The sequence below is a fragment of the Sus scrofa genome, chromosome 13 (genome assembly GCF_054392235.1).
Source record: "Sus scrofa isolate SSC_HxYL_T2T_F1_AM1 chromosome 13, Sscrofa_HxYL_maternal_Yorkshire_Landrace_v2.0, whole genome shotgun sequence".
Lineage (NCBI taxonomy): Eukaryota > Metazoa > Chordata > Mammalia > Artiodactyla > Suidae > Sus > Sus scrofa.
The window spans coordinates 220,121,521-220,246,630 of NC_139395.1; the positions used below are offsets into that span (position 1 = coordinate 220,121,521).

General features: G+C 51.7%; 3 protein-coding genes and 1 long non-coding RNA gene across 6 annotated transcripts; 3 read left to right on the top strand and 1 right to left on the bottom strand.

Moving 5' to 3' along the window:
* The first annotated feature begins 1,567 nt into the window (after positions 1–1,567).
* On the top strand, positions 1,568–51,808 carry FAM3B (FAM3 metabolism regulating signaling molecule B). 2 transcript variants are annotated; one of them, XM_021071007.2, is made up of 8 exons: positions 1,568–1,694; positions 7,612–7,755; positions 17,842–17,965; positions 39,406–39,464; positions 40,809–40,859; positions 42,424–42,511; positions 43,734–43,866; positions 49,580–51,808. In XM_021071007.2, exons 1-8 carry the CDS (start codon positions 1,676–1,678, stop codon positions 49,667–49,669), a joined length of 708 nt encoding a protein of 235 aa, XP_020926666.1. In that variant the 5' UTR covers positions 1,568–1,675; the 3' UTR covers positions 49,670–51,808. The 2 variants fall into 2 exon arrangements, with proteins under 2 accessions (XP_020926666.1, XP_084848308.1); XM_084992182.1 differs by having other exon boundaries at positions 40,809–40,856.
* Positions 51,809–53,650: 1,842 nt separating this feature from the next.
* Positions 53,651–76,645, top strand: MX2 (MX dynamin like GTPase 2; the record flags this gene model as incomplete). The annotated part of the gene is given in 8 exon segments (NM_001097416.1): positions 53,651–53,789; positions 60,307–60,615; positions 61,145–61,337; positions 61,927–62,058; positions 64,442–64,596; positions 66,312–66,450; positions 71,170–71,368; positions 75,860–76,645. Coding segments are annotated over 7 exon segments (1,170 nt in total). The 3' UTR covers positions 75,972–76,645.
* A 13,396-nt stretch (positions 76,646–90,041) lies between these two features.
* On the bottom strand, positions 90,042–93,523 carry LOC102159603 (uncharacterized). Of its 2 annotated transcripts, none has more exons than XR_307292.4 (2): positions 93,397–93,523; positions 90,042–90,277 (listed from the first exon to the last, which is right to left on the bottom strand). It is a non-coding gene; the product is annotated as an uncharacterized LOC102159603 (long non-coding RNA). The 2 variants fall into 2 exon arrangements; XR_014825215.1 differs by lacking the exon at positions 93,397–93,523 and adding an exon at positions 92,348–92,485.
* A 4,559-nt stretch (positions 93,524–98,082) lies between these two features.
* Positions 98,083–124,298, top strand: MX1 (MX dynamin like GTPase 1). Its single transcript, NM_214061.2, is given in 15 exon segments — positions 98,083–98,149; positions 101,548–101,625; positions 102,574–102,699; positions 103,559–103,751; positions 105,370–105,510; positions 107,051–107,205; positions 108,172–108,310; positions 111,557–111,755; positions 114,171–114,249; positions 115,792–115,914; positions 116,329–116,470; positions 116,854–117,012; positions 120,170–120,246; positions 120,449–120,697; positions 123,618–124,298. Coding segments are annotated over 13 exon segments (1,992 nt in total). The 5' UTR covers positions 98,083–98,149; positions 101,548–101,625; positions 102,574–102,594; the 3' UTR covers positions 123,849–124,298.
* The last annotated feature ends 812 nt before the right edge of the window (positions 124,299–125,110 follow it).

The following is a 125,110-nucleotide window of genomic DNA, read 5'->3' on the forward strand; positions in this document are numbered from 1 at the left end:
CCTACACCGCAGCTGGGGCGACACACGATCCTTAACCGCAGTGCCACAGTGGGAACTCCCTTATCACATTGCTTTAAATGAAAGTCAACCCAGGGTTTTGTAAAAGCCCCGTCTTGGAAATGAGGGAAGCTAAAGAGAAAGCTGAGATTCTTGGTAGATGAAACCACTTTAACGAGTTTAATGTATTGTCAGGAGGGGCTGGGGAACAGCTTCTGAGTGAGGCCGTGGAGCAGCTCAGAAACGTGTCTGAGCCGAACTGTGTCACGCTCGGGAGGGGACTCTTCGGGAGCCCTGGGGAAGGGTCCTGATGGAGACCCGCCTCTGGTTTGGAGGACAGCAGGCAGAGAGTGGCTTAGAAAAATAAAGTCGCACTGTCCACAGGCTCCCTGGATGTGGCCGGGCAGGAGTTTCTCAGGAGCAAAGACGGCAGTGGAGGGCACGTCACAGCCAGGCCCCCATGTGACACCCAGGGTCCTTAGACCTCCGCGTTTTCTTGGGGGGAACCGGAGCTGTCGACATGAGGGATTGGTACTGGGTGGCTGGCAGACCTGCCTCCCTGGAATTTTCCACCAAAGACCAACTGCCTTAGAGCCGTCAGTTGCCCTAGGAGCCTGAGACTACTGTGACTGCAGTGGATTCAGAAGCGCCGTCCAACTCGACAGCTGTCTGGGGAGTTTCCGCTCTGGCAGTGGGTTAAGAGTCCCCTGCAGCAGCTCGGTGTGGATACGGAGGCCAGGGTTCAGTCCTCCTGCGAGGCACGGTGGCGTAAAAGTATCTGGCATTGTCATAGGTGCCAGTTGCAGATGGGATTCCATCCCTGGCCCAGGAACTTAGCCTTAAATTAGGAAACACACAGAAAAATCCTGATGGATGTCCAGAAGGCAAGCCCGCCTGGGGTGGGGAGAAGCAGCTGTGCCTGTTTGGGGGGTAGGACATTTCATGGGAAGCCGTCTTCAAATACCTGCTCCCCCCCCGCCCCCCGCAAGCCCGGCCCCTTGTGAACCCAAGGACCTGCAGGCTGGCTGCCCTGCCGCCCTGCCGCCCTTCCGGTGGGGCCTGGGACTTTGCTCTTGAGCTGTTTTTCCCCACCAACCCCCCCCCCCCCCAGGCCTCAAGGAGGAAGCAAGAGGCAGGAGGCCGGCTGGGCTGTGCAAACAGCTGTGGGCAGGAAGTTCTGGAGGAAGCAGAGAGCTTTATGACAGTGACCCGGGAACTTGGACTTCGAACCTGGGTTCCGCGGGGACTCGACTTTGACGCCTGGAAAGCACATTGTGGCTGTCCCTTCTCTCTGTGAGACATTCCGTCGGGGCCTGGGGCCGCCGACCCTGAAGGGACAGCGCCCTCCTTGCAGAGCCAAACCCGCTGGTTCTCCCCGGCTCCCCGTCCGCCTGGGCTGCAAGACCCGGAGCTCGAGGGCACCGCCCACCCCGCGCACCTGCCCCGCGCCCGCCCCGCCCCGCGCACCTGCCCCGCCCACACTGCGCGCTGGTCCAGCCCGCACCTTCCCGCGCGCCAGCCGCCCCCACCGCCACGCACTTGCCCGCCCTCCCGCCGCCGTCCTGCCCCCAGGGAGTGTCGCCCTGTCGTCTGCCCAGTCGGTGCGAGGCGCCCTCCTCCCTCCGGTCGCCCGGGAGCTGCGGCTCAGGGCCAGGAGGGCCCCAGCCGCACCCGAAAGATGCGCCCCTGGGCTGCGGGTAAGTGCGACCCCCACACTGTGCCGAGAGGGAAGGGAGACCCGCACAGGAGAGTCGGCTCTCTTGCCCTTCCTGGAACGCGCCCCGCTGAGCCAGAGGTGGGGGCAGTACTGGGGCAGGGTTGTCCCTTAGACCCGGGATCAGGAATGCGAGGATGGGAAGCGAATCCTGAAGGCAAGTCGGCTGGGGTTCCTCGGCCCTCCTGCTGTCCCCACCGCCCTAGCTGCGTGCGTGGCAGGGGAGGGGGCCAGTGACTGAGATTTTGCCTGGAAATTATGTGTTGGGTGAGCCCAGGTAGAGCAGACCCAATGGGCCCCAAGGAGAGAGGGCGCCTTCCGCCAGAAGGAGGAACCTGTAGGGGCGCCCCCGACTTCCCGGGCCAAGAGGGGGCTGCCAGTGCTGCTTCGAGGAGGCCCTTTTGGGCTCCACCTGCGGCTCCTCCTCTGGCTGGAGTCACTTGTCAATAGCCAGCAGGTCCACCCGACCAACCAAGGAACTCAGGAAAGTGTGGGGACAGTGAGACAGCCCTTTCCGGGTCACCCGTCTGTAGGTAGGTGAGACGTGGAGGCTGACATGGGATGCCCTTGGCCCTTCCGATGACCTTAACAAATAGCATCTCTTCAGCACTAGGGTCCAGGGTGAACGGCTGGTCTCTGCCACATGTTCCCTTTCCAGTTGGTCTGGATGTTTCTTCCTGTAACCTGAGGAATCCGGATTCCTCCCAGAGCAAGGCAGCACATGGTGCAAACATTAAAAGCTCAAAAGTGGGAAGTTCTCTGGGCCTCCTCAGAGGCCCCCTCTCCGTCTCCGCGTGGTTGGTCAAGGCTGCGCAGTGTTTGTTAGACTTGGTGATCTCTCCCTTCCCGAGTGGCATTCCGGTTGTATGGTCACACTGTGGAAAGCTCTGAGCACACCCTTTTCTCTCCTCCGTTCCCAGCGGGGAGGGATCCAACTCTTGAGATTTCGTTTTACTGTGTAAGATACCATTTAAAAAAAACAAAAAAACAACTTACAAACAGCGCCATTTGGGGTACCTTGTGTGGCTTGTATAATAAACCAGTGGAACTCCGTATCTCTTTTCTTGGGAGAAACCCTCTCTCTTGGGGCTCTGACGTTCATCTTAGCTGCTTTGGAAGAATTGTTCGTATCTTATGTGCTTTTGAGATGCTGCTGCTGCTCACTTAGTGCTGAGTATCCTCGGATGGCTTTTCCCTGCCCGCTGCTTCTTCGCACACAGCCTTCCTGACTCATTTGTGAGCCTCGGGGTCCTTTCACACCAGGAGCTGTGAGGCCACACAGGTTAGCGTTTATCCGGGTTCGTGGCTGTGGGAGAAATGACCGCAGCTCAGGTCATTTCGATTGAATGCGCTGAAGATGTAGCCGCATTCATGGAAGCAGCATTTCCTTGGATGCTTCTGTCAGGAACCGGGTCTGTCCCAAGTAGGGACACAGGTCCCAGGAAGCACAGTCAGCCTGGAGGGAGAAAGCAAGTGAAGCCATCACCACCCTTGGCTGGGGCAGCGGCCTGGGAGCGGTCCTCCAACGCCTCCAAGCCAGGGCATTGGCGTGTGAACTTTGAAAGTGGATTAACCTTGCAAACCTGCTTCGGCGTTCAGGTTATGACGTTTCCCGGTCCTGCTGCCAAAAGGCCTCCATAAACAGAATGGGAGCAGTCGTGGACCCTGAGGCCTGCTGAGCTGAAGCCACAAAGCATCTGCATCATACGTGTGGCAGCTTCAGCCCTCTGGGCCCCCAGCCTCTCAAGGACGAGGGGTGCAGGTGTGGCTGCCCGACCCCCCCGACCCGCCCTGGGCCAGGGGATCTGGGTTCCTGTGGGGAGGCTGCCAGGGACAAACAGCCTCCTCGTCCATTTCCTGTGGAAGGAAATCCCTCCAGTGTTTGTGTTTAGGGGTTCAGGATGGCCCCTGGGTTGGAGGGGGCCGTCCTGAGACCCCCCCCCCCATAGCCTGGCTTAGTGTACCCTGGTTTCAGGACTGCTGGTCCTCCGGTGTACATGAGGCATCAGGACCAGCCTGAGACCCGCAAGAATCGGAGGGGGAGGGGGAGGGGGAGGGGAAGTTAGGAGGCACAAAAGTGCAGACAGACAGACAGACAGACACGCGCATGCCGGCGCGCGGCAGGTACCTGAGGGCCTGCCTGGAGGAGGCTCAGAACTGGCTTTTGCTCCAGTACTCAGGGTGCCTGCTGGGTGGATGTACTTAGGACGGGTCCTGGCTGCTGGGCTGCTGATGACTTTATTACCTTCCGAGAAAAGGCCGGATCCTGGTTACAGGGTCACAGAAGGTTCTGGCCTCTGGGTACTTCCTTTGCGTCTTCCCCCACATCTGAAGCTGTGGAACCCATCCTGCCGGGTGCCAGGTCCGCCGCCGCCCTTGCCCCACCTTCTCGGAGTGAGCTGGTGCCAGGGCACCCTGCTCCGTCTGGCCTCCCTCCCTCCAGGGGTTCTGGCTCCAGGGTGTGGCTTTCCTCAGCCACCACAGGGACCCTGGCTGTCCCCAGCCTGGTGGTCATCGGCTGCACCCCTCACCCAGAGGCCAGACACATTACAGCCTTCCTGGGAGACTGGGAAGTTTTCCAGGGATGGGCGCCCGTGGCCCCGCCAGTCCGGCGGTCATAGGTCTCTTGTGAGGGAGGACCTTTCATTTTCTTTCCGTCATCTCTACCTGTTTGTCCTTGTACACCTGGGGACAGAATCGTGTGTCACTTCCGTGCAGGAAGGAGGGCATCCGAGAGGTGGCGTCATGGTGCTTTCACTCTTCTGCCAGCCAAACAGCACCTCTGCTCACAGATTTCACATGTGACAGGGTGTCTAGAAGCTCTCGTGAATCATCTCAGCTTTGCTGATTTTCTTCTCGGATAAGAGAGTCCACCTGTGGTCTGACACACACCGGACACAGTGGACGGTGGTTTCTGAACCCGGGACTGAGTTTCCAGCAGTCTCTCGCACTGTTCACCCGGGTAAGTCCAGCAGCACTTTCTGGCACGTCCTGTGACTCTCACTCCGTTCCGGGTATGCAGGCACAGACCCGGAGGGGACCGCCTCCGGGTCCGGCACCAACGGGGCGTGTGAAGGGCCGATGTCAGGGACCCTGTGCAGGTGCACCAGGAAGGCCAGGGGGCTTCGCTGGGGTCCGTGGAGGGGAGAGGGGGGGAGCTGGCCGGGGGCGTGTGGAGGAGAGCGCGCTGGGGCAGAGGGACCAGCTCGTGCACAGGTTTCAGCAGAGAAGCCGCCCTGCACAGGTTGGCGTGGCCCCAGCTCAGAGCAGAGGACTTGCCGGGACACCATGCCTGCTTCACCCGTGACTCTCACTGTGTTTTCTGTGGCTGGTCTTGCTGGCTTGGAGACGTCCCTCCATCCTGGGAACTGCAGGGACCACGATGCCAGCAGGAAGCCGTCCCTGCGTTAGTTCTAACAGTCTTAGGGAGAGTGTGGCTTGGGAAAGAGAGCGTAATTGATGTTGAAACAGGCACTTGAAAAAGGAGCCAGCGGTCCAGGTGAGACAGAGGCATCCACAGTCCACCAGGACGGCTACGCAAGCTAACGGGCCACCCCGGAAGCACCAGCAAATAGGACCCCTATGACCTAACCAGTGGGGGTTCCAGTGGGGGAAACTTCGAGGTGTGAGAAGTGAGGCGAGGTTTGCATCTCCTCACGGCCTGGAGAGAGAGGACGCCCCCTGCTGGGTGCTGGAGGCCTGCACACTTGGAGAGGCGCGGGGGACGCCCTCTCTTGTCTCCTCTGGGCTCTGGGTGGAGAGACACCAGCCCTCTGACACCAGCCACTCAGCGCAGTTCTGACGGCGACCAGCTACAGTAAGCGCCAGAGGCCGAGGCTGAGGCCAAGGGCAGTGCCCTCCACAAGCTGCCCTGTCTTCAGAGCTCGGGGCCACCCCTACATCTGACCAACTGGCTACAAATCTAGGGGTTCCCACAGCTGCTTGGAGGGGTCAATAATTTGCTAGAATGACTCACAGAAACATTACAGTGTTACCGTATTTACAATTAGCTTTATGATAGAGAATATAAGTCAGGAGCCGCCAGATGCAGGGCTGCGTGGTGAAGGTTGGAGGGTCTTGGGGTGGGAGTTCCGGGTCTTCACCCCTGGGACTTGGGGTGCATCACCCTCTTGGCTCATCAGTGTGTTCACCACAGGAAGCCCCCCAAGTGTCTGAGTCCAGGGTGTCATTGAGGTCTTATTGCGTCATTGGTCACATGACCTCCTGGGGGTCGGGGGTGTGGGGGGCTGGTGGGCTGGGCCTTTCCGGGGTGACCAGCCCCTCCTGAAGCTCTCCAAGGACCCGCCCTGAGCCACCTCATTAGCACACACTCTGGAGGGCTGCAAGGGGCTGCTTCTGTCAACAGCGGCAGACACCCCTGTCACCCGGGAGACCCTCAGGGTTTTAGGAGTTTGGTGCCTGGAACTGGGGTAGAGACCAGACAGACGGGGTCTTTATCTCCCCCCGGGATAGATCCGCACCCAGCAGGGAGCACGCTGGGGTGAAGCCAGGTCTGTGGGGGGCTCTGTTTTGGGGGTCGCCCGGCCAGCCTGCTGGGAGGGTGGGTGTAGGGTCCAGAAAGAGGCCCAGACGGCCGAGCCTGTTCCCCGTCTGAACTGGGCAGGATGTGGGGAAGGGACAGACCCGGGGGCCCGGGGTCCACCGGGGACGCTGGCCCAGAACCCAGGGTGAACTACCGGGTCCTGGGGAGAGACCCTGGCCACACGCCACCTGGGGGCCGGCAGAGGCCCTTCTGCCCAGCCAGACGCGGGCCGGCAGCGTGGGTGCCGCCCGGGGGACAGGACAGGCTGGGACCGTGGTCAGGGGGTCTGGGGCTGGCAGCCCGGAGGACCTCAGAGGCCGCCCTCGAGGGCGGTTGTTTCCAGATGCTTCACCTGAGAGGGAGCAGATGAAGCCCCCTTCCCCCTTCTCCCCCTCCCCCTCCTCCCCTCCTTCCCCCTTCCCCCTTTCTTTCCCTCTTCCTCTGGTTTTTCCCCCTCTTCCTTCCCTCCCCCTCCCTCCTCCCCTCCCTCCTCCCCTCCCTCCCCGCCGCCCGCTTTCTTATTTGCGGCACCAGACCTGTGAGCACCTACGTCTGACCCGGGCACACTGAGGGCCCTTTAGGCACAGGACCTGCTGCCACCCCTTCGTCCTGGCAATTTTGGGAACTCCCGCACAGCCCTGATCTGTGAGGCATTTAGGGGGTAAAACCTGAAAGACGCAGGGTCGGATTCCTGTGGAGGGACAGAGCTGTCCCCTGGGGCTGTGGCTGCCCGGGAGTGGGTGAGACGAATGCCTTTACCTGAGGAATTGAGAGGAAGGTCCTGGAGCCTGTCAGCCAGACAATTATCTCCAGGGATTTTCCGCCTCTGGGAGCCCTGGGCGTCCGTCCCCGCAGGCCTGTCTGAGGATCCTGAGAGCCTGGGGACTTTTTCCAGGGCGACACAGGGTGGTCGTGTGCCCACGGGGGGCCTGGCACTGTCCTCAGCACTGGGGACGCAGCAGTAAATGAAACAAGGGCAGCCCCCCAGCTCCGGAGGGTCCCTCTGCTTCCGGGAGCTTCCTCAGACCGGAGGGAAGGGCGGCTCTGTGGTCTCAGGCCCACCTCAGGGCAGTTCGCTGAGTCTTGGCCTGAGCGCTGGAGGAGGCTCTGTCCCAGCGCAGCAGCGCGGGTGGGGACGGTGGCCTTGCCCCCGTCATCCTGCTCTTCTCGTCGCTCGCCTACCTGGAAGCCGGCTCGCAGAAGCCCCTGAGCCCTGGTCGCTCCTTCAGCGGCCCCGGGCCCTGGCCTGCCCACTGAGCATCCCGCTGACACGAGTGCAGGATGCTGTCCTGGGGAGGCTGGAGGGGTCAGGAGAGCCCTGGGCGCCGGCACCCACACGCGTCTCGTCTGTCCGCAGGCACCCTGAAGGCCGTGTTCTTTGTCTTCGCCTCCCTGTGTGCCTGGTATTCGGGGTACCTGCTTGCAGAGCTTGTCCCAGACATGCCCCTGTCCAGCGCCGTCTACAGCATCCGGAGCATCGGGGAGAAGCCTGTTCTCAGAGGTGGGTACCACAGCCCGGTCAGCACGAGGGCTCTGCGGCCCAGCTGCCGGGGTTGGAGGGGGGGAGTGGCCCTGGCCTCGCCTCGGCCCCACCAGCCACTTATGCTGATGATGATGGGGGGGTGGGGGGGTGGGGAAAGTCCTCTCCTGTGCCCCCTCTTCCGAGGCAGGGACCCCTCCTCATCACCCCGTGAGACCCCAAAGCAAACCATGGTGTCAGGGGAGAAAACCCTGCAGGGCAGGTTGAATAAAAGCAGGCGCTGGAGCTGGGAATGAAGTGAAATTACAGAATGTCCCCTACGTATTACATCGGCAAATGCAGGGGCCCCAAAGCGCTTATCTGTACCCTTGTTCAAAATCTCACCGTACGTAGGTGCGCTGCTTTACTTTAAATGCAGAAGCATGTTATCCAGGATTCATTTGCACAAATATAAAGAACTGGGTAATGCCTTAAAATTTTATAAAAACGATTCCATTTTCGATTTAATGACCTCTTTGTGGCCAAAGGAAGAAAAAAGGAACTTTCTAGATATTGACGGTGACTGATGTGTTTTTATTTATTTATTTATTTTTGCCATTTCCAGGGCCGCACCTGTGCCACATGGAGGTTCCCAGGCTAGGGGTCTAATCGGAGCTGTAGCCACTGGCCTACGCCACAGCCACAGCCACGCAGGATCTGAGCCACGTCTTCGACCTACACCACAGCTCACGGCCAGATCCTTAACGCACTGAGTGAGGCCAGGGATCGAACCCAAAAGCTCATGGTTCTTAGTCGGATTTGTTTCCACTGTGCCACGATGGGAACTCCTGACGTGTTTTTATTTTAAGTAAGGTTTTCACAGTGAGTTTGCGGGTCATCAGACAGATGGTTGCACGTGGACCATGGATGAGCCCAGCGCCGTGGAGACCCCGTGCGGAGGGTGTGGGCGAGGCCCTCCAAGGGCTTACTTTCTCAATGTCTCTTTTTCACCCAAAACGTGAAGTCTGCACTGGATTCGGGCTCACCTTCAGGAGCTGCCTCTGACCCGGTCCTTTTAGGAGGCTCATTCGCATGGTTTCTGATTCCCACCAGCAGGGGCTGGGGAGGCCCCGTCACCCCTTCCCTGTGACATCAAGCTATTGGGATGTCAAGGTGGGGGCGAGGGGTGGCTACGTTCGCCCAGGAGGCTGTGTCCTGGCTCTTGTGGGCTTGGAACCTCCACTTTGGGGGACACGTGGCTGCTTGGGGGTTGGGTCCCGTGTTGCAGAGTGTAATGCCCATGTGGTGAGAGGTTAAAAGGGGACGGTGTCATCGTGGGCCGGGCTGGCTTTGCAGCGAGGCTTACTCCTTGCTGTCAGCAGCAGCGTGGCTGGGGAGGTGCCCCCCAGGGACGGGTGCCCCCCGCCCGGTGCTCCTCCCTGCCTCCTCCTGTGCCTGCTAAACAGGTAGAGTGTGCTTTCCCTGCCCTGGGACAGGGTTCAAGGGTGAGCCCAGCTCCTGGCGTCCGCAGGCCTCTGGAACCGCAGTAACCCCAGGTGTTTGCAGAACCAAGGCTGTGGGCCCTTGGCCCCTCGGCCATGGCCCCCAGTGGGACCATCTTGGGTGGGGTTCGGCCACTGGCCACTCTAAAGCCAGTAAAGAGGCAAGGTTGATGGAGAGGAAAGTTTGCTATATTTTGGAGGTCAGCAACTGGCGGGGCGGGGTGGGGGCCGAGAAAGAAGGCAGACTCCTGCCCAAAGGCCCGCCCCCCACTGAGGATCAGGGGGCAAGAGGTTTTACGGCGGAGGGCGGGGGCTGCGTGCGGAAACAGCGCCGTCCGCTCCGCCGTCACCTCGCAGTTGGTCGGGTGATCTGAGCAGCAGCCTCTTGACTGTGTCAAGCACAGTTTGTCTTCAGTTCCAGGGTCGGTTTGTTCCTGCTTCTTTGAGGCCACTTCTGGGAACTGTGGCAGCAATGTCATGGCCCCAGTCTGGTCGTCATGCCGCTAACGTCTTCCAGCGGGTGGGGTTTCAGTGTCGACAAGGCAGCTCTCAGGACACGGCTCAGAAGGTGACCCACAGCCCCTGAGAGGAACTAAAGTCCTTGCCTTTGCTTCGTGACTAAATGTTGTGACTTGGTCTCGTTGGACTGCTTTCCTCTGCATCTGCGTTTTCTCGTTCTCTGATTAAACTTATTCTTTGACATTTTTCTACAGACGAAAGGCAGGCAGGGGACATTGAGGGAGGGACCATAGGGTCTTGCTGGGTTTCAGCAAAATTAGCAGTTATGGGGGGAGTTGACATCTGCTTGGCTTCTTGGTTACCAGGGAAACCAGCTGAGGGCACGCCCCTCGCGGTCCCTCGTCATCGCCAGCTGGGGCCTGGGGCAGGTGGGCAGGAAGGCCTTTCGGACGAGTAGGTGTAGCTGAAGCAGGTCAAGCAGGGCGTGGATGGAGCAGGACGAGAGCTGCCTTGCGTGGCCTGACCGCACGCCCTGTCGAAAGCCCAGGTACCGGTGGAGGAGGAGGCGGGCTGCCAGGCTGGCCCCGCACGGCCCAGGCCTCCCTTATTTTCCCATCTCTCTCTTTCTCTCTCTGCTTTCCTGTCTGACGTCCCCACCAGGCCCAATCTGAGGTGTCTAGTGTCACCTTCCTGTTTGAACACCTAATGGCAGACCGGGCTGTCCGGTTTTGCGGGCGTGTATTCCGGGGCGGTCCAGCCCTCGTTCTGTGTTGTGATGTCACTTGCTGTCACACCCGAGGCCCCGTCGTGCTGTGGGTGCTTCTCCTCCCCGGCTGGTCCCAGCTGCTTCATGCCTGGGGCTCGAGTCCTCGCGTGTTCCCTCTCGGGGACTCAGGGACCGCTCCCCGTGGCCTCCCCCCTGTCACCACACAGATGCCGCACCAGGAGCAGCCCACAGGTCTCCGGTGGGCCTGGGTGACATTTCCTCTGGGATTTACATATGCAGGCGTGAACCGCCAGGCCACAGCGTGCATGTCAGCTTACGGTGACTGCCTTGAGGCCGATGGCTTTTCAGGACGGGCCGGCCCGTCTGCGGTGTCACCAGCAGTGCCTGAGCTCCTGGCTCCTGCCAGCCTCACCAACACGTGCACGGCTCAGCCTTCCGCGTTCGCCAGTCTGACGGGCGTGGAGTGGCAGCTCACGGCAGTGACGAGCGTTTCTCATTTCCAGAGAGTTTGGGGACCCCAGGCTGGATCTGAGGCTTCCACAGGCATCCGCAGTGGGGGTACCAGATGGGGGGATGGTTCCAGGACCCCCTCAGGTACCAAAAGCCATGGATGCTCGAGTTGCTTGTAGAAGGCGGTGCAGTATTTGCACATAACCTACGCCCAGCCTCCCAGGTACATTTTTTTCTGTCGGTTTTATTGAGATACGGTTGACGTAACAGCCCTGTCTGAGCTTCAAGTCTACGACACAGTGATCTGACACACACACACTGCGAAAGAGTTGTCTCAAGTCTGGTGACCACCCGTCATCTCATATAGACACAAAATGAAAGAAATAGAAAAAAAATTAGTGTGATGAAAACTCAGGATTTACTCCCTTAACGACCCTCCTGTGTACCTCATTTTCATTTATTTGTTTGTTTGTTTATTTGTTTATTTTCATGGCTGCACCGAGGAAGTTCCCAGGCCAGGGACTGAATCCGGGCTACAGCTGCAACCTGTGCCCCAACTGTGGCAACACTGGGTCCTTCAACCCGCTGCACCGGGCCAGGAATCGAACCTGAGCCTCCACCGGGCCCCAAGGTGCTGCAGTCAGATTCTTAACCCACTGTGCCACAGCGGGCACTCCAGCTTTCAGTCGTCTCCAGATGACTTGTGATACCTAATATCCTGTAAATGCTACGTCAGTCATTGTAAATATAGTGTAAATGCCACGTGAATAGTTTCCTGCAGGATGCAAAATCCAGTTTTGCTTTTTGGGTCTTTCTGGAACTTTTTTGGAACCCTTTCAATCCCTGGTGGGTTGAATCCAAGATGTGGAAGCCACGGATGCGGTGGAGGGCGCTGTATTTCTGTCTGGGGGCGGGAGGAGGAACACGGGGAAGCGAAGGGGGAGCGTGCGTGTGGCTGGATCCCAAGCACACTGGCATCGTCCCTTTGTCTCTCCAGCCCCGCTTCCCTCTACCTCTACTCTCAGTTTGCAGTCTGCTGCCCCTGCCTTGGCACCTGGGGAGGTGCGTTTAGAGATCTCACAATGCCTGGGGGGTTCCTGTGTCAAAGGAAGAAGGGCAGCAAACGAATGCCTGCAAGTTCAGCTCCACAGTTTATTTCTAGGTGAAATAAACTTCACCTGGAAACCACATCTCTATATGTACGTGTAACTGAATCACTTTGCTGTACACCTGAAACCAACACACCATCCTCAACCAACTATACATCGATAAACTCCAGAAGCCACTGGAGTTCCCACTGTGGCTCAGCAGGCTAAGAACCCCACAGGTGCCCATGAGGAAGCAGGTTCGATCTCTGGCCTTGCTCAGCCGGTTAAGGATCTGGCATTGCTGCAAGCTGATGCCGCTCAGATCTGGCGTTGCTGTGCCTGTGGCGTAGGCCGACAGGTGCCGCTCTGATTTGACCCCCGGACCAGGGACCTTCCATATGCCGCAGGTGCGGGCGTGAAAAGAAAAGGAAAAAACCACTGCTGTTTTTACAATATAAAATATATTTTACATTCTTTAAATGACGTTAAATATATAAAACTGCTATTTAATGTATTTGCAGGCACAGAGCCCTTCGCTAGATCATAAAAGTGAGGATTCTTTTCTGACTCTTCCCTGCATTTTTGCCAAGAAGTGCTCTCTGCCTCAGCGCGCTCTCCTTCCCTGCCACCAGATGTTTAGTTTTTCATCTGCGTTTAGCATCTCTCTGCCTTCTGAGCTGCTCCATGAACTTTCTGACCAGGCTGGCTGGTCAGCACAGGGTTAGTGGCTGGGAGCATGAGGGCAGGGTGGTTACACCCATGCTGTCCCTTCTTAACTGTCCAGCCTCCAGAGCAGCGTGGGGGGGTCCCTTGCAGGCCGTGCTGCCTCGTTCACCCTGTGGGCATCTGTCTCCGGCTCATTTGCGATGCCATCACACCCGGTTTGCTTCTGTTTTTCCAGCTGGCTTTAAACCAAAGCAAAATATCCCTCTCTCCTTCCTGTTCCAATCTGCTGTCATTCAGTCCCCAGACGACCGTGTCACCTGGGTCAGGCGGAGGTAGGCCTTGTCCTCCTGGCCTTCTCTTTTAAGCTCCACTGGGGCCCCGGGCGGGGTTAGCCCGTGCCCCTCTGCAGCTCACAGCACACCCGTCCGCAGGCCCAGTGCTGGGCGAGGGCCCAGGTGGAGAGGGTCCGGGACCAGGGCCCTCCCCCAGCAGCCTGGGGACAGCAGAGGGCCCGGAAGTAACGTCCTTCTCCAAGAGCCGGGCCTGGTGCAGTGACCTGGAAGGAGCCCTGCCGAGAACAGCAGGGGCCCGGGAGCAGGGCTGTGTGTTTAAGAGGAAGGGTGACCTCCACGAAGGGAACTGCAGGTGGCAGGGGAACAAGTGCGGGTCCCACTTTAAGGAGAGCTCCCTCCAGATTAAGGACGAAGCCTCCTCCTCAGTCTCCGATGGGATTACATCCCACAAACCCATCGTAAGGTGAAAATAGCAGGGGCGGGGGAGGGATGGATTGGGAGTTGGGGTAGTAGATGCACGCGATTATACTTTGAAAGGGTAAGCCATGAGGTTTTATTGTGCAGCACAGGGAACTACAGCCAATTACTGGTAATAAACAAGATGGAAGATGATATGAGAAAAGGAATGTGTGTGTGTGTGTGTGTGTGTGTGTGTGTGTGCAGCTATCACTGGCTCACTTTGCTGTGCAGTAGAAATTGACATGACGTTGTAAATCAACTATAATAAAAATTCTTTAAAATAAGACAAAAATCGTAAAAACAAACAGAAAATATCTTAGGTCAGAAATGCTTTTGGAGGGAATTCCCGTCATGGCACGGCAGAAACGAATCCAACTAGGAACCATGAGGTTGCAGGTTCGATCCCTGGCCTCGCTCAGTGGGTTAAGGATCTGGCATTGCCGTGAGCTGTGGTGTAGGTCGCAGACGCGGCTCGGATCTGGCATTGCTGTGGCTGTGGCTGTGGTGTAGGCCAGCAGCATAGCTCTGATTCCACCCCTGGCCTGGGAACCTCTGTATGCCGCGGGGGCCCTAAAAAAAAAAAGAAAGAAAGAAAAAGAAATGCTTTGAATAAAAGGTGCTGAACGTTGTAGCTGAGCCTGGCCCACCTTCACCATGCTCACAACGAATGTGCCTACAGTGGAGCAGAATCATCTACCACAAAGTCTGTTTTCCAATAAAATGTTCACTATCTCCTGTCACTTACCGAATCCTGTACTGAAGGCAAAGAGCAGAACGGTGTGTGCGTCCAGATCGGGTATCGGTGGAGCAGTTTTTAGCATTGGAGCAGGTGTCACTAGCCTGGGAAGGATCGGGGGGTCACAGCTCACAGGTTTTGACTGAATCATCACAGAGTCGAACCATCGTACGTCGGGGGTCCTGTGTACACGTGCTCAGACGTCTGCAAGGCTGGGAAATGGACACGCTGCCTTGAAACAGTGTGTTAGTTACACGGCCAAATACTATGTTCAGTGTGTTTCCAGGTGAATTACCTCTAAATTCAAAGTGGTGAGTATTATTATCCAAGTTTTAAAAACCAGGAGTTCTCTGGGGCAGCAGGTTAAGCATCTGGTGGTGTCACGGCTGTGGCTTGGGTCTGATCCCTGGCCTGGGAACTTCCACATGCCTTAGGTGCAGCCCCCCCCCCCCAATTTTTTTTTTTCTTTTTAGGGTTGCCCCTGAGGCGTATGGAAATTTCCAGGCTAGGGGTCGAAATTGGAGCTGTAGCTGCCGGCCTACACCCCGGCCACAGCCACGCAGGATCTAGGCTGCGTCTGTGACCTACACCACGGCTCAGGGCAACGCTGGATCCCCAAACCACTGGGCAAGGCCGGGGATCCAAGCCGCATCCTCAGGGATACTGGTCAGATTCATTTCTGCTGCACCACAACGGGGGAACTTCAGAATTTTTTTTAAACTAAAATACACTATAGCGTTCAAAACTGGAAACGTTGAAAAGATACTGTATAGCACTTTTTCATGTTCATGAAATGTAGGAAACTGGAAAGTAAGAAAAAACACGAAGTATATATGAAGATATACATAGGATAACGTGGTTCAAATATGTTTAATCTATGTTTTCCAACTTTGCAGATGCCCTCATATGCATAGAAAAGCCTGGAAGGAAGTGTATTGAGAAGTAAAACAGGGAAATCTCCTTAGAGTGAAAATACGTAGTTTTTTTTTTTTTTCTTTTTCTATACAGTCCATTTTTAATTCAGATGAGAAAAGATAAACCCCCAGGGTCCTTTGTTATTTAAAGGATTAGAATCAGGGGGAGGAGAAATTGGGAAAAGCGGACCAGAGCTGCAGTCCACAAGTTCAGAAATCTCTGATACATGGTCCGGTCCTTTGCCGGGGCGGGAACAGGGCTCAGTCTCTCTGAGTTTCCTGCCAAAGTAGGCGCAGCTCTCTGCCCGTCCAAGGGGCCCAATGTCCATTTGTTCCTTCACCAACCTTGATGGAGCAGCTGAAGGGCTGAGTAAGCGTGATGTTGGGGTACACGCCCCCCCAAAAAATCAGCATCTTCCTGGACACCAGGGCTGGATGCATGCCTGCATCCCCGTGTCACCAAGAAGCTCAGCCCTTCTGCTCAGCACCCCCAGCACTCGGCCATCACAGCCCCCCCTGCGTCCTGGTTCCTCCAGCGGCTCTGCTGGCTCTGCCTCCAGCCGGGTGAGCTCAGGCGGAGAAGCACCGCCAGCCGCGCAGCAGCAGGTCCCCAGTCAAACTGGAGGCGTGAGGGCGCTGCCTGATTGTCTTCCCTGGAGGCTCAGGGTTTAAATTTGAACCCAGCACAGGATTCTGTGGGTGACAGACAGCCTCACCTGCACGGCAGGGAGACAGGAGGGGTAGCAATGGCAACGCGGTGGCCCCCAGCAAGGGGAGATGCCAGGGGTGCCCAGGCCAGCTCGGCTCCTCAGCAACGTTCCCGGTCCTCCTCCGTGGCTGACCCTTGTGCTGGGCACGACAGCTCCAGAGCCTGCCGGCGCTGACCCAGCAGCTCGGGGAAGAAGGGGCAGGCAGCACTGGTCAGGGGTGTGTGTATGTGTGTGTGTTTCGGGTGTAAAATTGCAGAGGCTGGATAGATGCCCCATAGGCTTCTTTTTTGTCCGCCAGCACTCTTGGACCCAAGCAGTCTTTCTTCAAGTGGATACAAAATCCTGTGCGTTGCAGCCCGGGCTGTCTGTCCTCCTGATGATCCACCTCGGAAGTGATCCCGACTCTTTCGAGACTGTTGGGCCTGCTCAGCACCAGCATCTGCCTCGGCCTTTTCTGGGCCACGCAGTTGGCTTAAGGCTGCACCGCATCATACAAGTTCTGATTTATTTCTGACTCACTTTCTAGTTCTCTTTGTCCCCAACCCAACAAATGAGCAGGATTTATCAGATCCCTCCCTTTGGGGGGCCCTGGCATCCAGCTTTTGTCCCTTTTGCCTCTGAGAGTTGTCAGAAATGCCACTGATTTTCTTTTGCACTTTTTCTGGAATTAGCCAATGTTGCTAATTTAAAAGCGGCTGTAAGTGCTGGGCTTACTATGGTGAAGTTTAGTCTTCTCCCGCATCTCAGCCTGGAAATTCTTTGCTACCTTATTAGGTTTGTAATATATTTAAGCAGTTTTTTTTTTTTGTTTGTTTGTTTTTTGTGTTTTTTTTGGTCTTTGCTAGGGCCGCACCTGCTGCATATGGAGGTTCCCAGGTGTTCCTACACCACAGCCACAGCAACGCCAGATCCGAGCCGCATCTGCAACCTACACCACAGCTCAGGGCAGCGCCGGATCCTTAACCCACTGAGCAAGGCCAGGGATCGAACCCTTAACCTCATGGTTCCTGGTCGGATTCGTTAACCCCTGAGCCACGACGGGAACTCCAGCAGTTCTTTTGTTTTTTTTTTTTAAGTCCCACTTTTTTTTGTTTTTCTCTCTGGAAGAATAGGTTCAGATTACCCAATTTTCTATTCATAAATGGAAGTTTCTTTTTCACATTCTTAGAGGATATTCCCTAAAGTTGACCCCAGAAAGCTACTCCCTCCAAAAAGACGTAACCTGGAAGGTCACAGGGGAGTTTAGGCCAACATGTCAAGAGCAGAATATTCCAGGTCCGGGAATTCCCAGGTGGTACAGTGGATTAAGGATGTGGCATTGTCACTGCAGCAGCTTGGATTGCTGATGTGGCGTGGGTTCAGTCCCTGGCCCTGGAACTTCCACATGCCCTTGGCTCAGTCAAAAAAAACAAAAAACAACAACAAAAAAACAGGAATTCCCATCATAGTGCAGTAGAAATGAATCCAGCTAGGAACCATGAGGTTTCGGGTTCAATCCCTGGCCTCGCACAGTGGGTTAAGGATCCCACTGAACTCGGATCTCGTGTTGCTGTGGCTGTGGTGTAGGTCGGCAGCTGTAGCTCCCGATTAGACCCCTAGCCTGGGAACTTGCATATGCTGAGGGTGTGGTCCTAAAAAGCAAAAAGCAAAAAACAAACCAAACAAACAATATTCCAGGGCTATATTTACTGTTCCAAAGCATGGGTATAGGAGGAATGCTTCCAGATTCTTTTGGTGATGCTAACATTGTGTTGATTCTAAAACCTGGCAGAGGGTGCAATGCACAAACACAGACACACACGCAGCCCCCCCCCCCCCCCCGCCCCAGATCTTCAGTAATGCTTTACATCTTCAGCAGGGTCAGTCTTCTTCCCGGCCGTGGGGCACAGTCTCCTTGAAGCTGGCATTTCCTCCTACTCACCGTCCTTTTCCTTTTGCATATTTGCTGCTTGAAGACAAGATTGGGTTAAACTAACTTTGTATCTTCCTGTGTTTTCGCCTGCGGCTCCTGGGACTCGGCTGGTGTGAAGTCCTGAGACAGAACAGCCGCCGGTCAGAGTCAAGCCGTGGGCTCCCCTGGTCAGTAGTGCATGATGCTAACTGGTATATTCCTGCTCGTTACAGCCCCAGCCCCGAAAAGGCAAAAATGTGACCACTGGACCCCGTGCCCTCCAAACACCTATGCCTACCGGTTGCTCAGCGGGGGCGGCCGGGACAAGTTTGCCAAGATCTGCTTTGAGGACGAGATGTAAGTACGGGCTCGGAGGAGAGCCCAGCTCTCCTGCTTAGTTCTTTCCCGTTCCTGAGGCTGGCCAAGCAGCCAGTCAGCCCCGGGAGAGAAAGGCTTGTCCTGGGCCCCAGGCGAGGCCGGCGGCATCGAGGGGAACCAAGAGTGCCCACTGTGCCTGCTGGGAAGGGGCCCCCAGAGTGTCTCCTGCCATTTCATGTGTCCTGTGTTGAACTGTCTGTCTTTTCTTTTCTTTCTTTTTTTAAAAAATTTTATTGCTGGAGTTCCCGTCATGGCACAGTGGTTAATGAATCTGACTAGGAACCATGAGGTTGCAGGTTCGAACCCTGGCCTTGCTCAGTGGGTTAAGGATCAGGTGTTGCCGTGAGCTGTGGTGTAGGTAGCAGACACGGCTCGGATCCCGCGTTGCTGTGGCTGTGGCGTAGGCCGGCAGCTACAGCTCCGATTGGACCCCTAGCCTGGGAACCTCCATATGCCATGGGAGTGGCCCAAGAAAAGGCAAAAAGACAAAAAAAAAAAAAAAAATTTTATTGCTGTACCCGTAGCACGTGGAAGTTGCCAGGCCAGGGACTGAATCCCAGATGCAGCTTCGACCTACACCACGACCGCAGCAACTCAGGATCCTTTAACCTGCTGTGCTGGCTGGGGACTGAACTGGCACCTCCGCAGCCACCAGGGACCAAGCTGCTGGCTGCTGCAGTTGGTTTCTTAACTCACTGTGCCACAGCGGGAACTCCTGAACTTTCATTTGAGAGCAGTCAGAACAAAACTCAGTATAGATTTTGGACTCTGGCCCCTTAGGCTTGTGGAAACAGCATATTCAGAGGGCGCAGCTGTGCTTCCTTTGGGGTTTGATCCTCGCCCTCAGGGATTCAGGCAGGGCCGTCTCTCCGTGCAGCCTACACCCCGTGTTGGGTTCTGTGTGCCTGCCTCAGCCAGGACAGCCTAATAAACCCCGGCACACGGAACTGTCCTAGCCTAGGGTGTTCCGTGGCTAGAGCCGCCGTAACGAAGCACACAGGCAGGGCCGCTTAAACTACGGTCAAGGTCAAGGAGTGGGCAGGGCTGGGTGCTTCGCGGCTGCAAGGGAGCATCTGTCCCAGGGTCCCTCTTGGCTTGGAGATGCGTCTCTGCCTGTGTCTTCACAGCGCCTTCCCTCTGGACGTGTGTCTGTGTCCACATACCCCTCACTGTTTTTGGCTGTGCCTGCAGCATACAGAAGTTCTGGGGCCAGGATCGAACCTGTGCTCCAGCAGGGACCACACTGGATCTTTAACCCACCGAGCCACCAGGGAACTCCCCCCAATTTCCCCCTTTTTAGAAGGACAGCAGTCGTATTGGCTTAGGGTCACCCTCCTTTTGGCTTCATCTCCTGTTTACCATCACAGTCTCAAGTTCTGGGGCTCAGGAGCGTCAGCCTTTGAATTCTGAGGGAGCACAGTGCAGCCCGCTGCCCGGAGCTGAGGGATGTTTGGGCCGTTAAGTGGTCCCCACTGGCAGTGAGGAAGAACGTGGCCCATTCCTAACCCGGGGCAGGGGGCCGTTCCCGCTTAGCCTAGCTTTTCCCCCAAACCCGGCACACCTCCCTTTTTCGTTGGTTGGTTGTCGCCCATGGCGCTTGGCACCTGCTGCATTTCCCTCCCTCCGTCTTTGCGTCCATCTGTCTGTGCAGCTTCCCTGTCCGTCCAAGGAGCAGAAGCACACTCAGAAAGTGTCACCTTCAGCTTCGGACACCCCACGTTGTCTCCACGTATCCCACATTCCATATCTGGGAAGTGGGGAGAAATAGCCACTCTGCTCCAGGGTCCCGCACTTACCTAAGGCCCTCCTCACTCTTCCGGGGAGTTTGCTGATAAACATCCGTTCACCGATGAACCCCCCGGGGGTGAGGAACCGTGACGGGGACCCGTGACTCCTGCCCAGGGAGCTGACCCAGCTCCAGGTTCTCCTTCTCAGCCCCGTGTTCACTCTGGGCAGCTGGTTCTGTGCGGTGGGGCTGCCCTGGGCAGTGCAGCATTAGCGGTACCCCCTGCCTCCCCTCATTAGTTGACATGGAACACCCACCCCCTCGCTGTGCCAAACACTCGCATCCCAGACATTGTCACAGGTCCCCAGGGTGGCAAAATCCTGCCCCTCCCCCCTTAAGAACCACTGGCCTAGCTGGAGAGAACAGGCAGGTTTTGCAAATGTCCGCGGTGAATGCTGTACGGTGATTGCGTGGCTGTGGAATTTCAGAGGTGTTGCACCGGTGAATGGGGTTGTGGGTGAGGTCCATGGAGCAGGAGCAGGAGGGAGGCAGAGGGACCTGGGAGGGGGTGGTGGAGACAGTGGGACGGCGTTGCACACCCAGAAGAGGGTTATCCAGACTCAGATTCCAGAGCCCAGGTTTCCACTGCTCCACGGGGCCCGAAGCCTCCTGCTGATGTGATGTAGGAGCTGCAGCATCCTGCCACCTGGTACAAAGCAACCTCTCGGACGCTCCTCTGATTCCCTCTGAGGTGGTGCTATTATTATTCCCTGGACCCAGACAAGGAATCAGTCACTTGTCCCTTGTCACACAGCTGTTAGTGGCAGAGCCAGGCCCCCACCCAGGTGTAGGTGGGGTGTGCTGGGTGGACCATTGTGAGTCCAGCAGCCCAAAGGAACAGCTCACCACGTTTATGACTACATAGGAGGCAGAGGGAGCGGGCCTGCCCGACACTCTTCTAGGTGTTTTTCCGGATACGATGCAGGATAAAGCAGGGTAACACAAACACAAGCAAGTTGAAAGGAACAGAGGAATGAACGCAGCCAGGTGCCCGAGAAGAGATGCTGCCTGGCTTAGTCTTGCGTTTTCTCGTAACCAGCTGGTGGAAGAGAAGGCACAGGTTGTGGAGAGCTGTCATCTTATAAAGAAAGTAGACAGGTGTGAGTAGAAAGACAGGTGGGTCTTTGCCGTTTGTTTCCTTCCTGCCACCAGCATGTCCCTGGGGCCCGCACACACCGCCCCCACGGGACAGCCGCCTCCAGCTGTCGGCAGGGCCACTGCTCCCATCGCTGCCAGCGGGCGATACCACTTGCTGGTTTTCCTGTTAGACATTTTCTGGTGCCTTGTCCCTTGGGAGGTCAGCTCTCTACCACTGTCACACAGTCCCTGCCCCCGCCCCCCTTCCCGTTGTCCTGATGAACTTTTTATTCTGTCGTGGTGCTTTGAGGAGAATCCAGCACTGATGTGATGAAGACTGCAAATAAAATTCAGAGAGCCGTACTTGGTAGGAACATGTCATTGAGAACCCAGCTTCTGGCAAACACGGAGATTTGCACATGGAAGCTTGGCCCAGAAGTGTGACTCTCCGGGGTCACAGCTCGGCTCATAAAAAGCTTGCATGAATACGTGCATTGTTTTCAAGGGTGACCTGTTACTAGGGACTTTTGCGACTTTCCATTGCATGAGCTGACTCCTTCGTGACCACAAGGTCATGCCGACATGGCAAAAACTCAGGCTTTATTCAAGGTCAGAGTTTTAAGTTTTGGTTATGTGACTACGAGTATTTGGGATCTATTTCAAACTGTGGCCTCAGTTTGTTTTTGTTTTTGTTTTTCTTTCTACTTCTTTTTTTTTTTTTAATATGGCTGCACCTGTGGCATATGGAAGTTCCCAGGCCAGGGGTCAAATTGGAGCTGCAGCTGCCGGCCTATCCCACAGGCACAGCAACACGGGGTCTGAGCCGCATCTGTGATCTACGCCACAGCTTGTGGCAACTGCCAGATCCTTAACCTTAACCTCCTGAGTGAGGCCAGGGATCGAACCCACATGTTCATGGATACTGTGTCGGGTTCTGGACCCACTGAGCGACAGTGGGAGCTCCTCGTTTGGTTTGTGTCAAACATGACTAAGGGAAGGTCTTCACGACTAAAGCACTTTGTACACAACACTTACACTTCGGTGTTGCTGGCTTGCTTGGTTTTCCATGAACCTACATCACTTTAATCCCTGAACTTTCCGCTAAAATAAATCTCTCAGGGAGCCCCCGTGATGGCTCAGCCATTAAGGAACTGGACTAGGATCCATGAGGATGTGGGTTCGATCCCGGGCCTCGCTCAGTGGGTTAAGGATCCAGCGTTGCATGAGCTGTGCGTGTAGGTCAAAGATGCAGCTCAGATCCTGTGTGACTGTGGCTGTGGTGTAGACCGGCAGCTGTAGCTTCAACTTGACCCCTAGCCTGGGAACCTCCATATGCCATGGGGGCAGCCCTAAAAAGACACACAAAAAAACAAACAAAAATAAAATAAATCTCTCACATCAGATATTTACCAGCCTCGCCTTCTGAAGCTCCCGTCCTGCTCCAGTCAGCCAGGTTGCCCTGAAGCCACTGTGTCACCCTCTTCCCCACCGCCCCGGGTGACCTCTGCCTGCCCTGCGTCTCTGGAGTTAGAGCCCCTGTTTCCTGGATAGAGATCTTCCTCTTCCTGAGTTTTTACCCTGCTTTGCTGGAGCACATCCTGCAGTGACATCCTGAGAAAAGGGTACAGAGGGAGCTGAAATGGGGAACAGTTCCTCGTGTTTCAAATGTATTCATTCCCCTTCACCATCCCCTGGTCATCTGGCTGAGGATAGATTTCTCAATTAGAAATGGTTGCCACTTTGAATTTTGGAATCCTTGCCTGAAATTAAATGACTCTCCCTGCAGCACCGTTTGGGCGTGGTGACCGTGAGAAGGCGCTTCTCAGATCTCTTGTTGCAGGAAGTGCATTGACCGGGCGTTTCTAGCCACTGCATTCTGAAATCCATAGCCTGTGTGCTGGAGGCTGGGCTTCCCCTGGCTGCTCCTAGCCAGTGCCTGAGAACTTTTAGAAAAAAATATTCATGACCCTTCCTGAAAATGGAAAGGCACCCTCTCCTCAAGGGGGTGCGTGGCAGTACGTGTAGGGACCCCTGCAATGGGGTCTTGCGATGGGGAGAGCTGTTGGCTGCACGTCCACATGCATCATGGGGGGAAATTTATAGTCAAGGAGCAGGGTGGAGATCAGTGGACAGAAAATCACCAAGAGGAAACATCAGGCTACAGGGATTCTGGCTAAACAGGATTATAGGATTGTTGCTGAAGGTGGGCCAGGGCGATCAGATACCCCCTGGGGAGGAGGTGGGGCTGGTGGAGCCTGAGGAAATCGATTGGATATGGACAGTAATTAGATATCAAAGGGGCGTTCTGGTTAAACTGATTCAGCAGAATTCCTGCCAAAACTGATAATGCAGAGATGGACACAGGAGTCCAAGCATAAGGCCTAGTTTCCAGACAGCTTGCGGGGCCCACGCAGAGTTTGGTCAAGGAGGGAATCCATGTCAGAAGCTAGAGGCCCCAGGCAGCCTTGTTCTGGGACACTCAGGCCCGGCTGAGCCCAGCTTGGGTTCCCAGGTGCCCAGAGGCCCTGGCAAGGCCTCCTGAGGCTGCCCAGCCTCCCAGCACATGGCCACCCCACTTCACCGCTCCTCCCCTTGGGGTCAGACTCGGGTGGTGGGCTGACTCCTCCCCCTGCTTCACCCAGCCCCCCTCATCTTCTCTCACAGGTGTTTAACCTTGTGCCTTTAACCCTGTTTTGGCATCTGCTTCTCAGAAGACTCGGATTAACACATTGAGAGTGACTCTTTCCAGTCTGTCCAACGTGGCATGTGACTGGTAATTTGATTTTTGCCATTCCAAGAGAGGAAAGTTAGTCTCAGATTAGCTTTTTACTCTTACTGTTCTTGCTGCCGGTGAATCTAGAATCTCTTCAAGCTAAGAGAAGCCAGACAGTCGGCCCTCGGTCCTCAGTCCTACATCCTTAGATTCAGCCAATCAGGGGGCATGTACTATGCTTCTGACCTGTGATTGGTTGAATCCACTGATGCAGATTTCACAGATACTGGATGGAGGGCTGACTGTGGGGCATGAGCACTAGGGGATTTGGGTATCTGAGGGGAGACTTGGAACCAATCTCCTGCAGATTCTGAAGGAGGACTATATTTTCTGTGAACTCTCTATATTTTATGCCCATTTTTATTTCTACTATTGGCCTTTTTTATTGATTTATAAGATTCTTTATATATTAACGTGGTTAGCACTTTGTATTGTAAAAATGTTCTCCAGATTTTGTCTTTTCATTTTTTAGATGGTATTTTTGTCTGTTTTATTAAAATTGATTTACAGTGTTGTTAACTTCTGCTGTGTGTGTGTGTATAAATATATACACACTTTCTTTTTTATAAGTTATCCTCCATCATGATCTATGCCAGCAGACTGAATAGAGGTCCCTGTGCTGTACAGCAGGACCTCATTGCTTTTCCATCCTAAATGTAATAGTTTTCATCTACTAAACCCAAATTCCCCGTCTGTCCGTCCCAATTTCTCCCCCTCCCCCTCGGCAACCACAAGTCTGTTCTCTGTGAGTCTGTTTCTGTTTTGTAGATGGTTCATTTGTGCCATATTTTAGATTCCACATATAAGTGATATCATATGGTGTTTTCCCTTCTCTTTCTGACTCAACCTCAGTGAGTATAATAATCTCTAGTTTCATCCTTGTTGCTATGAATGGCATTATTTTTCTTTTTTATGGCTGTGTAGTATTCCATTGTGCATATGTACCACAATTTCTTTATCCATTCCTCTAGTGATGGACATTTAGGTTGTTTCCATGTCTTGCTGTTATGAATAGTGCTGCAGTGAACATGTGGGTGCATGTTTCTTTTTGAATTACAGTTTTGTCTGGATATTTGCCCAGGAGTGGGATTTCTGGATCATGTGGTAGTTCTATATTTAGTTTTCTGAGGAATTCCATACTGTTTTCCAGTGGTTGTTACCAGCTTCCGTTCCCACCAGCAGTGCAGGAGGGTTCCCTTTTCTCCACACCCTCTCCAGCATTTGTTATCAGTAGACTTAATGGTGGCCAGTGGGAGGTGGTACATCATCGTAGTTTTGATTTGCTTTTGTCTAAGAATGAGGGATGTTGAGCATTTTCTCATGTGCCTGCTGGCCACCTGTATCTTCTTTGGAGAAATGTCTGTTTAGGTCTCTGCCCATTTTTCAATCAGGTTGTTTGGGGTTTTTTTTGCTTTTGAGTTGTATGACTTGTTTGTATATTTTGGAGATTAAGCCCTTGTCAGATGAATCATTTGCAACTATCTTCTCTCATGCTGTAGGTTGTCTTTTTTTTTTTTTTTATGGTTTCCTTTGCAATGCAAAAGCTTGTAATTTTGATTAGGTCCCATTTGTTTATTTTTGTTTTTATTTCTATTGCCTTGGGAGAATAACCTAATAGAATGTTGGTACAATTTTTGTCAGAGGATGTTTTGCCTATGTTCTCTTCTAGAAACTTTTTTTTTTGTCTTTTTTTTTTTTTTTTTTTTGCCTTTTCTTGGGACGTTCCCGCGGCATATGGAGGTTCACAGGCTAGGGGTCTAATCGGAGCTGTAGCCACCGGCCTACGCCAGAGCCACAGCAACATGGGATCCGAGCCGCGTCTGTGACCTACACCACAGCTCACGGCAACGCCAGATCGTTAACCCACTGAGCAAGGGCAGGGACCGAACCCGCAACCTCATGGTTCCTAGTCGGATTCGTTAACCACTGTGCCACCACGGGAACTCCTCTTCTAGGAATTTTATGGTGTCATGTCTTAGGTTTACACCTTCAAGCCATTTTGAGTTTGTGTGCATGGTGTGGGGGTGTGTTCTAATTTCATTGATTTGCATGCAGCTGTCCGGGTTCCCCAGCACCGCTTGCTGAAGAGACTCTCTTTTTAGATGCTCTTTTTAAATATGCTATGCTTTAGTTTATGTATGACCTTTGACAAAGCAATACACACGATACAGTGAAAGCAAACATTTTAAAATTTAAAGAGCACCCAGACCAGAAAACAACCCAAGTACAAACGTATCACAAAACATAAATATACCTCCCATGTGAGTAAGTGGCCGGCAGGCTGCCAGTGAAAAGAGGACAGTTCTTAGACTGGATCGCAGCACATAAAGCTCAAATCAAGCTGTATGTAAAAAACGCACACATACAGGCGTTCACGGTCACAGGGCAAACCGCGGAGAGACTGGCAGATTCCCAGTCACAGCTTAGCTGGGGCAGAGCGCTCAGCTGGGGTCAAGGTCAGGGAAGAACCCCAAAAGGGTCCTTGACTAAGTCCTGGAGACCGAGCTGGGGACAGCTTGAGAGGAGCTCCTGGAGGCCACTGCCTGGGGATCACCTCCGCTGTGCTGAGTTTTTCCTCCAGGAGCCTGCGAGGCTTTCAGAGTGAAAAATCAAAGACCCCCCACACACACCCATGTGCTTTGAGCAGCAGGCGTGGACACGCTGAAATATGCCCACGGCGTTCTGTTTTCTTTAGCAACGGTCTGCCTTCAAGGGAAACTCTTTTACCAGAGTCTGACCAACGGCGAGTTTGCAAAGACCCGCCAGCCTGGAGGAGGGAGATGCCCAGCTTCAGGCCCCTCTGGCCTTCCCGTCACACCTGAGGAGTGGAGGAAAAGCTGAGGCCACGTGTGAAGGCCACAGCCCAGGGGCACAGGCTCTCTGAAGGACGGAGGCCGCGTCACAGGACTGCAGAAGATGCCCTCCGCCTTGGCATCTTACCACCGCAGAGCAGGGCTCCTCTAAAATGACGGGGTCACAGCAGAGAGGAGCTGAACGTCTCAAACCCGGGGCAGAGGGGAGGCAGGTGAGCCTCTGACACCTGCAGCTCAGCAGGTGTAAACACAGCCTGGCCCCTGCCGGATGAATGTAGCCTTCACAGCGAAGTTCCTTTTCCTGAGTATTCCCTGGCTGGCTCTCAGCAAAGAATAACGAGGCAGGAGTTCCTGTTGTGACTCAGCAGTAAGGAACCTGACTAGTATCCATGAGGATGTGGGTTCGATTCCTGGCCTCACTCAATGGGTTAAGGATCTGGTGTTGCCGTGGTCTGTGGTGTAGGCCAGCAGCTGCAGCTCCAATTCAGCCCCTAGCCTGGGAACTTCCATATGCTGTGGGTGCGGCCCTAAAAAGACAATGATGATAATAGTAATAATAAACAATAACAAGGCCTACTGAAAGTAAAAACAAAGCCGAACAAAACACAGCTTGAAGCGACGGGGAAAGCATCAGAACCTTACTCAAAAATGGCAGAGATTTTGGAATTAGCATACCTGGAATTTCAAGCAACTGTGACCAGAGTTTCTGTTGTGGCTCAGTGGGTTAAGGAGCGGATGTTGTCTCTATGAGGATGCAGGTTCAATCCCTGGCCTCGCTCAATGGGTTAAGGATCCAGTGTTGCCGCAAGTGCAGTGTAGGTCGCAGATGCAGCTCCGATTCGACCCCTGGCCTGGGAATTTCCATATGTTGCCAGTGCGGCCGTAAAAAGAGAAAAACAAATAAAGCAAGTATGATTAATATGCTAAGAGCTGTAATAGAAAAAATGGACAAAATACAAGAGCAAATGATATAAGCAGAGAGATGAAAACCCTAAGAAAGAATCAAAAGGAAGTGAGAGAAACACCATGGCAGAAACCAAGAACCCTTCTGATGGGCTGGGCAGCAGACTAGACTCAACCAAGAAAAGAATCAGTGAGCCTGAGGATGTGTCAGTAAAACCTCCCAAACTGAAAAAGGAGGAAGAAAAAAATTTTTTTAAAACTGAAAAAAAAAACCAAAGAAACCACAGAATATCCAAGAACTGTAGGAAAACTACAAAAGATATAACATGTATGACAGAAATACCAGAAGAAGGAAGAGAAGAGAAATAGTTGAAGTAATATTGCCAAGAATTTTTCAAAATTATTGATAGACACCAAACCACACCTGCAGGGAGCTGAGACAACTAGATCCTTAACCCACTGCACCACCAGGGAACTCCTTGTTTTCTTATTGTTAATTCTGAGGTTTCTCTATAGATTTCTCTGTATTGATTTCTCTATGTCTCTTTACTTAAGTTTTTTTGGTTTTTGTTTTTGTTTTTTTTGTCTTTTCTAGGGCCACACACATGGCATATGGAGATTCCCAGGCTAGGGGTCTATTTGGAGCTATAGCTGCCGGCCTATGCCACAGCCACAGCCACAGCAAAGCAGAATCTGAGCCGTGTCTGCGGCCTATACCACAGCTCACAGCAACACTGGATCCTTAACCCACTGAGCGAGGCCAGGGATCGAACCCACAACCTCATGGTTCCTAGTTGGATTCGTTAACCACTGAGCCACAACAGGAACTCCTATGCTGGATTTTTTCTATTTCCATGGGAATTTTAGAATCAGCTTAGAAATGTTGACGCAAAAGTCTGCTGGCTTTTTTCTTTTTCTTTTTTTTTTTTTTTTGAGCCTTTTATTCTCAGCTTCCCTGCTTGGCTTCTCAACGCTGTTTTTTTTTTTTTTTTTTTTTTTTTATTTCCCCACTGTACAGCAAGGGGGTCAGGTTATCCTTAGATGTATACATTGCAGTTACAGTTTTTTCCCCCACCCTTTCTTCTGTTGCGACATGAGTATCTAGACATAGTTCTCAATGCTATTCAGCAGGATCTCCTTGTAAATCTATTCTAAGTTGTGTCTGATAAGCCCAAGCTCCTGATCCCCTCCCACTCCCTCCCCCTCCCATCAGGCAGCCACAAGTCTATTTTCCAAGTCCATGATTTTCTTTTCTGAGGAGATGTTCATTTGTGCTGGATATTAGATTCCAGTTATAAGTGATATCATATGGTATTTGTCTTTGTCTTTCTGGCTCATTTACCTCAGTATGAGATTCTCTAGTTCCATCCATGTTGCTGCAAATGGCATGATGTCATCCTTTTTTATGGCCGAGTAGTATTCCATTGTGTATATATACCACATCTTCCGAATCCAGTCATCTGTCGATGGACATTTGGGTTGTTTCCATGTCCTGGCTATTGTGAATAGTGCTGCAATGAACATTTGGGTGCATGTGTCTCTTTTAAGTAGAGTTTTGTCCGGATAGATGCCCAAGAGTGAGATTGCAGGGTCATATGGAAGTTCTATGTATAGATTTCTAAGGTATCTCCAAACTGTTCTCCATAGTGGCTGTACCAGTTTACATTCCCACCAGCAGTGCAGGAGGGTTCCCTTTTCTCCACAGCCCCTCCAGCACTTGTTATTTGTGGATTTATTAATGATGGCCATTCTGACTGGTGTGAGGTGGTATCTCATGGTAGTTTTGATTTGCATTTCTCTTATAATCAGCGATGTTGAGCATTTTTTCATGTGTTTGCTGGCCATCTGTATATCTTCTTTGGAGAAATGTCTATTCAGGTCTTTTGCCCATTTTTCCATTGATTGATTGGTTTTTTTGCTGTTGGGTTGTATAAGTTGCTTATATATTCTAGAGATTAAGCCCTTGTCAGTTGCATCATTTGAAACTATTTTCTCCCATTCTGTAAGTTGTCTTTTTGTTTTCTTTTTGGTTTCCTTTGCTGTGCAAAAGCTTTTCAGTTTGATGAGGTCCCATGGGTTTATTTTTGCTCTAATTTCTATCGCTTTGGGAGACTGCCCTGAGAAAATATTCATGATGTTGATGTCAGAGAGTGTTTTGCCTATGTTCTCTTCTAGGAGTTTGATGGTGTCCTGTCGTATATTTAAGTCTTTCAGCCATTTGGAGTTTATTTTGGTGCATGGTGTGAGGGTGTGTTCTAGTTTCATTGCTTTGCATGCAGCTGTCCAGGTTTCCCAGCAATGCTTGCTGAATAGACTTTCTTTTTCCCATTTTATGTTCTTGCCTCCCTTGTCAAAGATTAATTGACCATAGGTGTCAGGGTTTATTTCCGGATTCTCTATTCTTTTCCATTGGTCTGTCTGTCTGTTTTGATACCAGTACCACACTGTTTTGATGACTGTGGCTTTGTAGTATTTCTTGAAGTCTGGGAGAGTTATGCCTCCTGCTTGGTTTTTGTTTCTCAGGATTGCTTTGGTGATTCTGGGTCTTTTGTTGTTCCATATAAATGTTTGGATTGTTTGTTCTAGTTCTGTGAAAAATGTCCTGGGTAATTTGATAGGGATTGCATTGAATCTGTAGATTGCTTTGGGTAGGATGGCCATTTTCAAAATATTGATTTTTCCAATCCAGGAACATGGAATATCTTTCCATTTCTTTACATCTTCTTTGATTTCTTTGATTAAAGTTTTGTAGTTCTCGGCATATAGGTCCTTTACCTCTTTGGTCAGGTGTATTCCGAGGTATTTGATTTTGTGAGGTACAATTTTAAAAGGTATCGTATTTTTGTATTCCTTTTCTAATGTTTCATTGCTGGTATACAGAAATGCAACTGACTTCTGAATGTTAATCTTATATCCTGCCACTTTGCTGAATTTATTCATCAGTTCAAGGAGTTTTGGGGTTGAGTCCTTAGGGTTTTCTATGTATAGTATCATGTCATCTGCATACAGTGACAGTTTGATCTCTTCTCTTCCTATATGGATGCCTTTTATTTCTTTTGTTTGTCTAATTGCTGTGGCTAGGACTTCCAAAACTATGTTGAAGAGCAGTGGTGAGAGTGGGCATCCCTGTCTTGTTCCAGATTTGAGTGAGAAGGCTTTCACTTTTTCCCCATTGAGTATTATATTTGCTGAGGGTTTATCATAAATGGCTTTGATGATATTCAGGAATGTTCCCTCTATACCCACTTTGGCGAGGGTCTTGATCATGAATGGATGTTGAACTTTGTCAAATGCTTTTCCTGCGTCTATTGAGATGATCATATGATTTTTGACCTTTTTTTTGTTAATGTGGTGTATGATGCTGATTGATTTGCGTATGTTGAACCATCCTTGTGAACCTGGGATGAACCCAACCTGGTCATGGTGTATAATTTTTTTGATATGTGAGGTTTGGATTCGGTTGGCTAAGATTTTGTTGAGAATTTTTGCGTCTATTTCATCAGTGATATTGGGCGATAGCTGTCTTTTTTGGTGGTATCTCTGTCTGGTTTTGGAATGAGGGTGATGGTGGCCTCATAGAATGTCTTTGGGAGTATTCCTTCTTCTTCAACCTTTTGAGAGAGTTTAAGGAGGATGGGCACCAATTCCTCTTTATATGCTTGATAGAATTCACCTGTGAAGCCATCTGGTCCTGGACTTTTATTTGTAGGGAGTGATTTTATGACCTCTTCAATTTCATCTTTTTCTTTTTTAATAGGGATTTGCATCATTAGACCTCTAGATAATTTGGGGGAAATTGACATCTTTGCAATATTGAGTCTTTCGCTCAACTCCATTTGTTCAGTTGCCTCAGCAGTGTCTCATAGTATTCAGTGTATACACTTTACAGATCTTTTGCTGTATTTCTCTCTTAAGTATCTCATATTTTTATACGACCGAGTATATTTTTTAAAATTTCCATTTCCAGTTGTTTGTTGCTGGTAGGTAGAAATACGACTGGTTTTTCTATCAGTCCCTTATATCTGACAATCTTGTTAACTCACTTATTGGTTCTAGTAGCTTTGTGGTCATTACATTTTCTGCATAGGTAATCATGTCACCTACTTAAAAAAAAAAAGCAGTTATACTTCTTTTCTAGTCTGCATGCCCTTAACTTCGTTTTTCTTGCCCGCTTGCCCTGGAACTTCCATTGCCGTGTCGAATACGGATGATGCGATCAGGAATCCTTACCTTTTCCCAGGTCTGAGGGAAAACATTCAGTCATTCGCCATTAAGCATAATGTTCCCTAGGGGTTTTTCATAGGTGACCTTTCCTAGATGACTCAGGAAATTCCCTTCTATTCCAAGATTGCTGAGAGGTGTGTTTGTTTCTTTTAATCAGCAGTGTATAATTAATTTCCTCAAATGCTTATTCCGTGTTTTTTGAGATGATTATATGGGGTGTCTTTTTTTAGTCCTCTAATACGGTGAATTAAATTGATTTCTGAGTGTTAAACCAATCTTGCATTTTTGAGATAAATTTCCTTTAGTCATGATATGGTATTCGTTTTATATACTTTTTATATGATATGTCCATTTTTAACTAATTTTTGAAAATGATGTGAAATGTGGTTTGTAGTCATTTTATTTTATTTTTGTAGTCTTTTTAAACATATATATGGCTATCTAATTGCTCAGTACCAAATTGGATTCAGTTTGCTAAAATTTTGTTAAGAATGTTTGCATCTCTGTTCATGAGGGATATTGGTCTATAGTTTTCCATCCTTCCTTTTTTTTTTTTTTGTTGGCGTTTTAGGGCTACACCTGTGGCATATGGAGGTTCCCAGGCTAGGGGTCCAGTCGGAGCTGCAGCTGCCGACCTACACCACAGCCACAGCAGTGCTGGGTCTGAGCCATGTCTGCAACCTACACCCCAGCTCACGCCAACGTCAGATCCTCAACCCACTGAGCGAGACCAGGGATCAAACCTGCAACCTCAAGGATGCTAGTCGGGTTTGTTAAGTGCTGAGCCATGAGGGGAACTCCATGGTCTGTAGTGTTCTTGTCACCTTTTTTCCTCTGGTTTTGGCATCAGAATAACACTGAGCTCATAAAATACATTAGTGAGTGTTCGCTGTTCTTTAGCATTCTGGGAGAGTCTTTGTAAATTGGGTATCATTTCTTCTGTAAATGTTCAGTGCCAAGCCACCTGGCCTGGAATTCTCTTGGTGAGAAGGCTCTAACTCCAATTTCAGTTCGTTTAATGAACACGGAGCTACTCAGGTCATCTGCTTCTGTTGGGGCGAGCAGAGAAAAACTCTGCTTATTTCCAGTAGTGCCTTTACACAGCACGCATGCTGCAAACACTGGAGTACTTTGGTTGGTACGTTCGCAAAGGTTTCTTCTGTATCAAGCCGTCCTCTGAGACACCAGCCAAGTGGCCTACACTTGAAGTAAATTCTGACGTGCGCTGCCTGGAGAGAGCATCAGATCCCACAGACGAAGGGCCCTGTGGCCCAGGACCGACCCCCGCTTCAGCTGCCAGTCACACACCTCGGTGGTCACTTGCTCTTCTGACCAACAGGCTATGAGTGAGGTTCCCTGGGACCCCCCCTCCTGGGGTTCGGTCACTTGCTCGAGCGGCTCACAGAACTCAGGGAGACGCTTCCTTACGTTGACTGGCTTAGTACAAAAGGGTGACGATGAACAGCCAGGTCACGGTACGTGCGGAGGCACAGAGCTCCTGTGCCCTCTCCAGATGCACCTGTCTCCTGTGTTCTCACCACCCTGGAACCTCTCTGAGTTCCGTGCTTTGGCGGATTTTATGGAGGTTTCATCACATAGGCGTGGTCAATCCTTTACCTCACTGCCAGGGTGGGGGTCAGGGCTGAGGGGAACGAGGCGGAAAGCCCCCAGCTTCTAAGCTCGACTTGGTGACCGGCCCCTTCCAGGACCCTACAAAGCGTTGTCTCATTGCAACAAGGCACTTCCATCACCCAGGAAATTCCAAGGGATTTAGAAGCTCTATGTTCAGGAACCAGGGTCAGGAACCAAGTATTCCTAGTGCCTCTTCTCACTCATGACATTGCAAGGAACGGGGGGCAGAGACATAGACAGACAGACAGAGCGATAGATAAGTGGATATACACACATATATGTGTATTTCTTTTTTTCTTTTTTTTTTTTTTTTTTTTTTTTGTCTTTTTGCTATTTCTTTGGGCCGCTCCCGCAGCATATGGAGGTTCCCAGGCTAGGGGTCAAATTGGAGCTGTAGCCACTGGCCTACACCAGAGCCACAGCAACGCGGGATCCGAGTCGCATCTGCAACCTACACCACAGCTCACGGCAACGCCGGATCGTTAACCCACTGAGCAAGGGCAGGGACCGAACCCGCAACCTCACGGTTCCTAGTCGGATTTGTTAACCACTGCGCCACGATGGGAACTCCTTTATATGTGTATTTCTTATTTCACAAAGTGCTTTCTTGATTTATACCATCCTTTTTTTGTTTTTGGGGGGGGTCTTTTAGGGCTGCACCCGTGGCATATGGAGGTTCCCAGGCTAGGAGTCGAATCAGAGCTGTACCTGCCGGCCTACACCACGGCCAGAGCAATGCTGGATCCGAGCCGTGTCTGCAACCTACACCACAGCTCATGCAACGCCGGATCCTTAACTGAGCAAGGCCAGGGATCGAACCTGCATCCTCACAGATGGTGGTCAGATTCGTTTCCGCTGCGCCAGGACGGGAACTCCGGATTTATACCGTTTTTGTCTTTCTTTGTCTAGACCCGAGGTCAGTCATTTCTCTATGAAGACCGTTCCTTTAGTGGGTTACGATGTTGAGAAACTAAAATCTAGATGCCAGGTGTGCTCGTAACTGCTGGGCTATTAGTGCTTCTAAGCGTCTAAGCATGTCTAGCGGACAGAGGCAAGAAATAGGCATGTTTTCAATCATGCCTTTCCATTAGCATTTCCAGCTTAAAAGTTAACATCCTGGGGGTTTATTTCTCCCTAAGTTCTTTGTCTGCATTTTTAACTTTTTTCACATACACTGAAAATTTTGGTTTCTAGTACCATTATGTTTGTTTTCTAATTACAATGCCGGTGTAGCTATTAACACAGCTAGTACATGGAGCTTAAATTTTCTTTGCACTTCTTTTTGTCCTCAAAAATACACCATTAAAGGCCCAATCCAAGTACTGTTCCCAAAGCCATATGAAATGGTTATTCTTTTTCCTGTAGTTATATTCCATATTTGATGTATTTTTTTTCAGTTTAGTCTAAATTCTAGTCTTCATTTTAGTTTTCTTCGCGTTCTATTTAACTTTTGAATTTGTAATGCACTTACATGGTTCGCAAATCAATATTATGTATACAGAATAAAATTGTACTCAAAGAGGAGTTCCTGTTGTGGTTCAGCAGGTTAAGAGCTGACATTGTCTCTGTGAGGACGCAGGTTCGATCCCTGGCCTCACTCTGTGGGTTAAGGATCCAGCACTGTCACAAGCTGCGGTGTAGGTCACAGATGTGGGGCGCATCTGATGTTGCCATGGCTGTGGTGTAGGGTGGCAGCTGCAGCTCCGATTCGATCCCTGGCCCAGGAACTGCCGTATGCTGGAGGGGCGGCCGTGAGAAGAAACATAACATTATACTCAAAGAAGCCTTCTCTCTAACTTCTGTTCTTATGTAAAAGGTAGCAGACTCTATACACAGTTCTGCATTTTGCTCTTTGCCCGTAACAGGATCAGCACACAAGGGACTGTGCTCTTGGCTTCTGCTGGGTCCACGGTATTCTGGAGTATTCCAGAGCGTGGCTGTATCGTAATTGACTCAGTCTGTTCTCCCTGATGGATGCTTTTAATGTTGGAAATCTTCCGGTGTTACAGAGAGTACTCAGTGAATACCCTTGCCAACGTGTTGTTTTGAGATGCATCATCGTAAAGTGAGTACTCGTGGCATCACCGCCCGGCTGAGGAATGGACCGTCACTGGCCCTCCACACGCCTCCGCGTACCCCTCCCCAAATCCGGCCCCCCTTTCCTTACTGCCCAGTCCTAACCTCTCTTCTGTCTTTGATGGCGATTTTTTCCTGGCGTTTACTGACCATCTTACCGCCTAGGCATGCGCTGCAAAACCCTTGTCTTCAATTGTGTCCATTTTGAACATCATTCTGGTGGAACCCCGAACCACATACTCTTTTGCGTCTGAGTTCCTTGGCTCAGAATTGTATTTGTGAGACTTGTCCTCGATGTCGGGGTAGCTGTTGTTCATCAGTTTGCACTGCTGTGTAATATTGAAGTGCGTGGAATATTCTACAGTTTCCTTATCCATCCTGCTATTAACTGACATTCAGATCATTTCTAGTCTGGGGCTGTTAGGAGTACAGGTGCTGCGACTAGTTCCGTTCTTGCTTTTGTTGCACGTGTACCTACTTTGCTGGGGTATTGGGCAGGCACAGCCATCCTCTCCAGTGACAACTCTGGAAGGACTCCTGAGACTCACCAAGAACTGATACTTACAGATAAGGCTTATTAAAACAAAAGACAGCAAAAGCTTCTGAATGTCTTGCTGGTGGTGAATTTCCCAAGTTTATGTTTCTCTAAAATATCTTTATTTCATCTTCATTGCTATAAGATATTTTTCCAGACTGAGTCGGCTATTATTTTTTTTTTTCCAGCCCATTCAAGATACCATTTCGTGAGTTCCCATTGTAGCTCAGCGGTAACGAACCTGACTGATCCATGAGGAAGTGGGTTTAATCCCTGGCCTCGCTCAGTGGGTTAAGGATCTGGCATTGCCATGGCCGTGGTGTAGGCCAGCAGCTTCAGCTCCAATAGGACCCCTAAGCCTGGGAACCTCCATATGCCGTGGGTGCAGCCCTAAAAAGAGAAAAAAAAAAAAAGAACTATTTTATGGTCTTCTGGTTTCTGTTGTTCCTCTTGAGAAGTTGAAAGTAACTGCCTTTTTTTCCTTTTTTGCTTGCCTTCAAGGTTTTTTCTTTTTTTCCTCTGTCTTTTAAACGCTTGTACTGTCTGTGTCCATCTTTGTTGTTGCTGCTTTATCTTATTTGGGATTTATTGGGCTTCTTAAATCTGTATGTACTGACGTCGTCACAGTTAATCAATTCTCTGTCATTGGCTCTTCTGCCCCAGTCTCTTTCTCCTGTTCTTCTGAGACTTTTAATGAAACATACGTCAGACCTGATTACTATATTCTGTTTAGTATGTTCCCTCTTTGCATCTCTGTGCTTCAGGGTGGATGGGGCTGTTTTCCTCTGAACTGTTTTCAGTTCACTAATTCTCTCTTTTACTGCACCTAAGTTGCTGTTAAACTCCTGATTTTATTTATCGTATTTAATTTTAGAACTTTTTCTCGGTTCTTTTTCTCATCTTCATCTCATTCTTTCATAGTTTGCAGCTCTGAAATTCTCAGTCTTACTTATCGTCTTCTTGGGGTCGTGGTAAGTCTGATCATTCTGCTGTTTGGAGCCCATGAGTGTGTCAGTAACATCTCTTTGTTTCCTTCTGGTTGTGTGGGTTCTTGTTTATCTTGGCGTCTGTCCTTGGACGCCGGGTTACACTTGATAATGTGCCAGGTGGTGCATTTGGTCAATTGCTTTTTTGGTTCGTTTGTTAACTGAGGCATTAGATGATGTCTTCTTCTCCTGAGGATTTTTGTTTGCTCTGTCGGGAACCCAGAACCATCCGCGCAATAGAAGGATCTGATTAAAGGTTAAGGATTGAGATTTGGCTAGTTGACTTAAAGCTGCACCGTGTTATACCAATTCTGATTTATTTCTGACTCACTTTCAGACTCACTTTCAAGTTCTCTTTGTCCCCAACCCAAGCAAATGAGGATTTATCAGCTCCCTCCCTTTGGGGGGCCCTGGCCTCCAGCTTTTGTCCCTTTTGCTTCTGAGAGTTGTCAGAAATGCCACTGATTTTCTTTTGCAGTTTTTCTGGAATGAGCCAATGTTGCTAATTTAAAAGTGGCTCTAAGTGCTGGGCTTACTATGGTGAAGTTGAGCCTTCTCCCAGATCTCAGCCTGGAAATTCTTGGTTGCCGTATTAAGTCTCTGACATATTTAATTAAGCTTTTTTTTTTTTAAGTCCCATTTTTTTGTTTTTCTCTCTGGAGGAACAGGTTCAGATTACTCAGTGTTCTATTATCATAAATGGACGTTTCTTTTTCAAGTTCTTATGGGGTATTCTCTAGAATTATCCAAAAAAAGGGCTACTGCCTCCAAAAAGACTTAGCTTGGAAGGTCCACAGGGGAGTTTAGGCAAACATCGCAAGAGCAGAATATTCCAGGACTGAGAGTTCTCAGGTGGCGCAGTGGGTTAAGGATGTGGTATTGTCACTGCAGCAGCTCAGGTTGCTGCTGTGGTGTGGGTTCAGTCCCCGGCCCTGGAACTTCCACCTCCCACAGCCAAGAAAAAAAAGAATAAGTCAAGACCATATTTACTGTTCCAAAGCATGGGAATAGGAGGAACGCTTCCAAATTCTTTTGATGATGCTAACACATTGTTGATTCTAAAACTTGGCAGAAGGTGCACGAACACCTACAGACACACACACACACAACCCCCCAGATGTTCAGTACCATTTGACATTTCCGGGAAGGTCAGCCTTCTTCCGGGCTTCAGGGCACAGTCTCCTTGAAGCTGACAGTTGCTGTTCTCCAGTTTGAAGGTAACCCTTAAGCAGAGGAGTCCAGGGACTTAGGTAAGGGGGCCACCGACTTACATCCAGACGTCAGCAAAGCCTGTGAGAGCCAGCCTGACGGGGAGAGGACGCCTAGAAGCTGATAGCACAGGCGGGCCAGGCTCTTCCCCTGCCACCCACCTCCTCTTCCCTGTTGTTAACAGCCAGCCCGGCTGAAGGCGTCACTTGTCCCTGCCACCCCAAGTCTGGTCCTCACATCCCGTCCTCTGTCCAGGTCCAGCAGGTACACATCCTCGGTAACTCTTATTTTGCCGTCTCCTCGCTCTCCCTGCTTCTGCCTCCGTGTTCACAGTCCAGCAAGCCTGCATCAGGACGTTGGAGTACCCGGGTGGGGGTGTGTGTGCGGATGTGTGTGTGCATGTATATATGTGTGTACCTGTGGGTCCGCGTGTTTGTGTATGTCTGTGTTTGTGTGTGTGCACTGTGTTTGTCTGGGTTTTGTGTTTGTGTGTTTGAATGTGTGTATCTAAGTATTGTGTGTATGTATGTACCTGTGTGTATGCACGTGTGCTTGTATGTGCATGTGTCTTGTGTGTTTGTTACATGTATGTGTGTGCATGTGTGTGTGCTTGCATATGCACTCACGTGTGTGTGCATGTGTGTATGCGTATGTGTTAGGTGTGTGCTATATCTGTGTTTGTGTGAATGTACGTGCGTGTCTGTGCACGTCCACGCATGCACACGTGCCTCCAGACTTTCTGGCTCCTAACCCGCTCTGCCGGCTGCTGTGCTCCAGATGTATAATATGGGAACACGAAAGCCCACCCAAGAGGAGGCTGAGAATTCCACGAGAGAATGTTTGCCAAGAGCCTGTGCTAATAAAGCAAACGCTGGCTCAGCCATTTGTATCAAGTCTAAGACTTTATAGCTTCTGCGGTTTCCAGGTGCCCTCGGTCTGTAGAGACGGTGTGTGCGGAGCGAGGGTGGGGTGGCTTTCAAGGGAGCTGACTCAAGACCAGGGCATATCCATGAGGACAGCGATTCTGCCAACGAATCCTACGGGAGGGGAAAAAAATGGAGTTCCTGTTGTGGTTTAGCAGAAACGAATCTGACTAGTATCCGCGAGAACACAGGTTCGGTCCCTGACCTTGCTCAGTGGGTTAAGGATCCGGCGTTGCCCTGAGTGGTGGTGTAGGTCACAGACGTGGCTCGGATCTGGCGTTGCTGTGGCTGTGGTGTAGGCCGGTGGCTACAGCTCTGATGCGACCCCTAGCCTGGGAACCTCCATATGCCATGGGTGTGGCCCTAAAAAGACAAAAAAAAAAAAAAAAAGAGAGAGAGAGAGAGAGACCTTTTGGAGCAGGGAGGCTCTTCACTGCCTGGTAAGAAAGGAGTTCTTTGCCAGCTGCGTGTTTACATTTCAGGCTCATCGGAGAGAAGACTGGAAACGTTGCAAGAGGAATAAATATTGCCATCGTGAACTGTAAGTTACTAAACAGCTTTACAGCCTCTCTAAAGTCTCTGTGGCTGGGAATTCAGAGGTACTTTGGTTTTTTATTGATTTTTTTTCACATACAATTTAGTCTAGGTTTATTTATTTATTTATTATTTTTATTTTTTGTCTTTTCTAGAGCCACTCCTGTGGCATATGGAGGTTCCCAGGCTAGGGGTCTAATTGGAGCTGTAGCCGCCAGCCTATGGCTCAGGCACAGCAACACCAGATCCGAGCCGGGTCTGCAACCTACACCACAGCTCACAGCAACGCTGGATCATCAGCCCACTGAGCAAGGCCAGGGATCGAACTCAACCTCATGGTTCCTAGTCGGATTCGTTAACCACTGTGCCACGTTGGGAACTCCTAGGTTTATATTTTAATACATTTTAAAAGTATATATTTACCTATTTTTACACTGTCTCACTTAATAGATTATTGATGGTTCCTCAGAAAACCCTGAAATCAAATATAAACTGAGCTTATTTATTTTTATTTTACGGCCGTGCCCACAGCGTATGGAAGTTCCCAGGCCAGGGACTGACTCTGAGCTGCAGCCGTGACTTCCACGTCAGATCCTTGAACCCACTGCACGGCACGGGGACTGAACCTGCACTTCCTCGGCCACCCGAGCCTCTGTGGTTGGATTCTTAACCCACCACGCCACAGCGGGAACTCTATATAAGTTGACTTTTAAAAAACAAAGAAGGACCTGCAGAAGTCAGGGCTAAAACCAGATCCTCAGACCTGGGGCACAGACACCCTGGTATTGGGCCTCCTCTTTGCTCTGATGGCTGGTGGCCAGCAGGGGGCGACACCTTTGTCTACGAACAGGTGACTAGGGCCTCAGGGGAAGCGAACCTTGGCCTCCGCTTGGTCCTGGAGAAACACCTGTCACTGTTGCCATTGAGGCCCTGACAGGACTGTAGCAGGTTTGGGGAAAGGGTTGCTCATGGTGTGTGCCCCTGGGAACAAGCTGAGCACGGAGTCAGGTGACAGCGGGGCTGTGGGACCCCTGGGGGGAGTGGGGCAGAAAGGGCTGGTGGGGGCCCCGGTATTTATGGGAAGAGGCAGATGATTGGGAAGCGTATGTGACTCGCCAACTGGAAACAGATGTGTGCTCCGCTGTGGGCAGCTGGCAAGCCCTGCTCTCCTGACCCACCGCCCCAGGAAAGGGGTCCTGCCTGCCCTTCAGGCTGGGTCCCCCCGGCAGTCACGCTTCCTGGACAGAGACAGAGAAGGGACAGGCCCTTTCGGTCACCATATACAGCCCTTTTAAAGTTCCCCCTGCATCTCCATGAACCTTCTCTTAAAAACAGCTTCTTTTATTTCCAGATGCGACTGGGAAAGTGATCGCAACACAGTATTTTGACATGTTTGAAGGTGGTAAGATGACTCTTTTCCTCTTAAACTGAAAGGGAATCATAAACATAAATTAGGATGAAAAAATCACAACCAAAAATGTCAAATACGCTTATTTTGTCTACCAGAAAAAAGTTTGCCAGAAGGTCAGGTGAGTTTTCTAGAATGGTTGTACAGCCATCCTTGGAGCCTCCGAGTGAGTTCATGTATTCAAGTTAGAAGGCATATTATCTACTAAGCATCTTTGCTCACATTTTCCCCGGATCTTTTCCTTCTGCTCCTTCATCAGATAGCAGGAAAGAATTTTTTTAATTTTTTAATTTATGTATTTATTTTGTCTCTTTAGAGCCGCACCCATGACATATGGAGGTTCCCAGGCTAGGGGTTGAATCAGAGCTGGTGTAGCCTCTGGCCTGCACCACAGCCACAGCTGCGCCAGATCTGAGCTGTGTCTGCGACCTACACCACAGCTCGTGGCAATGCTGGATCCTTAACCCACTGAGCGAGGCCAGGGATCGAACCTGCATAATCGTGGATACTAGTCAGGTTCATTACTGTTGAGCCACAGTGGGATCTCCAAGGGAATTGATTAAAAAAAAAAAAAAAAAGTCAAACGTCTGTGAAATAACGTGATTGACATCCTGCTCTGCATGTCACCTTGGTGGCTGTTGTGCTCCCAGTGCCCTGCTGGGCTCGGTGCAAACATTCCCACAACCATGGTACCCATCTCTTCCTTCCGTTCTGGGCTCTGGATCTTGACTGCAGTGGCCAGTCACCATATACCAGCCCTTTTTAAGTGTATGGAATGCTGAGAATCACTGAAAAGAGGTGTTTAAAGTTAAGTAACAAGGGCCCAGATAGGCTCGGGAGCTATGCGTTTCACTGTGCAGTTAACTTAATCTTAACTGTAAGTAACGGGCCCCGGTGGTAAATGATGGGCTTTGAGGGGTTCCTGCCGAGGTGCACTGGATTGAGAGTCCCACTGCAGCAGCTTGGGTTGCTACAGAGGCAAGGGTTTGATCCCCTGCCCAGCACAGTGCATTAAAGGATCCAGGGTTGCTGCAGGTGCCGCCCAGCTTCATGCAGTCCCTGGCCCGGGAACTTTCATAGGCTGCAAATGTGGCCATAAAAAGGGGGGGGGGGTCTGAGCTGAGCCTTTGCTTTCTTCCTGTAAGAAATAGAAGAGGGTCTTAGCAAAGACTGACCCATCCCGGCCTGGTCTGTGTGTCTCATATCATCACTGTCCTGGAGCCACTCTGCTCTGAGATGGTCACGCCTGGGGTCCGTGCTTTCTTAGCACCTGCAGAGGAAAGCTCACCTGTGCCGCTGAAGTGGTTGCGGGTTTCAGAGTTGATCGCTAGACTCTTTAGGATCTGATGGTGCTGCTCCCCTCACGTGGGCTCAGCGTGGACCCCACGGGCCGTTCGCTCTCAAAGCCGGAGAGCACCCTCTGTGTGCGCAGAGACGGCTCTCGAATAGGAGGGTTCTCGAGCAGGGCGCAGAAGCTGAGCGCAGAGGAAACACAGCCCCTAGACCAGGGTCTCAGCCGCCAAGAGGGTCTTCCAGCTGATTTGCCCTGTCCCCGCAGACAACTCTGGCCCCATGACGGCGTTCATTCAGAGCGCTCCCTCCAAGTCGCTGCTCTTCATGGTGACCCACGATGACGGCAGCAGCAGGTGAGTGCGTGGGTGGGTCGGTCGCAGCCGGGCCAGCGTTGAAGAAGCCAGCAGGGTGCCGAGGGCCCAGCCCTGTCAGGGTCCCCACATTCTCCTTAAGAAAGAACAGAGCGCCGAGGAGCAGGTTGCTTCTCAAAGGAAGAGGAGTGGGGACCCTGACGAAGGGACCTCATTTCTAGATAAACGGCCAGCCGCTGGAGCGCAGAAGTCCTAGAAACGGAGGAATAGTCCCCGGTTAGCAAGACAAAGCCGCCACTGACCATAAATAAAATAGCAACGCTAACTCGTGGCCAAAGACTCCGGGTGGGACTTCCATGCATGCATACATGCACATGCGTGTGCACACACGATGCTTGCACTGGGGAGAATGACAGGGCTGTGTTTCGCCAAGGATGCTCTTTTAAGCAAGCATGTGCGTCTTCGTGGCCGAACTTCCGAGAACCTCAGAGTGCTTTTTTGCGCCCTGAATTTCCAAGGTGGAGCTACTAAATGCAGCATGTTCCAGATTTGTTTGACGTCAGGTCCTCTTTTTAAAAAAGCATCTTCCAGATGGAAAGTTCTCTGACATACCCTTTGGAAAATCTGAACTTCTTTTTCTTTCCTTTCTGCCCTCCTTGCTTTGCTTACTTGAAATTGCACCTTTTTACAATGGGACGATGGTTTAATTTTTTTCTTTTTTGATACCGACCTTTCTGAATATGAACGTTTTTGGCATTGGTGTTTGTCTTTCAGCAACTTCAGTCTGCCTTGTCTTGTGGTCAGTAAGCAAGGTAGCAAGGACCAAAAATCATATTGGCCGGGGGTGAGGAGGTGACAACCCCAAGACACCGGGCTTTTCAGAGTTGAGAGTTAGGACTCTGTGCCCCAGAGCTCCCATCATGGTTCAGCAGTAATGAACCCCACTAGCATCCATGAGGACGCAGGTTCGATCCCTGGCCTTGCTCAGTGGGTTAAAGATCCGACGTTGCTGTGAGCTGTGGTGTAAGTTGCAGAGGCAGCTCAGATCCCGCGTTGCTGTGGCTGTGGCTGTGGCTGGCACCTGCAGCTCCGATTCGACCCCTAGCCTGGGCACTTTCATATGCCACGGGTGTGGTCCTCAGAAGAAAAAGAGAAAAAAGAAGAAAAAGAAACCTGTCCTAGGACTGACTCTGTCCTAGTGCAGCGCAGTGGAGTCTGCAGGTGAGATGCTCACACCATTCCCCACCCCCACCCCGCCCCCCAGGCTGAAGGAGGACGCCAAGAAGGCCATCGAATCCCTGGGAAGTAAGGAGATCAGGAACATGCGATTCAGGTCGAGCTGGGTGTTCCTGGCAGCAAAAGGCTTCGAACTTCCTGCGGGAATCGAGAGAGAAAAGGTGAGTGGTGTAAACATCGCTTTCCCCGCAAACCGGCTGGCGCAGGACACGCTGTAGTGGGAGAGGTCGCTGGTCGGTGATAACTTTCTGTCCGGAAACCCCTTCCCGCGTAAAGCACACGCAAAGGCTGTGACCACGGCTGTGACCACGGCTGCCGGGATTTAAAGATGCTTCACCTGTGCTTCTGTCTCGCAATCCGGGAAATAGTACATGATCCGTGTGGCGGTGCTTGATGAATCATCGCAGGCACAACAGCCCAGCCTGGGATGTTTGCAGCCTTTCCCTCTGCGCCAGCCTTCAAAAGGCATGTGCTGAGTTTGGACTCTCAAATCTCTTTAAAAGTAGAAAATTCTGGCATCAGTTTTCTATCACCTGCAGCCCACGGTCTGTCCCAAGCCCCTCTCCGCCGTCTCTGTTCCTGGGGTGGGGACAGTACTTAATACTTAAGGTGATGAGGCAGGGTAACCAAGCCTGTGCACGTGAAGCACCAAAGACGGGGCGGGCCCCCTACTACCACTGGGAAACGTGGATTTCGGGCTTGTTCTCGAGTAGCTTGTGGCCTGAGGGATGACAAGCCCCTCCCACTGTTCTCTGCCCTTTCCCTGGCTGGCTGGCTTACCCCGCACCCCCTCCACGCCTCTTCGGCAGCCTCTCCAGGTGCCAATCCTGCCCCCACCCCAGCTGCCCTATCTCTTGACCCTGCAAGAGTGACAGTGCAGTGACCGGGGACCCCTGCTGACAGCCAGGGGCGCCAGGCCAGTCGGAAAGTGCTGTGTGTCCTCGCCTGTCATTAAGGCGAGGACTGGAGCCTTGGTCCCCCTCTGCGCGCAAGTGTGTGAGGCTCGAATCCCTTTCAAGTTGAAGGTTAACTCTGTGTTAACGTTCAGCTAAGGCAGAAAACAAAGCCTCATTTGAATTGCAAAAGAGGGAGCAATGGCCCTTGCTTTTTTGTCTTCTTCAGGAGAAAAGGAGTTTCTGGAGTGGGAGGAATCCAGAAAAAAGCAGGGGTCCAAGCACTGCGCTGGGTGTAGAGACTCGAATGTCTCTTGATACCACAGCACTAAGTGAATTGCAGGAAAACACGTCTCCTGCTTACAAGTGTGGGTGGAAAGTCATTGTCCCCGTTTCTGCAGGAGGGAGGGCCCAGGCCTGGATGGGGTGAGCAGTGGTTGTGTTATCAGAGCTGCTGTGGTTCAGGTCCTAAGGGATGTTTGCTGGAACGCCGATGAGGCTGGACCGGGCAGCCAGGGTCTCAGGGCGCTCGGACGGAGGCTCTGAATCAAGTCTGTTGGAGGAATCATTGCATCTTCATTATTTTGGGTATTCAGACGGGCACACCCGGATGTTCCTGGTGGAGGACTGTGTGGGGGGGGGGGGGGGCGCCTCCTGAGCTCCCAGCGGTCTCCCCGTTCACATCCCTTCCCCTGCTGTTCCCAGACCCTGTGTCCTGGGCACAGCTCGCAGGATGTCCCCAGGCCCACAAGCCTTTATTGGCCCCACTGCCTACTGAATTGAATTTTTAAACATGCGAGTCTTGAAAGTTGATTCCAGTTGTTGGGGACTTGGTTCGGATCGTCAGTGTCGAAAAATGAGGAGACGGGGAGATCGCGACAAGGCTCTTTCCTTCTGCAGGAGGGCGCGGGTGCTCAAAAGGCCCCTGCAAAGAAGAAGAGACCCTCCCTATTGGTCCCTAGCACAGGCGATGGACCTGTCCCCTTCCCGTGGGTCAGGCCAGGGCGCAAACTCTTCTCGGTTGGCTCATTTGAAACAGACTTGCTGGGAGAAGCAGGAAAGAGGAGGGGGTCGCAGGAGGGCGTCTCAGCCATAAGGGAGCAACATGGAGTCACCAAGGTTTCCTTCGATAGAAAAGACGTTATGTTACTTTCCACACAGTTCTCTAACTGGGAGGAGCAGTTTGAGACCCACAAGAGGGAGATAACCGAGGATAGAAGTTTCCATGGGTGTGACTAGGTGTGGATCTCGGGTCCATCGTCCAAACCATCGTCCAAGCCGTGTGGCCTGTTTTTTTGGCGGAGCCCTTCTGGCCCTCCTCCCCTGCCCACGCCGGCCCCCGGCACTCTGGACCTTCCTTGATGGGCACGAGGTGCTTTGCACAAGTGTTACCTGCCTCGCCACACCTGGATGTCACCTCTTGAAAGCATGGAGCACATCTGCTCCCATTGTATGACCCCCAAAGTCCCAGCAATGTGTCAGTTATCAGAAAGATAGTTTTAAGAGATGTACAATGAAGTGAGGTTTGTTCCAGGAGCATAGATTTGTTTAACATCCAGAATTCAACTGGGGGGAGTTCCTGTTGTGGCACAGCAGAAACGAATCCGACTAGTATCCATGAGGATGCAGGTTCCATCCCTGGCCTCTCTCGGTGGGTCTGGGATCCGGCGTTGCCATGAGCTGTGGTGCAGGTCCCAGACGCAACTCAAAGCCCACATTGTGGTGGCTATGGCATAGGCTGGCAGCTGCAGCTCCAACTTGACTCCTACCCTGGGAATTCCCATATGCTGGACGTGTGGCCCTAAAAAAAGGGAAAAAAAAATTAGTGTACTACGTCACATGTATAAAGGACGAAATTGCATGACTATCTCATTCAACACACAGAAAACATATTTAACACAATTCAGCACCCTCTTGTGATAACACTCGGCAAACTAAGAGGTAGCTAGGAGTTCCCGTCGTGGCGCGGTCGTTAACGAATCCGACTAGGAACCATGAGGTTGCGGGTTCGGTCCCTGCCCTTGCTCAGTGGGTTAACGATCCGGCGTTGCCGTGAGCTGTGGTGCTGTGAGCTGTGGTGTAGGTTGCAGACGCGGCTCGGATCCCGCGTTGCTGTGGCTCTGGCGTAGGCCGGCGGCTACAGCTCCGATTCGACCCCTAGCCTGGGAACCTCCACATGCCGCGGGAGCGGCCCAAAGAAATAGCAAAACGACAAAAGAACAAAAAAAAAAAAGGTAGCTATCAACCCATATCTAACATCACATCTAACGCGAAAACAGACTGGCTCCCCCGAGATCAAGAGCAAGACAAGGATGTCCACTGTGGCCGTGTTCTTCTACATTTTTCTGGCCAGGGCAACTTGGGACGATTTTAAAAAAAGAAAAAGAGGAAATAAAAGCCATTCACACTGGAAAGGAAGAAGTAAATCTACCTCTCTTCACAGATGGCGTGATTCTTTGTATAGAAAATCCTAAGGAGTCCACTTAAAAAAAAAAAAAAAAAAAAACTGAGCTAGTACACAAGTTCCGGAATTTTGCAGAACACAAGATCGATGTACAAACTCTGTTTACTTGCAATGAACAGTCTGAAAATGGAATCCAGAAAACAATTCCATGTATAATAGCACCAAAAAGAATAAAATATTTGGGAATTAACATAGGAGATGTAGGACTCCTACACTAAAACCTACAAAACATTGCTGAAAGAAACTAAGAAGGCCTCAAAAAAGTGAAATGATAGTTTATGGATCAGAAGATTTAAAACTGTTAAGATGTGGTATAAGAACTCCAGGTGATTTTTTGCATAAATTGACAAGATAATCCTAAAATTCATGAGGAAATTCAAGGGTCCCCAATAGCCAAAACCGCCTTGAAAATGAAGAACAAAGTTGGAGAACTCACCCTTTCCAATTTCAAAACTTACTACGAAGCTGCAGTAATCAAGGGCACATAAAGACCAACGTACAGACCAATGGACTAGCATCGAGAGTCCAGAAACAGAACCTCACATTTTGGTCAATGGGTTTTCAACAAGGATGCCAAGACCTTTTAATGGGGAATAAATAGTCTTTTAAGCAAATGCTAGGACAACTAGATATCCACAGGCAAAAGAAGGAATTTGGACCCCTACCTCACACCATATACAAAAAGGAACCCAAATGAGTCAAATAACTAAATGTAAGCTCTAGAACTATTAAACTCTTAGAAGAAAACACAGATGAAAATCTTTGTTATCTTGGATTAGGCAATGGTCTCTTAGAGATGACATCAAAAGCACAAACAACAACAGAAAAATTACATACAGTGTACTTCATCAAAATTTAAAACATTTGTGCTTTGAAGGACACCATCAAGAAAGTGAAAAGAGTTCCCTTGTGGTGCCGTGGGTTCAGGATCTAGCAATGTCACAGGCTCAGGTTGCTGCTGTGGCTCGGGTTCCATCCCTGATCCAGGAACTTGCACATGCCATGGGTGTGGCCAGAAACAATGTGAAAAGATAAGCCATGGTGTGGGGGAAAATATTTGCAAATTAAGGACTTGGATCAAGAATATATAAAGAATAGGAGTTCCCATGGTGGCACAGCGGAAACGAATCCGACTAGGAACCATGAGGTTGCGGGTTCAATCCCTGGCCTCGCTCAGTGGGTTGAGGGTCCGGCGTTGCTGTGAGCTGTGGTGTGGGTTGCAGACGTGGCTCGGATCTGGCATTGCTGTGACTGCGGTGTAGGCCGGCAGCTACAGCTCTGATTAGACCCCTAGCCTAGGACCCTCCATATGCCGCGGGTGCAGCCCTAAAAAGACCAAAGACAAAAAAAAAAAAAAAAAGAATATATAAAGAACACTTACAACTCAATAATAGAAAGACAACCCAAATTTTAAATGTGCAAGGGATCTGAATAGACATTTCTTCAAAGAAGATACTCAGATGACTAATAAGCACCACAGATATACTCATTGTTAGCCATGAGGAAAATGCACATAAAAACCATGAAGAGATACTTCCTCACAGTCACTGGGACGGTTCTAACGATCCAAAAACATAGTAAGAACTATTGACAAGGATGTGGAGAAGTTATAACCTCCAGACACTGCTGGAGGAAGTGTTACAATACGGCTGCTTTGGGGAATATTCTGGCAGTTCCTCAAAAAGTTGGCGTGTCCTTAGCATCTGTCCTAGCAGTTCCGCTCAAAGACAGACAGCCAAGAAAAGGAAGGCATTTGTTCACATGAAAACGTCACATGAATGTGTGCAGCAGCATTATTCGGAAGAGCAAAAAAGCAGAAACCACCCATATGTCTGATCCATGGATAAAAAATGTATAAAAAATACAGCATAGCCATATACTGGAATATTGTTCAGGCACCTACAAGTAGGAAGTACTGATATATGCCCCAATACGGATCAAAAAACACCCTCTGTGAAGAAAACCAAACACAGAAGGCCATATATTGTATGATTCCATTTAGATACAATTTCTGAAATAGTCGAAATCCAGAGACAAACAGATTAGTGGCTGCCTGGGGCTGTCGGGGTGCTGAGTGGCCTCAAATGGGTGTGTGCTTTCTTGTTGAGGGGAAGAAAAGGTTTTAAAATTTGAGTATGGGAGTTCCCGTCGTGGCGCAGTGGTTCACGAATCCGACTAGGAACCATGAGGTTGCGGGTTCGGTCCCTGCCCTTGCTCTGTGGGTTAACAATCCGGCATTGCCGTGAGCTGTGGTGTAGGTTGCAGACGCGGCTCGGATCTCACGTTGCTGTGGCTCTGGCGTAGGCCGGTGGCTACAGCTCCGATTCAACCCCTAGCCTGGGAACCTCCATATGCTGCGGGAGCGGCCCTAGAAAAGCCAAAAAAAAAAAAAAAAAAAAATGGAGTGTGATGATGACAGTTGCGTGTCTCTGGGAATATACTACCAACCACAGGGAACCACTAAACACGGGTTGCTTAGACGAGTGGGTGAGTCAAATCCTCTTTCCTTTACGACAGATCAACCACTCCGACAACGCGAAGAACAGGTACTCGGGCTGGCCCGCCGAGATTCAGGTGGAAGGCTGCATCCCGAAAGGACCGAGCTGACGTTGCCTGGCCTCAATAAATGCTTTTATAGACACACACAGCCTGGAATGGACCACGACTCTTAGCCAACCGCCAATACTGGATAAGTATTTGGGGCTTGTCATCAACCAACCCAAATATTTGCCAGTTGTATAAAATCCTGTCCCACAGACTTGTTATGCCAGCATTTGTAGAGGGAAGGTAAAAATGAGCAGAAGAACGGAAATGCACGGGGATTGTCCGGCGGGGGGCGGGGTGGGGCTGGGTGACTGAGCCTTGGGAGGAGCGACCACTGCCTTCCCCGATGAGGGGACACTCCCTCCTTCTGGCCGGTGGGACTTGTGACTCACAGGTGAGCAGGGTCTGCTCTCAGGAGGGCCACTCTGTACCCCAGGTGTCCTAGGAAACACATCATATCCACGTACTCAGGGAACCAGTGACGTGCAGTTAAGAAAACCAAGCCAGTGCCCAGCACCACTGGAACCTCCCTCCGGGGTCTGGCCGCCAGGAGAAGTAGGAGACATTGATGCCAGGTTCCTAGTGCTTTTCTGAGCCTCGGCTTCTCACCTGTGAAGGAGGGGGACTGAGATGAATGCGTGATTTTCAAGCACTGGGCCAGAGCGATGGCTTCCTGCTGATAAAGCAGCAGATCTTTTAAAAAGCTGGCAGCACAGGGCATCCTTCCTTTCAGCACCCTTGCGGTGTCGAACCAGCACTGTCTTGGTGGCTACACCACCGAGTGTTATATGCGGGCTGCAGGTCGGCTGAGGCTCAGCTCTGTGTGCCTGCAACCAGGCTGGGGGAGGGTCCCTATCAGGCACCGAAGCCAGCGAGAGCCAAGGTCCGGGTTCCCCCAAAGCTCCTGCGAGGACGTGTGAGCCTTCGTTCTGGCACCACAGGCCAGCTGGAGCGGGGGTGGGGGGTGTCAACCTCAGGCCGTTGGGGGCGACTGTCCTGTATTTGTGAACAGGAGGACAGTGGCCCCTGGAAGCCAAGCCGTGCTCTGGCCCAGGGAGGGGTGGGCTGTGGCCTCTGGGCAGCGGCCCCTCAGGGAGCCTGGCCTCTCTCTGCAGAGGGTCTGCAGACCACTGGACGGCGTCTTGGCTCAGCCCCTGGTACGGGCTGAATTCTGTTTCCCCCAATTCTTCAGTTGAGTCCTGTCGACTACAAAACTACATGCACAACCTATAAGGGGAGAATTAAGTTTTCTTTGGGGCAAAGGGAGGACTTAAGCCTGGGAGGCAGCATCTCAAGTCACCCTGAGAAGACTGCCCCGAGGAGGCAGCAGGTGGGGGGGGCGGGGGGGGTTTACAGAGGAGTTTTTGCCTCAAAGGGCAGGGAGTGGGAACAAAAGCTAAATACCTGTTCATGACTGGAAACCAGGCATCTCAAGGCATGTGGTCCTTTTCTCTGTATGGGAAGGTCAAGATCCGGGCTCCCTGAAATCAGTCCTTCTATGTGTGCCTCAGCTCCCAGGAGCCAGCATCCTGTGTGTTCCCATCCTGAGACCCCCCGGGGGCTCACCTGCTCTGAGGTGGCTGCGGGCGCTGACGACTGTGACATCTTTGTTTGCTGATGTGGCAGGCACGGCTTTATTTCTCAGTCCTAACCGCCGGCACCTCAGAATGGGCCCTTCCTGGAAGCAGGCTCATTGTTGATGGACTGAGCTAGAGCAGTGACCGGTGTCCTTACAAAAAGGACACATGTGGGTGCAGATGAGCCAGCAGAACCGCTTTCTGGGTTCCGGCGGAGAGGGTGAAGGCGTCTCGGAAAAGGCAGCAGAGTGGAGACGGTACAGAGATGAGGGCAGCGGCAGGCGCAAAGAGGAGTCTGAGGGCAGCGAGCTAGGGGCGGGTCCTGTGGCCCAGGAGGTGGATGTCGTTACACACTTGTCCAACCCCATGGAGTGAACAAGACCAAAAGTGCCCTGATGTCAGCGGTGGGCTCTGCGTGGTGATAGCGTGGCAGCGTGGGTTGGGGAGTGTGACAGGTGGAGCCCTCTGGGGCTGGGGGTGGGTGGGTGACTGTGGGGAGGCTGGGCATGGATGGGGCAGGGACTCTACGGGAACCCTCTGTACCTTCCTCTCAATTTTGCTGTGAACCTGAAAGTGCTCTGAAAAATAAAGTATATTACCAAAAAAAAAGAAAGAAAAAACAAAACTGCCAAGGAGTCCGAGACTGAGATGGGCAAGCACCCCTGAGCACCTGTCCTACAAAGCCAGACCTGGTGAGGAAATGAGCTGAAGCCCCGCCCCCTCCCCAGCGCGGCCCCGCCCCCTCCCCAGCGTGGCCCCGCCCCTCCGTTCCCAGGGCCTGGAAGGGCTCCCCCTCCCTCCCTGGGAGCTTCAGCCCTGGAGAAGGCAGGCAGTTCCTGACCGCGTAGCGTACGTATCACCAGGGTTACCAAAAGCCCAGGAACTTTTGATACAACAAAAAGCAGGAAGTGCGTTTGTGCCTGACCGAGGAAGGGGTGTCACCGGCTGGGACCCTCCACCACTCGGGAGCCCTTGGTCTCCCTGTAGCCCAGATGGTGGCACTATCCAGGCCAGGCCTGGCCTGTCCCTTGTCCACGGGGACCGTGCAGGGGGCTGACATGCTCTTAGCATCTGCCTGTGATGGGTCCCCATCGTCACGCCCACTGGAGCAGGCAGGACCTGGGCAGTGAAGAGTCAGGGGGTTTCCACCCCAAGTGCCTCTGCTGCTTCGCTCCGCTGGGACGCTTGCCTGTCTGCAGGCTCCCTGGTCCCTCCATGTCATCGATCCGGGGAGACGGTCACATGGTCTCCTCTGTGTGGTTGAGGGGCGGCTGAGGGTGAGTGCAGTCTGGGGGCTGTAGGAGCCCACAGGCCAGCCCTTCCTCTCAAGGAAGCAGCTCTATCGAGCGCGGGGGTTGGGGGGCGCTTCACCATGCTCCCTGCTGCCTGCCCCACCCGGGAGCTGAGCAGCCCAGCGCTTTGATGTTGCAGGGATGAGGGTGCATCGGAGGGGATGCAGGGACCAGCGAGTGTCACTCTGTTCTTTCCAGAACAGTAGGCTCCCCGCCCTGTTACAGAAACCATCCGTAGTGAAACGGAAACGCTAGCTATCTCAGCGTGCCATCAGCTGCCCAGTCTTCCTGGGCCCTCCCCCTCTGCCCCCCCCCCCCGCCCCCCTCTGGATGAGCCGGGCTTTAGATCCTCCAGAAGGCTGACTCTGAAAACTCTCCCTGTGACCTCCTGATGCCGGGATTGGCAAACCATTTCTTATAAGCCTCTGAGTTCCTTCCTTAAAAGAAAACCTGTCCACAAGTAAAGTGAATGAGCATGGAAGTGCCCAGAACGTGTCTTCTTAATTTATGATGTTTTTGTTTTGCAAGGATCTGGGGTGAAGCTGAGACCAAGGTGTCACTCCCCGCACCCCCTTCTCCCCTCCCTGGGATTCAAATGCCTGACACGACACCCTGGATTCAGGGATTCCATCACAGGGCAGAGGGAGCTTTGCCCCCCGACCCCAGGTTGCACACCTAGAGTTTTGCAGGTGAAGCAAGTGGGGCTGAGTTCCCAGCCAGGACTCTAAGGGCCAGGAACCATCCCGAGTGTAAGCGTGTGCACTGTGGGAGCAGGGCACTGTGGGGAGCTGGGGCCGCCCCTTCTTTGGGTCCTCAGCACTGAACACGGGGAGAGGGTGACAGCACAGAGCAGCATGGCACGCCTCCACCATCTCAGAAAGCCCTGCTGGACCTAACTGGCTGGATCTCTCCGCCTCCCTGAGAACCTGTTAGCAGTGCAGATGGTCGGGCACCTGCGCCTCACAGGGCAGGGGCGGGGGCGGGGGTCTGGCCCCGTGAGCCCACCTGATGCAGCCAGAGTCAGAAGACAGAGGCTGAGTAATGGGAAAGTCTTTTGATTCTTGAGTTTCATTTCTGGGGCAGGCTGTTAGTTTCATTTCCTTCCCCACTGGAAAGGGAGGTACACCAAGGAGAGCCTGTCCTATAAAAGGGAAGCCAAGCCCGGGGGGACGAGCCATAGATGCTGTGCTGGTCTCCATACGTTCAGCGGGTGCTCAGGTAAGAGCTCGGTCCCTGGACGGAGGGCTGCAGCCCAGACCTTTCTTCTAGAAGCATTTCCTGGTCAGTGCGGCTTCTGCCAGAGGCGAGAAACAGGTAAATTTCTGAAGCTGCTCGTTTTGACTCTGGCCCCCAGCCCCCGCTTCGGGAAGAGGGCACATTCTGGAGGGGAAATGACCGGTCTGGGAGCTGTCTTCCCAAATCTGGCCAGGGGCCTGTGGTCACAAAGAAGTGGCTTTGGGTACTTCCGTGGCAGATACCGTACCTGGGGTGGGCAGAGGACTCTGCTCTGTGGTCTAGTGGTTTATAAGAATTGTCCTAAGTATATAGTCACCGTGACCCACCTCTTAGCTAGTAAAACTGTGCTGCTTTTTTGAAAGTTGCTGAGAGCAGATGTTCAGAATCTGTATCCTAAGAAAAAAATGTTTGAGGAGAGGTGGTGACTTGTCATGGTGATTGTTTCACAACAAAGACAGGAAAAAAGAGAAATCTGGGAGTTCCCCTGGTGGCTCAGCGGGTGAAGAACCCGACCTGAGTCCGTGAAGATGCCGGTTTGATCCCTGGCTCCGGCTCGGTGGGTTAAGGATCCAGCCTTGCCGTGAGCTGTGGTGTAGATCGCAGACGCGCCTCGGATCTGGCGTGGCTGCGGCTGCCGCCAGCAGCTACAGCTCTGATTCGACCCCGAGCCTGGGAACTTCCATATACTGCAGGTTCAGCCCTCCCCCACCCCCAAAAAAAGGGAAAAAATAAAAAAGAAATGTATTCTTTGGCCTTCGCGGGTTCCTGACACAGTCTGCCAAACTCTAGGAAGTAAGGAGCGCACAGGCTCGGGTTACGAGAACAGATGACTTTAGGTCCTGTGGTTATGTTAATGCGATGGGGGCTGGGGACCTGGAGGAGGAGTCACGTGGTTGACGGCTGGAACCTTCAGTTCTTCCCCCAACCTCCGGGCGGGCAGAGGGGCTGGAACTTGATCTCTGATGGCCAGCGAGCTAATCAGTCATCAGTCTTGTCTCCGAAGAAGCCTTCTGAAAGCCCACCAGGGAAGGGGCAGGTGAGCACACCGAGTCGGGGGAGGGGCTCTCCGGAAAGCTTGGAAGCCCCGTGCCCTGCCCGACCTGCCTCTGCATCTTCCGTCTGGCCGTTCTTGAGTTACATCCGTTTATAATAAACCCGTGATCTAGTAAGTGAAAGGTTTCTCTCGGCTCTAGCAAATTATTTGAACCCCAGGAGGGGGTCGTAGGAACCTCTGATCAATACATGGCGCCCAGGGTCAGACGCACAGGTGACCACCTGGACCGGAGTGGCCTCGTCTGGAACGGGCAGGGTGGGAGTGGAGCCGCTGAGGGGGGCTGAGCCCCATCAGGGAGCCCCGGGGAACCCTGTGGGGCTTCCTGGTAGAAAGTGTCAGAACCGAAGTCACTGCTTGGTGACATAGGAAACCACACAGATGAGAACAGAAGTCAGAATGGGAGCCCCACAGCCTGGCCTCAGCGTGGGGCACCCCCTTGCTTGTGGCAGTCGCTCTCAGCGGTGTCCTCGAAAGCCAGCTCTCCCAGGAATGGGGACACTTGATAGCATTTGCAATTCCCACTGTAGGGTGTGCTGGAAACGTTACTATGCCTTCGAGGTCTGATTTAAAGAAAGACAGCCATTGATGCCAAGTCTGCAGCAAAGAAAGGCAGATTAGGTGCAAACCACAGTGTGTTAGTGTCCTGTGGTGGCCCGGGGCGGGAGGGGGAAACACTTCACCTTCAGAAATGCCCCCTCTGCCAGCTCTGAGATCAAGGCGTCAGCAGGGTTGGTTCCTGCAAAGACTGCAAAGAATCCTTCTTTGCCTCTTCCAGCTTCTGCCCGCTGCCAGTACTCCTTGGTGTTATCTGGGGAAAATGTATTAGGATGCTGAGGTCAGGCTGCCAGCAGAAGGAAATACTCCAGGCCCCGTGGTCAGCCGTGACCTGTGGCCCATTGTCACTGTGGGAGATTTTACAGGACAGAGCCTGAGCTTCCCTGTGCTGCTCACAGGGACCCAGCCGGGAGGGGGGGAAGGTTTAGGCGTGGATCCCAGAGTAGTGTGACCTTTCTCTCTCCTGGACACTGTGAGGAAATCCCAGGGAACCAGATTCTTGTTGTATTTTGCTTTTCGGAGAAACTAGTTTCCTATTTACTTAAAAAAAAAAGGAGGGGTAGTATTCCCGCGGGTGTGTGTAAACACAGATTCCGTGCAAGAGGCCAGGTCAGAGGGGAGTTTTTAAGTGAATGCAGGGCTCCCCGCTCTGCGGGCACGAGCCTGCCCAGCTGTGGAACCTCCCAGCAGAACCCAGGGCCCGTGCAGGTCCCAGGGGCCAGACCCAGGGGCCAGGGGACGGTGGCAGCGTGCTGGATTTCAGGCCCCTGGCACCTGCGTGTCACTCTCAGTGCACATGAAGAGTGCCAAGGAGAGACCAACTAGTACCCGTGAGGACGTGGGTGTGATCCCTGGCCTTGCTCAGTGGGTTAAGGGTCCAGTGTCCGGTGTGGCCATGAGCTGTGGTGTAGGTCACAGATGCGGCTTGGATCCCGTGTTGCTACAGCTTGTGGCATAGGCTGGTGGCTACAGCTCCGATTTGAACCATAGCCTGGGAACCTCCATAGGCTGCAGGTTCGGCCCTAAAAAAAAGCAAAAAAAAGAGAGAGAGAGAGAGATTTAAAAAATCGCTGGATATGTTCTTGAGGGCAATTTTATTAATTTGCAAAAAGGTGGAGACTGTGTGCTGAACTCATTTGAACGTCACGTCCTGTCTTCTATAAAAATGCAGAGAACGTTGCAAGAGGTCACATTTCCTCTTGGCACTTGTGAAGGGCTAGGTGTTCTGTAAAATGAATGTCTCCCTGGGGAACGTGGTAACGCGATGTGCTGTCGGGTGCGGGGGGTAGCAAAGCCTAAACCTCAGGGACTCTGGGGAAATGAAGAAGAACAGCCAGAAAAAACCGAGATGGAGTTTTGGTCCCCAACCAGAGGGAGGACCTGGCTAGGAGCCTTTTCCTCCCAATCTAGCTTAGGTCGCCCAGCCCTCCAAGGGCTGAGGGACAGGGATTCCTGTCCAGGAAGTGCCGGCATCATATCACGGGAACTAGTCCTACGCAGACCGTCCCCTGGGCCAGCTGTGGGTTTGACCTTCCACCCAGTTGGCTCTGGGTTTCTGCGGAACAGTCTCGAGGTTGCTCTTTCTCCACAAGAGGGAGCGGAAGCACTGGCTTAGGATTTGAACACAGAGGGGAAGGCGCTCCTTCCGCCTGAGCACCCTGCACAGGGCTCCCCAGGATGCAGGGCCGAGCCTGGGGATCCCCCATCGCTTAAGGTCTCCAGGTTGGTGAGACTGACCCCCTGGAGAAACACAGGTAGAAGGTCTTCCAGCCCAAACTCAGGTGTCAGGTCTGACCCCAGCAAGGCCAAGAAAGGCCAGGGCACACCCCATGCAGGCTGAGGACCAGAGGGGCCAGCCCACCACCCCCCTCAAAAAAGAAGCTGCCCTTGGACCGGGCTTTTTGAGCCTCTCGGGAGAAAGACGTGTTTCTCCCTTTCCCTGAGCTCATGCTGACCTCAGGACCTTTGCACTTGCATTTGCTCTGCTGGAAATGCTCCCGCTGGGACTGCTAACCCTTGTCTCTCTGCTCAATCATACCCTATTCACAGATCCACTCAAAACAGACCCATGCCAGCCAACCCCAGTATCAGTAACCACTGTCTATCTTCTGTCCGTCCGTCCTTCCTTCCTTCCTTCCTTCCTTCCTTCCTTCCCTCCTTTTGCTTTTAGGGCTGCACCTTGCTTTCTCTTGGGCCTCTCTCCTTGACGTGTAGACGGCTGCCTTCTCCCTGCGTCCACACATGGCCTCTTTCATAAGGGCCTCAGTCGGATTGGTTTAGGGTCCACCCTATAGGGACCTCAGTCACCTCTTTCAATGCTGAATCTCCAGTAGGGACCCACGCGGAGGTCCCCGGGGTTAGGTCCCCACCGTATGAACTTGGGGCACATTTCAGCCCATAACTGTCCTCAGAACATATTTGTCGAATGACTGAATGAATGAACCCCTCTCGTTTTAAAATGTTTGTTATTTTTTAATTTTTTATTTATTTTGTTTGTTTTTTGTCTTTTTTGTCTATTCTAGGGCTGCACCCATGGCATATGGAGGCTCCCAGGCTAGGGGTCCAATCGGTGCAGCCGCTGGCCTACACCACAGCCACAGCAACGCCAGATTGGAGCCTCGTCTGCCACCTACACCACAGCTCACGGCAATGCCGGATCCCCAACCCATTGAGCGAGGCCAGGGCTGGAACCTGAAACCCCATGGTTCCTAGTCGGATTTCGTTAACCACTGAGCCACGATGGACACTCCTATTTTTTAATTTTTTATACAAATTTTTTCTCTTTTCTTTCCTTTTTTTCTTTTTTGGTTCCACCAGTGGCACATGGAAGTTCCCAGGCCAGAGTTGTGACCTCTGCCCCAGCGACAGCAACACCAGATCCTAAACCCACTGTGCCGGGCCAGTGATTGAACCAGTGCCTTCACGAGACAAGCTGGGTCACTGACACTGCACCACAGCAGGGACTCCTTTTGATACAGTTTTTAAAGGTTACACAGCATTTACAGTTGTTACAAAATTTGGCTACATCCCCTGTGATGTGCAGTATATCTCACCATCCTTTTTCGTTTGTTTGCTTGTTTTTTATGGCCGCACTTGCAGCATATGGAAGTTCCCAGGCTAGGGGTTGAACCAGAGCTTCAGCTGCCGGCCTGCACCACAACTCACAGCAACACCGGACCCTTAACCCACGGAGCGAGGCCAGGGATCAAACCCACATCCTCATGGATACTATGTCAGGGTCTTAACCTGCTGAGCCACTTGGGAACTCCATCCCACCCTCATTTTTAAAACGGGCACAGCACACACAAAATTGTGACTGTGCACGTCCAGGTTGTGGAAGGGGAAAATGTGTAGCCCGGCCATCGGAGAAGAGATGCTTCTAACATGAAAAGGTCGGTTGGGACCATGTTTTTTTAGGAATCGTATCCTGAAAAAAGATCTCAGAGGTTTTCAGAAAGGGTCACAACATGATGCGGTCTGGGGTTTCGAAGAAAAAGAGGCACAAATGTGCGGGGCTTGGGGTCGGGGGGGGGGGCTCTGTCGTGAGGAGGGGGGAAGCTTGGACACGGGGCGCAGGTGGACGCCCAGAGTCCACCTATGGGGGAGGGGCCGTGCCAGGGCTCCAGTCCGCCCACTGGCTAGTGCCCTGATGCCAGCATGGCAAAGTCCCCAAAGTCCTCGGCTGCTGACGACAAGGCAGTTACCCACTCCTGGTTCTGGAGCCCAGAAGCTCTGGGTCAGGGGTCGGCAGGTCAGCTCCTCCCGGTGGCTCTGTGGGGCAGTCTGTTCTGGCCCCTCTCCCGGCGGCCGCACCTCTGGGGCTCCTGGACTCTGCCGTGTCTGCCTCTGTGTTCACGTCGCCTCCAGCCACGGGTTTCCGTGTCTCAAATCCCCCCACCTGCCTCTTCTTGGGTTTCGGGCCCACTGTCATTCGCAGAGCCTGGTCCATCGCGTCTGCCACGACCCTTTTCCCAGATACAGTCACAGTCCCGATCCTGAGGGGACCTGCCCTTGAGAGGGGGTCGCCACCCTTCAACCTGTTGCATCCGCTCTCTTCTCGGAGGAGGGGCAGGTGGGTCGTGGCAGGAAACGCTTCATGCCGTGGCGTCACCCGCTCGTCTCTGGGCCCCGACTTGGGTCAGGAACTGGACCTCCAGACCTCAGCGTCCTGACCCAGAAAATGCAGATCAGGAGCTAACACGCAGGGCTGCTGTGAAAAGGAAGGGAGTCCCCGTTGTGGCTTGGCGGGTTATGAACCTGACTGGTATCGATGAGGATGAGGGTTGGATCCATGGCCTTGCTTAGCGGGTTGAGGATCCAGCGTGGCCATGGCCGTGGCTGTGGCTGTGAACCGCAGCTGCAGCTCTGATTCAAACCTAGCTTGGGAACGTCCATATGCTGCGGGCCTGGCCCTAAAGGAAAAAAAAAAAAAAGAGAGAAAGTAGCATCTGGGAGCAGCACCTGGCGAGGCCTGCCCCCCAATACCGCAGCTGGCTCAGGACGCTGGCTCTCTGATTACAGGCCCTGTGGAGAAGCAGGGACCCAAAGAGCCTTCTCTCCCAGACCCTCCCACAGCCCGACCTAGTCTGGGGAGAAACAGTGGCAATGGGGCGGGGAGGGGCTTAAACGGACCCAGGAGAGCTACCTGTCACCTCTCTGTGCCTGATGCTGTTCCCCTGTCCTGTCCTGAACCTCAGGTGGCACAGAGTCCATTAGAGGTGACAGAGGGACCTTCACATTCTCCCGTGGCAGCGTGGGGTCCACTTGTCCCCAGGCCCCGGGAGCCCACAGACAGCCCTCTTGTGCTCTGTTGGCTGCCACCAGCTGCTCCCGCAGACGGGGCCTGTGCCCAGTTCCTGCCTCGCCTGCGTCTGGGTGCGGAGGGTGGGCCGTGTGGGGCCGGATGAGGCAGGGCTGGCAAAGCTGCAGCCCAGGTGAGGTCTGCCTGGGGACCCTGGGCCATGTTCCTGTCTCATGTCTTTGCAGAGCGTGCCAAGAAGATTGAGGAGCTGAGCAGTGGAGATTGAAGCCACCAGCTCACCTGGGCATCAGCTGATGCCTAAACCCCGCATGTCGTGGCCTTACCAACGTCATAGGCAGGCTTCTTCCCCACCTCATCCCCACAAAGAAATGAATTTCTTCCCGCAGCAGCCTTTGCCCCTGGGCGCAGGCCCAGGGCAGATGACCTTCCCTCTAAACTGGCAGATGGGTGGGAAGGACCTCACCAAGGGCCTGAATATGCTGACCTTGAGCCCTCAGCAGCCAGGGGGAAAGAGTGGCCAGCAGACGTCAAAGGTAAGGGACCCACCATCCGCAAGGGCACATCCCAGCCCCCAGCCGGGGGAGGGAGGGCAGTGAATCCCCAAGCCCGGCTTCACAGCCGGTGTCCCTCCCTCTCCCGGGCACTTCCAACGAAGACAGGGACAGACGGTCTCCAGGGCAGCAGTGACCTCCCAGGAGTCTGGGGTCTCCTTTCTGGGAGCTCCCCCCCACACCCCCGCTGTGACGGCCACTGTCCCGCCCAACCCCCACCCCAGCTCGGTAGCCCTGGGGCCGGCTCCCCTCCCCGCTCTGGCTGGGAGCGTCCACCCTTGGTGCCGTCTCCCTGCTCAGCCAGACACCCCAACCCTCCCAGCCAGATGTTCCCCTGCAGCTGCAGAGCAAAGCCGCACTGGGCCATAGCGACCTCCCTCTCGAAGGGCACAGCCAGATCCCCCCCACCCCTGGCTGCCTGCCACGTCCGTGCATCTGTGCTGCCACAAATCCCCCACGGTGGTGGGAGCCCCCTCGGAGGTCATGACTGAAGTTGCGGTGCCTCCCCCAGGGGCCCGAGAACAACCTGTACAGCCCGTTCGAGGAGAAGGTGCGGCCCTGCATCGACCTCATCGACTCGCTGCGGGCCCTGGGCGTGGAGCAGGACCTGGCCCTGCCCACCATCGCCGTCATCGGGGACCAGAGTTCGGGCAAGAGCTCCGTGCTGGAGGCCCTGTCGGGGGTCCCTCTCCCCAGAGGCAGCGGTGAGCAGTGAGGGGCCAGCCGGCGACTGCCAGAGGCCAGCCACCTGCCAGCCACAAAGCGTCCCAGGGACCAGTGGTTTCAAGGGCAGGTTGCTGGGAAGGCCCCCAAGGGCATCTCTCACAGGCCTGGACGGCTGGGTCTGGAGCGCGTGGTGGCGGCTGGGGTCCCGGGTGTTCCCGATACCCCCGCGTCTGTGTTCTCTTCCCAATGGAGGGGTGGGGGATGAGGGGTTGGGGGGAGGGGGATGGAGCGGTGGGGGGATGAGGGGTGGGGGGTGTCTCCCCCAGACTCCTGCTGTCTCCTCTGTGTGAAGGGCTTGGGAGGGCTGGACCCACCCCTCATTCAGACGGATGCCATGGTCAGACATCCCCTTCTGTCCCAGCCCTGTGGCTGCCACCTGGATGGTGCCTGAGGCCTTTCCAGGGCATGGGCGTAAGCCAGGGGGCCTGGACTGGGCCCTAGAGAGGGACAGGGATTTCAAACAAGGTCTCTGGGGACACGAGGGCAGGTCCTTGGGGATAAGAGCCAAGGGCATCTCTGAGCGCTTCTTTTTAAGGGAGACTTAGGAGGTTGGGGAAACTCTTGCAGGAATCATCACCAGGTGTCCGCTAGCCCTGAGGCTGAAAAAGAAGGAGTGCCCGTGGCAGGGGAGGATCAGCTACCGCAAAGTGGAGCTCCAGCTGCAAGACCCCTCCCAGGTGGAGCGGGAAATACGCAAAGGTGAGCCCCGCCCCCCTTGGAAGGGCCCCTGGAGCTGCTGCAGCTCCTTCTGAAGCCTGGGGACCTCTCCAGCTCCGAGCGCCCCCCCACCATGCCCCCTCCTCATTCCTCCTTGTCTGCCCAGTTCCCGCTCTTTCTTCGGGTCTCAGTTTCCCGGCCCCTTCTCTGGGAATTGCCCCCTGCAGGACCCCTGGCCCTCGCTCCCCTGGGCACCGCTATCCAGAGGCCCTGCTCTAACCTAGCATGGCTGACCACCTGTGGCCACGTCCCTGTCCCCCAGAGCTGACCCCGCCCACCCATCATTCCCAGAAGCGCAGCCAACACTGCCCTTTGAACGGGGTTGTCCAGCACTTGAGATGAGCGTTAGTTAGGTAACTACAGAATGAGCAAAAGGCGCCGTTGCTCCTGGAGTCCATGTCCACGTCCCTTCCCGCTCGGAGGGACCGCTGGCAGCCACCCCCTCACAGCCCTGCCACCCAGGTCTCTGAGTCCCGAGGAGACTCCCCTTTCCTGCTGTTTTGCTGGGCTCAGCCAGGCTGGCAAGAATTAACCCTGATCATAAGATTGAGTATCTGCAGCCACGGCCTCCACCCCAGGGAGACAGGCTTTTTGCCTTATTAAGTAATAGACTCAGCATCTAGAGCTGGGGTTTCCACACGACTCTCTGGACCCAGCTCCCCCAAGAACCCTGGGGCCTCAGAGAGCTCCCTCCCGAGGTGAGGAAGCACCGCCCCCAATTCTAGCATTCAGCCCCCCAAACAGAGCTGCTTGAGACCCACAATTGGCAAGTTTCCTAGCTTGGAAAAAATAAAAAAACTCTGCACCAGCTCTGCCTTCCGTGATCCCTGTACCCTCCAGCCCCAGCGCTCTTGGGGTCACCCAGACTCTCTCTAACCAGGAGCTCTGTGGGCAGGACTGGGTGGGCCCCAGGGGTGCATGCTTAAGTGAACATTCTAGGTAAGGATGGATAATGAGCAAACCACAGCTGAGGCAGCTTCAGGACAGCATCTCGGAACTCCCATCCACTGCCAGTGGGAGGTTATATTGCTGCAAATCGCTTTGGAGAATTGGCACAATGCCCACGAAGATGGGGGACGCCCCCAAACTCTACCCCTGAGTATATACCCAGCCCGAGATGTGCACCCAAAGTTAGGTTCTGGAAAGTTCGTAGCGGCACTTTTGGCAAAGCTGGAAACCACCCATTGTCCATCAGCCGTAGACTGCATCGGGGCACAGGGTAGAATAACACAGGGCAAGGAGCAGCCTCAGCGATGAGGACGTGTATAAATGCAAGCTGAGCAAAGAGAATGGAGCCAAGAGAGGATATAGTTTATGCTTCCATCTATAATGAGATGGGCCCACGTGAAACTGATCTTCTTGTATTCAAAGGCGGTTACCCACCAGCAAAGTGGCTTGGCTCAACCAGGTATGAAGTACAAAAATAGCAAAGGAGTAGATGCTGGTAGGCAACAACCAGCAAGGAGAGAGGGCTTCAGGGGACTGGCCGTGCTCTGTTTCCTGACACTGACACTCCTGATGTGTCGCTTACGCCCGTGAGTCCAGCCTGAAACCCACCAAGCCACATGCTTAGGTCTGTTCCAACTCAATACAGTTATAAAGTCCTGTCTGTAGTAGTGACTCCAAATGAGCATTCAAGCAGGACAGAGTTTACAAAGGAGCAGCTCTGGGTTTCCCCATGGCCCCTGTTCCATCTCTAAAGAATGAGGCAGCGAGTGCCCACCGTGGCTCATCCATAACTAGTTATCCATGAGGGTTCGATCCCTGGCCTCGCTCAGTGGGTTAAGGATCTGGCGTTGCCGTGAGCTGTGGTGTAAGTCGAAGACACGCCTGGGATCCTGCTTTGCTGTGGCTGTGGTGTAGGCTAGCGTCTGTAGCTCCTATTTGACCCTAGTCCGAGAACCTTCATATGTCGTGGGTGTAGCCCTAAAAAAAGAACAATAAAAAAAAGGAGTTCCCGTCATGGCGCAGTGGAAACGAATCCAACTAGGAACCATGAGGTCCATGAGCTGTGGGGTAGGTTGCAGACATGGCTTGGATCTGATGTTGCTGGGGCTGTGGTGTAGGCCGGCAGCTGTAGCTCCAATTCAACCCCTAGTCTGGGAACCTCCATGTGCCACAGGTGCAGCCCCCCAAGAAAAGCAAGCAAGCAAGCAAGCAAGCAAGCAAGAAAGAAAGAAAGATAAAAGAGAGAACGAGGCGAATCGTCAGGGCTGTGTCTGGAGCTGCTTCCCAGTTCTCACACCCGCGCTGCTCTGGGTGGAATGGAGGTGCACCGCCTCACTGCCCCAGCTGCAGGTGCTTTTGCCAGGAGGGGTGGGTGGTTCATCCTGACCCTGGATGTCTCCTCTCTTGGCGTCTGTAGCCCAGGATGCCATCGCTGGGAGCGGAGTTGGCATCAGCCACGAGCTCATCAGTCTGGAGGTCACCTCCCCGGAGGTTCCAGACCTGACCCTCATCGATCTTCCCGGCATCACCAGGGTGGCCGTGGGCAACCAGCCCCAGGACATCGGACTGCAGGTGCGCCTTCCTGGGACTTGGGAGTGGACCGTGCTCAGCCGGGGAGACGTCCCGGGTCCCTGCAGGCAGCCCCAGGGCAGCGCTGGGCCTGCCCTCACTCCGAGTGGCAGGGGAGGGGGCTGGGGGCCGGGGCCACACACTCAGGACCTGGCAGGTCGTGGAAACAGGCGAGGTGGACTCGTGGGAGTGGAGATGGACAGGCGAATCCACACCCTGCCCGACCTCGTCCTATGGCCATGTCAGCCCAGCGTTACCCCTAAACTGTCCTCTGATTTAGAAGTAGCCAGGAATTGGATTTTTGCCTGAGATCTGCCCATTTTAGCAACACTTTGTCAGTACTACGTAAGTCGGATCACTTACCAGAGGCTGTGATCTCTGGCCAGGAGCAGGAAGGTCCGCACAGTGGACAGGGCTGAGAGCCACGGACCAGCTGTGACCCAGGACAAACCAACAGCCGCTGAGCCGGTGGCTTCCTTGCCAATGACCTTCCCACCCAAGGTCGCCTGAGGACGTGGTTCCCCCCCCCCGTCCCCGGGATGCTGGAGTCTCACATGGGCAGGTTCATCCCAAGACCAGCCTCGTCCAGCTGTGCTGAGCCAGCTCACGTGGAGGCCAGGGAGACGAGGACGGCCTGAGAATGGGGATGGGGTCCCGGGTGTAAAGGGACAGTGTGGAGGGGGGGCAGGATGAGACCCTTCTGGCCTGGGACTGGGGTCACTCACCTGCCCCGTCCCTTTTGTGGGGGACCCTGCTGGTGTTGGGAACCCAGCCACAGCCAAACTAGCATGTGGCCGTGCTCCCTGGATGGCGTCTTTGCCAGCTCCGCTGTCTCCGCGGCTAAATTACTCTTCCTTCCTCTGCATCCACACCGCCATCCTCAGTCTCCCTGGACGCGGGGTAATTAGCTCACTTCCCTTGGTGAGTCAAGTGACCCATTCCACTCCACGACCCTGCTTCAGCCAGCGAACGGTGGCATTGTCTAGGGTAGAGAAAGACGCGGGCGTGGGGTGACAGGCCATTCATTTCCTCCTGCCATGTCTTCCAGCCTCTAATGGAATCCAGATTTTTTTTTTTTTTTTTTTTTTTTGGCTTTTTACAGCCGCAGTGGCGGCGTATGGAGGTTCCCCGGTGAGGGGTCAGTTCGGAGCTGCAGCTCTTGGTCTGCACCACAGCCCCGGCCCCAGAAACTCCTTCCCCAGCCACAAAGTCTAAGAAATTGTACTAAATTCCTCTAACTTGAATGAGCTGGACCCCTTCCGAGAACAAGCTGCGGAAGAAGCCGTTGATTTTAGGAGACGGTATTGATGTCAGGGCCGTGGGAGCCGGGATGGAGTACCTGCCGCTTGGGGCGCTGGCTGGATTCTAGAGGATGTCAGGGGGTCACCCCAAGGCACCCCCAGCTTCGGGGGCAGATATGACACACACAGATCAGTCTGATAGAAGACTGGCTCTCGGGAGCCTCCGAGGGGGGGTGTCTGGAGAGAAAGGAGGGGCGTGTTCTGGCCGCAGGAGTCCGAGAGTCTTCCAGAAGGAAGAAATTGCGGTGATGAGCTCTGGAGGCTAAGTAGGACATCCGTAAGGGCAGGTGGGGCGGGCACTCCAGCGGAAGCCCCGAAGTGTGAGCCCCGCGTCCTGCTCTGGAGGGCGCGTCCGTCTACAGGGGCTCTTGGCTGACCAGGTGTGCTTGCTCTCCCTCTGCGACTCCCTGGCGACAGATCAAGGCGCTCATCAGGAAGTACATCCAGGAGCAGCAGACCATCAACTTGGTGGTGGTCCCCTGCAACGTGGACATCGCCACCACGGAGGCGCTGCGCATGGCCCAGGAGGTGGACCCCGAAGGAGACAGGACCATCGGTAGGCAGGGCCCAGCTTCTGGAGGCCGGGAAGGGAAGGGGAGGCCCCTCCGGCTTTAGAAGGGCCCGGAATGTAGCCCGTCGGAGGTGCCCGCATCCCGCGTGGGATCCGAGCGCTGTTCCCCCAGAAGCTCCATGGACTTGGAGTGCAGGGGAGCCCAGCAGAGGGGTCATTCTTGCTCCGGTCAGCGTTCGATGTGTGGCCCAAATCTGGAGGTTCTTTGCCCTCCTTCCCCTGTCCCTCCTTTGCATCCTGGAACCTTTCCGGATCGGGGAGCGCTGCCCAGAATGGTCCAGAGAGCAGAAAGCGACTGGCCCGTCGGCTCTGCAGTTCCTCGGGTAAAGTTCTGGCCACCGCTTGGTGCTGGTGAAGGCCTCCCTAGCGCCTTTATGAGCATGTGCAGGGCACAGGCCTCCAGGCTCACGCTGGGGCCGGGCGTCTGCGGAACATGTGTTCAAGCAGGACTCTTCACTGGGGAACTGGCTTCTCTCAAACCAGCCTTTTTGGGAGTTGCCACTGTGGTGCAGGGGGTTAAGAACCTGACAGTGTCTGTGAGGATGCAGGTTCGATCCTTGGCCTCGCTCAGTAGGTTAGGGATCCAGCAGAGTTCCCAGATGCGGTTCGGCTCTAGCATTGCTGTGGCTGTGGTGTCGGCTGCCAGCTGCAGCTCTGATTCAGCCCTGGGTTTGGGAACCTCCATATGCCATAGGTGTGGCCCTAAAAAGGAAAAAAATGTCCCCCCAGAAGGTATTTTAGGGGACCTGGTTTAAGAGCACAGACTGCCGGGGTTGGAATCCTTGTTCTATTACTTAGTGGCTACATATCCTTGGACAAAGGATACTGGTATTGTTTTAAGTTTTACTCTTCTTATTCAATATCACTTCTTTGCAATCATTCCACCTACCTTTGGAGTTTACTTTCCTGAAAATTTGCAAGTCGTTTTCCTTGACTCAATGGATACTCAGTATGTAATCGTCTTTTCCATTTTTTCCCCCAAACAAATGCTCAGTTTTCGGGTAAGGATGAAAATGAACATTAGGGGAAGACAATACAAGTTTAATATGTTACCATCTGCCCGGCCACACTTGTGCCCGTTAGCCGCCGCCGTTCACAGGCATCTAGAACGCACTGAACCAGAGAGAAAACTCAGGGGTGGGGTCACCGTCATTGTAAGTGCCATTTCTTTCTCATCTCAAAGGCATGTCAGTAGGGATGTCTCACTGATGCCCCGGAAGGGAATGGCATCTGTCCAGTAGACGGATCCATTTGGATGTTCGTATCTCTATTGAGATGGAGTACCACTCTGTCGGCTAAAAACAAAAACAAAAACAAAACAAAACAACCTGAAAGTCGACAGTGCAGTTTTATTTGGGGTGAAATTAGGACGGAAGCCCAGGAGCCGGCATCTCAGGGAGCCCCGAGAAACGGCGCCCAGGAGGCGGCGGGGGGCGGGGGGAGCTAGGATACAGGAGTTTTTGCAACAAAGGGAAGGGCGTAGGAACAAAAGATTTACAGGAAACCGGATTTACAGACAAAGATTTCCAGAAAGCCCAGAAGAGGAGGTCTGGGCTTCCTGGACTCACTCCTTTGATGTGACCTCAGTTGGGGGCCAGTCGTCTGTGTGTCTTTCCTGAGTTCCCTCAGGGCTCGCTGGCCCACCTTTGGGAGTGGCTGTTCTCACTTTCGTTTTTTGGTTTTTGTTTTCTCTCTTTTTTTTTGCTTTTTAGGGCTGCCCCCGCAGCATATGGAGGTTCCCAGTCTAGGGGTCGAATCCCACTCTAGGGGAGCTACAGCTCCCAGCCTACACCTCAGCCATAGCAATGCCAGATCTGAGCCGTCTTTGACCTACACCACAGCTCACAGCATCGCCGGATTCTTTAACCCACTGAGCAAGGCCAGGGATCGAACCTGCAACCTCATGGTTCCTCTTTGGATTTGTTTCTGCTGCGCCGCGACAAAACAAAATGACACCTTTTGTTTTGTCCACTAACTGCAGCCCTGGAGGCTCTATTTCATGCTGCCCCAAAGAGGAACAGGGAAATATATAAAGACGTATCAGAAAGGGGAGTGGGGAAGGGCATGCAACGCGGACAAGCGTGCAGTCCCTTCTCGGTCCTTACTTTTCTCAACCTCTCAGCCCATGTCGGGATGGCTGAGCCCTCCCTTCTCCAGAAACCTTTCCTGCCTTGGCTGTGACGTCACAGATCTGGGTCCCCGTTCTCAGGTCTCCTGGTCCCTGGCCAGCTAGAGGTCACATTCTTAGTTTGGTTGCTTTTCCACATCTCTGACCTCTACATGTTGGACCCCAGAACTTGCTTCTGAGCTCTCCCCTCTTTCTTTAAATAATCGTGTCCGCCCACAGTTTTGAATCGCATCCGTAAGCCAGCAATGCCCAGAGCTCTCTCTGTAACCCTTAACCCTTCCTTAGACCTGACCCTTGGATGTCCATTCAGTGTCTCCAGTTTAACTTGACCAAAACGTGACTCCCGATACCCCACCCGACCCAAGTCTTCCTCCTCCCTGAGGCTGCCTCACCTCACTTAACACCGTATCCACCTGCCCAGTTCAGAAGCCGCATTGATGAGCCACGCTTGAGTCTTTCTTCCCATTGCTTCCATGTCTGATTCCTTTGAGGTCCTGGTGACTCTGCCTCCAAACCAGGACCCAGTCCATCCACTCCTCTCCATCTGCACAGTCACCGCCTAGACCAAGCCTCCAGCCGCTCCTGCCTGGCTTCCTCCTGCCAGCCTCTTGGCATCCACCTTGCCCTCTACAGCGCACTCTGTACCAGCCTTTCAGGTGTACGTCAGGCCATGCCCTTCCTCCGCTTTTACCCTCTAATGCTCCCATCTCACCTGTACAAAGCCCAGGCCCCTTTACCTGGACAACTAGGTCCTCTGTACGTGCCTGGCCTCGGTGTGCCTCTGATCACAGGTCCCATCGCTCACTGCCTTGCCCGCTCCTCTCTGATGTGGCTCAGTCACCCCAGCTCCTCCTTGCTAAGGGCCGGGAATGCTCCTTCTCCGTCTTCATCAGGCTGGGCTCGACCCAGACGTGCCTTCTCAGAGGTCCTCCTGGAAACCCCGCCTCAAACTGTACCCCCACCCCTGTCTGCAGTCATTGGCCAGCACTTCAACTGATTGTCATTCTCTGCAGAACACGAATCAATACTGAATATTTTCTTTATTTCTGTAGATGGCCAGATCAGCCCATCTGGCTCTCTCCTGCTTGAAGGTGGGAGACATTCACGGGTCAGGGACTTTTCAGTCTCGACTGTGCTACCTCCTCAACACCGCAAGTGGTGTGCTTGATGAGCCCTTGTTAAGGAAATACGTATGTGTAATGGACTCGGGAATGAATTCATTTAAAAAATTAAAGTATCTAGAAACTGCTCAATAGTTGGGTCAGTAATCAACGCTCTTGAGCCGCGAGAGACAGGGGTGCTTTCTGACTTGGCTTCTCTGTGAAAGGCTCTCCTCCTCCAGGTAGGGTGAATTTTCATCACGAGCCTCCACTGTTATCTTCCTGCTGCTTTTTCTCGGGATCAAGTACAATGATCCAGGCTTTCCTGAAGGACCGCTGCTTCCAGGGAAGGGGCTTCTTGGCGGCTTCCTGTCTTCCCAGTAGAAGGTCCTCTATGTTAGCAAAGTAGATTCAGAGATGTCTTGGCTCCGTTAGTCGCATGAAGGCCTGTCCTCCCCTAAACCTTTTAGTGACTCTAAGATGTGATCTTAAATAACACCCTTGGTAAGAGGAAGTTTAAAACAGAGAAAATCAACTACATATGTGCCAGGAAAGGCTCAGAAAATGGCAGACCCTGGGAGTTCCCATTGTGGTACAGCAGTAAGGAACCTGACTACTGACCGTGAGGATGCAGGTTTGATCCCTGGCCTCACTCCGTGGGTTAGGGATCTGGTGTTGCCGTGAGCTGTGGTGTAAGTCACAGATGTGGCTTGGATCTGGTGTTGCTGTGGTTGTGATCTAGGTTGGCAGGTGTAGCTCTGCTGTGACCCCTTGCCTGGGAACCTCCATAAGCCTCAGACGTGGCCCTAAAAAGACAAAAACAAAGGGGGGGGGCCGCGCGCGAGCAGCTGGTAGACCAGACGGCCAGACTTTACCACACATTAAAAAGAAAAAAACAGTAGGTGACATTCCGTTTTCCAACATAAACAATCAAACAAAAAAAAATGCTGTGGCAAAATTAAACACTCAAAGACCACAACCCCTCGGAATGCCAAGCTTTCAATCCAGCGTGAGCAGAAAGGAGTGAGGAGGAGAGTGAGAGGAAGGCACGAAGGAGCGAGTTGGGGGAGGTACCCACAGAAGGGGCAGAGGGAGTCCCTGACGGGGACACTAGAGAGAGGGCACGGACCCTCCTTCCAGCAGAGGACACCTTTTTCTGGAAACACAGTGATGGGGCAGTGTGGCTCTGATGATGCTTGTTGCCTTAGTGTCTGGCACCCAGCAGGTACCCAGGAAACATTTGTTAAATACATTACACAAGGCAGTTCATAAGCTGAATGAGTGGGTGAGCCAATAAGAATGCGAGTAAGGGGAGTGATGCTGGAGGGACTTAAAGGGATTCTCAGGCCCGGGGCCATCAACTCTGCTGAAGGCATTGTGGGTCCCAGCCAAAGGAGATCCCACAGCCCAGCAGCACTCAGAGATCTTTGGGGAAAGAACCGCCCTTTCCATTGTCCTTCTCGAATCCCCTCCCAGGGATCCTGACCAAACCAGATCTGGTGGACACGGGCGCCGAGAAAGTTGTCCTGAATGTGATGCAGAACCTCACATACCATCTCAAGAAGGGCTACATGATAGTGAAGTGCCGTGGCCAGCAGGAGATCTTGAACAAGCTGAGCCTGGCCGAGGCAACCAAGAGGGAAATCGCATTCTTTCACTCGCATCCGCACTTCAGGTAAGATGCTTGAGGACAACCTTGGACTCCGTGGAAGCCAGCCCTGCCTCCCAGAATGGGCCAAGATCAGTACCAAATTAAATAGGAAAACGATGCAGCAGAGCATCACCTACCCTTCATGTGGGTACACATTCTTTTTTGTGTTCTTCTCCACTGTGACTTATCACAGGATACTGAGTAGAGTTCCCCGTGCTCTACAGTGGGACCCTGTTGTTTATCCATCCTGTATATAATAGGTCGCCTCTGCTAGTTCCAACCCCCCACCGTCCATCCCTCTTCCACCCCCGCCCCCGTCCCCTTGGCAAGCACACGTCTGTTCTCTATGTGAGTCTGTTTCTGTTTTGTAGATGCGTTCTTTCGTACCATATTTTAGACTCCGCATAGAAGCATATCACATGGTATCGGTCTCTGTCTGACTTATTTCTCTTAGTTCGAGACTCTCTGGGTCCATCCATGTTGCTGCAAATGGCATCATTTCATTCTTTTTTACGGCTGAGTAATATTCCATTGTGTACATGTACCACATCTTCTTTATCCAGTCCTCCATCCATGGACTTTTAGGTTGCTTCCAGGTCTTGGCTATTGCGAACAGTGCTGCTATGAACATGGGGTGCGTGTATCTTTTTGAATGATAATTTTATCTGGATATATGCCCAGAAGTGGGATTGCAGGACCAAATGGCAATTCTGTTTTTACTTTTTTGATGAACCTCCACGCCGTTCTCTATAGTGGCTGCATCAATTTACATTCCTGCCAACCCTGTCGGAAGGTTCTCTTTTCTCCACACTCTCTCCAGCATTCGAACAAATCGTGTTTTCTTGAACCCTGATGATGATGCTGATTAAAAGTTTACCGTAGCTTAACTTCCCCAGAGACCTTGAGCAGTGGTTTGCAAAGCGTGGCCCCGGGACCAGCAGTATCAACCTCGAATGGGAACTTCTTAGAAACCCAAAGTCGCGGGTCCATACGGCACAACCCATTTTGGTTTCCCAAAATGTTTTCACTCGCGTTCTCATTTGAGTTGCACAAAATCTGGAGAGTCTTCCCATTTTGGTAGCAAAGAAGAAGAAAGGCAAACAACTGGTAAATGCAAACAGAACTAGACTCAGATCCCTAACTTTCATAAACCTATCCAACCACCATAAATGGTTCACTTTCAAACCCTCTTCATGGAACTCTTTGGAGCCTGCAAACCAAATGGTTTTATTCAATGTAAATTACCCTGTAGCGACTCTGCAGTTTGCAGGATGTTGGGGTTTTTCCCATTGAATGGGGTACATTTTCCTTTCCTGTCATTCAAGAACTTGCTATTCCTGAACCTTGAGGGAACAGGTAACAACTTACAGAGGTCACTCCTGCTTTAAAGAGAGACTTGGTAAGAACACCTGAGAAAATCATGAATTTGGGAAGACCAGGTTTGCTTCTTGCCCTGTGCCCTGGGGAGGTGCCTCCAGTTCTATGAGCTTTCGCTCTCTCATCTGGTCCAGGAGCCCTGCTACTACCTCAGAGGATTGTGTTTTGGGTTAAATGGCAAAGACACATGCAAGGCTTCTAGCCAGCCCTCCATAAATAAAACCCTGGTTCCTTCTTTCTCTCTGCTTCTGCCCTGAATGGGAGAAACAGATCATGTTCCATAGTGTTGGGGAATCACAGGGAGAGAAAACTGGGCTCACCCAACAGAGAGAAGATTCTCTAACAGTCACACCGCTGGTTCTCAACCCTGAACAAGCAGCAGACTCTCCAGGAGCATTTGTTAAAATCCAGCTGGTGGTGCTCTGTCCCAGAGTTTCTGAGATCTGGGGTGGGACCCAGGAATTTGGGTTTCTAACAAGTTCCTGTTTAGGGTTGATATTTGCTGGTCCAGGGGCCACACTTTGCAAACTGCTTCTCAGGGTCTCTGGGAACGTTAAGTCTTGGATGAACAAGCGTGTTGAATGGCTGAGTTGAAATCCTTGTGCGCCCACATGCTCGAACTCGGCACCTGCTGGAGAGGGACGTGGAGTCGTACTGGCAAAGTGACCCTACGGGATCCTTCCTGAATTCCTGTTAAGGGCAAACACACAACCCAGCAGCTAGACTGCCTGGTGAGCGACCCTGGGAAAGTGACTTAACCTCTCTGTGCCTTCGTCTTTCTCTCAAAGATTGGCCCTTCAATGATTAAATATTTATCAAGGGCTTAGAATGGTGTGGACGCTTAGTAAGCCCCAGGTAAACCTGCTTGAGACTTGATTTGATTGGGGCGAGAACTTTTAATGTGAGGTCCACCCTCCCGACAAACATCGGTGTACACACTGCTCTTTTGTTCACGACAGGCTCGGTATTGCTCAGCGGAGTTCAAGGACCTACTCATCTTGCATAAGGGAAATTTCATGCCCTTTGATTAGCAGCTCCTCATTTCCTGCCCCCCCCCCATACCTGGCAACCACCAGTCCACTCCCTGATTGCATGAGTTGACCTTTTTATTTATTTTTTACATTTCTAAATTTTTTTTGTCTTTTGTCTCTTTAGGACTGCACCTGCGGCATATGGAAGTTCCCAGGCTAGGGGTGCAATCGGAGCTGCAGCTGCCAGCCCACACCACAGCCACAGGAACACGGGATCTGAGCCGCGTCTGCAACCTGCACTACAGCTCACGGCAACGCCGGATCATTAAACCACTGAGCAAGGGCAGGGATTGAACCCACGTCTTCATGGACAGTATGTCTTGTTCTTAACTGCTGAGCCACAATGAACTCCCAGGCTTGACCATTTTAGAGAGCTCATGTCAATGGATCATTTGTCCTTCTGGGAGTGGCTTGTTTCTCTAACGTAACGTGCTTGATGTTCTTTCATGCTGTCACATGTCGCCAAATGTCCTTCTTTTTCTAGGCTGGATGATGGTCTCTTGCATGTATCCACCACATGTGTTAATCTATATATCTTTCCATGGACATCTAACTGGTCTCCACACCTGTGGACGTGGGAGTGCTAGTGTCTCTGAGATCTTAATTTCGATTCTTTTGATTAGATACCCAGAAATAAATTCTTGGATCATATGGTAGCCCACTTTTAATCTTTTTTTTTTTTTTTTTTTTTTTTTTGACCGCCTTTGGCATATGGAGTTCCAGGCCAGGGATCAGATCTGAGCCGCAGTTGTGACCTATGCCGCAGCCATAGCAAGGCTGGATCCTTAACCCACTGTACTGGGCCAGGGATCGAACCCGCCTCCCTGCGAGCACTGCAAAGATGCTGTCGATCCCTTTGTGCCACAGCGGGAAGGCCCCGTTTTTAATTTTCTGACGTGCTTGTAATTTTTCGTGGTGCTTTGCGTAATGGCCCTGCCATTTTGAATTCCCGTCAGGGAATCGTAGCGCATTCCAGTTTCTTCATGTCCTTGCCAACGCATGTCACCTAACCCATGTGAAGTGGTATTCCATTGTGGTTTGATTCGTGGTTCCCTGATGATTAGTGATGTTGAGCATCTTTTCATGTACCTATTGGCCGACTATATGTCTTCTTTAAAGAAATCTCTATTCAAGTCTTTAGCCCATTTTTAAACTGGGGTATGAGAGTTTACTTGCTCTTGAATCGTAGAGTTTCGTATATATTTCATAACTTAACCCCTTATCGGATACATGGTTTGCAGGTATCTCCCGCCATTTGGTCGCCTGTCTTCTCCTCTGTGGATGGTTCTTTTGGTTGGATCTCATCCTACTTGTCTCTTTTTGCTTTTGTTGACTGTGCTTTTGGTGTCAGACCATGAAGTCGTTTCCAAGATCAATATGATGAAGCTGTTCCCCCATGTTTTCGTCTAGGAGTTTTCAGGTCTTACACTTAAGCCTTCAATTTTCAGTTGACTTTTGTGTCTAGTGTAAGATTAGGGTCCAACTTCATTCTTGCATTGTGGATATCCAATGTTCCCAACACTGTTTTTTGAAGAGATTATCCTTTTTCTTTGTGCATTCAGGGCGCTTTTGCCAAAAATCAGTTCTCTGTATATGCATGGATTTATCTCTGGGCTTGCTATTCTGTCCCATAGGTCTATATGTCTGTCTTTATGCTAGGACCATACTGCTTTAATCATGGTAGTTTTGTAATATATTTGATGTCAGGAAATACGATGCCTCCCTCCAGCTTTGTTCTTCTTTATCAAGACTGACTTAGCTATTCAGGGACCAACATTGGATAGAAGAAATAAGACAGTAGTTTGGGAAAGTCACGTCACCTCTACGAAGTTATCTTTGGTTTGCGTTCCCTGAAAAGATGACTTGCCTCATGAGTTTATTGCAATGATAAGAAGAGAAAATCAATGTAACCTTCCCAGCACCATTCCTGCTTAGGTCTGGGCTTGCTCCATCATTATCAACTGTCCTTCTCATGCCCTCCCTGGCTTTTCTGAAGTCCCGTGTTGCTCCAAGGAGCTGAGCTCACCTACCTGCTTACAAGGCCCAGTTTTTGGAACATGATCCTGTGGGGCCTTCCTAAGTTCTCGTGTGCTCTGTCTCGTTTCAGAATCCTGCTGGAGGAAGGAAAGGCCACAGTGCCTCGTCTGGCAGAACGACTCACCGTCGAGCTCATCGGGCATATCAGTGTGAGTTGGTGGGTTGAGGTACAAGGGATGTAAAAATGACTGTCCAAGTCACTTTCTTTTTTTTCTTCGTCTTCTTTTTACTGCCATATCTGCAGAATGTGGAAGCTCCCAGCCTAGGGTTCAAGTCAGAGCTGTAGCTGCTGGTCTATACCACAGCCACAGCAACATGGGATCTGAGCCACATCTTTGACCTACACCGCTGCTTGTGGCCACACCAGATCCTTAACCCACTGAGTGAGGCCGGGAATCGAATCCACATCCTCATGGACCCTATGTCTGGTTCTTAACCTGCTGAGCCACTATGGGAATTCCCCAAGTCACTTTCTTGGTCATGGGTTGTCTAAGATTCCCCACTGAACTGTCCAAAGCAACAGAGAAACAAGCACATTCTGGAAACCTCATCAGTGCTGGTCAGAGGCTCACGAGAGAGCTTCTGAACTGGGGGAGCAACAACTGCATAATGCTGAAACAGAGCTGAATCTGTCACTTTGAAGGATGCAAAAAGGAAAAGAAGAAAACTCTGGTGCCTGGTTCGCAGTGTGAAAAGGAATGAACACTGAGTTGGCAAAATTTGTACTAGGTTAAAAATGCACAGTGTAGGGGTTCTCCTGTGGCACAGCGGGTCAAGGATCAGGCATTGTCCTTGCAGCGGCTCAGGTCACAGCTGTGACATGGGTTCCATTCCTGGCCCAGGAACTCGACATGCTGCAGCAAGGCAAAAAAAAAAAAAAAAAATCAGCATATAAAGAAAGCATTGCCCCAGCTTCAACCTTGTAGGAAACATGTTCAGTTTCCACAGATGCTCAAAAATGGACAACCATAGGCAGAGTTCTCATGATGTCACAGGAGATAGACTCACTGCGTCTTCGTGCTTCGTGAGAAGTAAAATGTGTCACACTTGCCTGAACCTTTGCACCTGAAATAGAACAACCTGGAAAGTTGGAGGATTAAACCTAAGAGCAGAGATGATCCCAGAGGCCGGATTCTGGGCGATGCTAAATTGCGTGTCACATAAAAGCAGCGAATTCTTTTGAACCTGAAGACGCAGAATCAAGAGATAATTGTTTGGGGGGCCCGTGGTTCTCAAATGACGAGCCCACCAAAATTTCCTGAAACGTATGTTTAAACTCTGCTTCCTGGGCCCCAGGCTGGGTGTCTGAGCCCATAGGTCCTGGGTGGGCCCAGGAATTCATTCTTCTCACTTCCCAGGTGACTGAGGGGACACAACTTTGAGGAACACTGATTCCGCTGGAACCCCCAGGTTTGCCATAGATGATTCTCAAAGACAAAAAGCTATGTATTCCCTGTCCAATCGAGAAAAACATCTTTTCTGCAAAAAGACGTTGCAGTTTGATCATTTTGTCCTAACACAGTGCCCAACGATTAAATATTTCACGTGAAAATTTGCATTTCAGTCTTGTGCTATTTCATGTATTTATTCCTTTATTTATTTGGCTGTGGCATGCAGCGGCTCGATGTGGGATTTCAGTCACCAGACCAGGGATTAAACTCGGGCCGCAACAGTGAAAGCATCCAACTGCTTTCCCAGTCCTAGGCTATTTTAATTTTCACAATGTATAAATATTAATGACATGAGATCTAGAAAGAAAATGAACCATGTGTATAATACTATTTTAAGTGTGTTTGACCAATCCTGAGTCAACACACTTAGAGGGAAAAGGAATACAGTTCTGCCTCCAGATACAAATTGTCCAAAAAAAAAAAAAAAAAAAAAAGACAGAGACCTTATCTATGTCTTAAGATGCTAATCCACAAACTGCCTCTAAATCCCAAAGAGCCCATCCTGCCGGGCTGCTTCACTCAGGCATCCTTACCTGCAGAGTTCACCTGCTTGGGCTGCGGAGCTGGCGAGCGGGGTGTCAGTGGAGCTCTGCCCCTGACCAGCCCAGCCATGCTATCGAGCAGCTTGCCCCTCTGAGACGTGGGCTTTGTACGGCCCGCCCTCCGGGGGGGGCTTCGCTGAGATGGGGAGGGCTTGGAAGGATGCTCGGCCCAAAGACAACCCTCCTTGCTGCCCTTCTCCATCTTTCCTTCTCCTCTGCTTCGCTGTTGCCATCAGCAGCCTTGACTGCTTAGGACTGTGCCCAGCCTGATAGCGATTTGCTGACACATCCTTTCCCGAAGCACCGTTTGTCAGCTCGTAACACCCAAAGACCACCGCCGGGACCTTTCAGTAATCTTCCCCTACAGGCATGTGTGCCTGTTCTTTTCTCGGGCAAAGCACCGAGTCAAACAAAACAACCCCAACAACCAAACCCCCCCAAACTGGCCACCAGCCGCTTCCTCCCCACTCTGATCACGTAGCAGAACTGGAACATTCGACGCCAGATGATGGTTCACGCTGAAGTGCCCAGCCATTGCATGCAAAGCCCTCCTTGAGCTTGGAACACGTGTTAACGTCTTAACAAGCTTCGCCCGCTAATAGAAATTCTGGATCCGCTTGAGTGTGTTCAGGTGGGCTTCTGTGCACACCTACCAGACCTGCCAGCTCATCTCATCAAGCTGCCACGTTTTGTTTCCTCCTGTTTTGTTCAGAAATCGCTGCCGTTGTTGTTCAGTCAGATAAAGGAGATCCACCAGAGTGCGACAGAGGAGCTGCGCCTGTGTGGAGCCAGCGTCCCCAGCAACGACGCTGATAAAATGTTCTTTCTGATTGAGGTCAGGATTCCTGGGGACCCCGCGTGGCCCTCAAAAGCACAGAAAGTGGCTTCCCTGTCACCAGATCTCTTGAGACAATCCGATCCTTCCTGGTGGCCCCGCTCCCCCCGAGGTGGCCCTTCATGCTCCCCCACCTGTCTGTGGGGTGCGGGAGCCCTGCCCTGCCCTCCGTGGGTCTCACCCCGGGGACGGGGTGGTGGGTGGATGCTCTGACTTCCTCGAGGCCCCTCCCGCCCCCACACCACACGCCGCTGTCCTGGGCCCGGCTTTTTAATACAACTACAGCACACACTGATGACTTTATTTCTGTTTCAGAAAATAAAGGTGTTTAATCAGGACATTGAAAACTTGGCAGAAGGAGAAGAAATTGTAAAGGAGAAAGAGGCCCGCTTATATAACAAAATCAGAGAGGAGTTTAAAAGCTGGATAGTCACACTTGATTGCAATTCCAAAAAAGGTAAGTCCTGGGACCCGGCTCCGCCTAAAAGCAGCGTCGTATTTACCAAGACCAGAAGCTGCTCCCGGCACATGGAAGGTGAGCAAAGAGCTGACTGACGGTGCCTACGCCAGGGAGCCCTTGGCATCTCTAGCTGCTTCCCAGCCACCGTGTGGGGCCCTGCCTGAGTCAGTCCCACAGAAGACCGTGCCACACTCTTGCTTTCTGCTGCTTTGTTTCAAGGCCAGGCAGTGCCACCTATCCCATCTCTTCACCCCTAATCCAAGACCAGAGAGCTCAAGACCTGGCAGAGTTGCAGCTTCCATTCTTTTTGTTTTAGGGCCACGCCCTCAGCACATGGAGGTTCCTAGGCTAGGGGTTGAACGGGAGCTATGGCCGCTGGTCTACACCACAGCCGCAGCAACACAGGGTCCGAGCAGCATCTTCGACCTATAGCACAGCTCACGGCAACACTGGATCCTTAACCCACTGAGCAAGGCCAGGGATTGAACCCACATCCTCGTGGATCCTAGTCAGGTTCATTTCTGCTGAGCCACGACAGGAACCCCTCAGCTTCCATTCTGCTCTGGCCCAAATACCAGTAGTGTGTGTGTGTGTGTGTGTGCGCGCGTGTGTGTGAATGAGTCTTTGTTCTGGCACTTGATAAAAACAGCACTATTCCCAAAAAAAAAAAAAGAGAGAAAGAAAAAAGGAGTTCCCTGGTGGCTCAGCAAGTTAAGGACCCAGCATGGTTACTGCTGGGGCTTGGGTAGCTGCTGTGGCACAGGTTTGATCCCTGACCTCAGAACTTCCGCATGCTGTGGACGCGGCCAAAAAAAAAAAAAAAACAAAAAACAAATAAACAAACAGCCCTATTCCTTCCCTGATAAGATTTCTCCATCTGGAGTCTGGATGTATTCTTGGGAGAGCTGGAAGTGCCACAAGAATGTCTGAATTCCTATTTTCCTTTAACAAGTCAGATCTTTTTCCACCAGTCTCCCCAACTTTTTCTTCCATTTCTCTCTCAGGATAATGACTCTCCATTGAAACACGTTTGACCAGAATACGATTTTTCCCTCTTAAGAGACAGTATTTCTCAAACTGGCATTACAGGACCATGAATATTTTGTTCATTCTTTAAAAAAAAAAAAAACACTGTCATCCCGTTCAGTGGGTAAGAATTGTTTTTTAAGTGCCTTTTTTTTTGGCTCTTTCTTGGCTGCATCCGCAGCACATGGACGCTCCTGGGCCAGGGATCACATCCGAGCCAGGGCTGCGACCTGTGCCACCGCTGCAGCGTGACCAGCGCCACCGCAGAGATAAGCTGGATTATAAACCCACAGCACTACCGTGGGAACTTGAAAAGAGTTAAAAGACCAGCTTTAAAAGGCCTGTGACATGGTTCGAAGTGACCTTGGTGACTTGTTTCACCTTGCAGTTAAAAACATCATCCACGAAGAAGTCTCAAAATACGACAGGCAGTACCGCGGCAAAGAACTGATGGGGTTTGTCAGCTACAAGACGTTCGAGTCCATCGTGAGGCAGTACCTGGAAGAACTGGTCGACCCGGCACTCGGGATGCTGCAGACGGTCGTTGGTGAGGACCTGTGCCGCCTGCCTTCCCCGTGGTCATGCCAGGCCCGGCCGTAGGCAGAGATTGGGATGGACGTAGCCCACACAGGCAGCAGAGGCCAGCCGGCCCTTTGGGGGCAGGAGCAGGATATGTAAGAGCTTCGTCTTGTCGTAGCCGAGCCTCGAGGCCGCTGTACGAGGAAAATGAGAAGCCTGCTGGGAACACAGCCAGGGAAGGGCAGGAAATTGATGGGACCTGCTTGGGGTGGTGGTGACAGTGGGTACTGCATTTCCCTGGCATTGTGTGCCATCCTCTCCTTCTCTCTGAGTCTGGAGATCTGGGGAGTTCAACCAGAGGACGGGATCAACGTACCCTGAATTTTTTTTTTTTTTTTGGTCTTTTTAGAACTGCACCTGTGGCACATGGAGGTTCCCAGGCTAGGGGTCCAATCGGAGCTGTAGCCGCTGGCCTACACCACAGCCATAGCAATGCAGGATCCAAGCTGCACCTGCGACCTACACCTCGGCTCATGACAACACCGGGTCCCTAACCCACTGAGCAAGGTCAGGGATCGAACCTGCATCCTCACGGATGCTAGTCGGGTTCGTTAACCACTGAGCCACAACGGGAACGCCAGCATACTCTGATTTATCCTCCCTGTGTCTTTCACCCATTTCCTTGCTGCCTGCATTTTACTGATGTTTTTGTTCTTTCTTTGAGCAGAAATTGTCCGGCAGACTTTCTCTGACACAGCCCAAAAAAATTTTGGTGAATTTTCCAACCTGAATCAGACAACCCAGGTAAGCGCCCAGCTTCCTTGCTCGTCACCTGCTCTCTGCTGGCCGATAGTCCAGCCTTCGATGAGAAGCTGGCCCTCTGCACTCATTTGGAACCACCAGGGAGGGGTCACTGTGGCTGCGCTGGTGATGCCAGGAGCATCTTTCATTTTGCTTCCACTCAGGAGAGTCTGTACTTCCTGGGAGAAATGAAGCAAAGCACGTGGAGTTCCCGTGGTGGCTCAGTGGGTTAAGACCCCAACACAGTGTCCATGGGGATGCAGGTTCAGTCCGTGGGTTAAGGATCCACCGTTGCCATGAGCCACGGCCCAGGTCACAGGTGTGGCTCAGATCTGCGTGGCTGTGGCTGTGGTGCCGGCCGGCAGCTGCAGCTCCAGTTCGACCCCTAGCCTGGGAACCTCCTTATGCCGTGGGTGCGGCCCTAAAAAGCCAAAAGACACACACACACACAAATATATCCATGAAGCAGTCTCAAACCTGCACACATGAGGGGTTTTTTTGGGCAACGCACACTCCAAAAAAGAAGTTATGCCCTTATGGAGGTCAGGTCTTTCGCTCTTGCCTCCACCTTTGTTGTACCAACGTCTCTTTGAAACTCAGAAGCCAAGACGTGAGTTTTCTCCACTCTGTCGTCCCTTCCTTTCCCGACGCCTTTGACGAGAGGGTGATGTGGGAGTTGCAGGGCTTCTGGGAAACACAGACTTGGAGCTGTTTCCCCACCGAGTCATCAGTGCTGGGGTCGTTCTCCAGAGCGTGGAGTCGAGTCCCCCACAGAGACAAGAATGGGTGTAAAAAGGCCACGATGCCTTAAGGAGATGCTGAGATGGGGGCGTGGGAGGACACAGAGGTCAGAGGTCAGGGTAGAGAGAGGACAGGCGGGAGACGAGGGGGGCCTGGCGCACACGGGGGCAGAGCACAAGGTCCGGCTGAGGAGGACAGTGGCTGAGGGCAAAGGGACCTTCTGAAAGGTCTCAGGCCTGGAGTTCCCACGATGGCTCAGTGGGTTAAGAACCTGACCTAGTTCGCATCCATGAGGTCAGGATGCAGACTAGGGGTTCGATCCCTGGCCTCACTCAGGGGATTAAGGATCCAGCGTCGCCCCAGCCTGGTCACAGACACGGCTTGGATCTGGCGTGGCTGTGGCGGTGGTGTAGGCTGGCAGCTGCAGCTCCTATGCGACCCCTAGCCTGGGAACCTCCATATGTCTCAGGTGCGGCCCTAAAAAGAAACGAACAAAAAAAGTCTCAGGCCTTTTTTGACCTCCGATTAGTTTTAGTTCCGTGTTCAACATAATGGTACTTCCTAAGCTGTTTACACAACAGCAGGGGCCGGGGGGGAGCATAAAAGAGACATAATCTCCTTCTCATCCAACCAGAACAAAGTGGACAGCATAGCAGCACGTGCAGCAGAAAGAGCAGAAGGTTTGATCCGACTTCAGTTCAGGATGGAGCAGCTGGTTTTTTGTCAAGATGACATCTACAGGGTGGATCTCAAAGCGGTCCGGGAGGAGCTCTTCAACCCGGTGGCGGAACATCCGCAGAGCCTGCAGCTGAGGCTGCCTTTCGTAAACGGACCGTCTCCTGTTTCCTCCATCACCGAGATCGGGGTGCACGTGAACGCGTACTTCATGGTGAGTGTACCGGGGTCCGGGGTCGCGCGCGATGCTCCCTGCCCCGCGAGGGCTGCTGCGGTCTCCTGGCTGCCAGCGGCTCAGCCGAGCCGAGAAGAGAAGGCCCACTGCTGGGACCAAGCGCTTTCGGCTGCGAAAAACCACTCAGGTGTTATCTCCTTATAGTTTGACCGTCACCCTATCGAGGCGCTTTTCAAGGTTTTTCCTGTGGCAGAGAGCACATCCTCAGAACGAATCGAACGTTCTTTACAGTTTATGCTAGGCACAGATCGCAAAATTACCGTTATCAGAATATAGCAAAACACAACAAGCACTGATGTTACCGCTTCTAACACAGCTTTCCTTCGTGTTCAGAAGATACTCCGCTTTGAACTGTCTCCAACTGGCTGCTCTGCAAAGCGCGGGCGAAATGCCTTTCCCTAGATCTTGTGTCCCTGTCGACTTGGAGATTTCTAACCTCCATCCGTGCAAAAGTATTAGGGTGTACAGAAAGGAAGGTAGCTTCTCAACTGCGCAGAAGCCCAAGTGGTTTTGTTTTTGGGGGGCCACCCGTGGCATATGGAAGATCCCGAGCCTGGGATTTGGTCCAAGCCACAGCTGCGACCTATGCCACAGCTGCAGGGATGCAGGATCTTTAACCCACTGCACGACAGTGGGAACTCAAGAAGCCCTTCTTGATCAGAATAGAACGGAGAGTTACTCAGACGTGAGGTCCAGCTGCCAGGCAAACGAGATGCTGGTGAGGAGGGGACAAGGCGAGCACTGAAGCGGGTCCCCGTCTGCTCCCAGAAAGGGCTTGGGTTCCCAGGGCCACGAGGTCTCTCCAGGGAGGTGGAGTGGAGGTGGGGAGGAGCTCCTGGCAGGCGGGGATGTCCAGAACGTGGTATGGGTTTGCCAGTCTACAGCGGGCTTCTTCGTGCCAGAGGGAATACCCGGGTGGTGAGAACTGGGTGAGCCCAATAGCCCCTTCCCTTGGTTTGGTACTGACCACTGGAGTGGAGGGGGACGGGACCCCAGGACCGAGCAACGTGGCTGTCCACGCATCTGAGACTGCGTCTGCAACCACGGGCTTGGCCAAGGCCTCTCCAGCTGACTTTTCTTACCCCCCCTTCCAGGGGACCTCCCAACGTCTGGCCAACCAGATCCCATTCATAATTCAATACTGTGTGCTCCAAGAAAGCAGAGATCACTTGCAGAAAGCCATGATGCAGATGCTGCAGGGAAGAGAACAGTATTCTTGGCTGCTTCAAGAAGAGAGCCACACTTCTGCCAAGAGGCATTTCCTGAAGGAGAAAATTCACCGGCTGGCTGAAGCACGGCACACTCTCAGCAAATTCGCTCAGTCATTACAGGGGTAAACTCCCCAAAGAACCCCAGTACTTCTGGATTTTTGCTTCTGTCTGTCCTTGGAAGGGAGGTGGTATAGCAGGTGGCTTCTGGTCTGGGGCCGGACTCTTCTGTCCTTGCCTGTCTCTGTCTTTGCTGTACTGTACCCTCAGCACCAGAGCTTCTGTCTGAAACTCACGTGTGCGCAGTGCTGTCAGCTTGGCCGGGAATCTTCCTCCCCCTCCAGGAAGAGGGGGCTGTCCAGCCCTTGTGTCCCCTAACCCCAGTTACAGTATTCTTAACGACTGCTACCATTCGTTGTTAAGGGATCACCTCTCCCCCTTAGACCCTGAGACCTCAGAGGGGTAAGGTCAGTATCCTGTTCTTTTGTATTTCCGGAATCCTGCAGCGTGCCCAGCACGTGGGAGCCACGTAATACGTATCTCATTGAACAAATGAATGGGGGCCATGACCTGAAGCTCTGGCTTCAATCCAGACCTTGGTCGCTGGGGATGGCACCCCTTAGCTGGTCACTCAGATAAATTCGGTCATGCCACCTTCTTCCCGGGCTTTGCTGTGATGGTATCTCCCGGTCCCCAGGAGGAAGGCGGCTGAGTGGTACTGGTTTTAATCTCTGTTGTTTCCCATTGCAGTGAGCTCCCACGGCTCTGTTAAGTCTTCGAGAGAAACTGAATAAGGAAAAACTTACTTTTTTAAAACAAGAGCTTAACACAAGTGGTCATCTCTCCATCGGAGGATTATGGCTAATTTTAATTTCTTCTTCACGCTAAGCTCTAATGAGCTCACAGGAACTTTCAGAGGGCTAAGAGAAACCATTTTTACCCACTATGTGTCCCAAAGCAGGTGTTCAAAAATGCCAGCAAATCCTCCCTCCCTCCAGTGCCTCTTTTTTTCTTTACTTCTCGGTCCGCAGAGCAACCCTGACTTCTAAAGCTCCTGCAGCCAGTTCTTAGGTTGAGTTCTTTAATACGTTCTGAGTCAGTTTTTGTACCTGGTGTTAGGGAAGCATCCACCTTCACTCTTTTGCATCTGGATATCCAGTTTCCCCAGCACCGTTCGTTGAAAAGACTGCTCTTTCCTGTTGATCTTGGCACCCTTGTCAAAAATCTTTCGGCCACATGTGCATGACTTGTTTCTGGGCTCTGTTCTGTTCCTTGCCTGTATGACCGTGTTCACGTTCTTACCACACTCTTTTGATCATTGTAGGATTATAGTAAGCCTTGAAATCAGGAAGGGTGAATACTCTAGCTTTGTTCTATTTTTCTTTTTCTTTTTAAATTTTATCTTTATTAAATGTCGTGCCAATTTCTGTTGTACAGCAAAGTGCCCCAGTCCCACACACACACACACACACACACACACACACACACACACACACACACGTTCTTTTTCGTATGTTATCATCTTCCATCATGTTCTATCCCAAGAAGTCGCATATAGTTCCCTGTGCTGGACAGCAGGACCTCATTGCTTATTTATTCTAAATGCAATAGTTTGCATCTACTAACCCCCAACTCCCTGTCCAGCCCACTCCTTCCCCCTCCCTTTTGGCAACCACAAGTCTGTTCTCTATGAGTCTGCTTCTGTTCATTTGTGCCATATTTTAGATTCCACGTATAAGAGATATCATATGGTATTGGTCGTTCTCTTTCTGACTCACTACACTTAGTATGAGACTCTCTAGTTTCATCTATGTTGCTGCAAATGGCATTATTTCATGGTTTTTTATGGCTGAGTATCTTTCTTTATGGTTGTTTCATTGGTTATTTGGGGTTCCTTGAAATCCCATGTGAATTTTTTATATGGATTTTAGGATGGGTAAAATGTCATTGGGATTTTGATAGAAACTGCACTGACTCCTTTTAGGTCACGTTGGGTGCTGTTTGCACCTTAACAATATTGGGTCTTTCAATCCATGAACATAGGATGTCTTTCCATTTATCTGTGTCTCTTTAATTTCTTCTGGCAATCCATGTTTTGTAGTTTTCAGTGTTTGAGACTTTCAGTTCCCTAGTTAATTAGCAAGTATTTTATTCTTTTTGATGTTATTATAAATGGAATTATTTTCTTAATTTCCTTTTCAGATTGGTCACTGTTAGTTTCCGTATATGCAACTCATTTTTGTGTATTGGTTTTATATCCTGCTACTTTGGTGAATTCATTTAGTAGTTGTAAGAATTTTTGTGGCATATTTACCATTTCTACATATAAGGTCATATCATCTGTGAACAGGGATGAATTTACTTCTTCCTTTCTGACTCGGATGCCTTTTCTTTCTTTATCTTGCCCAATTGCTCTGGCTAGGACTTCCAAAACTGTATTGAATACAAGTGGTAAAAGTGGGGAATCCTTGTCCTGCAAAGTGACTCTGGTTTTAGGGAACTTTGGTAAATATCGAAACTAACAATTATGAGAAGACAATTAAATGACAAAACATTGGTCTCAGTGTAGGTGTCATACTTTTTTTTCCTTCTTGGCGTTTCCCCTCGTTTTATGAATCGGGTCACTCGTACACATAGTTAGTAGCAGGGCTGAAGAGAAGAATCAAATCTCTTCATATTATAAATGCTGTTGTGGACAATAAAGTCTGAGAAAAACAAAGCCTGATGTTTACTCTTGGGTCCGTGAGTTGTACACTCAAAGCGTCCCCTTACTGTGCTCCACTCACCTGTACACATACACACAGCCTCAACCAAAGCTCATTTACACCTCCGGACTGACCCCAAACCCAGGTGCCGGGTGTTCAGGGAAGATGCTTGGGGCCAGGTGTGTGCTTCCATCACAAAGCACCACCAACTGGATGGCACAGAACAACGGTAGTTTGTCCTCTCACGGTTCTGGAGGCCAGAAATCTGAAGTCCAGGTGTCAGCAGAGTGGGTTCCTCCTGGAGGCTCTGCGGGAAAATCTGCCCCAGCCTCTCTCCCAGCTTCCAGTGGCTCCAGCTACCCTCAGCTTTCCTTAGCTTGTGGTGCATCCCTCCAGCCTCTGTCCGCCCCCCCACCCCCTTCTTTGCTTTTTAGGGTCACATCTGCAGCATATGGAGGTTTCCAGGCTAGAGGTCGAATCAGAGCTACAGCTGCTGGCCTACATCACAACCACAGCAACGCCAGATCTGAGCCACGTCTGCGACCTACACCACAGCTCATGGCAATGCCAGATCCTTAATCCACGGAGCGAGGCCAGGGATCGAACCTGCAACCTCATGGTTCCTAGCTGGATTTGTTTTGGCTGTCTTCCTCTGTGTCTCTTTATATCGTCTTTATATCATCTTCTATCCTTTATCTTTTTTTTTTTTTTTGGTCTTTTGTCTTTTTAGGGCCACACCTGCAGCATATGGAGGTTCCCAGGCTACGGGTCCAATCAGAGCCACAGCTGCTGGCCTACACCACAGCCACAGTAACGCAGGATCTGAGCCTCATCTTCGACCTACACTACAGCTTATGGCAATGCCAGATCCTTAACCCACTAAGCAAGGCCAGGGATTGAACCCGCAACCTCATGGTTCCTAGTCAGATTCGTTTCCACTGTGCCACGACAGGAACTCCTATCCTTTCTCTTTTGAAGACGCCAGTCACTGAGTTGAGATCTCACCCTAAATCCAGGATGATCTCATCTCTGGATTCTTTGCTTAATTATGGACAAAGAATTTATTTCCAAATAAGGTAAGATTCACAGGCTCCAGGGGGTAGGATGTGGACCTATCTTCTGGGGAGACATAACTCCAGCTGGAACTGAGCAGAACCCTGTGCCCACCCCGCCCACAAGGACAAAGACCCCTCTATGTCCCCTGCCTCTTGTTTGTAGAAAAACTGAAGACTCACCAAAGAGCGGTCTCGAGCAGTCAGTGATTAGGACAGTAGAGCCAGGGACTCGGTGTGCGATGCACACTCCTGAGCTGTTTCTCAGACACTGTAACTGCCACCAGAGGGGGAGAGCTACCTGCCCGAGGACCAGACTAGCGCCATGACATAAGCTGGTCCGTTTTGAGCTGCGCTGAGTCTATGGCCAGCACCATGCCAAGAACTGGCCTCAAGAGAATGGGTTCACCCTTTTGCTCGTGATAATCTCTATCTCTGTGGGCATCCAAATAATGACAGCTTGTTCTGCCCATATACGCCAGCAACTAAGATCATCTGCAAAGAGATGCCAGAACCCACGCTAACATCTTCCACTCTGAGAACACGGCGCCGGGGGTCAGCATGGAGAAGTTACGGAGGAAGACAGACCTTCGCCCTAATCCCGTAGAAATGGGGTGATGTCTGACAAGTGCGGCTGTAAGTCGCTCTTTCGTCCCTGTCTTACTTGCCAATTTCTGTTCCCCTGAGTTACAAAAACGAGATCACTAGGTGGCATTTAGCCTAACTCTCAACTTAGGCTCTACTGAATAGACACAATGCCCTGCCTAACCTGTTGATCCTTCTCTGGATTAAAAGAAGAAGTGATAAAGCATGGCGAGCCCTCTATCCCCTGCAGCCCCCTTAGTGATCCCGCGGGCAGACCCCACAGGCAGGATGACACAGGAAGAGAGATGACGGGGAGTCAGCCAGCCTGCACGCCACGGAAGAGGACGCAGAACCCAGCCTTCTGCCTCAACGACTGACTGCGATTTCTTCTCCTTTTTCTCTTTAAAAACTGTCATAGCTGAGCAGAATCTTCGCAGTTAGTCTTTGGGGACCTGAGTCCACCTTGTCCCCAGAGTGCTGGCTTTCTGATTAAGGCAGCTTTCCTTGCTGCCAACATTTGCCTCCCACATACTGACTTTTGAACAATGAGCAGCTGAACCTGAGCTCAGTAACAAAGCCACTACACCAGCTTCCCAGCAGGTCAGAGCATGAATCTTCAGAGCTTAACCCATGCACGAGTGTTCTCCACTCACAACGAGGTGATCCAAGGCAGGGTGGCAGGACTCTGAGCCACACTGTCACTTAGCGTTCCAGCCTCCTCTATCCAGTGGCTCCACCATTACAGGGGTCCTCAGTCCTCCACCGGACCCTCGCTGTCTGTCCAGCAGGTGAGACAAGAGAGAGAGCTGAGAATTGCAAGGAAGGTGTCCAGGAGCCGGGCCCTGGAGCCGTGTGCATCACTTCTTCCCACTCTGCAGCCACATCTCACTGCAAGGCAGGCTTGGGAAATATGGTCCAGCTGAGCAGCCAAGAGGAGGAGGAAGTGGGATTTGGGTATGAGCCGTCCATCAATACATCCATGGGAAGACTCTGAACACAGCACGGGAGTCAAGAAACAGACATACTCCCTGTTCTTATCCCAGGCTACACACACGCACTCACTCCATGTTATGGTGGATCTGAGGTTTTGTTGACAACAATTATGGAAACCCACATGAGAACAAGCAAAGTTAGCTTAGTCATAACTGGCTGTCGTGAGGGGGTCCGTCACTGCCACGTTTTGGCCGAGACTCAAAGGCAGGCAGAGGAGTGGGCAAGCTTTATAGTGGAACAGAGGGAAGGCTTCCATTGCTCTAAGAAACTGCTCTGGAGAGGTTAGGGAGGAGCCAGAATATATAGGAACTGTTTTTTGGTTTGGATTTTTTTGTTTTGTTTTGTTTTGTTTTTTGCTAGGAAAAACCTGGGCTCAAGCATAAAAAGATGACTGCTCATCGCAAAAACCAGACCTCTCGACATACTGATTTCAGTGCTTTTGTATATATGGGGAGATGCAAGAACCTGGGGTCATTGACATTTTTTCCTTAGGGATGTAGCTTAACTATCTAGGGGCCAGTCCGTCTGACACACACGATGCTTTCTGTTTTTCTCCAGCCTCAGTTTCCTTCAGGGGCACCATGGGTGGGCAACTGTGGTGGCCAGTGGCTTGATCCTTGTGGAACTGGAATAACGGCAGCCTTTTTTTTCTTGATGGTCCTAAATTAAAAGTAGGGACAAGAAAATTAGGGATTCTGCCAGTTATTAACCAAATTGAAACTGCGCCCTCTAGAGTCGACAGAAGCTGTTAACAGGCATTCGTGCACTTGTCTTGCAGACTAACAAATTAAGGGAACAGCTTGTGAAAACCTCCCAGCTTGTAAATTGCCTTCAAGGACCAAACTCCCTCTAGTTTGGGTTGTTTTGTTTTTTCTCTTTAATTGCTCGCATTCCCATCTTCGCCTCGCCCAGTTTTTTACAGGACCTTGGAGTCGAGTCTCGTACAGTTGCCACCTAAGGCTCGTTGGGACCACTGACCCTAACGCTGGGTTTGTCCCATGAGTGGACTTTGGATGTCAGAGGGCTGGAAACTGCCCCCTCCCGTCATGCAAAGCGCCTCCTCTGTGAACCTGCAGAAACCTGCATCCCAGATGCTCCTGTGCCAAACACCAACTTCCACCCCCTCCCCCAGCTCCAGTCACCTTTCCCCGCGGCTAAGACCACCCTGCTTCTCCCTTAAATGCCTCAGCCCCCTTGCCTTCAGGGGCTTGTCCCCCTTCTCCACGCTTGGCTGCCTCGTGAGTAAACACTTGCCTGGCGGCAAACAGACCTGATCTGGTGACAAAGTCCCGGTCCCTTGAGGCTAACCGTTAGAGGAGTTGGTTGACTTCCTGAATTGCTGGTAGAAATCGAACCGGGCAGAATGCGATTTGGGACTCAGTCGAGTGTATGTTCCCCTGTCTCGGCTCAGAAAGGACTCAGCGAGAGGCAGAGGGACAGGTAAGGCAGGCGTTCGTTAGCATGGGATGCAACGGAGAAATACAAGCTGAAGAGCAAAGGAGGGCCATGCCCAGAACCTAGTGGGCTACGGTTTTATCATCAAAGGAAAAGCGGGGAGAAGAGACCATTTTCTCCCTTGTTCTTGACTAGACGTTAAACTGCGTCATCAGCTCCTCCTCCACGAGCAGCGGAGTTTTCTTGGCCCTACATGGTCCACCTGGGACGGTCACGGAGCAGGGGAAATGAGCAAAAAGCCAGTAACATATTAAAGTAGAGGAGAGCATTGGTTTCAGCATAATGTCACCTCCCCTATACTTGCGTTTTTGGTCTGTGCAGAGAAGCCTGTCCTGGGAACTCTTAACTTACTAACCTCACCGGGCAGGACGTGGGTCTCCTTTCACTACTATTTTAGAGCCTATTTCATGCTGCTGTGGGGTGGTTTTGTTGCTCAGTGAGCTTGCTTGGTTTGTTGTTAGGCCTGCCTGCTTTCTGGTGTGCTCATTAACTCACAGGGGTCTCCCAGACTTTTTTCTCTGCTTACAATCCCCTGGCGGGATCGACTATTTAATCACCTATGCTGTCCCTTTCCTCTGTCCCAGTCAACAGCCACCTGACTTCCTACAGGTCTGCCTGGCAGACTGGTTTCCTGAACCGGCTCCTGGAGACAGCGGGCTGGCCCCCTGGCTCAGAGTTCTGTTGTCATTGTGTCTGACCCCTGTCCGTGTGCATCTTAAGTCTTTGACAGTTCACCCTACCCTGTGGGACGCTCCTTCCTCCTCCGACCCTGGGTGCTGCAGACTTGCTCCCGAAGGTGAGATCTGTGTTGATCCAAGTCTGGGGGTCTGCCTGCGCTTGAATAGGATCCCTCCCCCCCACCCCCGCCCTCCGTGTTGAGGCGATCCAGAGATTCCTCACTGGGGTGGAAAGGGCTTTCCTGGGGTGGGGGCAGGGAGGGATGGTCTTTTCAATCAGCGGTGCAGGGGTTAAGAAGGAAGACTGTCCGTGGATGCTCTCCCAAGGTGGGATAAACACATTTGGATTTTCCATCTTGTGTCTACCCCGTGTGAGGCCCCTCAATGGCCCTTTTGTCATGCACAGTGTCAGTACTGGGGTTACTCCTTGTGTAACTAATTGCTCCAAATTTTAACCCACAAATTTCTTTTTTTTTCTTTTTAGGGCCACATGTGTGGCACATGGAAGTTCCCAGGCTAGGGGTCGAATCAGAGCTGTAGCTGCCAGCCTCTGCCACAGCCACAGCAATGCAGGATCGAAGCGGCATCTGTGACCCACCCTGCAGCTCACGGCAAAGCCGGATCCTTAACCCACTGAGCAAGGCCAGGGGTTGAACCTGCATCCTCATGGATACGAATCGGATACGAATCGGGTTTGTTCCCACTGAGCCACCATGGGAACTCCCCGAAATTTTCCATCTGTTTCTTCGGCTCAGGAGCTCACTCAGTTCCTTTGCCGCTGACCCAGGGTTTTCCCACGAAGCTGCCGTCCAGCCGGGGGCCAGGCAAGCTGAACCTTCAGCCAAAGGCTCCCATGGGGGAGGATTCACGTCTCTGGAGCAACTGAAAGCTGGCTGGCAGGCCCAGGATGGCTTCTGGAAGGGCAGAAGGAGCTCAGTTTTCATTTCTCTCTAAATGTGTGACTTGGGGCAAAGGAGTCCATCTCCCTGAGCTGCATGTCCTGATTTATTTCTGTGATATTAGGGACCATGCGTGTAGAGAAACCGGCCCAGTGTGTGACATGCTCGTCCACCAACACATGCTGGTTTTCATGCAGTGGGCATTCCTCCACTTCCTAGTCTATGAAACATGGAGCAGCTGAAGCATCCTAGGTTGGAATTTGAAGAATTTTGAAGACTTGGCGGAAAGAACAGCCTGGGCCAATTCCCATCACCCTCTGGGAGAGGCAGGTAACAGGTGCTACTGTGCCGCATCCCACTCTCTGAAAAGTAAACTTTCACCAAGTGCCGCTCACAGAGGGGCAGCTGGCCCTTATCCCGGAAACACGGTTTGGGAACGGCCACTGACCTTCCCTGAGGACTGTGCACTGAGCCACGTGTACACCAAGCCAGCACCCAGGGCTACCAACCCAGCTCCGCCAAAGTGACTGGACCCCGCTTTTCTAACAGGCTCCCAGGTGAAGCCTATACTGCCGGTCCGGGGATCTGCCTTTGAGGAGCGCGGATGGGCGTCACACGCAAAGAGAAAACAAAACGCGGAGTGATATCGGACCCAGGATTCACCCTTCGGGCGGGACAGAGAGGGCGCTGGGCAGGATCGCACTGCTCTTCCCTTCGGCCAGTGCCACCTCGGACCCGGGCGCATTACCTCGGGGAGGGCGGAGAAGACCCGAAGCCTCGCGCGCCCGCCAGCTCCGGAAGAACCGCCGCCGAGCGCGACGCGCTATTGAACGGGAGGAGCAGCCGGGCCAGGCTGCGCGGCGCACGGGCTGCAGGGCTGGGAGGGGGACGGGGCGGGGCCGAGGTATAACCCCGCCCCCGACACGCCCCTCTCCTAGGCTCCACCCCTCCACCCGGACTCCGCCCCCAATTACTGCGTGTCGCTCCGACGCGCTCCGCCCTCGCCTTCCTCTCCCGCCCCTGGATTCTAGAGTCGTGGCTCCAGCTTCAGGTTTTCTGAATCGAGAAGGAGAAAAGAAACGGAAACCGAAACTGAATTGACTGGGAAACGCTAGATCGGGGAAGAGACGATAAAGGAGTCACTCTCTGGAGCTCGCACGAGGGCCACGTCTGCAGGACCCACCAGTCCCCCGACGCACCATACATACATTCATTCATTCATTCTGGAAACATTTATTGAACTATTGTGTGCCAGGAACTGTGCGGGATCCCCAGTACGACAGCAAACATCACCAACCTGATTCCACCCTGTTGACGACTTGGTGACAGCCTGGATGTTCAAAAAAGCCTAGGCAGTGTCATGAGGCCATGGTCCTGGAGAAGGGGGGCGGCTGGGGCATGGGGAATCTCAGACAGGAAGTCCCCTAGGCCTGGAGAAAGACTGAGACAGGCCGCTTCCAGGGAAGAAGCCCAGCGCGCAGGTGCAGGAGGAGCGCCCTGAGCTGGAAATTCTCCTGTCGTGAGGAGGCATATTACATTCAAGCAGTGGGCGTAGAGGGAGGTGAGACTGGGCACAGGCAGGCCTGGCACACCACGCTGAGCAGTTTGGCATACCCCCACCCCTCCCACCCCTGCAGCGGGTCACCCCGCAGCATTTAAACCCGGTGCCGTTCACGTCCCACAGCTGTTTGAGGAAATGCACGGGTTTGCAGGTAGGAAGTGATGCCTGGAAGCTTGCCGGGCCTGGTTTCACCTCTTCGCTGCAAGGCCAGACCAGGCAGGTGATGAGAGGGCTGGACAAGGACCCAAGAGACCCGCAGAGGACTGGGTGCCCACAGCTGCACAGGGAACAGGGCTGAGAGTCAGTGTGAGTGTAATATGCTTCCCTTGGATGCCATGCTTTTGGCAGACACGTTTCAGTGGAGTTAGGGAACAACAGGAAGAGGTGGGACCAGGCAGTGCCACGGTGGAATCTCCAGGGGTTGAGGCTGGGCTCAGTCCCCCTAAAGTCAGCCTATGATTACTGAGCACCTGCTGTCAGTAGATGGTAGGCCTGGGAGAGATACAACCTTGATAAGGCCTTTGTCAAGGTGACAGCCCCACTGGGGAGGTGGCACATCCCTCAGTCTTCAGAACATCCCTCCGAGATGCAAAGCCTCTTTGCCTGAGCTGAGCCAGTTGTGGGGTGGCAGGGGGAGCTGGAAGAGGTGTGACCCAGGCTGAGAAGGAGCACCCCAGGGCAGCCACTGAGACAGGGGTCAGGCAGTTGGGACTGGGCAGGGGAGGAGAATGTCTCCAGAAGCCCAGGGGAATGGAGATAAGCCAGCAGAAGCTGAGCCACCTTCAGGGATGGTGAGTCGGGTGCTGAGTCTGGAGCACAGTTCTCAAGGGCTGAGAGTCTGAACCTTCCTTTGTAAAATCCAGAGTCATCAATGTAGAGGCAGAATATGGTCAACCATTCAGGTGGGAGACTGTGAGCTTCCTGAGAGCAGGAGCTGCATCCTGGCAATTTCAGCAGGGGGCGAAGATGCTACAGACAGTGGACTTGGGAATAAAAACCTAGACTGGGGTCTTAGCTCTTCCGTTTCCTAGTCCTGGGCCCCAGCAGTAACCTCACTCCTGGGCCTCAGTCTCTTCATATGAAAAATGGAAGGGTGGTTGTGAAGCTGAGTTATGCTGGCACCCAGCACCTACTAATGCCGAGCGCATTTGAGCTATTATTGTATTATTGTTATTATTATTATTATTACTTTTTAGGGCTGCACCTGAGGCATATGGAGGTTTCCAGGCTAGGAGTTGAATCGGAGCTGCACCACAGCCACAGCAACAGCAACACGGGATCCAAGCTGCACCTGAGACCTACACCACAGCTCACAGCAATGCCGGATCCTTAACCCACTGAGTGAGGCCAGGGATCAAACCTACATCCTCATGGATGCTAGTCAGATTCATTAACCACTGAGCCACCACAGGAGCTCCAATTGTATTATTATTAAATGATACCCCAAACAAGCCCCTGGGCTCCTCAGGGAACTGACATCTAATGTGCCTTTTGGAAACAGCAGATACCGAAATCCCGGGCTAGGGGGCAAGAGGGGGAGGAGTGTGAGGCAGCTGGGCACCTAAGCTAAGACAGCACTTGCACCCACTGAGAGTGAGAGGCTGCTTATATCGGGCCCAGCAGGCGCCTCTGTCCCGTGCCCCTAGTCGTGGCCCTGGTGCTGGCTTTGGCCCAGGCCAGTTTTGACTTTTGCCAGTGGCTCTTTCTGAATTCATTCCAGGTGTGCCAGGGAGAGCCTCCTGGGGGTTGAGGAAGTAAGATCAGCCCTCAGAGTCTTTGCTCTTTTTGTAAGGAGGAAGTAGCCTAGGCCCAGACCAGTGAGCGGCCAGGCAGGGTTCTGATAACTGGGGTAGTGTGTGTTCTCCCTGCCCTCCAACCTGGTGGGATTTGCTCAGAGACCTGTGGAGCATGGCAGCCTTCAGGCCAGGGAGTTGCTCTGTGGGGCTTCCTCCCCCTCTTTTGGGTGCCACCATATTGAATTGGGTTCCATCCCACTTTCCCCATGTAGACTCCTGCCAGATCAGTAAACGTAAGATGTTGCGGCCATCAAGCCCTCAGCCATTGCAGGCTTGCACACTGAAGGGAGTCGGGATGGAGAAAAGAAAGATACCAGCCCTAGGTAGTTAAAGTGCAATCAAAGGATTGATTCCAATAAGCCCAGCTCTTGTGTCTTCCCATACATAGAAAGGCACGCAATGGGAGTTCCCACCATGGCTCAGCAGCAACGAATCTGACTAGCATCCATGAGGGTGCAGGTTTGATCCCTGGTCTTCCTCAGTGGGTTAAGGATCCGGCTTTGCCGTGAGCTGTGGTGTAGGTCGCAGACAAGGCTCACATCTGGTGTTGCTGTGGCTGTGGTGTAGGCCAGCAGCTACAGCTCTAATTGGACCCCTAGCCTGGGAACCTCCATATGCTGCGGGTGTGGCCTTAAATAAAAAAGACAAAAAATAAAAAATTTAAATTTAAAAAAAGCACAAAATGCATCAACTTGAGTTGGCTGGTTTTCTTTAATTCACAGTAATCTTTTGACGTTCCAACTACCTGATTTTTGTTGCAAAAATCCTTGTAAATCCCAGCTGCTCCTAGACCTCTTTGGAGCAGCCCTCATCCCTGAGCTATCTGAGAAGCTGTCTTTCAGGGTACGTCCTGGACAAATTCTCCACTCATAAGTTATGCAGTGATTTTGACCCCAGCACTTAGAACCAGAGCAGCTTCTAGGTGTCTGTGGGGCAGCCGAGATCCTTCCGAATCCCAGGATTCTTTAGGGGGAGGAGGCTTGTTGTCAGGGCTTGTTAGCTAAGAGAATGGAGGTGCCGTGCCAGCCCCTTCCAAAAAATAATGTCACCCCCCACCCACAGAGCCTTCACAGGGAGGGCCACTCTGGGGTCTACCCAACCTCAGCGCCCCCATTTCCATCTTGACGACATCAGAGAGCTAAATTTCAGGGAGGGTGCCATGAGTTTGAGAATCGCTACTGGTGCTGGAATGTTCTCAGTGAACCTGCGGCAGATTGGTTTTGGGTTTGTTTTGGTTTTAGTTTTGGTTTTTTTAGAGCAGCACCTGGGGCATATGGAAGTTCCCAGGCTAGGGGTGGAATCAGAGCTGCAGCTGCCAGCCTGCGCTGCAGCTGCCGCAACACAGAATCCCAGCCACATCCATCCGCGACCGAAGCTGCAGCTTGTGGAAATATGGGATCCTTAACCCATAGAGCCGAGCCCAGGGATCTAACCCGCATCTCCATGAATACCAGTCCGGGTTCATAACCCGCTGAGCTGAATAGCAGCAGGAACTCCTACAGCAGGTTTTGTTTGTTTGTTTTGTTTTTTTAATTGTTATTTCCCCAATACAATTTTTTTTTTCTACTGGACAGCATGGTGACCCAGTTACACATGCATGTACAGATTCTCATGCTCCATCATAAGCGACTAGACACAGTTCCCAGGGCTACACAGCAGGATCTCACTGCTGATCCATTCCAAAGGACAGCAGGGTTTTAAGACACCCAAATGGCGCTTGCATCTATTCAGAAGACCAGGGGTGAAGGGATCGGCTAAGGGTTCAAAGCTACCTTCAGCTTTTGGATGACCTGGGGCTTGTTAGAGCCGCGGTTCTCACAGTGCCAGAACCTTCAGAAGGGCCCGACACCACTCAGGTAGCTGGGCCCTGTGCCCGAGCAGCAGGTCTGGGCGGACCCAAGAATCTGCATTTCCCGCGAGCTCCCAAGGATGCTGTGGGTGCAGGAAGCTCCCCCCGACCCCCACTCGCTCGCGCCAGACGCCTCTAGGTTTCGTTTCTAACGCGCAGCCCTCCTTCCCGGGCAGTTCCGGGGAGTTTCGTTTCCCCGCGGCTGGGGGCGGGCTCAGGGCAGGGGGCGGGGCTCGCGCGGCAGAAAAGCGGAGGAGCAGCCAGACCCCGGCGCTGGTCACCGCACCGGGGACGGGTAAGTGTGGCGCGCCTGGGTCTGGGGGCCCACCGGCCGGCCAGGGGCCTCGGAGAAGGCATTTGGGCGACGGGCTAGGCAGTCGGGCGCGGGCATCGTAGGATCAATAGCAAAAATGATCCTCATTAATAGCGATGATGACAGGATGATGGCGACGGCAGTGAGAGTAATAAGAGCAGTGGCCGTGCTGGCCGGGCTCAGAGCACCCGATGCTACTTTCCCACCGACAGGCTGCTGAGGATCCTGGGTGACGCATCAAAAACAGCCTCCCTCCCCGCCCCCTGCAGCTGGCGGCTTTTCTGCCTGAGGGGGTGCACAGGTGCAGGGGATGCGGGCAGAAGGTCTCCGAGGGAGCTGGTTCAGGGGGGCGCCCTGAGAAAGTTTCACAGCCGCTGCTGCGTGGCCTTCCAGCCCCCTCCAAAAGCCGACCATCGCTTGATATGCGGGTTTATTATGTTGCCTGCTAATGAGGGCAAACCAGACAGGTCCGCGGCCCGGGGATTCCCTGAAAGCACGTGGACCAGGGGTCTTCACCAAACCTGAGCAGAGGGAGGTGAAAGCGGAGGTGAGAGCGGAGGTTCTCCGCTAGGAGTTTTTGGAAACCCTAGCAGCCCTGCCTGGAAAGAAGAGGCATGCGCAGAAACGCCCTGCGCGGAGGGCCCTTAACCCAGGGGATGCGCAGGTACCCAGAGTCTCCCTTCCCCCGGAGCTTGTGCAGCGGCGGGATGCGACCGGGTCGGGTGGGCACGCTTAGTTTTCGGTATAGAGGAAGGTAGGACAGTCCTGGGGGCTTCCGAGACCGCCACCCCCACCGTGAGTGCCAGCTGAGCTGCGCAAGTGGGATTCTCAGAATTATTCAGATTTTAAACCAACTTTCTGCTGGAGGTAGGAACAAGTGATCCTAACCCCCCCACCCCCAGCTGTCATGTCCCCAGACGGCTCTCCAAATGTCCACGACTTCTTTCTGCTTCGGGAGAGCTGCTGGCCAGGACGCCCCACCCCCTTTACCCCCGCCCTTCCGGAGGTCCTTTGGACCAGTCTTCCAATTTCTTTCTCATTTCCCTTCTCTCCACCTCCAGACGCACAGCTCAGCGTGATGTGATAGCGTTAGGTCTCAAGAATAAGATACTCTCCCTTTTAATCATGCTACCGAGCCTAAGCTCCTTCTGCTGGCCCCACCACAGGCCAATCAGTCCGGAGGCGAGGGGTTGGGGCCAGGAATGACTTGATTCTGAAAGCCGGATGTCAGAGAAGGTGATGGACTAATGTCCAAGAGAAGCATCTTCCCAGCATCAGGATGTTGGTTTCTTTTATAGAACAAAGAAAGGAGGAGGTAAAGCAGAAAGGCCATTGCAAATATCTCCTGGTTTTGGCCAGACACTGGGCAAGGGCATGTGTTAATTTCTCCTTTCCTTGGCCGTTCACAGGTGGGCTGGGTCCGGATGCGTCCTGTGAGCTGAACAAAGATAATTTAGATTTACATTCAGGCTGGGGGAGGGGCAAGCTTCTCAGGGATGGGCCATTATGTTTATTTTAAGCTATAGGCAGCATCCTTTAACGGTTAACTTGTAGCAAAAGCAAGAGGATGCAAAGGTTAAAGTAAAAGAAACAAATCTAATACAGAGTCCGATCTGTTATTCCCTAATCCCACCATAAACAGTTTGAAATGTCAGTGAGTTTGGGGAAGCCCAAACAGTTTCATCAGAAAAACGAAATCTAAGTCTTGAGAGGATTCACCAGACTGAATTTTGTGGGGCAAGTTGCAGACCCTGAATCCCAGGATTTTCTAGAACTTGCTTGGTAGGCGCTCCTTATTAAGGCTGGGGAGGAGGGATGCTGACCTCCCCCCACTCCCCTCCCCTGCCAGCTCTGCTCCTCCCGGTGGACTGGGCTAAGGAAACCCTTACGGGATAGAAACCCTCTGGGCGACACTTTGATGCCCTCCCTACCCTCCCAGGGATTCACCAGCGACAGCCAGCCACTCCCAAGGACAGTGGGAACCCGAGCGGACAGACAGAATGCAAGGAGCCCTCAGCTCCCGGGCAGCTCCCCATTCCTCCCCCAACCTTAGGAGCGAGGGAAGAGCCTGGCACAGCAAGCCCCCCAGTGAGCAGCGGGTGTGTGCAGGACGCAGGAAGTGGGGAGCTGCAAAGGAGAGATTTCAGGTGCAGCTCCTGCCTCAAAGCTCCCTGCAGTCTTGTCTGAAGACACAGGGTGTGGGTTAGAATTTCGTGGGCAGTTTGGGGCTGAGGGCTAAGGGTTACCTGACTTGCCTCTGGCAATGGCCAGAATTGGTGAATGTATGCAGCTCAGTTTGACAGGTGCAGCAGGATGCTGAATAAGTAATGCCCAAGGGAAGCACTGGTTTTTATTACTGAGATGGCCTCGCCCCTGAAATCCGAACAGAATTTCAGAAATGATCCAGGAGGGGTACAAATATTTAAGGTGTATGGACAAAACTCACAAGATTTTGCTTTCAAGGAATGTCATTTTATGAAACAAACAGGAAGGGAATGTATTCACGAAAATCGTGGTCTTGGGGATGCCAGCCCTGGGGACCAGTCACGCCACCTGGCTGGGTGCACTGAGGTCCACTGAGGTTGTGGTCTTTAATATGGGGCTGCAGTTCCAGCCCTGGACCCCCAGGGACTCAAAGTCTTTTCAAAGGCATGGGGTAGGGTGGGGGGACGGTTAGGGAATAAATTTCCAGATTGCCAAATTCCCTACATACTCTTTAAAATGGATAGCCTTTGGGGGTTCCTGTTGGGACACAGCAGAAACAAATCTGACTAGCATCCATGAGGATGCAGGCTCGATCCCTGGCCTCGCTCAGTGGGTTAAGGATCCTTTGTTGCTGCAAGCTATGACAAAGATCAAGGCTGTAGCTAGGATCTGGCGTGGCTGTGGCTGTGGCATGGGCTGGCAGCTGCAGCTCTGAGTCAACCCCTAGCCTGGGAACTTTCATATGCCAGAGGTGGAGCCCTAAAAAAAAAATTAAATAAAATTAAATGGATTGCCTTTCAAAATCACCTTTCTCCTACAACGTGAATGAAATGCATCTCTCTTTCTCTAGCAAACTTGCCCTTTCAAATGCATCAATATGGACCCAAAATTGCGTGGGTCTGGGGGAGAGTCCTTACGATTAAACAAGGAGAGCGTCAGGGAAAAAAAAGTCGATTCAGGCAGTACGTTGACAGCAAGTCTCTGTGCCTTATCTATCTGTCTTAGAAATTTAAATAGGTCAGGTTTACGAAAAGGACTCAGGGAAATATAAATCTCCTTCAAAGCACAACCACGCTGCTTTTGTACCATTTTCAGCAACGAGAATGTACCTGGATGTGTGCTTTCATTATTCACCTGGGCTTTGGTCTAATATATATATTTTGTCTGATTTCAAGTAAGTGTGGGAGAACAGCCCTGCATTTCTGCTGACGGGTCAACGTCACAGCGTCAAAGAAAAGGAAGGTACATTTCAGGTAAGTAAGGGCTTTATCTTTTTTATTAAGTGTCTTTCAAGCCATAGGAGAAATATTTTCATTTATTTTTATCCAAGATTATTCAAATGTAGTATTTAGAGACATGTGGTCCCAGGAAAAATTTTTAAAGAATTTCAAGTATACACATATGTATTTTTTTGGATGCAGACAGGTGAGATAAAGCAGGCAATTAAGTGCTTGCAAAAATAAAATGAACAACCTTAAGATATGCTTTCATGGGGAAATGAAATGAAAATCTAAAGTTGAGGATCCAAAGGAACAGAGTAAACGACTTGAAGTTCATATTTATTTAAAAATACAGGTTTGGGTGTTAAATTATAATATTTAGAATCCCTCAACACATTGGAAAGTCTTATACTAATTTTAATTTTAAATGTAAATTTTCACATGCATCAGAAATTTCATCCTTTGCCACTATTTAAATTTCTGGTGCAAAATTTTTTTGGATGTTCGACAAAAATCTTTGGGGTCCAGAAGCACATCCTTGAAGAGCTCTGAGCGGGGATGGAGCATTTGATTCCTTGCTGTTCTCCTGTCATGTCTTTCTGGGCTCGCACTGTGTCCCCGGGTATGTCACTGTGGGTTTGGTTCCGTTTTGGTTTGAACGCACCTACTTTTTTTCTTTTTGTCTTTTTCCCTTTTCTTGAGCCACTCCCACGGCATATGGAGGTTCCCAGGCTAGGGGTCGAATTGGAGCTGTAGCCACCAGCCTACGCCAGAGCCACAGCCACGCGGGATCTGAGCCGTGTCTGCAACCTACACCACAGCTCACGGCAACGCCGGATCGTTAACCCACTGAGCAAGGGCAGGGATCGAACCCGCAACCTCATGGTTCCTAGTCAGATTCGTTAACCACTGCGCCACGACGGGAACTCCAGAATGTACCTACTTCTGACTTGTGTGAATCCTGATCTGCTTGATTTTAAGCTGAACTGATCAAGGAAGAAGATGGTTTATTCCAACTGTGAAAGTAAAGAACCTGATTCAGTTTCTGCATCCAATCACCTGTTACTAAATGGGAATGATGAATTGGTGGAGAAAAGTCACAAAACAGTAAGTTGATGCCTGCAAACTACTATTCATGCGGACATGAGCTGTGTCCACTTGAGGGTTGCCTATTTGGTTTTTTTTTGGTTTGTTCGTTTTCTGTTTTGTTGTCCTTTTTAGGGCCACACCCACGGCATATGGAGGTTCCCAAGCTAGGAGTGGAATCGGAGCTACAGCTGCTGGCCTGCACCATAGCCACAGCAACACAGGATCCAAGCCACACCTGTACCTACACCACAGCTCACGGCAATGCTGGATCCTCAATCCACGGAGCAAGGCCAGGAATCGAACCCACAACCTCATGGTTCCTAGTTGGATTCGTTAACCACTGAACCACGAAGGGAACTCCTTTTTTTTTAGTTTATGTTTCTTATGCTTGGGGTTCATCGAGCTTTTTGGATCGTCAGGCCAATTGTTTTCACCCAGTTTGGGAATATTTTAACCCTCATTTCTTCAGATATGTATTTCCACTTTGCTGCCACTCTTTTTGGGGAACTCTAAGCCCCAGTACAAGCATTGGACAGCTGATGGAAGTTATCCATCTTTTTGTGTGTGTGTGTGTGTGTCTTTTTAGGGCTGCACCTTGGAAGTTCCAGGCTAGGGGTCGAATCAGAGCTACAGCTAGCCGGCCTTTACCACAGTCTCAGCAACGCAGGATCCAAGATAAATCTGTGACCTACACCATAGCTCTCAGCAACGCTGGATCCTTAACCCACTGAGCGAGGCCAGGGATGGAGCCTGCAGCCTCATGGAGACTAGTCGGGTTCATTACCGCTGTGCCACAGTGGGAACTCCTAGAAGTCGTCCGTCTCTGATGGAACGTGACCTGCAGGCCATGACAAGTCTCCCATTCTGCCTCCCCCAGGGGCCTGAGAACAACCTGTACAGCCAGTACGAGGAGAAAGTGCGGCCCTGCATCGACCTCATCGACTCACTGCGGGCCCTGGGCGTGGAGCAGGACCTGGCCCTGCCCGCCATCGCCGTCATCGGGGACCAGAGTTCGGGCAAGAGCTCCGTGCTGGAGGCCCTGTCAGGGGTCGCTCTCCCCAGAGGCAGCGGTGAGCACTCGCCCGTGTGGTGGTCAGCTCAGGCGGCCCTTGCAGAGGCCCTCAGACTCGGGGCTTCAACAGCAGAAACGTACTTCTGCCGCTTCTGGAGCCTGGAAGCCTGAGATCAAGGGGTCCGTCGGCCTGGTTTCTCCCGAGGCCCCTCTCCCGGGCTTCTGATGGCCAGCGTCTCCCTGTGTCCTCACACGGCCTTTGCTCTGTGAGCACCCATGTCTGGGGTGGCTTCCTCTATTTATTCATTTATTGTCTTTTTAGGGCCACACCTGCAGCATATGGAGGTTCCCAGGCTGGGGGTATAATGGGAGCTACGGCTGCCGGCCTACACCACAGCCACAGCAATACCAGATCCGAGCCGCGTCTGCGACCTACACCACAGCTCATGGGCACACTGGATTCCTAACCCACTGAGCGAGGCCAGGGATCGAACTGGCAACCTCGTGGTTACTAGTTGGACCGTTTCTGCTGTGCCACATCAGGAATTCCTCTTCCTCCTTTGAGAAGGATGCCTGGCACATTAGGGTCCTGCTCTTATGACGTCATTTAATGCCAATCACCTGTTTATTTTATTTTATTTTACTTGTCTTTTTTTTTTTTTTTTTTTTTGTCTTTTTAGGGCTGCATTCATGGCATATGGAGGTTCCCAGGCTAGGGGTCTAATTGCAGCTGTAGCTGCCAGCCTACACCAGAGCCACAGCAACGTGGGATCCAAGCTATGTCTATGACCTACACCACAGCTCACGGCAACACTGGATCCTTAACCCACTGAGCGAGGCCAGGGATGGAACCCGAGTCCTCATGGATGCTAGTCAGGTTCGCTAACCACAGAGCCACGATGGGAACTCGACTCACCTGTTAAAGAGAGGCCTTGTCTCCAGGCGCAGACACAGGGGGCAAGAGGGCTTCAACAGCGGAGTCGGAGCTGAAGTGCAAGAAACACAGCTCAGTTCGTAACACCCGCTCATCGCACATTTGGTGCCGGTTGTGCACAACCTGTGCTTGTGGAAGGTTCGTGTAAAGGCACGTGGGCCCCCAGCCCTGAGCCCTGTGCCCACGTTGTCTTTCCCAAGCCTCTTCTCAGGCGGTGACCCTCCCTCTGGGAGGTAGAGACGGGTGCTCTGGTTAGTGGTGCTGTTTGAGCCCCAAGGCCAAGGGTCAGTGAGGGCTCGAGGGAAGGAGACAGAGCTGAGATGGATCTTGAAATACAGATCGATTGTGACGATGGGTGGGATTTGGAAGGAGCTGACAGGACGGGGAGGGCGGTGCGGTTGGTGGGGACAGGATGCCTTCCTGATGGGGGCGGGCTGGGTGTCAGGAGGTCTGCAGAAGTCGCGGCTTTCCTGCTGCATGAGCTGAGCTGATGGAGAACACTGGGGTGGAGTGGGAGGTCCCGCGTCGTGGCTTTTAAGCCAAACACCAGCTGAAGCGCCCATCCTCTAGTTCCTGCCCCCCCCCCACAGGATGTGTCAGGGTGTCAGCGGGTGGGACCAGAAAGTTCACAGCCTTCGCAGTCACCCCAGACGATGGGTGAACTTGGGAGAGCCACTGGTCTCAGGCCACCATTAGAACTGGTAAGAGCAGAGTCTGGACCTGATGGGATGTGCCCTCCTAGGAATTGTGACAAGATGCCCTCTTGTGCTGAAATTGAAAAAACTCGTGAACGAAGAAGACGAATGGAAGGGCAAAGTCAGTTACCGGGACAGCGAGATTGAGCTTTCAGATGCTTCGCAGGTGGAAAAGGAAGTCAGCGCAGGTAAATGTCCCACGTTCATGCGTTATCACCTCTTCGGACATCTGGTCAACCAGGCGAAGTGCGTGGGGCCCGCCCGTCTCTATTCCCACTCTCCCCTTTGTGGCCCTGTCCTGGTCACTTCACACCCTCTCTCCCTCCTTCCCTTGTCTGCCTCAGGTCCGCAGCTCCCCGTACTGTCTCTTCTTCTTCTTCTTCTTCTTTTTTTGGCCACGCTCCCAGCATGTGGAAGTTTCCAGGCCCGGGATGGAACCTGAGCCACAGCAGTGACCAGGCCAGGTCCTTAACCCCATGAGCCACCAGGGAACTCCTGTTTTCTCTTCTTTCTCCCACACTAAGCCCAGTGCTTTGGACAGAATCTGACCCCAGTAATTTACTTCTTAGCGTGTAAGTAAGTATTGGAGCATAACGTGAATGTTTTTGTCTTTTTAGGGCTACACCCGTGGCATATGGAAGTTCCCAGACTAGGGGTTGAATCAGAGCCACAGCTGCCAGCCTACACCACAGCCACAGCAATGCCAGATCTGAGCTGCATCTGCGACCTATGCTGCAGCTGTGGCAACACAGATCCTTAACCCACTGAGCAAGGCCAGGGATGGAACCCGCATCCTCATGGATACTAGTCAGATTCTTTTTTTTTTTTTTTTTTTGAAGCTAATTTTATTTATTTGTTTATTTATTTGTCTTTTCGCTATTTCTTTGCCCGCTCCCGCGGCATATGGAGGTTCCCAGGCTAGGGGTGGAATCGGAGCTGTAGCTGCCAGCCTATGCCAGAGCCACAGCCACGGGGGATCCGAGCCGCGTCTGCAACTTACACCACAGCTCATGGCAACGCCGGATCGTTAACCTACTGAGCAAGGGCAGGGACCGAACCCACAACCTCATGGCTCCTAGTTGGATTCGCTAACCAGTGCGCCACGACGGGAACTCCCAGATTCTTAACCCAATCAGCCACAGTGGGAACTCCCTCTTCCTACGTTCTTAACTGATGGAAAACATACCAAAAAGCTAGTCCGGGTGTTGAAAGCAAGTGGTGAAGCGGTGTTAGCTAACAATGGGCTGAAATAAATTCATATCTTGAAATTTTCATTATTAAGGAGGATGGAGCAAAACGAAATCCCTCAATGGCATACTGACCGCTAATGCTCATCTTGCCTAAAACAAGCCGTACAGTTTTCCTGGTCATGCTCCAGGAGTCACCATGAATTTGTTTTCGTTTTACTTCCTTGTTAAGCTCCTCATCAATGGGAGGGATTTCGGTGTGACACCAGGAGGAACTTACCGGCGGTGCCTGGTTTAGGACTGGTTCAGATGGGTGTCACTTTTACACATGGTTTCACTAGGTCTCTCTGAAAGTTCTGGCCACTGGCAGTGAGAATACAGAGCTGTCCTCTGAGGTCCCTTTTTGCTCCAGAAAGGGGAGTCTGCCCCACATATGCCTTATCCAGGAATCGCAGTGGGTGGGCGTTGCTTCCAGAGGATTCTCAGTCATGAGCTGCCCCATCCTAAGCTCTGTTCCACTGTCTTGTTTCCTCTGCTCTAGCCCAGATTGCCATCGCTGGGGAAGGCGTGGGAATCAGTCATGAGCTAATCAGTCTGGAGGTCAGCTCCCCTCACGTCCCAGATCTGACCCTCATAGACCTTCCTGGCATCACCAGGGTAGCTGTAGGCAATCAGCCATACGACATCGAATACCAGGTGAGACCTCGGGCTCCATCCTGGCGGGGGCCTTGCGGGGGCGGGGCTGCGTTACAGCAGGACTGTGAGTTCAGGACTGTGTCTGAAGAATGGGTGCTAGGAGGTGTGAGTGGGGATTTGGAGAACACAGAGGTTGAAATTGGCTCCACCAATGTGGACAGAGGCAAATCGAAGAAGTTGGCAATGCCTTTTATTTGTGTTTTAGGTAGTGACTCATTTTGTGCCATATCTAAGGTGGTATGTATCAGGGGAGAGGTTTTATGGGGGAAGAGAGAGCATTAGAAGCAAGTATAGTGATATTTCTGAATCAGTGAATCTCACCATATGGGAATATACGTGTAATTATTATTGTGATTGCGGGAATATACAAGCAATTATTTCAACGTCTTGTTTTTCGTTGTGACCATCAGATTTGAGGTCTTAGGAGAGAGTGATATCACTTCTGTCTGGAATCTAATATATGGCACAAAGGAACCTTTCCACAGAAAAGAAAATCATGGACTTGCAGAATAGACCTGTGGTTGCCAAGGGGAAGGGGGAGGGAGTGGGGTGGTTGGGGAGCTTGGGGTTAATAGATGCAAACTATTGCCTTTGGAATGGATGAGCAATGAGATCCTGCTGTGCAGTCCTGGGAACTGTGTGCAGTCACTTACGATGGAGCATGATTATATGCGAAAATAGAATGTGTACATGCATGTGTAACTGGGTCACCATGCTGTACAGTAGAAGAAAATATTGTATCGGGGAGATAACTATTAAAAAATAATAATTACAAAAAGAAATCTCATGGTTTTCCCTGATCCCAGAGTTAGTTTCTCCGGCTCCGAAAGTGCTGCCAGGCTTGTATTGCGAGCTCATTTCTCCGTTGCTGCTTCTTTGGAGAGACTCCTCTGGGACTTGGAGGGTCTGAAGCCAGTACAAGGTCAGGACCCGTCTCAGTTCTCATGCCCTCTTTTCTTCTAACAGATCAAGTCTCTGATCAAGAAGTACATCTGTAAGCAGGAGACCATCAACTTGGTGGTGGTCCCCTGCAACGTGGACATTGCCACCACGGAGGCGCTGCGCATGGCCCAGGAGGTGGACCCCGAAGGAGACAGGACCATCGGTGAGAAGAGGGAGGAATCTAAAAAACTGGTGGGCAGCCTGAGCGTGGAAAAGCACCCCAGGAATGCCGAGGGTGTTTCTTGGCACACACGCAGAGTGGGGGTCTGCACCCGGCAGATGGAAACCATTGAAAAACTCAATAGGGCAAGATGAAATGGGCCACCATTTGACTCTCATTGGCCGCAAGGTGGCTCATCATCCTTGTCTACCTGCTTCTAAGAGGCATGGTAGTTTTGGGGGGGTGGGAGTCAGAAAGCAATATTGATTAATAATGCATTGAAAGTGGAACAACCCAAATGTCTCAGACAGATGAATGGTACACAAAAGTTGATGTAGCTGCACCATGGAAAAGAATTCAACCTTAAAAAGGAAAGACGTTCTGACACATGCTACAGCGTGGATGAACCTCGAAGATAGACTCAATGAAATAAGCTGGTATAAAAGCGCAGATGCCGGATGATCCCACTCAGAGGAGGATCTCGAGTGGACAAGTTCATAGAGACAGAAAGTCAGATGGAGGGAGGGAAAGAGGAGTCACTGTTCAATGGGGACAGAGTCTCAGCCGGGGATGCTTTCGGAGGTGGCTAGGGATCAAGGTTGCACAACAGTGTGAAAGTGCCTCGTGCCCCTGAACTGTGCACCTAAAAATGGTCCAAATGGTGAATTTTATGTTTAAAAAAATGCATTTGACTGTACATAGCAGAGGACCTGCGAACAAACAGTGGCTGAGGCAAATGGTGATTTATTTTTTTTAATGATTTTTATTTTTTCCATTATAGCTGGTTTACAGTATTCTGTCAATTTTCTGCTGTACAGCAAAGTGACCCAGTCACACATACATATATACATCCTTTTTCTCACATTATCCTCTGTCATGCTCCACCATAAGTGACTAGATATAGTTCCCAGTGCTGTGCGACAGGATCCCATCGCTTATCTATTCCAAAGGCAATAGTTTGCATCTATTAACCCCAGATTCCCAGTCCATCCCCCTCCCTCCCCCTTGGCAACCACAAGTCTGTTCTCCAAGTCCATGAGTTTCTTTTCTGTGGAAAGGTTCATGTGTGCTGTATGTTAGATCCCAGGTATAAGTGATATCATATGGTATTGGTCTTTCTCTTTCTGACTTACTTCACTCAGGATGAGAGTCTCTAGTTCCATCCATGCTGCTGCAAATGGCATTATTTCGTTCTTTTTTATGGCTGAGTAGTATTCCATTGTGTATATATACCACATCTTCCTAATCCAATCATCTGTCAATGCATTTGGGTTGTTGTTTCCATATCTTGGCTATCGTGAATAGTGCTGCGATGACATGTGGGCACATGTGTCTTTTCTAAGGAAAGTTTTGTCTGGATACATGCCCAAGAGTGGGATTGCTGGGTCATATGGTAGTTCTATGAATAGTTTTCTAAGGTACCTCCATACTGTTCTCCATAGTGGCTGTACCAGCTTACATTCCCACCAACAGTGCGGGAAGATTCCCTTTTCTCCACACCCTGGCCAGCATTTGTTATTTGTGGACTTGTTAATGATGGCCATTCTGACTGGTGTGAGGTGGTATCTCATGGTAGTTTTGATTTGCATTTCTCTCATAATCAGGGATGTTGAGCATTTTTTCATGTGCCGTGGCCATCTGTATATCTTTGGAGAAATGCCTACTCAGGTCTTTTGCCCATTTTTCCATTGGGTTGTTGGCTTTTTTGCTGTTGAGTTGTATAAGTTGTTTGCATATTTTAGAGTTCAGCTCTTGTCAGCTGAATCATTTGAAACTATTTTCTCCCACTCTGTAGGTTGTCTTTTTTTTTTTTTTCTTATGGTTTCCTTTGCTGTGCAAAAGCTTGTCAGTTTGATTAGGTCCCATTGGTTTCTTTTTGCTTTAATTTCTGTTGCCTTGGGAGACACGGTTTCATTTTACACAAGACGAGAAGTCTGGGCCGAGGCTGCTCCCCACTCTACCAGTGTCCAGTGATGCTGTCAGCTTCCAGTCCCTTCCACCGTCTGCTCCACCATCCTTAGCTGATGGCTTGGATTCTGCGCTTGTCCTGCTGCCTGCTGTGCCTGGGATGAGACCCTGTCGACCAGAGCAGCAGCAGTTCCCAGTGGCTGCTGTAAACCTCAGGGTTGGTCCTGGGCTGGCTTCACTCGCATTCAGCCTGGGCAGTCCCACAAGGCCCCACACCCAGAGGGGTCCACTTGCTGGAACGCTCAGGTTCTGTCATCCTGGCAATATCCAACATTCAAGCGAGGGGCTCTGCATCTTCATTTTGCAGTGGGCCCCGCAAATGATGTAGCTTGTCCTGGCCGGAACTGCGTTTCTCCCAGTGTGAGCCAGGTCCCACCTGCACCAGAAATAATTGGAGAATTTAAAATTAAAAAAAATTTTTTTTTCCTCTTTTTGGCTGCCCCGAGGCATGTGGACTTTCCTGACCATGGATCAGATCTGAGCTACCACCACAGCTGCAGTAACACTGGATCCTTTAACCCACTGTGCCGGGCTGGAGATGGAACCTGTGTCTAGGTGCAGCAGAGATGCTGCCAACCCCGTTGCACCATAGCAGGAACTCTTGGGGAATTTTTAGAAATGCAAGGCCCTAGGAGATCCGTCGTGGCTTAGTGGTTAGCAAACTCGACTGGGTATATATGAAGACGCAAGTTCGATCCCTGGCCTCACTCAGTGGGTTAAGGATCTGGCATTGCTATGAACTATGGTGTAGGTTGCAGACATGGCTCAGATCCCACACTGCTGTGGCTGTGGTGGAGGCTGGCAGCTACAACTCCGATTCAGTCCCTAACCTGGCAACCTCCATATGCCACAGGTGCAGCCCTAAAAAGACAAAGAAAGAAAAGAAATGCAAGTCCCTCGAACTCACTAGATACCCAGAATCGGGGCGGGGCCTGAGACTCTGGATTCTTAGACTTTGAGAAGTTTTAGACCCACTGCCCTAGGGAGCAATTCTTCTGCTGGACAGAAGGAAAACAAAAAGGCCATTATGTGCTGCTGTCTCTTTGGGCTGAGATCTGGGCCAAGTGAGCTTGGGAGAGAACCCCATAGCCCGCCGCCTTCAGCAGCCCTGGGCTCCGGTTCTCCTAATGCACAGGGGCTGAGCCTGGAGCCTTCGCTCTGCAAGCCCATGTGGGTGGAAGCCGGTGGCCAGGGGCCCCGCTCCCCAGGGCCGGGAGCTGTCCGGCCGTCTCACTCTGGGAGGCTCTGCACGTTCTCTAATCCAGGGTCTCTGGCTGGCAGGGATCTTGACGAAGCCGGATCTGGTGGACAAAGGCACTGAGGACAAGATAGTGGACGTGGCGAGAAACCTGGTCTTCCACCTGAAGAAGGGCTACATGATTGTCAAGTGCAGGGGCCAGCAGGACATCCAGGACCAGCTGAGCCTGGCCAAGGCCCTGCAGAAGGAGCAGGCCTTCTTTGAAAACCACGAACATTTCAGGTATGCAGGTGGGGGTGGTTCCGAGGGTGAACCAGAATCAAGGGCCTCGGTCCTCACGGCGGGAAACGGACACTGTCAGGTTTAGATATTGAGAGGATGCACGTGTGTTTGCTCCTTGACAATGACCGTGAAATTTACCTGGAAGGATAAAAGAGGAACTCACAAAGTATTGCCAAAAAAAAAATCAAAATAAGGAAGAGACTCTTTACAATAATTTTAGTAGTATGGTTCTGGAACCAGAATACAAATATAAGTGAAACAGGATAGAAAAAAGGTAGAAAACCCAGGTTCTTTTTTTTTTTTTTTTTTTTTTTTTTTGGTCTTTTTGCCTTTTCTAGGGCTGTTCCTGTGGCATATGGAGGTTCCCAGGCTAGGGGTCTAATCAGAGCTGTGGCCGCCAGCCTGCACCAGAGCCACAGCAACTTGGGATCCAAGCCGTGTCTGTGATCTACACCACAGCTCACAGCAACGCTGGATCCTTAACCCACTGAGCAAGGCCGGGGATCGAACCTGCAACCTCATTGTTTCTAGTCAGATTCGTTAACTACTGAGCCACGACGGGAACTCCTCTTCTATTTGGTATATGGTAAATGTAGCATTTCAAATCCCTGGGCTAGATCTGTTTGATTAGCAATCAGTGGCAATGAGGTAATTGTTAATATTTAGGAAAAAAATTAAATTTTTTCTTATTTAACATGGTATCCCAAAATAAATATCAGTTACAAGTTAAAATTAAGTACAGGAAAGAAGCCCACAAGCATTCCTGAAGAAAATATAGATAGTTTATAATCCTAGTATACAGGCCTTTCTAACCCTAAGACCAAAAGTGATTTTTTTTTTTTTTTAAGAAAGGAAGACTGCTAAGTTGCTTATATTTGAACTAATGAGAAGATGCAGAGTTGGTGGGAAGGTGGGGGGCCTTCCCTCCGCTGCTCGGCGTGGGTGCTGTGGTCACATGCCAACCAGTCTGCACAGGTGTAGCCTCCAAGGTTGAGTTCCAGCTCCAGGAATTCCAGCCAGGAAGCTAATCAGAGATGTGTACAGGCGTGACGGCAAAAGGATGCTCAGCTCATTTGGTTATTAAGTATGAAGATTTGGAATCTAAATGTTGAAAATCGTGTCCTATATCCCAACCAGAGTAAGAGGTCGCAGCGTTGGCCACCATTAGCCTGCCGGGCCAATAAGAGGCCAGTAGAAAGGTGCTCATAAGATGTGGAGATACAAGTGACACCTTCACCACGACCCCTTGTGGGCACACATGTGTGTATAGGTGGAGCCCGTGTGCTTTGATCATATTCAGTTTTTCCCAGAAGCTTGCGGAGACATAACTGAGAAGAGACGCCTGTATACCTGTGTTCATCGCAGCATTATTCACAGCAGCCAAAACAGGGTGTAAACCCACTGTGCCAGGCCAGGGATGGAACCCGCGTCCTGCTGCTGCAGAGGCACCCCCATCCTGTTGCGCCCCAGGGGGAACTCCTCGCATGGACAAATTTTAGGGGCATGATGCTCAGTGAAATCAGCCAGTCACAGAAGGGAAACCACTGTATGTGTCCACTCATATGAGGTCCCTAGAGGTATCGCATCCCTAGAGCCAGGCTGGGGGAGGGGGAGGGGGAGATGTCATTTAAAGGGGACGGAGTTTCATCTGGGGAAGGTAAGACAGTTCCTGGATGTGGACGGTGGTGATGATTGCACAACAGGGTAGCTGTACTTCACACCCCTGAACATGTGCTTACAAGTGGCTAAAATGGTGAATTTCATGTTATGTGTGTTTTACCACAATTTTTAATCAGCAGGTAGGGAAATTGAACTTAGGAATAAATGTACTCTCGCCAATCAGCGTGTAAACTCATGCTTCCTGGCTGCCCTTGATCCTAAAGAGTCTTTTAAAATATAGAAAGCCCTGTAGTAACTTGCCCTGGGAACACACATTTGGAAAGAGTGGAAGGAGGGCCCGGCTTCCTTCCTGCCCGCAGCCTGCAGTTTAAATTTTCGTCCTGGGGAAGCTGCGTCCCCCGGTTCAGTGCTGATCTGTACACCTGTGTGGCTACGCATCAGGATATTTTCATGAAGCCTCATGTGTACAGATGGGTGTGCGTGTCGTGAATCTGTATCTGTAAGTGACTGTGTGTATCTTTTTTTAAAGACCGATGCCATGGTCGGATGTCAGGAGGCACATGTAATGTATTCGCTGGCAGGGATCGTTCTATACCGCTTTTGAAATATGCAGCGTTACTAAAATTGTCACAATTCTGTGCGATCCCATCCTGAACAAAGTATTGGGTACCAATTGCGGGACCTTCCATCCATTAGGCGGTAACTGCGTTTGCCTCCGCTTTCCCGAGCTGCAGAGAGCCAGCTGGCATTTTCCAGCTAGACTGAGATGGACATGTCTGTTGTCTTCTCTTGCAGGGATCTTCTGGAGGAAGGGCGGGCCACGATCCCCTGCCTGGCAGAAAGACTGACCTCTGAACTCATCATGCACATCTGTGTAAGCACGTGCAGAGCTATTCTCTGACTCGAATCCCGAACACAAACCCAAATTGTGTCAGCTAACAAACATCAGCACCCACAGACCTCCTGGGGGTTCTGTTAAGATGCGAGCTCAGATTCAGGGAGTCCAGGCGGTGTGGGTGTTGCCTGATAGGCTAGAGGACCACACGTTGAGTGGAATGCGAATAAGCTAGATCCACTTGGCCTGATTAAACACAAGGAGCCCTGTACCAATTCTTTTCCCATCACTGTCATCCTGTCTCATTCATTGTAAGCATCGTATATTTCACTTCTTAGATTCTCTGCGGTTCTTGTCCAAATCTGCCTGGACAGTGTCTCTTGCTATTTCACATGTTCAGCCCTTTCAAGAGATTTCTGAGCCTAAATCTCTGTCGTAGTTTGCGCTCAATGATCAGAAGCTTCCTCGCATTGGGTTCTGTAGGCCATCACCCACAATGATGAGCTGGAATTGTGACCATCGGCCCCCCTTTCTTGGAGCTTGATCTGAGGGTACTTAGGAGAAGCCTCGGTTCAAAATGGGTTTCTCCAGGGAGAGGCGGCCTTGGCTTCAGCCGGACCCCTGGGCCTCCAGCCTGAACCACTTTAGAGTCTCAGCTTGAGCATCGAGGAGTGTGAATTTGGACAGCACACCTGTCGGAGGGCTGGCTTGTCCTTGCGGAGTCTCCATGGAGATTTTGTTTTTCCCTCCTCTCAGCACCAGCAGGGGGTCCGGGAGTCGGGGTGAACGACAGGGGTGTTCCCTGCTGACCACCGCAGTGGGGGCCTTGCTTTCTGGGGTCCCAGCTTTATGCAAGATTCCCCGCCCTGAGCCAGCCCACTGGGGATTTATCCTTTGCCCAGGCACCAAGGCAGATTCTGAAACGTGGGTTCAAGTTTTCTTTCCTGCTAGCCTTGGGCTGAATCCGTGTCTCGGCTGCTTGTCCCGCCATGTCCCTGGGGTACCCACTGTCACCCAGCCTTGGCCTTTGAGCACCTGCTCTGTTCCTGCAAGCTCGTTTAAAAGTCCACTTGTGACATATGAGCCTCCGTTTTGGTTGCTGCTGGTGGGAGGGTGAGCCAGCATGTGGAGTCCGCCATCGTAGGAGAGAGAAAACCCTGAGAACTTTTCATCTGTGAACAATAGCCTAAAAGTTGTCGAAGGTCAAATTGCCCCAACTGCCACCTTTTCAGAAGGCACAGGACAGCGACCCTTTCCAAGCTCCCTGCAGAGAGTTTATGTCACCATCTCACAGGGAAGCATCGTCTCACGGCCCCCACGGGGCCCAGGAGGCAGGCAACGGGGACACCTCAGAATGTGGCCCGAGTGGCTCCGAGGCTGTGTCCAGGGGAGCAGGACAGTGGGAAGGCCTGGATGGGAGCCAGTGCCCGCTCACATGCCCTCCCCCCAACCCCCATATCTTCCTTCTAGTGGAAGCCAGGAGGTGGAACGTTCTGGGCAGCTGCACTGTGCAGGGAGAAGCCAGGAGCCCCTGCTCATTTCTTAACCATATTTATGTCTATCATCTTCTCTTTTCCTCAGAAAACTCTGCCCCTGTTAGAAAACCAAATAAAAGAGAGTCACCAGAAAATAACAGAGGAGTTACAGAAGTATGGCTCCGATATTCCAGAGGATGAAAGCGGGAAGATGTTTTTTCTGATAGATGTGAGTGCTGCCAGGGGCGCCAAGGTGGAGAAGCATCCACCATTGTCCAGAGAGGGGCCATGTGCTTTGCACGTGTCTCGCTTCATTCCCCTCAGGCTGATCCAGACTCATGCTGCCCACTTAGCCCCACAAGGCGGCCGGGTTGGGGGCTGGGTAGACAGGGAGTGGGGGACCGTCCCATTCACGCCACTGGCTCTTCATCAAGTGCGCTCACCTGAGGCCAGAAGGCAGTAGGGAGGGTGGGATCGCCTGCTGCCAAAGCCCCTGCTCTCCCTCCGGACGCGCACCTGCTCCCCACCCGCACCCTGCCCATTAGGCAGCAGAGAAGGCTCGCCAGCCCTGTCTGCACCCTCTCCAAATCACCTCTTATATTTGCAATATTTCCGCTTATACGAATGTGTTTCCTTTTGACAGAAAATCGATGCATTTAATAGTGATATCACTGCTTTGATACAAGGAGAGGAACTGGTGGTGGAGTACGAGTGTCGGCTGTTTACCAAGATGCGAAATGAGTTCTGCAAATGGAGTGCTGTGGTTGAAAAGAATTTCAAAAATGGTGGGTCCAAGTTGGCATGGTAAGCCTGGCAGGTCCCAGGGCTCTGTGATGCATTTTCTTTTGTTCTCTTGGTAAAAATCAAATTTGATGAACAAAGTCTCCCATTCAAGTACCTTTCCAAGACCTTGCCTTATGCCTTCTGCATTCCTGTTTTCTGACTCTAGGACCTGGCGCCATACCTGCCGTCCTGAGACGACGAAGGATGGTTGTCTCGAGATCCGTCTCTTGATGGCAATTCCTGAATCTTTTTCCATGTGACGCTCACATGTGATTTTCTTTCTGCCCCTCTGTACTTTTCAGAACGTGCAGAACGGTGCCGTGTTTAGAAAACCTTGCGAGATTATTTTCGTAGAATAATGCAGAGCTATGCTTCCCTTCTGTAGGTTATGACGCCATATGTAAACAAATCCAGCTCTTCGAAAATCAGTACAGGGGGAGAGAGTTGCCAGGATTTGTGAATTATAAGACATTTGAAACCATCATTAAGAAGCAGGTCAGTGTCCTGGAAGAGCCAGCCGTGGACATGCTGCACACAGTGACTGGTGAGTTTGTGTGTTTACGCATTTTGTTTCCAGGATAGGGAGAGGGTTGAACCTAAGTCAGTACCTCCTCCTGGGGGGCTTTTCCCAACACCACCTGCCCAACCAGTTCTCTTCTTCTTTAGACATGAACTGGGGGTCTTTCCAGTTCGGACACTCACTGCCCAGAGTTCGCATGGACCCCACAGCTTTATGGGCTCAGCCCACCAGACCACAGCAGATGGCAGCTGCAAGCCCCAGCCGCCTGTACGTCAAATCCCCCAGCTGTAAATCAGCGTTCCCGAGGCTGTCCCCTCTCCTCGAGTTCATAATTTGCTAGGACAGCTCACAGAACTCAGAAACTCACTCTGCTTGCCTTTACCGGTTTGTTATAAAAGATGTATGGACTTCCCATCGTGGCTCAGCAGTGATGGACCTGACTAGTATCCATGAGGACATGGGTTTGATCCCTGGGCTCGCTCAGGGGGTCAGGGATCCGGCGTTGCTGTGAACTGTGGTGTAGGTCACAGACACGGCTTGGATCTTGTGTGGCTGTAGCTGTGGCTGTGGCATAGGCTGGCAGCTGTAGCTCTGATTCCACCCTTAGCCTGGGAATCTACAAATGCTGCCAGTGCAGCACTAAAAAAAAAAAAACAGAAAGAAGAAAAAAAAAGAGAGAGAGAGAGAGAGGAACCCATTGTTGTCTTTCTGAGGACGCAGGTTCAGTCCCTGGCCTCGCTCTGTGGGTTAAGGATCCAGGGTTGCCGCAAACTGCAGTGTGGCTTGGAAGCGGTGTTGCTGTGGCTGCAGCTCTGATCCCACCCCAGCACAGGAACTTCCATGTGCTGCAGGTGCAGCCATAAAAGGATAAAAGGAGGAGTGTTGGTCCTGTCGCCTGGGACGTTCGAAGGGGTTTAGGAGCCCTGTGTCAGGAGCCGGGCTCAAAGACCAAATGCATGTTTCTGATTCTGTCACAGTCTCAGAGTCCTCTGTTCACTTGAAACCTCTGAGAAGAAAGGTTGCCTGAACCCAGTGCCATGTGGGAGTGTTTTGCATATGTACCCGCTGTGTGAACCGAAGGTGGTCTCTCTGTGGTCACCTGCCAGGAGGAAACTGTATCCACACCACCCAGGAGAAATAAAAATGAGCTTTCACAGGCGGGCCACTCCCTCCTCCTTCAAATGCTCTGCTCCTTGGTTTCTGAGATACCATTGAATCTTTTCTCTTCGTCACCCTGTCTCAGACGTCACCTGTCTCGTTTTAGCCATAAGTGATAGTCATTGTGGACCTATGAACTCACTGGGTGGGCAGGCTCGTTACGGCTTAATAACAGATGTATTTCTAGGGAGTTCCCTTCGTGGCGCAGCAGAAACAAATCCGATTAGCATCCATGAGGATGTAGGTTCGGTCCCTGGTCTTGCTCAGTGGGTCGGGAATCCGGCGTTGCCGTGAGCCATGGTGTGGGTCCCAGATGCAGCTCGGATCCTGCGTTGCCGTGGCTCTGGCATAGGCTGGCAGCTGTAGCTCCTATTAGACCCCTAGCCTGGGAACCTCCATGTGCCGCAGGTGCAGCCCTAAAAAAAAAAAAAAAAAAAAAAAAAAAAAAAAAAAAGTGGTATTTCTAATACAATGTTACCTTTAGGCTTAATAAGTATAAGCCCAAATCTGTAATTGTGTTTCGTTGATCAATCGTGCATTCTTTATTCAGACGAAAACTTGTAGTATATCAAGGCTTCTAGTCACAGAAAACAAAGGCACACACGCACATGTGCTTATTTCTGTTTTAGAAAGATGTGCTGTGGAGTCGAAAGATGTCCAAGCATAAAGATACTACACCTCGTACTAAGGTAGCATTCTGTGAGGATGGCAAATGGAATATGAGTTTCAAAAATAAAAAGAAGGAGTTCCGGAGTTCCCGTCGTGGCGCAGTGGTTAACGAATCCGACTAGGAACCATGAGGTCGCGGGTTCGGTCCCTGCCCTTGCTCAGTGGGTTAACGATCCGACGTTGCCGTGAGCTGTGGTGTAGGTCGCAGACGCGGCTCGGATCCCGAGTTGCTGTGGCTCTGGCGTAGGCCGGTGGTTACAGCTCCGATTCAACCCCTAGCCTGGAAACCTCCATATGCCGCGGGAGCGGCCCAAGAAATAGCAACAACAGCAACAACAACAACAACAGACAAAAAGACAAAAAAGACAAAAAAAAAAAAAAAAAAAAAAGAAGGAGTTCCCGTCATGGCGGAGTGGTTAATGAATCCGACTAGGAACCATGAGGTTGCGGGTTCGATCCCTGCCCTTGCTCAGTGGGTTAAGGATCCAACGTTACCGTGAGCTGTGGTGTAGGTTGCAGACGTGGCTTGGATCCCGTGTTGCTGTGGCTCTGGTGTAAGCCGGCGGCTACAGCTCCAATTCGACCCCTAGCCTGGGAACCTCCATATGCCGTGGGAGTGGCCTAAAGAAATAGCAAAAAGACAAAAAATAAATAAATAAATAAATAAATAAAATAAAAAGAAATAATGTAAATTTTCCAAGTGAAGTAAGAGCGTGCCCCCCTCTATTCAAATGAATAATATGGCTGTTTGATTCCATTGATGCATTTACAAGATTGACGTGAGTGTTTTACTAGGAAATGCTGTTATAACTTAGCCAAAACTATATTCGTTGCATCTATTTATACTTAGGACGGAATTTTTTTTTTTTTTTGGTCTTTTTGTCTTTTTAGGGCCACACCCGAGGCATATGGAGGTTCCCAGGCTAGGGGTCTAATCGGCGCTGTAGCCACTGGCCTACACCACAACCACAGCAACTCGGGATCCAAGCCGCATCTGTGACCTACACCACAGCTCACAGCTACGCCGGATCCTTAACCCACTGAGCGAGGCCAGGGACCGAACCTGCAACCTCATGGTTGCGAGTCGGGTTTGTTAACCACTGAACCACGATGGGAACTCTGTGGATGGAAATTTTAAAGTCAAATAAATACGCCAAGGGAAATTTTGGTTTTAAAATTACTCCAGGGAGTTTTTGAGCTAAAAACACACTTTCCTTCCTCCTTTGGTGAGAAGAGAGGCGAGGAGGGAGGGACCTAGTTCTTGCTGTTTTATCCTCTTATTTTTTTTTCAGTCTGTGATGATCCCTACAGCAATACGGGACTTTTTTTTTTTTTTTTTTTTTCCTTTCACCAGATTTAGTCCGGCTCGCCTTCACAGATGTTTCAGAAACAAATTTTAATGAATTTTTCAACCTCCACAGAACTGCCAAGGTAAAATTCACTGTATGTTATTATTATTATTTTTTTTAATGCGGGAGTTGCCACTGTGGCGCCGCAGATTAAGGCTCCACATGGCTGCAGATGTGGCGTAGGTCACAGCTGCGGCTCAGATTTGCTCCCTGGCCACTGTTTTCCTGTGACGCAGTGACTCGTTTCCCAAGGGCCATCTTGTGGCATTTCTCTTTCCCTGTAGTCCAAAATTGAAGACATTAAATTAGAACAAGAAAAAGAAGCTGAGACGTCGATCCGGCTCCACTTCCAAATGGAGCAGATCGTGTACTGCCAGGACCAGGTCTATCGGGGCGCGCTGCAGAAGGTCAGAGAGAAGGAGGTGGAAGAAGAAAAGAACAGAAAATCAAACCAGTACTTTCTGTCGTCGCCGGCCCCCTCCTCAGACCCCTCCATAGCCGAGATCTTTCAGCACCTGATTGCCTACCATCAGGTGAGTCTGCGAGTCTCAGAGCGATGGCCCTTGTCCCCTCTCTCCTCTGTGAGTGCCTTTCTCTTTGGTCGTGTTGCGGCTGTAAGGTGACCCCCTGCTCCATCTTTCAGCCCCCGGTAAGCCTCTACAGAAGCAACTCGAAGGGATAGAAGAGAAGGGTTGTGGCTTCAAGCCGCTTGCATCTGGTTTTCCCTGCTGTGTGGCCCTGGCCAAGTTGCCTAACCTCTCTGAGCCTCACCTTTCTTCTCTGTAAAGTGGTACCTCCTCTTCGGGTGCTTGCGAGTCTTCAGCGAGAGGAATGTGAGGAAACCCCTCCATGCAGCTTTGGAATGCAGTGGCTGCTGGCCCCAGAGAAGATGCTCTCAGAGACATAAGCTCCCATTGCTACCCTACATTTCCAGGAATGTGAAGGGCCCCCTAATTTGTCCTGGGAAAAGGACCCACACCTCAGAGCTGTTGGGATATGGAAAAGCCTGGACAGGAAAGCCAATAGCAATCTCCTGGTTTACCAGTTGTCTCTCTCCATCACTTTGGGCAATTTCCCATCCTCAGCCATGCACACACATCTCTGGGATCCTGTGGAAACGCACGTGTGGGTTGCAGGTGTGAGGAGGGCATGATTCTGCCTTTCTGATGGGCTCTCAGGGGATGCCCACGCTGCTGAACAGGGACACACTTGAACAACAAGGCTCTAAGCCGAGGACGCACTCTGTGTCCTTCAGACACTGGGGCGTGCATAGTGTCACCACCCTGCTTAGCTCCCTGGCAGAACTCGTCAGAGTAGGTAATGCATACACGTGCCCAAGGTCCACTCACTGCCCAGCCCCTGGCCCCCTCCATTCCACTCTGCATCTCTAAATGTCCCTGTTCTCAGTAGCTCGTGTAAGTAGACTCACCATCTTTGTCCTTTTGTGTCTGGCTTATTCTACGTCGTGTGACGTCCTCAAGGTTCATCCCTTGGGGTCCCGTGAGATGCCACACGGGGCATGAGGCAGAAGCGCCTTCCTTTCTGAATGTAGACCCTATTCCATGGCGCGTATATATGGAATTTTGTTCATCCGTTTGGTGATCCATGGACACGTGGCTTATTCCCGCCTTTTGGCTCCTCGGAATAAGGCTGCTATGAGCGGGGGTGTAGATTTACCTGAGCTCCCACGTATGGGCAGAAATTTGTGCCTATTCTTATCTGTTCCAGCTTCAATATGACTTTTTAAATTAGCTTATTCAGGTCCTTATCTTTATTGGGGTGACCTTCCATTTATACGCCTGCATCAGAAGAGGTGACCTCTGGAGCTCCCCTCGTGGCTCAGTGCTTAACGAACCCGACTCGTATCCGTGAGGATGCGGGTTTGATCCCTGGCCTTGCTTAATAGGTTAAGGATCCAGTGTTGCTGTGAGCTGTGGTGTAGGCTTGGCTCCTGCCTTGCTGTGGCTGTGGTATAGGCTGGCAGCTGTAGCTCCTATTCAGCCCATAGCCTGGGAACCTCTGTATGCTGGGGCCTAAAAACACAAAAGACAAAAAAAAAAAAAAAAAGAAGAAGAAGAAGAAGAAGCAGCAGCGTTGACATCTTTGTGACTTGAAATTTCCTATTCAAAAACATCAGGGGCTTTTCCTCTCTTCAGATCTCTTTTTGGGGGCCTCAGAAGGGTTTGCAAGGTCCCTTTGTGGAGACTGTACACGCTTGTGAAGTTTATTCCCTTGAGGAAGAGCTAAAAGTCCTTGATTTTGTTGAACGGCAAAGCTGTTGTTGCTTTCTTTTGCTTTGACTCTTTTTCTTTGTTTGTGCACTTTTTTCATTTCTCTGCTTACACATACTCTTTGGCTAACGTTTTTTCTTTTTATAGACAAGAGGCAAGCGGAGGACATGGCAGGGGGGGAAGGGATTTTTCCCAGGAAGGGCCCTGCTCAGTTACACGAAGTGGGGGAAGAAAGGGTTGAAACCAACTTTGAACACACACAGAGCTCAGAGGGCTCCTTTCCGTGGCTTTTGATAGCCCATGGGCTTTTCTGCTAAATAATGTTATGGGCTTTTCTGCTAAATAATTTTAGACTTATTTTTTTTTCTTTTTAGGGCTGCACCCCCAGCATATGGAGGTTCCCAGGCTAGGGCTCCAATTGAAGCCACAGCTGCCGGCCTACACCAGAGCCATAGCAACGCCAGATCCAAGCTGCATCTGTGACCTACGCTACAGCTCATGGCCACGTCAGATCCTTAACCCGCTGAAATGAGGCCAGGGATTGAACCTGCAGCCTCATGATCCTAGTCAGATTCATTCCTGCTGCGCCATGACGGGAACTTCCAATTTTAGACTTATTAAAAAAAAATTGTAAAATCTTTGGAACAGAGTTAGTTGTATATAATTTGAAAAATGTAGGTTTTGTACTCAGTCTATCCATTTACCTAAAAACATCAACTTAGCTAAGTGAAGACAAAACGTTAAGAGGTTTCTGGTGGAAGCCTCTTCCATCAGAAGTAACCATTTCAGAGAGTTCCCGTCGTGGTGCAGTGGTTAACGAATCTGACTAGGAACCATGAGGTTGCGGGTTTGGTCCCTGGCCTTGCCCAGTGGGTTAAGGATCTGGCGTTGTCATGAGCTGTGGTGTAGGTCGCAGACGCGGTTCAGATCTCACGTTGCTCTGGCTGTGGTGTAGGCCTGTGGCTACAGCTCTGATTCGACCCCTAGCCTGGGAACCTCCATATGCCATGGGAGCGGCCCTAGAAAAGGCAAAAAGACCAAAAAAAAAAAAAAAAAAAAAAGAAGCAACCATTTCAGGGAGCAGCGGAAAGGAATCTGACTAGTATCCGTGAGGAGGCGGGTTCGATCAGTGGCCGGCACCAGTCCAGGTGGGCCCTGGGGCTCTGCGGTGAGGTCGGGGTCTCACCCTCCTGTGAACCTGCCTTCCTTCCTTCCCTCCCAGGAGGTCGGCAAGCGCATCTCCAGCCACATCCCTCTGATCATCCAGTTCTTCATCCTCCGGACCTTTGGGCAGCAGCTGCAGAAGAGCATGCTGCAGCTGCTGCAGAACAAGGACCAATACGACTGGCTCCTGAGGGAGCGCAGTGACACCAGCGACAAGAGGAAGTTCCTGAAGGAGCGGCTGATGCGGCTGACCCAGGCTCGGCGCCGGCTCGCCAAGTTCCCAGGCTGAACCGGGCTCTCCAGGCGGCCCGGGGTCTCCAGGGCACGTCTCCAGGCAACGAGGACCAACCTCCTTCCCTAACAGACTAGCATCATGAGCTCCTGTTTCGCACATCCTCCTGTGGTTAGTAGACTCTAAAGCCACCGTCCCTGCTGTTAGTGGCTGAGGACTTAGCAAGAAGCTGTGATAAGCACGCTGGCTGCAAGCATCAGGCCATTTACTTGAATGAGCCCCGCCAACGCTTCCGCCTCCCGCGCCTCTCTCCATCCCTCTCTCCATCCTTCTCTCCATCCCTGTATAGGATACTGGTCCCCGCATAGCATCATAGAAGGGTCATTCTGGTTTCTGTACAAGCCTTTCACGCCCAATGTCTTAGGGGCATTACAGCCACCTGTGTGGATGGATGCACATAGAAGCCTATTTCTTTTATTTGTAATAAACTTGGTTCTACCAGCCGTTTCTCTGACACCTTTATTCGAGGGGAGAGGTCTGAAAATACAGCAGGTGGGACCCCGTGGGGCAGTCGGCGGCCACTAACGCCCTCTGTGCTGGGTCAGGTCTGAGGACCGTGGTTGGTTATTTACAAGAGGCCGAAGGGAAATGAGGACAGAAAGAGAAAGCAATGGGACAGAATGTGAAGGGAAATGAGGACAGAAAGAGAAAGCAGTGGGACAGAATGTGAAGCAGTCAACATTCTTTATTTCTAACGTGTGCTGCCCAAGTGTCCTGTCGGCTCACTGTCTGGACACCTGGCATGTGGCTGAAAGGTGAAAACCTGGAGAGGTCGCCACCGGCCCAGCGGGATTTCACAGGCAGGTGCTCAGCTCTGGGGTGATCTGGGAGGCAGAGGAGGCAGAATATTAACTGTGAGTTGTCCAGGAGGAGCACAGCCCGGTCCTGACTGTCCTCCTTGGTCTAGGCAGGGCTCCGAACACACAGACCCCCAGCCAGAAAGGAAGAGGCTGCCTCAAGAGCTGTCCACTCCCAGGCCAAGCTGGACAACTGCGTCTCAGGGAAGGTGTGCTAACCACACTGTCCCCTCCCAGCCAGCCCCCTCCCCACTCCCCATGCCAGGTCCCTTCTGACATTCAGAACTGCATGATCCTCGGTGTCTTGGGGATTGTACCAGAGGGGATGCTGCGGACGCTGGAGCTAGTGCCCCCTCGTGGCTGATCTGAGTAACTGCTCTGGTACCCGGTGTCCCTGCTGCCAACAGTAGAACCTACTGGGACCAGAAACAGGTGTCAATGTTGCTGAGGTTCTTCTTTGCT

Excerpts from the sequence above, each read along its gene's own strand:
- FAM3B (XM_021071007.2), top strand. Across the intron at positions 39,465-40,808 it reads AAATATTGCCATCGTGAACT|ATGCGACTGGGAAAGTGATC; the intron begins GTAAGTTACTAA and ends TTTTATTTCCAG. Across the intron at positions 42,512-43,733 it reads CACGATGACGGCAGCAGCAG|GCTGAAGGAGGACGCCAAGA; the intron begins GTGAGTGCGTGG and ends CCCGCCCCCCAG.